The 144179-nt window shown below is 44.0% G+C and overlaps 3 protein-coding genes across 7 annotated transcripts; 1 reads left to right on the top strand and 2 right to left on the bottom strand.

Annotated features, from left to right (window-relative positions):
• Window positions 1-67267: 67267 nt before the first annotated feature.
• Window positions 67268-122507, bottom strand: LOC144094058 (uncharacterized). Of its 3 annotated transcripts, none has more exons than XM_077627923.1 (6): window positions 120642-122507; window positions 90251-90330; window positions 87918-88126; window positions 83312-83537; window positions 80446-80986; window positions 67268-67429 (listed from the first exon to the last, which is right to left on the bottom strand). In XM_077627923.1, the coding sequence occupies exons 3-4, from the start codon at window positions 88122-88124 to the stop codon at window positions 83346-83348; spliced, it is 399 nt and encodes a 132-aa protein (XP_077484049.1). In that variant the 5' UTR covers window positions 88125-88126; window positions 90251-90330; window positions 120642-122507; the 3' UTR covers window positions 67268-67429; window positions 80446-80986; window positions 83312-83345. The 3 variants fall into 3 exon arrangements, with proteins under 3 accessions (XP_077484049.1, XP_077484050.1, XP_077484048.1); XM_077627924.1 differs by lacking the exon at window positions 120642-122507 and adding an exon at window positions 91026-91422 and having other exon boundaries at window positions 67270-67429; XM_077627922.1 differs by lacking the exons at window positions 67268-67429; window positions 120642-122507 and adding an exon at window positions 91026-91396 and having other exon boundaries at window positions 80560-80986.
• On the top strand, window positions 100016-105979 carry LOC144094055 (uncharacterized). 2 transcript variants are annotated; one of them, XM_077627920.1, is made up of 2 exons: window positions 100016-101750; window positions 104687-105979. In XM_077627920.1, exon 1 carries the CDS (start codon window positions 100647-100649, stop codon window positions 101241-101243), a length of 597 nt encoding a protein of 198 aa, XP_077484046.1. In that variant the 5' UTR covers window positions 100016-100646; the 3' UTR covers window positions 101244-101750; window positions 104687-105979. The 2 variants fall into 2 exon arrangements, with proteins under 2 accessions (XP_077484046.1, XP_077484045.1); XM_077627919.1 differs by having other exon boundaries at window positions 100016-101618; window positions 104687-105975.
• LOC144094059 (uncharacterized) lies at window positions 108577-142447 on the bottom strand. 2 transcript variants are annotated; one of them, XM_077627927.1, is made up of 6 exons: window positions 141795-142447; window positions 141017-141096; window positions 138685-138893; window positions 134075-134300; window positions 130973-131748; window positions 108577-111280 (listed from the first exon to the last, which is right to left on the bottom strand). In XM_077627927.1, the coding sequence occupies exons 1-3, from the start codon at window positions 141982-141984 to the stop codon at window positions 138858-138860; spliced, it is 306 nt and encodes a 101-aa protein (XP_077484053.1). In that variant the 5' UTR covers window positions 141985-142447; the 3' UTR covers window positions 108577-111280; window positions 130973-131748; window positions 134075-134300; window positions 138685-138857. The 2 variants fall into 2 exon arrangements, with proteins under 2 accessions (XP_077484053.1, XP_077484052.1); XM_077627926.1 differs by lacking the exon at window positions 108577-111280 and having other exon boundaries at window positions 128382-131748.
• Window positions 142448-144179: the final 1732 nt, after the last annotated feature.

The following is a 144179-nucleotide window of genomic DNA, read 5'->3' as shown; positions in this document are numbered from 1 at the left end:
TGCGTACGCAGTACCTCCAAAGTAAACCAAATCAATTTGTTCTTTTTTAGTTTCACATTACATATGACTGAATTGCTTAATAATCAACAAGAAAACTGTCACTAAGCATGGACTCGCAAGTTATTTGCTGCCATTCTATTAACTGGTAATGGGTGCTGCCAGGGGTCACAGCCTCTAAGAGTGCCAATCAAATGGCTGAAATAGTCTTTACATTTTGGTTGGTATATTTGCCTTTTGTTTTGGTGGAGTCAAGGGGTGGTTTCATATGTGTGCACAAACATGGCTGAACTTTAGGTTTCCCACTGCCAAAGCATGCCGTTGCCTACAAATTGCACAGTGTGTGCTCCTCTTTCCTTCTCAAACCAAATCAGGGGCAAACCTGAAGCGCTTGTTACTTGTGGCTGTTCATATTATGAACTAACGGATGGTGCATTATGTTAATCCATTGGTGTCTTGGTTGAAGTTAGTGTTTTTCATTTAATGCATGCAGTACTTGATGAGAATATGCAACAGCAGTAAAGTGGCTTCTAAACTAGTAAGGTAGTTTTTTTGCACATGGTGCTTGTTTATTTGTGACAAGTGCACACGTAAGCAGATTGTTCATATTCGCCTGTGTCCTTGATAGTGGTTGTTTTTTTCCTGTGGATTCAGTTTTTCTACCTCAGTAATGAAATGCAATCTGAAATACTCATACTTTTCAGTGCTGGATGTTTCATTATGTTAGAAATGTGTAGCCCTTGCTAGTAGCAGATATCATGTGGACATTAGAACAGCTGAAGTGAGTGCTATTCAGTTTTAAGTGGTCATGCAGTAAACTACTGCAATCATTACAAAAACCAAACCTTTTTTTTTTAATGCTGAAGACATCTGGCATGTCTACTACAGCCAGAAGTGGTTGAAACTGCACAAGGATATGCTTCAATTTTTAAAATATTTTACATTTCAATAATTGTCATGCCACTTCTTCAGGAACACCCATGCTGTAGATCAGCTGCACAGCAGCTTAAGGAGCAGCAGGATGAGATTTCCTGCCTGAAAAATGAAAATCAAAGTTTGAAGAGGCAGCTGGAAGCAGCTGAGAAAATAGCTGGTGAGAATTCTGGGATGGCTTCACATTCCTTGCACTTGAAATTTTAGTTTTGGCATGAAACCTGTTCTTGCAATAAATCATTAGGATGCGTGCGTTTTGTGCTTGGAGGCATTACGTCATACATGTCTGAATACTTAGCATAACTGGGTGCAGTCTGCTGGTTCTTGATCACCACTTCACAGATACAACTGTTCTATGCCCGAAGCATACATTTGTACTGTGTTCGTGCTCAGCGGGTGTAATGTTTCCTCTTCTACAGCACTGTTTATTCTTTGCCTTTAACTGTCGACACTTTCAGATCAAGATGGTCTCTTTATAAGCACGCACCGTTGGGCATTGTTATTATTGCCATATCTATTGCTTAACGAAAATATTTGCCTGCTTGAGTTTTCAAACTTTTGTCTTTGCTGACATTGTTTACTGATTTCATTTTCCTCTTGCTTCTTTTTCTGCTTCACCATTGCCCCGACACTCCTTTCTCACAGTGCAGCACAGCAAAATGGTTTGTTCTGATTAACCTTCCATGTCTTTCCCTTTCCTTCTCCTTGCTGGTAAGCACAAGTCATAACAATCTTTTTCTTGGTGTTCAATTCAGATATGAGTGTTTTAAACAGTCTGGTTAACAATGCAATATTCACTTTTAATGTAAGACGTCTGTGTTTGTTTTTAAGCAGAGCGACATCTCGGACATATCTTGCAATTTGAGATTTTATTTATGCGCAATATACTCTAGGCCATCTCATGGACTCGAGCAAGGCCCATCATATGAACTGTGTGCAAATGTTTGCAAAAAGTTCTTCAGTTGATAGCTTGTGGATAGGCTTTGCACTTGGAGATGTTTCTTCATTTTTAAAAAATGTGTTTGTCAGCCAGTTGTATAGATGACAGATAGTGTTCAACCTAACACCCAGTTTCTGGAAAATCTTTGAGAGAGCCTTGATACAGTACACTCCACTGAGATGGCTCATCATTTTGTACATGAAGTAGGTTGAATTCCAGCTTTATTCTAAGTAGCTATAAACCTTTGGTTCCACACATTGCCGAGCAATATTCACTACTAATGATAATAAACTTTCCTAGAATCTATGCGGCTGCTACAGCTTAGATGCTAGGCCCCTTGCGCTTTTTGAAGGAGGAAACGAAACCTTGTGGCAGTATATTTATTCATGTAAATTTAAAATATAGGCCAGCGATAGGTATGCCTCTTGAATATTTGTGTATTTTGGAAAGGAAAATGTACGAAGCCTGCGCTGCGAAACAGTCATTGGCTACCCTTAACATGCCCAGAAACCGGTGTTTTTGTTTTAAAGGGCCCCGGATATCATTTTGATTGGCTCATTCTAGTGGACCAGATTTGTAGAGGTGGTCTTTGTGGGCATTCGAGTCATATTTTGAAGCTCTGCATGGACACTATCATTTGGAAATCATTTTTAAAAAATCTGCTCGCAGTAGCTTGCAACCGGTTACGGAGACACGCCTCACCGCCTCTGCCCACTGATGTCATTGGGGTGGAGGACGCACGATGAGGTGTGTCTCCTTAATCGATTGCGAGGTACTGCGAGCAGAGATTTAAAAATTATTTCAAATTATAGGGTTCATGCACAGCTTTCAAATATGAATTGAATAGTTACAAAGACCACCTCTGCAGATATGTTGCACTAGAATAAGCTCATCGAATTCATTTCAGGGCCCTTTTAACTAATTCTATACTTTTTTATAATGGTAGATGTTTATAGGTGTGTTTTGTTTACAACTGGAAAATAGACTACTTACTTGCGGGTTGCTGCCTGGGCTTTGAGTGGTGTGCTCACATTCTTCCTGTTTTAATAGAATGCTAACAATTTTCTTTCCCTGTCCATTGCAGTGCCAGCCAAAATGGCGAAACGGCTGGAAAGAAAGCTGGAGTCCAAAAAGGAGCCAGATCAGCCTGTTGTGCCATGTGCAAAGGTTTGTGAGCTAAAATATGATCGTTGCACATACTCTTGAATATACAAGTGAGGTACTCTTCTGCGTTTGAAATTTTCTCTGGCGTTCGATAGAGAAGTTATCACGGCTTCTTGAATTCATGCAGGAGCACATTAGAGGCATGTTCTAAAATGTATATCTGCATGTCTGCAGACCGTCCCCCACCGGACAGTGAAATGGAGAATCGCCAGAAAGAGGGCACTGCGGGTGATCGGCAGCACATGCATGTTTTTCGCTTAGCCAGCCACGTGCAATCATCCTTGTAGCTTCCTCAAGGCATGGAGACGAAATGCTAAATCAGACACGCATTAGTGCCTTAGTATACCAACTGAGCCGTCTACAACCATAAATTCCTCAAATCTTTGCCGCGAAGTGCTGAGCACGAACAGGTTATGAAACACGTATCGAAGAAATGACCAAATTCAGTTATGACTGGCTGTGCACTAAACAGTTGCAGTGTGATCAGTCCTAAAAAATTGGCAATTGAAAAGGTTATTGTAGAGGCATGCATGTAAATAGATGCTCAGGAAACCCCAAAAAGCCCTCCATCATACCTCGGTGTACCATACATCCAATTTGAGGACCCCTTAAGTAGATGGTCATACAGTGAAATATGCTCAGGTAACGTGAAAGAGCCCATGCTTTCCTTGCAGGCACTTCATCTAGTCGCTAGGCTATTACAGCACTACAATTTGCATTGAACCCATTATTACAGGATCTTTTTCGAAAAAGTGTTGCAGTTGCAGTACAGTTAAGTAATTTCCTCGCATTAAACAACTGCTGACCTCCCAGCTGCACAGAGGATAATGGGCAATCTAGCATTTCCATTGAAACAGCTGAATTCGCTTGCTTGCCTTTATCTTTGATTGCTGTGCTATTTGCAGGTTGACATTGGGAGTGGTGTACTTGTTGACCGCACCATTCTTCAAATGTTGGAGCGGCAGTGTCAAAGCACCCTAGGAAATTCGCCCGGGCGCTCCTTCGGAATGTGTTTACGGAGGAGGAGTTGAGGGGAAAGTCCCTCTATGGGATGAAAAATAATGTTCAAACGGGCCTTCCTGTGAATGAGGCCCTAGACCCTGTTCGGCTGTCTGCTGTGTTAGGTGAGTGTTCCATCTCTTCTCTGCTTGCTTGCTTAAAAATTAAGGGCCAAAATATAGCAAAGCATTGAAGAAGGAAAAGTATAGGCCATGTAGTTAAGTTTGAGCTTTAAGTTATGAGAGAGACCCGGCTGCTTGCAAGACTTCAGAGCAGTCCCTTCCAACACTCCACTGCCTCGCTGCTCAGAAATTTGGTGCACTTTTTTTTATGGGCTGTACTGTCATGGCTTCAGCCTAGAAGGCTAATTTTTCTAGCGCCAGATTAACATAACATTCCACAGCACGACAGCACTTGCAAGTGTGTGTGCATTGGTTGCGCCCATGGCGACAGCACTGTGCTTTTGTGCCATATTATGGCACTTGGCACCCCCCTTTTCTATGTCTACATAAATTTTTCCATAGGTGAAGACTACAAGGTCCACAGACCGCAAACTGCCTTGTGCTCACATTTCTCATGGCTGTTTATTATATTATTTCTACCAGAAATGTGTGCTGGCAGATATCTTAGCCCACATGGTATGCTAAAAACACCAAACCTGGCATGTGCAGCCCTTTGCGAAGGTGGAGGGACCACATGAGTGGGGATGTTTGCGTGGCTGGCAGAAGTGTGTGGGCAAATAGGCTGACATATTTTATCAGTCACCCAATGGATACCTTAAAAACAGACGCTGCACCATGAGAAAGCGCTGGCACGTGCCGCATTTGCTCGCGTATAACCTGCACCGAAATTTGAAAAAACGCCTTTAATAAGTGAGGGTGCGAGTTACCTGCTAATTTTTTTCATTTGGGGGGGTCAGCTTCACAGCAGTGCGCGATGGCGGCCTTCCACGTGTAGTCTGCCATTCTCATTTTCGTCAACGCTTGTCAAGTCGACGAGGGGCCAACGAAACGTGTAGCGGAATCCACATTCATAGTCTGTTTATTCTTCCCCCCGCCATTGGCCACGTTTTTTTCAGCCAGTGTTGTTGAGCCTAGTGTCGGGCACTCTTTCATGTACTGCACCCCAGTTTGCACTATTTCCCTGCTTTGTTTTGGAGTCATGAGTGCGACTCGGTGGCAGTGTTTCGCAGCGAAAGAGAAGTTATGCGGAAAATTTCTCTTGCTGCCGACGATATGTGCCAAAGTTGTGCTTTCACTGTCTACGCTAGACAGCAAGGTCATGGCGTTTAGCTTAATACTTCCCGCTCTTCCTTGACGGACCTGGCGGGGCCATGTTATCCACAACCCAAGTGTGCACCACACCGCTTGTCAAACACACTCAAAGACGAGGCACTTTTCGTTCAAAGCAATCACAAAATGGCGACTGGATGTAACTTTATGAAGACGGAGCGTCACTCTGTCGACACGGTCGGAGAAATCCAAGTGACGAAACGGCGAATGACTGTATGAGACCCGCTGTGGTGGCTCAGTGGTTAGGGAGCTCGGCTACTAATCCGGATTCCCCGGGTTCGTACCCGACCGCAGCGGCCGCATTTCAATGGAGGCGAAATGCACAGGCGCCCCTGTACTGTGCGATGTCAGTGCACGTTAAAGATCCCCAGGTAGTCGAAATTACTCCGGAGCCCTCCACTATGGCACCTCATTGTTCTCTTAGTCCCTTCTTTATCCCTTCTCTTATTGCACGGTTCAGGTGTCCACCGAGGTGTGAGACAGATATTGCGCCACTTCCTTCCCCCAACAACCAGTTTTTAATTTTTAACGTATGAGACAAGCGATAACTGCCCCCGACAGTTTTGGCAACAAAAGCAAGTTGACGGCGATGATTATCCGACTGCCACCTCGAAGTGTCAGAGATCGCAGGGACCTCTACTGGCAAAAATGAGGTGCCAAAAGTATTTCAAGCCAATCCAACTGCAGAGTAAATCTACCTCAATAAAAGATGGCGCCTTTTGCGCCAGCAAAAAGCCAATAAGATGGCAGATTTTGGCCCGCAGGCGACTGAAATTAGTCTGAAAAATCAAACTTTCGGACTTTGAAAGTCCAAAATATCCGTCGCGAATATGTATGCGCTTCTATGGGGTAACTGACAGTGCCTCATCGAACTCCGAATTACTCGTCGGTTACTGCACTTTATTACTTGCTAAGGAGGCACAAGATAAACTGTGCGTTCATGAAATTTAGCGTTCTGTAAGCTCAGTCCTCATGACTCATTTCTGGTGCAAATAGCTGAAGCAAGCATGGGCACATTCATTTGGGTGAGGTATGCGAGATCTGCCTTACCACTATGAAGGTTCCCATAGGCCAAAACAAGCTACTGCATGAATAATAGGACTCTTTAGCAGACTGTTTTGTTTGAAGCAGAGTAAAACATCTGTGCTCACATGCTTTCTTTGTGGAGTGCCATGGAAATCAGAGCTATAAAATTGAATGTTCTATACACAACTGTAATTAATGCACAAGTAGCCTGGCAGTGGTTCTTTAGGAAGGTAGTTTTATCTGCTTGTGCAGTTTAATTGCTTTTGCTGCTTTTGTGTACTTAGCTTTTATCTTAGTATAACCCAGCCTGCCCAACATTGTAGTTCATTTTTTTGCAGTTACTGTTTCTCAGTGGTTGTGGATGTCGAATTTTCTTTTACTTTTCCTGAACAATTAATATTGCTGAAATTGTTCAAGACGGACAGTATTGAACTGCACATTCTGTGTGTAACCCGATGCTTTAGTGTAGTCTCTTCTGTTTCATGTACAAGGAGAAAGTAAGCATAGTATGGTAATGTTCACCGAGTTGAGGCAGCTAGTTGTGGCAATAGTTTCAGTTGATATCATGCAAGCAGTGACAGGCATATTGACTCATTCTTGACGGCACATGTAATTTCATGCATGCCCCAGTGCAGTGGCTCAGTGGTTATGCACTCGGCGGCCATATTTCAGTGCACAGAAAGCCATGTGGTCCAAATCTGGAGCCTTCCACTGCGGCGCCCCTTATAGCCTTGTGTTGTTCTGGGATGGTAAACCCTATATACCATACCAGTATGATGAGGTGATCAAGGGCAGTGCACACAAATAATATTGACTTTGTGTTTCAGTTGATATGTAGCACACTGTAATTGTGATTTGTTTTATATCTTTGCAGGGTACACGTGTGACCATTTTCCTGGAGTCAATGTTGCGTATTTAAAAAAACAGCCTGGCAGCACTCCTTGCACGGGAACTAAAATAATAAACTGAAATGAGTTCAACTATTATTTCCTGCCTTCTGTTAAAAAATGAATATCCAACTATATTTGTTGTTGGTCAGTAACAACGCGCAGAATATGCTCATAATTTACAGCTGACAGAACTACTCGTCTCTAAGCTAAGCAGATATCTGAAATATTACTTCTTGAAAGATTTACGAGTTGAATGAGTGTGATGCAGTAAAATGGTTGCTTCATCCAAAATAGTTCAAACCAGCTGTGCACGAAAAAATTACTAATGCATGCCCACGTTATCCAAGGTACACACTGGCTTCATCACCTAGAAAGTGCACTAGCCTGTCTGGAGGTGAATTGTGATATGACGCAGCTAAATTAACATGACGCACATACTACAGCTTTAAGCTGTACAAAACTCATGGAAATGGGGATGAGTCAGGCAAGCTTGTGCTTATCTGCCAGGTGGTAGTAAATTTAGAAGGACAAGTTGATTTCTATGGTGCATAGTAGGAGATGAAGCATTGCATTGGGGAGGTGTACCTGCCTGCCACCATCTCTGACTGTAGGTCCTGGCTGCCGATAGCTAGAAAGGCACGAGGTGGTAGTGATCGCTGTACAATATGCACTGTACTGCGGCCTGGAAGTTTTCTGGACCAGGAATCATTCGCCCAGCTTATTCATTGTGGCACTACTTTCACCCCTCAAGCTCATCACCATTTTGTACTCTTCAATGATCCGGGACGATCGCTCATGGCCCCAGATAGTGTTACAAAGACGACGAGGCTGGCAGGGGAATGGTGCTCGCGCCTAACTGCCATTAAATCATATCTCTGCCGTTGCTCATCGCGCCTCATTCTTTGGCGGGCCGCGTGCCAAGTTAGCTGCTGGCTAACTTATGATCGTACACATTTTTTGTTGTTTATTGGTAGAAATTCAACAGATAATCAACTTTTAGCTTTTCAACATCACTTAAACAGAAAATCAACAGCAGTTAGTATTGAATTAAATCAACACATGCACAACAGAAACTCGTGTGCCAATTCTCAACATGTGCTCAACATGCTGTCAACACTGAATCACCCAAAACTCTCCACCTTTTAAACACAATTTCAACAGTGTGTGTTGACACGGGTTGCTGGAATTTCAACACAAAATCAACATGCATTTTTGTAAGGGAAGAATCCTCTGAGGTTTTTGAGTGACGTGGGGGCGGGAAAACCTTGAATGGTTTTGACTTTGCTGTCGGGTTGATGACGAGCCCATATTAATCCAGTCGGTGGAAGAGGGCGCGCAGATGATATTCATGCTCAGAACCGGATGAACTTGCTACGAGGAAATCATCGATGTAAGCGAACGCGAAGTCGAGGCCTCGCGAAAAGTCTGTGTGGCGTTGCGCAAGCCAAAAAACATGCGCACATACTGAAAGAGGCCGAACGGTTTGGTAATGACCGTCTTCGGAATATGAGCGGGCTCCACTGAAATTTGATGATAAGCCTTCACTAAGTCAATTCAAGAGAAGATCGTGCACCCATCCAGATTTGATGTGAAGTCCTGTATGTGAGGAAGTGGATAGCGGTGTGCTAAATTGTGAGCATTGAGTGTGAGCGGTTAAGTGGAAGCGGTAATCGTCACATGGTCTCCAGTCACCGGGATCTTTCTTTGCCCCCATGTGAAGTGGCGATGCCCAGATGCTGGAGGAAAGGCGTAGTATGCCGGGTTCCAGCATGCGTTGGAACTCACGGCGAGCGATAGCAAGGCGTTCTCCCGACAAACGGCGAGGACGAGCAAACACCGGAGGTCCCGAAGTCACAATGTGGTGATTTATCGAGTGCTTCACCGGTGACTCTCCGGTATGCGGCTTTGGGAGGTTGAGGAAATCAGCCACAACTTTCGCATACGGCGAAACAGGGACGAGAGCGCGAAGCCCAACCACCTGCAGTGGTGGAGAGTACACCGTTGACGAAGAGGTGAGTGCTGAGCTTGCGTGTCGATGGCTAGATAGGAGAAACTGAGGAAGTCTGCACCGAGAACAGCTTGCGAGATGGCAGCGATAATGAAGATCCATCGAAACGTGCGGCTCAATCCGAGGTTAAGCGTCAGGGACCCTTGGCTGTACGTGCGAATGGGGGAGTTGTTGATCGCTTGGAGTGGGGAGTTCCGTTCGTTGCGACGGCGATCTGACAAGAGGCTGCTATGACGCTGACTTGTGCTCCCGTGTCGGTCAGAAAACGAGTGCCAGTAATCTTGTCCGAGGCGTAAAAGAGGCGGCATGTCCGTTCACCAGCTCAACTTGCCGCCATCAGTGGCCGGTCGCAGCGTTTCCCGACCAGGAGCACGGGTGTGTGAACTTGCGTGCAGAGCTGCCGAAAATACGGTGGTAGCAGCAGACAGCCGAAGGCGAGGTGGCTGGCTGCGTGTCGGATGGTTGGGATTCCGGGGAGCACGAAGTTGCCTGAGAGCGGCGGCGTGGCCGAGTGCCTGAGCGTTCTGGGTCATGTCGCCGCCGGTAGGCAGGGTGGAAGAGCCAGCGGAATCTTTGTAGAGGATTGGAGTTTTGTGTTCGAAGTCGGGCCGCCAAAATATGTCGGAGCTAAGGCGAGGAAGAACCAGCTCCGACAGCGTTCAGTTTCGAACTGTTTATTTGTGCTGCTCGCGCTGCGATGGCTTAGCCCAACTTGCTCTTTTTTGTCCGGCTCCGCGTGCCATGGCCTGCGAGCCAAGCGCGGCGCTAGGGGCATTAGACTCAAAACTTCGATGAACACCTGCGTCCGCAGCAGCAATCACCTCTCAAGTGTATTCACTCGTAATAAACATAAGGGTCATTTAGTCTATAAATTCCTCTTTTTTGTCCAGTAAATCCTCTGACGGCATTTGCAAGCCACTTGGTCATGGCTCTTTTCACTCGGGGCGCCAGCGGCCAACAATACACTTTCTTCATCAGCAGTAGCCTGGCTGCATCCACTGCAGCACAAACTCATCTCCCATCTCTCCATTAATCTTGTCCTGCGCCAGCTGTGGCCAACAGTTCCCCACAAACTTCTTTATCTTATCCACGTAGTTATCACGCTTTCTGTCAAAATTGCACAACAGCATATGGAGCTTCTTTACGGTGAAGATATTGAATTAAACATTTTAGCCTAGGCGTATTTAAGGAGAATTGACTGTAATTGCCTGTTCTTTTGAAATGAAAAATAAAAAATACGGTGAATTTCTCTGTGGCCGCATATCAAACTATTCATGATGATATTTCGAGCATTCAGCTCGACGCTAAAAAAATTTTGTAGCCTTGTGAGAAAAAAAAAGACGTGTTTCTTCTGATTTTTCGTTCTGTTCTCAATCACTTTTTAACACCCATCTTTGTTCATGACTGATGTCTTGACCTTTGTGCACAGGCAATGGCCAGAAAAGGTCACTGCACAAGATACAGTTCAGGTGAATGGAATGAGCAAGAAGCATGAACTGTCTGGTATTGCGAAAATCGCTTTACTGATAAGATATCACAGCATGGCAAATGAAATTTGAATGAAGACCTGATGTCTTATCAGAGGCTGCTTAAAGGACTATAGACCCCTAAATTTATTGTGCACTTGCTTCTGTCAATGTTTTAGACATACGAATACGCAGATTACTGGGTGGTATTTGCCTAGAGCCGCTTAATAACGTATAATTGGATTTCTCCACTTATGCTGTTCCGGTTTCGTAGACCGAACGACGGCTGGGACGTTAAGTTTATGTTTTTGTGAGGTGATCGAATAGAAAAACTAATATAATCGCTGATACGTAGTTTTAATTCAGTGCGACATTTAAACCACTTTCTTACAATACCTGGAATGACAAAAACTTTCCTGTCAACAATTATAGAGGCCATTTACTATGCCCCATATGTACTCAACACCAACTATGCGTCACATTCATCGTTCGGCAGATAAAACCGAAACGGCTGTGAGAAGAAATTCAATTATAAGGTATTTATCGTTTCTACACGAATACCACAGAGTACTCCACGCATGCGAATGTCTAACGCATCGTTTGAAAAAAGAAAATAAGCAAGCACCAATGTGGCATCTATAGTCCCTTAAGAACTGAAACAATATAACCATCAAACATGTCCTAATTTACATCAGATGCTCACAGTTGGTTGAGATATTCACGCTACATTTAGCACTAAATTGGTACTGGGTATAGTGCGGAACCTGCAAGGAGTAAACCTTTTCTGCTTCAGGTATGATTGGTACAGTATCATTTTGTGGATAAAGTAATGGCGGCTATTCTACTCAGATCCCAGACTAGGTCTCAATTGAATTGCGTTTATTTCAGACTTTCTGCAATTCCTGATTGCAATTTACATAGCCTTGCTAATTGCAGTTGCCGATAAATACCACATAAGCGATTCTATTACGCATTCTTTTCTTTGACACTATGTAGGAGCTTCTTTCGCTTTGTAGAAATAATGCATGCAGTTTTTAAGTGCAAAGTTGAAAATATTTGAATTATAAAGAGAAAATGAGCGCCGGTTCGGAGAAAAGGCAAAAATAAGTGGGGGGGGGGGGGGATACCAATGAAATAAAGAGAAAAGGAAAGTAGGGAGAAGGGGTATTGAGGGGGAAATGACGGGTTGGGGTGGAGGGTTAGGGTGAAACGACAAGTCAGTAATATGAACTACTGTGAAAACCTCTAGCCCTGTGCAAGACCTTTATAAATAAGTACGCCAGTGCCGCAATATACAGAGCTGGCCACATTTAGAGCAAACGTGCGAGTGCATGGCGGCACTATTTAGAACACCAGTGCATGTGACAAAGCCACTCATCACTGCAAAATGGCGCATGAGATGGACTTGGATGTGGTGCTCCGTGTCATCTGTCACTTCGCTCCGATGCGCGGCAATGTCGGACGCTGTGGCCCTCCAAAGGCACAGCCATGCGCTCGCGTGATTGCAATAAGAGTGCACAACCGTGTATTAGAGATATTCTGTTTCCTCTGGATATGTTGACCCCAGACGAAAACAAGTCCTCTCGTCAAAATGTTGCCAAGCACCCTGAGGTTTTTCCTTCTCTTGTTCACTTTGTGAGTGTCAAGAAACCATGTCCCTACTCTCTGTATACCATGCACCCCTTGTGTGCTGAGTTACCTTTCGAGTGAGCGCTTACAATGTATATATAACGACACCTTGTACGGTTATCTTTGTATAAACAGGTGATAAATCCTTTAAAACTTATTTTAAAGGAGCTATGACAGCCTATTTTCGCGCATACCCTGCTTGTGGCCTTTAATTCCCAAAAGGTTAAATTACAATTCCCCGAATTTTTACAAGGTTTTTTGCTGTACATATTTTTAAAACGTTTTTTTTTTCGTTTCTCCTGCGAACTGCTTGCTGGTCTGGCAACCTCTCATCGCTGACGTGGCCAGGGCATACACGCCCCGCGTCGTCTGCGGCGAGCTGCTGAGGTGCTTACATGCACAGGGTAGACAGCGGTCGCTCGAAAAGTTTTTTCATTTAGCTTAGCGAAATAAAATGCATTTTCCGTGTTCTCTTTTGGGAAGCCTTCAACATAGTACGCGAGCAGAGTGATCATCGGGAACGCGGTCTTGCTCGTGGCGCCCGTTTTCCGCTTGTTGAGGAAAGAGAAATTGATGGACCCCTGCTTTACTATATACGCTTAGAAGCATGCTGTTCGTATGTTATGTGTGTCGTCTCTTTTGAGTAGTCAAGCACACCCGTATGTGAAAAGCGGCACCTGCCGTGCATGACTTCGCCGATGTGCGCCATGAAAGCCGCGGTGTTTTGTAGCTGGCTACCAAGTTCTTGGCCACTATTCACGGATCGATAATAAACCTCAAATTGTCAAAAGGTGGCACTACAGTAACCTTGAGGCACGAAAGGTGGAGAGAAAAGTGCCGAGTGCGACGACTTCCCCGTTGCATGTATGCGTGTGTAAGTCGAACATACATTTCCTTCCAGAACCTTTTTGCAGGAACCAAGCCGCTTGCCAATCCCTACGCGACTCGAATACTTTCTCTGCCCTCACCTATGAATAGTCGTCGCCGTCTAAATGAGTGCTTCAAAATAATAGTACAGCATTTAGCATTTTGCTACGCGTGTGCATGTGCCACAGGAGTGCGACGATTATATCTACAGCCCCGCGCAGAAGTTGTTTACACACTAAACACGAATAACACGAGATAGGAAGCTTATCGGTGTTCGTCCGCTTTAAAACTACACAACGCCAGACGACAACACCGGTAAAACGGAGCACATGATATCATGAACACCAAAGCAACACCAGCTAGAACTGACGGCGTGCTAACGAGGTCCGCAATCCTTCATCAGCCGTCTCTAACGGAGTGGTTATCGTCATTCAGAATTTTTAGAACGGTGTAGAAAAAAAAAGAGCCTACGGCAACTGAGACGGAGCGAGGTCGAATTACTACTGCTGTTCAAAAGAACGCGACAGTGGAACTGTGCACTCATATCTGTTTCGCTTAGTTCCCGAACGAAGCAGCAAGTTTTGGTTTCAGTTTAGATGCAATCAACAGCAGGCGGCGCCAACAATCAGAAGACGGCAAGAGAGCCGTGACTCGTGAGTGCGGACGCTGTGACCGAAGCGGCGTAGGCGCTAGGCCTAGCAGCGCCAGCGGGGCCATCTCGAGTTGCGTCGCAGAATGTAGCACGGCGGGTTGTCTGGAGCCTCTCGGAACTGATATCGTGAGCGGCGACTGTGCGTTTGCCGCAGCTGCTTTCCAATGCGCGACGGAGAAAGGATAGATGGATGCTTAACCGAGTTCACTGAAGTGGATATCGTAAACGACGGCTCAGCTTGCCCCTCGCTGTGGTTTGCGAAGGGCGATATGGCGCAGTTGTGAGCGAATTAAGACAAGCTCTGGCTTTGCCGCGCCCTTGGCCAGCGGGAGAGAAATTTCTACCTCGACACTGCTGCCCAGAAGGATGTTCTTGAATCCCTGCCGTCTCACATCCGTCTCGCCGTCACAATAAGTGATTTTGCGTCTTAATTATTGTTGTACAATAAAGACGTGAGCAGGCTTGTGTGGAGCGCTGGAGCACTGTGCTGCGGAATGGAGCAAAACATTAGCGCAGTTTTCTTAACGACGCGCTGCTAGTGTGTGGGTTGCTTTATATGACTATGCGCCAGCACTTGAGCTCCTGCATTGTCAGTCAATCCCGCTGCCTGCGTTATAAATTCGCCTTCATTCCGCAAAGCACCGCACGAGCGCTCTGTACAAGTCTGCTTGTGTCTGCACTGAAGTACACCTTGCAAGCGGCTGTAGGTTTTCGGCAGTTTTATTTTAGTGCTCTCCGAAGCATTTTTTTTGTCATTTTAGTTTAAATATGTGCAGCATTTTTGGCCATTCTTAATTTCACGCATGTTCGCGGAAAGAGGTGTGCGGCACGCTATTAACGTAAAAAAATCAGGTTGCTTATAAAATGCCATGTTTCCCCACAAAAAAAACATAATTTTTCTTATCGTGCGCGCCGCAGCAAATGAATGTGCTCAAAGATTCTGAAGCGCATACTTGTATTCTTCCGTCACAGATTAGGCCGGCACATTTAGAATTCCAGTCTGATTATTTGTTGCTTTCATGAAAATGCGCAATCTCTTTGTCACTGGAACACGAGTGAAAGCAAGAAAGCAACGGCTGTCAGTTCTTGCCTTATGTTCTGCGATTCGTTGCGGAATAACTTCGATGGGTGCAGTAAAAACGTGCTGTCACTATTTGTGGAAATACAACAGCTGCTTTAATTTCAAAGCATCACATACTTCATTGCCTTGTTCACCTGACAGTATTAGAGTCAGTAAATGTAACGACATACATTTTATTCATAAAAATTTTTTTGGTATCACACCTGACTGGACATTGCTCTATCCACGTTCTAATCTATGAAGAACTCTAAGGTTGCCTCAGTTTAATCTACGAGCAGTACCAAACAGTTCAGAGTTAAGTCGCAAAAAAAAGACGAGCGATATGTAGATTCTATGGGAAGTTTAAAGTGATGAAATATTCAGAAGTATGCGCACGACATGGAATATTAGCAATTGCACGCAAGGCACGTTTCTGACAGATTTTAAGTTTCCCTATGTTTTTCTTAGATGTAGTTGACCATATTAGATGGCAGTAGTTTAGTGTAGACAGAAATAGTGCGTAATAAATTACGCGTTTAACTGCGGTTGGTATGACGTTTATTGCAGAGTACTTCAACATGGTTATTCCACATAAGGGTCTCAGAAAATGTTAGGCCAAGGGTCTTAATTTCGGTAACAATACTTCCACACCGTCTAAAAGTATCTTACCTTCGGGGTTAACATTTGTGTTATTAGTGCGGAAAAGAATAGCCTGTTCTTTTTAGCTTTAAACCGTAAATGATTTCTTTGCGACCAGTCACTAACAAATGACAGTGCATGGTCTGCAGAGTAAATTAAATCATCAATATTTGCCCCTCCAAAAACATAGCAGTATATTCTGCGTAACCAACCCATGAAATGGCGTCATGCAGGGAAAAAAAATATTATTATAAACAGCTAATAGCAAAGGCCCAAGGATACAACCTTGCAATACGCCGGAAGGGATGCTTTTTATGTTAGAATTATTATTATTGTGATTTACATATTTGCACCTGTTATGAAGATATGAAGAAAAAAGATTTGCACTGCCGCGCACTCCGTAGTCCTCCAGCTTAGACAATAAGGTTTCATGATGGACAGAGTCAAACGCTTTTCAAAAATCAATGTACAGACCTAGTACAAGTTATTTACGTTTAAAGGCGTCAATGATGAGTCCCTTTTCAACTATTAGTGGTGATTCCGTGGATTTTTCTTTCACGAAGCCATACTGATATGGCGAGATCAGAGCGAATTTGTTTAGGAAACTGTAAAGTGCGTGTTCATTACCTTTTCCAAACCTTTTGAAGATATAGGCAGTACGGAGATGGGACGAAAGTTATTTATGTTATTTTTATCAACTCCTTTGTAGAGGGCCACCACTTTTGCAATCTGCATGTTCCTGGGAAAACAGCTGCATGCTAGAACCAGGTTATATAGTTGGCATAAAACGGGCGCAATCAGATCAAGGACATACTTAACTGAAGAAATCTGCTAGTCATTGACATCCAGTGATTTAGAATCTTTCATTGCCTGAAATGCAGATGTAATTTCTGTCGCAGTTGTGGGGAATAATACCATGTTATTACTGACTGAAATTCGTCCGGCAAGTGGGACAAAACTCATTGCCGGCAGTCTGCTTGAGGCAATCACACCAGTAAAGTGGCCATTCAGCATATCAAAGAGCGCCTTGCCAGTCACATCTGTACTACCCACCCTCATGTTTGTAAGTAGTTTGGCTTTTGCATCGTAGAAGACGGTTTAAACGCTTCCACATGAAATCAGTATTTTTAATTGCATCATTGAAATTCGCCATCAAATCCTGATGCTTGGCATGCTTAGGTTTGGCATTCAAACGATTCCTGAATGATTTAAACTTTTGAACCTCTGACACATCCTTTGATTTTACGAAGGTCCAGTGTAGCTTATTTTTTATTTTAATTTGAGCTAGAAGATAGCTTGTGATCCTTAGCTTCCGTGAGTTTTTGTTATTTACGAGTGACATGTACGGGAAATGTTTTTTGTACAGGATTGTAATATCTGACATGATAGCGTGATACATGGAATCAACATCAGTTTTTGTAATAACATGAGTCCAGTTGTGGGCTTGAATATCAGTGCGAAAACTGTTCAAAGAAGTACCGGTGATCTTTTGAAAAAGGAATGGAGGTGAGCTGTTTGTCCTGGGGGATATTTAACCTGAATAAACAAGAAAATAGGAAAGTGATCGCTAATATCACATACAAGAGTTCCAAAGATTGCAGGTTTATCGACATTTGTAACAAATACATCAATTAGAGTTTGCGAGGTATGTTATACGTGAGGGCTCATGCATGAGGTTAACAAACCATATGCATTAAAAACAGACAACAGACCAGTTCGACAGATTGAATTGACAAGCTTTTCAATGTTTACATCGCCACCAAGATATAAAGGGTACTTATTTAAAGATATCAAGTCAAAAAGGTGTCCAAGAAGACGAAAACAAATTGCGACGTTTGCGTGTGGTGGACGATAAACCACGGTGAAAACTCAGCAAGCATAACGAACAGTCATTACCTCGTAATTTTCATTTGGCTCAGAATATTCTTCGACAATATGCAGGTTAAAACAATGTTTCAAAAGGAGTAGCAAACCACCGCCCCTTTTATTCGGACGGAAAAGTGTAAAGCTATTATAAGCCGGATGGCTAAACGAACAGGAAGCGTCAGTATACCACGTTTCGGATACCATAATAGCATCCAACTTGATATCTACGGAATTCAGCAGGAGTTCGAAATCATCACGCTTATATTCCATCGAACGGGCATTTAGGTGAAGAAAAGATAACGTGCCATCAGGTTTTAGGCTTTTGGGGCTATTGCGCTGTACTGACATTTTGTGTATATCCTTTGTTACCCTTTGTGCAAGCAGCTATGCATATACATACTTCACTCACTGTTAGAAGACGAAGACACAAACCTAGCCTGTCCTGAAAAGATTTTATCGATGTTAGCTTCACTGAGGATTTGTACTGCCGGCATGCCAAAGGCTTGCCTTGTGTAGATCTTTCCACTGCTTGCCCAAACTGACTTCCAACAGTTTTCGTAGTTCTTAACAGTCATGGCTAAAAGTCTTTTAGTGCTGGAGTTAGGTGCTCGTTTATCTAGACGGGCTCTGAAGTGTTAAGACTTTCTCCACACTTTCTTACTACTCAGTGAGGAAGTTTTGCCATATACCTGAATTTCGGTCGACGGTGGACCGCCGTCCCATTTCGTGACGAGACCTAGCGAGTACGTAGGATTCGTGTGTGCGATTTCGGCGCTTACGCAGAGCGAATTCGCAAGTCTTAGCGCCTGCAAATAGCTGTAGAGCGTAGTTTTGGCTACAGTGAACTCAAAGCGACGACTTCCTACATCGCAAGACGCGAGTACAATCAGGGGGAAGTGCCGATATGTGACGAAGTCTGCATACATGCGCTGAATTAAGGCAGCCGTCGGCGTCGCCTGTCGACAACAAATCTGGTTGTTTTCATTAATTCAAGTAATCTCAGAACGTATTTTTTAGCCAAAGCAATCTAAAATTAAATTTTCGTGATATAAAGAGAGCAGATACAATTAGCGGGAAGCGCCTACGCGAATCCTACGCGGTATCCTACGCGAAGCGTTTCCCAAGCAGGCAATATAGCATCAACTGCGCTTATTGCAGTGTTATCATGGTGTGTAAATGAGTAAAAGTGCAATTTGTGAGCAAGAGTGCGTAATATTTAAGAAGAGGAGAACACACCTTGCGTTTTAAGCCACCAAAAGGAGCAGTACTCTTTGCAAAAAGCCATGTACACACTAAACACAAATCAACCCAGATGGGTGTTTGTGGCTTGTCCTCTAGCGTCCTCCAAAATCGAGGTTCGAAATACAACGTTAGACTTGGTGTAGATTTCAACTCCCCAAAAAACGGAGGACTTACGGTTGGCGAAGAGAACAGATTTGGTGTATATTTTTACGCCAAAAAATGCGAAGAAATTGCGGTTGACAATGGGAGCATATTTGGAGTAGAATTTTACACCAAAAAATACGAAGCACTTCCTGTTCGCGATGGGAGGTTTCAACCGCGGCTATAAGCATAGTGTTGGCTCCACTGTCGTTTTTATGCAGGCGCCAAGATTACGCAACGCCGGCATCCAAGAGGAGGAGGTAATGACAGCGGTCCGTTTTTCTATATTGCATTTTTGCTCTTTCTTAAAGGGCTACTAGAACTGCTAGCTACATAGGCGGAACGGTGCTTGTTCGTTAATCACAGTAATTAGGTTCAAATGCGCTTTGTAATTATGAACAAAGCCCCATCGAACTTCAATGTTGAGATATAACAACTAGCCCCGTTCCGTCCTTGCCGTTACGAAGTAGTACTGTAAGGAACAGGGCATAAACGCTGGATACAAAGTGCATCGGACCGCTGTCTTCACCTCCTCCTGGATGCCTGCGTTGCACGATCGTGGCGCCATGCATACACACGACGTGGCAGTCACGTCGCAGCGCACTGCCGTACATCGCGGAAACAAAATGATACAACCGGCGGCGGCAAGGAAACGTCTTTAATCAGACTCCGCTTTGTATATGGCACTTCTGTAAAAAAATACACTAACCATGGCTCCAGGGCTAGCCGAAAGTATCTTGACGGGCTGGTAGAGGTTGAAATTGAGGTGTTGAGTGCTACAGGTGGGGTTAGCCTTACTTTGTCTGCTGGCAATTGCTCCACCGTAGCGTCCCTTCTATATTAACAATGTCCTAAACCTTGTCGCATCTACCCCGCTATGAGAAGTGTCCTTATAATAGCACACATTCTCTCCCGCAGTCACCATCTATGCACGCAATCAATCCACACAGTGCACATCAGATCCACTCCAGAAGTCACCATCTATGCACATATTCGGTCACAGTAGAACATAGGCCATTGTAGTGCCACAATCCATACACACATTCACTCAGAGTATAACGTAGTCCGCTCCGCAAGACACCATCTACGCACACATTCAATCACAGTAGTCCATAGTCCGTAACTGCTGTCACCATTTAGAAACAAGATCCGTGTCCTGCAGAAATGTTAAAAACAAAATGTGAAAAGAAAATGTGAAAAGAAAGAAATGAGGTTGACAATAGGCAAGAAAAGCAGAGTATGGGAGACGACAGGCAATTAAACTGAAAACAAGACCGTGGTATCGGATCTACGTGCCAAATTCCTGAAATACTTTTTTTCTTCTCGTAAAAGTATACCATCTCTTCACTGTGGTCCAATCCAATAACCGAATCTCTGAAGTTAAAGAATCTGAATGGTGCACAAACCACTTGCGGGCAGCTCTACATTGGAAAAATAATTTTTCCTATCACTCTGCATTTAGAAGTTTTTAAAAAGAGTGAATTTGTATATTGTATCCTTAATGTTCGTTCATTACTGTCACTTATTTTTGCAGTCCATAAAGTACCTTGTTAAAGAAAAGTTTGAACTCCGTGCTGCACTCGCGCTTTGAAAATATTTTTCAAGTACTATTTTTATCCTGTCTATAAGTCCTCAAATTCTATAAATGCAGAAGGATTAGCAGTAAGGATTACAAAAAAACATGGCATATAGCTTGTGCTCCGTAGTTTTATTTTCGAACAAAAATATAGTTCTTTGATTTTGCTTTCGTAGTGCAAGGTAGCTGTGTAAGTTTGTTAGACATATTTTTTCCGAGACACCAGTTTTAATCACGTTACAAAACTTCTTTACTAGCACGCCCTCAAAACACTGTTCGCAATTTAACTTCTGCATGCGACTTACATTCATTAAATTGGATGTTCGAAAACACTGAATTACACAGACCACCGTTACAAATAGCACTGGATTGTCACACATGTCAGTTACTAATCTACACACATATCTGAAATATTAAATCCAGCAGCATTAAAAGGCTGCTTAACATCTCCAGCTTATTCAATTGAGAAGAAATTGAAGATCAATTGAGAAGAAATTGAAGATCCTGCGTAAACTAAACAAAAGGTCACGAAGACCTGTAGATTACAATTTAATTTTTTTAAATGGAGGAAAATAAAGAACATTTGAAACCACAATTCTTGGACAGGTATTAGAGATAGGGACTGACGTGAAATGAGCACCTAAAATAATCAAAACGATACAATAGCAAATCTGGAAAAACAATGCAGAGTTGACTTGAAAACTTCGCTAGACTTCAGGCTAACTGGTGCTGTTAGGTAAGATTAGCTAAAAAATGTTATGCACCTGACAATTCCAAGTGGCTAACTTAAAGATGGAGATTACAAACTACAGTAAAAGAAGTACTAAACAGACATCCTAAAGCAGCCCAATAAATCTACAGTAAAATATCACAAGAATCCAGCCTCTAACGTTTGTGTTTGTTCTTGAGAAAGACATAGGACAAACATAAGCTAAAAAACGTATAAAATACATTCAATTTAACACACAATCACATAAAAACCACACAAAACAAAACTTTACACTAACTATATGGAGGCCTATGCTCTACAGAAAGTTTATGTGCCCCGAAAATTATGTTAGGCACTCATTTGAAGGGGCCTGTCGCAAATAAAATGCAGCACTCATAACTTGTAAAGAAAAAATAAGAATACAGAAACACAAGCACGCATGCTTTTCAATCTAGCTAAAAAGTAATGTCTAATGCTGAAACAAGGAATTAGTCAGCCTGGTATTACCTGACTGTGCGCACTACAAGCATAGCAAAAACATTTGGGCCAAGGTCAAAACAATATGGACACAGGCATACTGTTTGATCGGGAGAAAGGCATTCATCACCTTCACTTTAGGACGAATAATAATAATAATTGGTTTTTTGGGGAAAGGAAATGGCGCAGTATCTGTCTCATATATCTTTGGACACCTGAACCGCCGTAAGGGAAAGGATAAAGGAGGTTGTGAAAGAAGAAAGGAAGGTTGAGGTCCCGTAGTGGAGGGCTCCGGAATAAGTTCGACCACCTGGGGATCTTTAACGTGCACTGACATCGCACAGCACACGGGCGCCTTAGCGTTTTTCCTCCATAAAAACGCAGCCGCCGCGGTCGGGTTCGAACCCGGGAACTCCGGATCAGTAGTCGAGCGCCCTAACCACTGAGCCACCGCAGCGGGGCACTTTAGGACGAAGGGAAGAAAAATTCCAGAAAAGTTCACATGGCAACTGATCAAACTAAGGACTAGTAAGTTTGTGATTAAATAAGTAATTGAAGTTGTGAAGACCTGTGTCTAAGCACATATTTGCTTAAAACTTAATTGTTCACCAAATCCATTATTACTATAATTTTTTTCGAATTAAAGGGTATGTATAAATGCTAGCAAATATGTCATGTGGCAGAACGGGAAGTATATTAAAAATATTAAAAAATTACAAAATGCTGACAGTGCTCCCAGGAAGCTGTCCGAGCTAGATGCAAAAAGATAAAAACCATTATTAGCCCATGCAGGGACAAGAAACCAGTGGGCTGGTAATTCTTAGGGTCAACGAAATGTTGCTGTTCCTGTTTGTCATCTCTTTCCATGCTGTCACATAATGCGAGTACCGCATTTGTCAATGTTTAGAACCCACAGAATTCGCTTCTGAGCTTTGTTGTGCATCGTTAGCAATCCAGATCTCTTGAAGGTGCAGAAAATCTTTCCCTGACCATCGTGAATGTTATACATCCATGGATGCTCAGAGGCCTTATTACATGGTTTAGAAGCCAAACCCTTTGGCTCCGTACTTTTTGACAAAGGCTATACATCGGTTTTCTCACAGATTCATGCTGATATTGTTTTCCTTTTTCTTCACTCTGGCCAACTGTATCATGTTAACATTGATGAGTTATAGCAGCACAGTTTGTGTTCCACTACCAGTGTCCCAAACAGTATTAAAAAACAATACACGTAAAACGTTTACAGTTGAATAGGAGAGGCAACTGTGAAGGAAAGACTAAGTGGTTTTTAAAAACTGATGAGCTCAAAACTATCGAAGCGTGGTTTATTTTAAGCCAAGTCTCTAAAAACACTCTCAAGAAAGGTAAGCAGACAGAGTGCCTTCTTAACATTTTCCACACGGAACACCCAGAAGGCTGCAAACAGCACAATCCCCGCCGAAGCGATGAGGTTTTCACTACAAGGTGATGGCCAATGACCAGGAAAACTGCGCCTTGATAAGTGAGGAGTCATGTTGTAAGTGCTTGGTGCTACAAAATTAGAAACGAAATATTATTGACATTTATAACACTTGTAGAAGTGCAAAGAAATACTGTCGCATTTGAGTATAGTACACATTATGACTACACTATCATAGAGATGAATTCATGATGGGGTGGTCTCCCCTCCTCAAAGTAAAAATATTTTACATAGAAAAACCTGCTCAATCCCATTTTTCAAGAATAAAGTCTAAGAAGTGACCGAATTTTAAAGATAATGGTAACCAGGCTAATGTGCTTGTAGCTACCTACACTGTCTAGCTTCCACCTCATTGCCCACCACTATGTGCAGGAGACCTTGGCGGCAAGTTTTGTATCAAAACTTTTTCATTCATGATTCGCTAGTATGGATGAATCACTGCGAGAATATTGCTCGGAATCCAAAGTGTCCATAATACAGAGGCACGACTGTACATATGATTTGTCTATTAGACCCATGATCACGTTTAGCGGGCCACCACAACTACGCAAAAGCTAAACAAAATGCTGCAATGGCCTCCCAACCAAAGATTTGAAAACCATATTCTAGATATAAGACAACTTAGCTGCTCAATCTTATTTAATTGCAACCAGTGCAGCAACAGCCTACTGTAATTGAACTGGAGGCTAAAGAAACAATGGTGAGCCACTGCTCATAAGGGAGTGTGATACAAAGTGCGCATTGGAAAGGTACAGCTGCACACGAAGGTTACCACTCTTGCTTTATCCGTGACATTTGATACATATGGCGACTACAGGAATTTTTGATGAGCATCGAAGAAGCAAATGTTCTCTAGGGAATCACATTTTGAGCACCTATAACAGCCCGGGAAGCAACAATCAGTACTGCCCATTAATCATATTTTTGTGTGTGTGTACAATGAAGACCCAAAAATGCAAAACTGGTATGGTGTTGTTCAATGTGTATATCAGTATTATACAGAGCTAGTGAAGAAGCACTGCACAATGACTGGATCCCATCGAAGACTACCACACAAAGCAGTCCTTTCCCACTGAAAATAATATTAGCTGCACCGTATCCAGACCTCATTACCATTGGTCAAAAAAGGCCAAAACCACGGTCGCAAAAGCAAATAATGGTGATCGCCTCTCCATAGTTTCGTGCAAGTCTAAAGAAACCACAACCGTCTCAACATTGGACTATTGGTTATTTGAAAAGAGCGGTAGTGAACACTCGTGAAATTGAGACAGTAGCAATGCAAATCCCAAAATAGCAGCGTGTCAATAAGCTGTATCTACTTCAGTCATGAAAGTACTCTATTCTCAGAACTGTACATAGTTGCAGCAGTTACACTGGCTCCTTATTTCTGCTATTCTTTTTTTTTAATTGCACAAGTAACTACGCCTGAATTTTAAAGAAAATTCCTTGGAGGTCAGCAGCTCCTTACTGTCACTGTTTGCATTCCGCATCTTTGCACGATAACGAAACACCAGGGATTTGTACCAGCCCGAATCTAAAATAAATCATCACAAAACTCAAGCTTTGCTAAAGCTCGTGACATCAATGCCTAAATTTGAGTAAATTCTGCGCCTAAAAGGTAGTCATCAGATGCTCAGATAAATACTGAGCTGCTCTTTTCGTACAAGAATTTCAGTTCCGGCCTGTGTCAACAAGTCATTTGAACAAAAATACCTATAAGTGTTGCAGGGGGCATCTTTCTTTGCGACTTAACTCTGAACTGTTTGGTACTGCTCGTAGAATAAACTGATGCAGCCTTGGAGTTCTTCATAGATTAGAACCTTGAAAGAGCAATGTCAAGTCAGGTTTCATACCAAACAAATCATTATGAAAAAAATGTATGTCGTTAGAATTACTGACTCTAATTAGGTGAACAAGACAATGAAGTATGTGATGCTTTGAAATTAAAGCAGCTGCTATATTTTCACAAATAGTGACAGCACGTTTATACTGCCCCCATCGAAGTTATTCCGCAACGAATCGCAGAACATAAGTCAAGAACTGACAGCCGTTGCTTTCTCGCTTTCACTCGTGTTCCAGTGACAAAGAGATTGCGCCATTTTCCTGAAAGCAACAAATAATCAGACTGGAATTCTAAATGTCCCGGCCTAATCTGTGACGGAAGAATACATGAATGCGCTTCAGAATCTTTGAGCACATTCATTTGCTGCGGCGCACACGATAAGCAAAATTGTTTTTTTTTTGTGGGGAAACATGGCATTTTAGAAGCAACCTGAATTTTTGTTATGTTAATAGCGATGCCGCGCAATTCGTTCTGCGAACATGCGTGAAATTAAGAATGGCCAAAAATGCTGCACATATCCAAACTAAAATGACAAAAAAAATGCTTCGGAGGGCACTAAAATATAAGTGCCGAAATCCTACAGCCGCTTGCAAGATGTACCTCAGTGCAGACGCAAGCAGACTTGTACAGAGCGCTCGTGCGGTGCTTTGCGGAATGAAGGCGAACTTATAACGCAGGCAGCGGGATTGACTGACAATGCAGGCGCTCAAGCGCTGGCGCATAGTCATATAAAGCAACCCACACACTAGCAGCGCGTCGTTAAGAAAACTGCGCTAATGTTTTGCTCCATCCATTCCGCAGCACAGTGCTCCAGCGCTCCACACAAGCCTGCTCACGTTTTTATCGTAAAACGATAATTAAGACGCAAAATCACTTACCGTGATGGCGAGACGGATGTGAGACAGCAGAGATTCAAGAATATTCTTCCGGGCAGCAATGTCGAGGTAGAAATTTCTCTCCCGCTGGCCAAGGGCGCGGCAAATCCAGCGCTTGTCTCAATTCGCTCACAGCGGCGCCATATCGCCATTTGCAAACCAGAGCGAGGGGCAAGCTCAGCCGTCGTTTACGATATCCACTTCAGTGAACTCGGTTAAGCATCCATCTATCCTTTCTCCGTCGCGCATCGAAAAGCAGCAGCGGTAAACGCACAGTCGCCGCTCACGATATCAGTTCCTCGAGAGACTCCAGACTACCCGCCGTGCTCCATTCTGCGACGCAACTCGAGATGGCCCTGCTGGCGCTGCTAGGCCTAGCGCCTACGCCGCTTCGGTCACAGCGTCCGCACTCACGAGTCACGAATCTCTCGCCGTCTTCTGATTCTTGGCGCCGCCTGCTGTCGATTGCACCTCCACCGAAACCAAAACTTGCTGCTTCATTCGGGAAGTAAGCGAAACAGATATGAGTACACAGTTAAACTGGCGCGTTCATTTGAACAGCAGCAGCATTTCGACCTCGCTCCGTCTCAGTTGTCGTACGGTTTTTTTTTTTTGTACACCGTTCGGAAGGTTCTGAATGACGATAACCACTCCGTTAGAGGCGGCTGATGAACAATTGAGGACCTCGTTAGCGCGCCGTCAGTTCTAGCTGGTGTTACTTTGGTGTTTATGGTAAGATGTGCTCCGTTTTACCGGTGTTAGCTTCTGGCGATGCGTAGTTTCAAAGCGGACGAACACCGATAAACCTCCCATCTCGTGTCATTCGTTATTATTGTGTAGTCCCGTACCACAATCAATTTCAATAAAATGCAAATTTATTTGCATCTATACATGTACAGATGACGAGAGTACAGAAGACAAAAAGCCAAATGAATTTGGCTTGACGGGGTCTGTACCGCCAACAGAAATGACACTGTGCACAATAAAGAAAACACAAACATACAATACTGGATAAACAAGAAAGAAAAGCATTAGTGAACATTGTATAACAGAAATACATACGGGTAAAAGATCAACGAGAGAATTCTGCAAAGAATTATATAATAGAAAGCGAATAGTATAAAATGATGGAAATAATACAGCCTCGATATTCACATCTATAGATAATATGTTAGTTACAAGCAGAGAAAATTGGTCAAGCATTCATGGCGTCAGTGTATACCAGAGAAAAAAAGGAAACCACTAACAGCCCATTAAAATGAGGGATAGGTGTCTATTGAGTTTCTAATGAGTTGGTTAAACTCATTAGAAACTCATTAGAAAAGATGGCAGTGCGTAGTGTAACATTTGTTGGCCGTAGTTAGTGCACGCTTTAGGAACGTACTATGTCTCTCTGTGACGTGTGTTGTAAATGTTAGAATTCATTGTCAATAGAGATAAATGCCCGAAAAATATTGCGTTGTTTTTTCGCATTAGTGAAACGCTTGAGTAAAATACTACGATATATGGAGGTGACCGGTTGTAAATTAAGGGCGCTGAAAAGAGGCTGCGTATGAGCCTAATATGAAGAATTGGCGATAGCGCGCACAGCTTTCTTCTGCAATAGAAGATGTTTTGTGATGTTAGACATCGTGGTGTTTCTCCAGACTAAATGACAGTAATTCAGATGGGACAGGAAGAGAGAGCTATAAAGCAGTTTTTTGACAGTCAAGGGAAGAAAAAATCGAAGTTTCGTTACTATTCTCACAAAACGAGCGATTTTGTTTGCAACTGAGTAAGTATAAAGATTCGAAAGTAAGTTTTCTTGAAATGCGACCCCGAGGCATTTAATGGATGGCACAAAGTTGATAATAGAAGAACCCATTTGCAAATGGCCGCCAATGTGGACATTTTTATTTCTAGATTGAAAAAGTACAGCCTTTGTCTTGTTTTTATTTATAGAAAGTGGATTCAATGAACTCTATTGATTAATTTCACTTAAAGCAGCGTTCGCAAGAGCCAGCAGGTCCCTTGCACAACCAGATGTAAAGAACAGACTAGTGTCTTCAGCGTGTATGATGAATCGGGCAGTGGTGTCAATATTCATTATGTCGTTAACGTAAATATTAAATAACAAAGATGTAAGAACGCTTCCTTGAGGTACACCAGAATGAATGGGTAAGTTAACGGAAATACAGTTATTTATTGAAATCTTCTGACACCTGAACTGCAGATAGCTTTTGATTACGCCAACGAATGGGCCCCTAAAACCGTAATTATCAAGTTTTGTTAGCAGAATGGTGTGGTTAATTGCGTCAAAGGCGTTTGAAAAATCGAGGAAAACGCCTAGAGTCACTAAATTTTGCTCAAATGCTTGTAGTATTAGTTGCTTTTGTGTTAGTAGAGCTAACTCTGTCGAGCGACCCTTTCGGAAACCGAACTGGCAGTAAGTAATACTACTCTTTCTCGCAGAAAGCGGTCATTCTTAGAGTTATTAGGTTTTCTAGGGATTTTGAAAATACAGGCAAAATGGATATTGGTCTGTAGTTAGACAGGTTGTTTTTATCACCGGCTTTGAAGAGCACTGTAACATTTGCGAGCTGCATGCGCTTGGGAAATATATACCATTTACAAAGCACATATTTTACACATGCTCAAGAACTGGGCATACCAGATCAAATACGTTTTTTACGGGGCGTATTTGCAGGTCATCAATATCGCAGCTTTTACTAATTCGGAGAGCGGAGAACGTGAGATAAATTTCTTTGGCGCTAGTTGGAAGTAAAAAAGCACTATAACAATTTCTGGAATTGCGATACTGTGCGGAGCGTGGATAGCGAAAACTATTTACAAGAGACACAAGATAATTAATAAAAGCGTTTCTTAAATGCACGCCTGATGAACGTTCCTTGTTAATATCAATTCTCGTTCGCCCTCTGAGTGCTGAAGTCCAATGTTAAGCCTTGTGCTAAGGTTTCTCCACGTGATATCACTTCGCTTTATAACTTCAAGATTAAACAACCTATGAAGGTAATGAGAGTAGCAGTTAACTTATATCGAAATTTCTTCAATTCAGATAGATGGCACGTGTCTCGTGTGCCCTAAACACGTTTGAATAGAGCATCTTTTTGTTTGATTAGTTTCAGAAGTGCATTGGTTATCCATGGTTTTCTAGCTTTTCTTGGCTTCAGTGTTTTAGGATGAAAAGTTTCCGAGTAAGATCTTTTGTAAAGACGCAGAAATCACTCGTACGCGGCATTTATGTCAGACTGATTGTATACCTCAAGCCAACTTATTTTTGATAATTTTGTACGGAACTCCTCAAGTGTAGCCGGATTAATATCTTGAACAGTCACTGGGGGACACTGATTCGGTTCTTTATCCGAGACACACAATTCCAAGAGAAGAAATACTGGCAAATGTTCACTAATATGAGCGCTGATTACTCCGGAGTTAATAGTTCGAGATTCAATGTTTGTAATAAAAACATCAAGCAAACTTTCACAGTCGTTGCTAATGCGAGTTGGAGCAGTAATTGTGATAAAACAGGCATAAGCTTCTAATAGACAAGTGAAATCAGTGCGTAGCTGTGTTTCTCTCAACATGTTAATATTTATATCGCCGCTCAGGGCGAGTTCATAACTGTTTTCATTTATCCAGGGTAAGAAGTTTTCCATACATGTAAAAAACTTTGCCACGTACCCGCCTTTAGGGTGGTATAAAACAGAAAATATGCTTTCTTTATAAATGACAGTCAAAATTTCAAACTCCGGTGTGACCGCCGTAAACTCGTCGATTTTTTCACACTGAAAACTTTCTATGGCCATGAAAAGTACTCCTCCACCGTTCTTGACTGAGCGATTTCAGTAGTGTCTTGTGTAACCCGGGATCTGTATTACTTCGTGTTCGTGTCGGTACCATGTTTAACAGAGCATAATAATATCAAATGGAAAGCCAAAACATGAAAGCAAGGCACACAGCTCATCAGACTTATTGCGCGCTGACTGAGTGTTTAACAGGAAGAAAGATGTGCATGGCTTCTTACGATAAATTTTAGTCACATTCGAAGCGTTCAGTGATTTAATAGCCATCGATGTGAGTGGCGGTTGGAAAAAATGCTCGGATTCCTAGATGATCATTTCATTTTTTCGATGTCCGCAACGCAAGATATGCGCAGTACATTCGAAGTGTCTGTTTTGCGCGCGAAAATTTTGGCCGCCCTTTGTCCACGCCTACTTCCGTTCTTTTTCCTTCTTATGCTCAACAACTTGTCCAAGAAGTTTCTTCAAGGCGGGGCAAAGGTGTTCATTAATAAATATCTGGGGAGACCGGGAACCATCAGCACTCTGGTAAAGAAAATCAGAGGGTAAAATTCGAGCCTTCCTGGCTTTTTAAATCACTGCTTCCCGTTTCGCACGAGAGCGGAACTGGACGACAATGTTAGAACATCCTTTCTCTTTCCTTGGAACACGATGGCATATGTTTACATTGGAATCAGAAATGGGTTCACTTATGACGTCGCCTAGTTTACTCAAGATTGAAGGCAGGTCCTCATCGTTGCTTACCGGAACTTCTTTAATCTCAATGTTCCGGTTCCTTGAGTACTGTTCTTGGTTTGTCACCCGGTCTTCAAGGTCAGATAGTTTTTGTTTCAGTTCTTTGCACTCCTGTGATAGTGCGGCATTTTCTTTTTTTAGCGCTGAATTTTCCTTTTCTAATTTTGCACTGAGCTCAGCCGTAGCATCAAACTGTTCACTGAAGAAATCTATGGATTTTTTCAGGCCTTTATATCCTCTTGGAAGTTCTTTCTGTAGTGCACTGCGGATAAATCGCATTTCTTGATTAAAATCTTTCAACAGTTTTGTCACTTCAGAAGGCCTTTCAAATTAGCAGTTCAGCAAACACTTGTACAGGAGCTTGGCATCTTCTGGTTCCTACTAAGCTTACCGTTAACATTACTACGATACGCGGTCGTTGATCGTGCTGGCGTCGTCGTCAGTCTAACGTGACTGACCAGTGCGTCAGCGACGGCTTTTTCATACCGACTAGCCTACGGACCACGATCGCCTTCGAATCGGCCTATAGTGACACCGGACCCTACCTATACCGAAGAAAAACTGCGTTGCTGTTATTATCGCTTTTGCGGCGCCAGTCACTCATATATCGGGTACGAGTGCTACTTCGATCGCCCGCGAAAATGCAGTTGGGAATGGGACCTTAATGCGCACGTTGCAGTAACGAGAGCAGACAAAGTTGCTCCGTGCATGTCCTGGTGACGTCATGAGAACATTCAGCATGGCGATCGCAGCCAATGGGAGGAGTCTCCCGGTCTCAATTTCGATCGCATTTTTTGCAATATACGGTGCGTCCAGGGCAGCCAAATTTCGGACATTGCATCATAAGCTCTTGTATTAGTTACTGAAGCACAAAACTGCAATATAAAGAACGATCATGTCATGGCCCGTTTAAAGCTATATAAAGAGGATATAGTTGAAGATGTGCCGTTTTCTGACTACAAGGGCTTGGATGTGTGTCATGACTTGTTTCTTTTTATCAGGCCTACTTGTCCACTGCCATGAAACTCAGACTTTTGAAAAGTCGTTCGTCGAATGAGAGAGAGTCTACACGGTTACAATGGAAATGTTGGAAAGAACTCATTGCAGGGCAGAGAGTGATATTTTTCAAATAACTAGCCTGAAGTTCAAAAACTGCAAAAGGAACTTTGTAACTTCATTCCTTACATAAAATCCCAGTATTTATTTGTCGCTTTCAGGAAACGCGGGTCTGCTTTATAGCATTACTTTTCACTACCTTGAGTATAAATTGTGCAGTACAGACCCACCATAAAACTACGGATGTAGTATACAAATTCCTTATAATCAACTACTTTGGCATTGGAGCATGCACAGCATTGTCTTAAAGTCAGATTCTTTACAATTTCAACTGGTTCATATAAAGGCTGTTCTGGCAAATAGCATTTAGCAAAACTATCTTCTTCTAAGTGCTCCCAACCGTAACTTTAGTTCACTCAGGAACATGTATATTGACCATATTTCTTAGAGGCATGATTGCTTATATTACCTCTTGTTACCTCACAATATATGGTTTTTGCCTCCAGCATCACTGCCGCCATCATATGTTAGGCTTAGGCTTATGGGGGTTTAACGTGCCAAAGTGACTCAGGCCATGAGAGACGCCGTCGCGAAGGGCTCCGGAAATTACGACCATTTAGGGTTCTTCAACGTGCACTGACAGCACACAGTACGCGGGCTTCTAGAATTTCGCCTCCATCGAAATTCGACCGCCGCAGCCGGGATCGAACCCGCGTCTTTCGGGCCAGCAGCCGAGCGCCGTAACCACTCAGCCACTGCGGCGGCCATATGTTAAATGCAGGAGTAGAGTGCTCGCTATTAGTTTAAACCACAACTTATCATAGAGATGTGCACTCTTTGTTGTGTTGCATGAAGTATACTTATGCATGAAACAATTTATTTCAGCTGCACTTCACATTATTCAAATTACACCACAATGAAGGCTGCAACACAACATTGCTCACTACCTGTTCTTTCGCAGCGCACAATATGCCATAACTGCACATAACAGGTAAGATATGAAGAAAAAACCTGGATGTATGTGTTCCGCACGTGTAATTTGTGTACTACCAACGCTATAATATGATTAACTGATGTCGTGTAAGAGAGACCGCAGAAGTAATTTTTTTATACATAGTGCCGAATGTTTCTTTCAAGTTTTAAATTGGCCATTTAGCTCATGACTCCGTAACTGCTATATGAGCAGAAATTTTATAGGTCAATTTATTTCTAGTAATTTCACCTACACCTTTAATTTTCAAGCTCTCTAGTCCTGCTGGGACAGTTAAAGAATGTTCAGTATTCACATTGATGCAAGTTTTGTCCTCTGTGAGCCGATTTTGCATTTCCTTGCTTTTCCAATGCTTTCTTGCTGCATGTGTCGATACTCTTAACTTCATTTTTACATTTTCAGTCTACAGCAAGCAGACACAAATCATAAAATCTATGTTAAGCGGACTTCGATGTCCTCTTCCGAGACTGTAAATGTGCTGAAAATGTACTGCCAGATTGTTCGCGTAGCACTTAAATTTGACATCTCTGAAATGATTGCTGCCAAGGTCTTCCTGTTAGTGTTGTTCAGGTCACTGAATATTGACAGGCAAGCACCGGTGGCATGAATTGCGAGCAAAATAACATGGGACTTTGACGTTAGCCTTTATACTTTACGCGGAGTGATGCAGTAGAGCAACATATTTTCAAATATCAAAATCCGGCTGGTTTGACAGAAGTGCAACAAACAGAGAGGAAAAGAATGAAGCATTTTCTGCTGCTGGTGGCAGCTTCGAAGTGAACATGGCTGCTCATGCTCTTTGAGAAAGATTCTTTCTATGGGTTCTTGTTTCAGCGCAACAGCTCCTGTAATCTCGAATGGAGGTCCTAGCATGCTGTTCCAGCCTGCGAAGCTGCTGCTACTCTTCTCAGCCACTTTTTTATTGGTCGTCATCATGGAGGAATGCACGCGCTTATGGACACATTGATGCTGGTGATGTTGAAATTTTATGACGCAAGGGCATCTGTGGCCAAAGAGCGCCATGGCACAGTTTATTTTCTTCTACTCAAGGTGGTGCCAGCGATCCATTTCCTAAGCATTTCGCCCTAAATAAGCCGAGCACCAGACCAGGGAAAAGCTTGTAGCCATTGTATCACCGGTGGATAACCGGTGGGACTAGGAATCGAACCCCACACTTTCCGCATCCGAGGCGGATGTTCAAACCACTAAGCCACCCCTGTGGTCCCCACACTGATGTTGCTTGCAGTAGGCGCTCTTAAAGCCTCTCTAAGTTTGTTAAATTCATTTTAGAGAACCATTCGCCTTCCAAGTACCATTTGATCTTTATAGCGAAACCGAAGTTCACATAGCTCGACAAACGTGCTGCATACAGGCCAGCAGAATGGTTGCATGTACAACAGGGGACAAAAGTTTTCGGGACGCGAATTCTAGGAAAAACGTTTACTGTACCTCCACGTCGCTACTCTGTCACCTGATATTGCATGAGGACATTAAAGGATTAAATACTCCTTCTTCTCTTCACATTATCAGGCGATTAGGTAGCGAGGTGGAGCTGCAATGAACGTTTTTGCTAAAACTCGCGTCCCGGAAACTTGTGTCCACAGTAGTACATGCTTCATTTGGAAAACAAAATGGAGCAGAGGCTGACCTTCATGGTACATTATACCCTGATTACAAATAATTATCAAGATGGGCAGAGGGTCATTTAATTGAACGCTTGCATGTTACAGTCGTACAATCTTAAGCGAGTAATACTGCAAACTCGTCAAGCTGCGTTTATGCTTAGAGAAAATAAATCATGAAAAAAGTGCAGCTTTAATTATGGAGCACCTTGTATGGTGCACCATAACTAAAGTTCTAGAGGGCCGCGTACTGTGTGATGTGTGTGCACGTTAAAGAACCGCAGGTGGTCGAAATTTCTGGAGCCCTCCACTACGGCGTCTCTCGCTGCCTGAGTGGCTTTGGGATGTTAAACCTCCATAAACCAGAAATCAAACTTTATAACACCAAGATACCAATTCTTGGTTGAACTTATATGATTTTTTGTCACAATCAGAAATTTTGCTTCTTTGGAAAGCAAAAAGCCTCAGCTAATTCTGAACAGCTCGAGCAGGGGTGCAGCAAATTTCATTTCGTCATCGCTTAGTTTATATTTACTTCAGGACAATGACCTCTTCCAGTGATCTCTATGTATGTGTGTCTGCTATCAGCTGCATGCCACACTATCCTAAGAAATCTCCCATTTTTATCTGGCGTGCTTATAACCAGCTGTCTGCTGGTGTATTTTTCTTCAGTTCAAATTCGTTTTGTTGAGATAAATGTGTACAAGCTCTTTCTAGACTTGGTACTCGGCTTGTCTCGAATGAAATGATGGGAAATGGGTGTCTGACCTCACCTTGAGTAGATTAAATTACCTTGTGCTAGGGCGCTTTTTCTACAGATGGCCTTGTGCCATTAAATTCCATCGTCAACTTCATTCTGTTGCCCTAAGAGACCTGTGGCGATTCATTCTCTGCCTCATATGCCCTGCCCAGGTCCGTTTTCTTCTTTTAATTTGTGCAAGAATATTGACAACTAGGGCTTGTTGTAAAATCAGTGTTGCCACAGTGTAGTGTTGCTGCTAACATTGTCTGCTCTGAGGCCTACTATTCTTCCTGAATTTATTTCAAGCCTTTTCGATAGAATCCAAGTTTCAGGATGTGGCTTTCCTTTTCAGCAATATCAGTATGCTGCTCTAAAACACAAAAAGGCGCACCGAGTTCCCCTGAAGGACATTCTGAATCTCCTGATAATTTCTTTCTCATGCTCTAGCTCTCCAAATTCTACTTGGCTTGCATAGGGCTTCCTTACCACTTCTGACGTTCCTCTACTCATAATAGGCTGTTGGTCAATTCCGAGACTATTGGAGTTCCACTTGTGGTTTCTGCTTACTATTTTTTGTGCCCGCATTTCTTTCTCTGCGTTGGTTCTCAAGCATACATTGCAATTCATCTTTGTAAATACCTAACGGAACCATCAACAATTCGGAGCTTACTTGGTGTCTGTCTCCCACTACTTAAATGTGGCCCCTACGTACTCTCATTGCTTGTTGCTGCTTTTGGGTTTCCTCCATGATTTTCTCTTTGCTCAATCCTGCCCTTGCTGTATTTTCTTCTGCTGCTTAGGTTCCAATTATTGGCTAGGTAAATGGTTATGCTACTTCTATGTTTACTGTGAGCTTTGAGAGCTTCGTGCTTCGTTGTTTTTTTTATAAGCACCTTTGTCTTCTCGAGGTTTATTGGTGGTCCGAATAGATCGCACATCTATCATTTATGTATAGACGATGACAACAAAGCCTAACGCGTCCCACCGTTGCCATTCGAGCCCCCCATGTACTTGCTTTGTTACACTGGGAACAAAAAAGTAGCCGCGATGAGGCGCACTTTTTATTAGAATAGTGGCAAAGGTTAACGGTTACTTCGCAGTGAAGCGCTCACGCCTGTCGCGCATGAGCATTTAGATGGCTTTTAAATACTACTATCAAGGATTTAGCTGCTGCAGCTTCAGAGGTCTACTGTGTTGGATTTCAGATCATCGCCTTGCACTGTGACCGAAGCCTTTTGTGCGTCAGTCATACCACTATGCTGATGTATTTCTGTCTGGTGTGAAAAATATTTTCGGTGTTATGTAACATGCACGGGTTCATGGGAAAGAAAATATTTTGTGCCGCTTCAACCGGACAAGGCTGCAAAATGAACAAATGCACAAGTACATGCTGCTAAAGCATTGGCTTCTGTAACGAAGTGTGAGAATACTGTTTTTGCAGAGAGTGTTGCATTCCAGCGTTTAAATTCTTTTTGATAACAATTTATTTGACGATAGATTTCGTGAACTACAGCTCCTATTCATTGGTTGGTTAGAGAAAGCGTTTATTGTAAGTAAGCAATAAACGTCGCTATTTTCTATTACTCAAGTATGAGCATCAGCATGCCTCATGATTTTAGTCTTGAATGAGTGAAGGTTCTTTCAGAGGATTGCCTTCTTTTATTGCAAGCCTGCGATGGCGAGAGCAGAGGAAGTGAACATATATTACAACCAAGTCCCGATTGTGGATGCGTTGTTCTAGGAGCCTAATACGCCAAGGCGGCTTTAAAGCGAATGCGTTAGGCGCTGGAATGATTAGTTATGGTTTGCATCACAATTTAATTTGTACGAATTCGCAACTTAACCTGAGAAGCTTATTCAGGTCCTTGGCTACAAGGGAATTTGCTCGAGTATTTGGTAGCCGGTAACGGAAGGCGCTGCGCTGCAGTTGCGGAGCTGTGACTAGACGCTGCTAATTAGAATCTTTTTATATCCACAGACGTGCCATTGAGCTATGTATCATTTACTCAACTGAGCTGTAAAATGCGAGTTTCGCGTGGTTCCTTAGCACCAAGCTAATACATCCAACTTGCACCACAGCTTTAGACTGAGAAGTCAGTGCAGGTATTGCTGGTAAATATGTTTTCTTGACTTTCAGTTCAGAAATATATGTCAAGGGTGAGCTTTGCAACTCCAAATTGGGCACCAAAGCTTGATTGGCTTAATCTAAGTTTTCCAACTGCTAATTGAATGTATCAATGTATGAATGTTTATTGATAAGAAATGTGAAAGTATCCGGTACAAGAAAAAGTGGCCAATTTCATTCGTTCCCTTATAACTCATGAACCGCCGATATCCATGTACAGCGGCCTTCATTCGGCTGAGAATGCTGCCCAAATGCTTGTGTGGCAAGTCGCTCCCATTGCGCCTCCACTGCCACCCAAAGGTTCTCAACTGGTCCTCTGTTTAGTTGCTGGCGGGAGAGTGCTGTACTTCGTAGCCCCCAGATAAATTGTTATATTCATGTCTGCATAATGGGGAGGCAATTCAAGCATGGGGCGGGCTTATCTCAATTGCAAGTTAACCAACATCCCTGCAGCTTCAACGCCGCTTCCACTCCTTTACATCGTTTCCGTTCTGGCGTGAGAAAACTGCAGTAAGCTTCACAAAAAACGCCATGCTCTTGTAACGTATGCATATAGTGCATATCTTGAGAGGTGGGAAACAGCGAAAAAAAAAAAAACGAAGGCAGGAAGAAGGTAACGCGAATATCCGCTTCTTCGTTATTCCCGTACTCGTTTCCTTTCTTTTTGCGCTATTTCCGCGTAAATGTTATACGCGACCTAGCCCGACTGCATGTTTATTACTGCGAATAGTGCAGCATGCACAGCCACCATTCGCATGTAGAAAAACAACTAGCCTGGTGTGTTTACGGTTCGCTAGTGCGGTGACGATGCTCTCACCGAGTGCTGCAAGTAAACTCATCGGTAAATATCACCAGTCTTTAGTCGTCTTCAGACCACGTCGCGTGTTCCGGCTCAAATAAAAACCTTTTCCGCGTATTGACACTTGAACGCAAAGGCTTCCGTAAGGGAGTGCGGCTGCCGAGTCCAGCTTCGCGAACTCATTAGTGCACTAGTCGTGTATGGTTGGTATTTGGGAGGGGGCTTCAGCACCATCGCAGGCCACCAGTGTCAGGAATTTCGCTTCAACGCCACCAGAGTTGGAGACGGAGGGGCCCTCTAGTAGGCTGAATCTTTGAGCCCCGCAGGTCCCGTCTCCGAAGGACGTTGTCGGACTCCGTTAAGGAGGGAAAGAGTACTGGAGGTTTATATGCATTTTGCAAGCATGAGAATAAAAAGTGGGGATTCCTTCAAATGCCCTCGCTGTTGAGTTTTATATCGTTCGTCGTCCCTAGACGCCCTCGCCGGGGTGGGAGTGGCCAGAAAGTTTCACTTGTTCACACAAGATCACTCCACCGCAGATAGACACGCCTCCGTCTCATGTTGGACATGGGGGAGAGGAGAATGCCGTCGGGTTCACGTCGACTGCGGAAGGTGATGTTATCTGGCCAGTCGAAGGATCCCACGCGCTGCTGACAGCTGTTCATCCCTAGATGACAGCCGACCCTGAAGGCCGGAACGCATGGTCGCGAAGAGGGGCCGAAAGTGGTCGTTCGTCCTACGATGCCTGTTATGGTTGGGAACGATGCCCGCCAGCCCGCCGCGGTGCCACAAATGCGAAGAGCCATCGGAAAGGAGTCCCTTTTGTTCCTGACATAGCCATGGCGATTTGGGAAGATAACAGCCGCTTGCTTGCTGCGGCAGCGTCCTTCAGGACGAAGTTTGCTAATTGGTGAACATTGCGAAGCTTGCTAATTGGAACCAGCTGACACCTGGGTCCATTCCGCGTGGTCCTTGACGGCATGCCTGGGAGCGATCACCATCGTGTTGCTCGAAGCCACCCAATAGAAGCATAAGTGTTGGCTGCCAGCAGACGAGACTTGCTGTCGCAGTTGCTAATCCAGACTGGCTGTCGCCGTTCGTCATAATGGGCAAGTTGAGCTCAATTCGGGTTTCGTTAGATGTCAAGTTTGGGATGACCACTCCTGCAGCCACTATTATTCGGCCCTACTGGCCTTCATTCGTGGTCCTTTGTCTCCTTCCGCGCTGAAGTATGGAGGCGGCCGACGTCGATACGCTTGTTTGATCCTGTTGATTTTGGAGAGAGGTCGACTTGTCAGATTCTGAAGTTCTCTTTGTGACGTGCCTTGATGTAAAAGTGTGATAATCTTCAGCCTTTCGTCCTATTTAACGGAAGCCACTCCGCGCTCCGTCTCGGTGATAAGCTTGCTTTGCCATTCAATGTCAGCGCCCCGTCTTTCCTCACTTTTTGAACAAATGCATGCAATAGTGCTTAAATGTAAAATTTTGCATGATTTATACAGGATGGCAGCAGACGGTATTTTTGTGCGGAGGGACGCGCAAGGTGTAAGAACTTTCACTTTAATTTTATATACACTATTCAGTCTTAATTGCCATCATCAAAATAAAACCTCAACCTCACCCCGAATTGCAGGAAGAAATTGTGTCACTGGTTAAAATCCCTGCCTTTCCCTCCTCCTCTTTATATGTCTATCTAAATTCTGCCAAATAATCGTGATGCACAAAATTACACACATCACGCCATAGCGGCCATCCTTTGCACGCTGATAATTGAGCGCATTCGGCAACCGATGCTTCGCAATTGCACAGCGTGATAACGCGCTCATCAAAAGAGAGAAATCCGCAACGCAACCGCGCTCGCCCGGACTTATCACATGGCGAGCACCGGTATCAGAGCGACGCAGCTAGCGTCATGCAGTCCCTAAACACCGATTGCCTTATTACGGCAAGTCGTGCGATATCTGCACATAGGACGGCTTGGGACAGAGCCACACACCCAGCGCACACGTCAGCCGCTTATCGCGGAAGCTGCTAGACGGCTCGCGCTGCCCCATAATTAACTAAAAGCCAAGCGTTCCCAATGTTCGCGTTTCACTCCTGCCCGATAGAAAATTCTTTTGCGCACGTTTTGAATTATGGTCTTTTTAAACCACTATACAGGGTGTTTCAAGTAACATGAACCAAGAACTTAACCGGCTCGCCGCTGCTCGGCGATACTAACGGCTTAGTGTTTATCGTCGTGTGGCGCTCCTCAGAGCATTTTTTAAATTCTGCTTCATAAGCAAATTAGCTAAAATTATTTAAATAAATTTTATGTTATTGGTTTTCAGGTCACTTGCATTTCCTTAATCTCTTGAGGGGGTTAAGAAAGAACAGACGCTTTTATTGCAGCCATGTGTTTCTTTCCAACATTTCATGAAACCCTGCTCACCGCCTACCATATTCCAGCACTCCCAACACGTTTTGAAGGAACGAAGCTTGCGCGCTGACCGTGCCCAAGTGAGCGGCCGCCGCTGACCTTGACGGGCTGATAATTGATTAAAAAAAAAAACTGAGGCTACCTTTACATTAAGAGGCAACTTCGCTACTTTCCCATCTGTTTTTTGCCTTTTTAAAGACACAGTAGATGCTCCGTCTGAAATTTCTGTGGATGGCCGCCTTATCATTTATCGGAGATCACTACGCGCGCTTTCCCTATTCAGGAAAAATGTACTGACAGGCTTTCAAGGCCATGATAAGAGTGGCGTCAGACGCTCACCTCGAGACGGGGAGCGCGTAGGCTTCGTTCACTCAGGACATGCTTTGCAGCGCCCCCAAGGCTGTAGCGTAGGACAGCAATCACTGGTTTTAATGCGAAAGGTTTACTTGCCGCGAACTTGCGATTTCGCCATGGCCGCAATCTGAGGAGGCACATGACGTCAAGCCGCGCTCATCGGCGGGGGTTTGGGTGTCCACCGAGATATGGGAGACGGTTACTGTGCTTTGCGCGCTCGCCGCCCCATCTGGTATGACGTCACACCCCCCCGGCCTCGCCGCCGCAGCCGTTTGGTATGACGTCGCACCGCGTTCCTCGTCGTTGCGCTCGCCTCCGCTCGCTTCGCCAACTGCGTCGCATGCCTGATAACATGTCGGAGGAATGAAAAGCAGAGCTCGCGCGCGCCACAACCAAAGTTATGTCGCCTTTAATGCGACAACATACCTAGAGATTAAGACTATCCTGGACTTGCAATCAAGATTAACCAAGGCTAACCATGCTATGTCTTAGCTTTAGCTACGTATATCGTGGCACAGCCGAGCTAAGTCACCTCCAATTTTTTTTCATGTTTCGCAGGATTTCTTCATATGTTGGGAAAAAGGGCCACGTAGAATATAAGCTGCTACAAAAAAATGCATCGGTTCTTTCGTAACCCGTTTATAACTTAACGAAACGCACTTGACTCTAAAATGAATACTGATTTTTTTTCATAAATAATCTAATATAACCAATTAATCAAAAGCAATTTAAAAAAATACTCCGAGGAGCTGCAAATGACGAGAGCCACATGCGCTTGTTTTCACCCAGCTACTGTGCGAAGTTTTTTAAATCGTTGATTCAGGTTGCCTGGAATGACCTCTATGTTTTACAGCTACAAATAATTTGAAAATCATGAGGTACAGTGAGCTCTCCTTACGTGCTGAATGGCAAAAGCTGTGCTCGGTCCGCCATCTGAATTAGTGTCGTGGAGTATCGCAATCGCGCAAGCTGGCGTCCGCTGGATGTATGGATGGATGGATGGCTACGGATGAACCCTTTAAATTGGGCAGGGGTTCAAGCCAGTTAGCCGAGACTTGTAGAATTTTAGTCTTGTCTTGCTTTTAGCCACCAATCAGATAACCTTCACTTGGTTAGTTCTACCCATTTAAAATCTACTTTCCCTTCATTGTCCTCAAACCCCAATGCCTTGGATAAAACAGCCTCGCTGCTTTCCACTGTAGGGTGAAGCCCTTAACAGGAAAGTATCAAGTGTTCAGTCGCTTCCTCCTCCTCTGCGCGCGCAACGCACAACGTGTCTATCTCGTAACTACCTGACTCTATATTTCTTAGTCCGCAAAACTGCCGCCCAGGCCTCAAATCACAAAGGGCCTCCCCTACAATCATCATGGATATTTTCTTCGCCAATTTCTTGCTTAAAGATCCTGTATGTTTCTTGCTTAAAGATCCCGTATGTGCGTTACTACGCACGTGCCATCTGCTGGGCAAACGTCGTACGTTACGAGAGTGGTTTTAATGGGTGCCGCATGAAGCATTACAACGCGCCAAGCAAAAGATAAATTGACCGGAAGTGCACGCTTGTCTTCAGTTAATAGCGACTTCTTTAAATTATTTGATGATATTTACTGATGCACGCCTCAGCACAGTTTTGAAGATACTTTGCATGACAACTCTCCATTCATTAGAAGAGCCTTTATTCAGTTTTCAAGGTCCAACTTCCGCACGCCAACCTTACCATTCAAAAGGTGGCTTTGTGAAAAATAGACTTTTGTGCCATGGTCTTTGAACTGTCGCTTTGTCAGCAGCCAGAAACTAATCATCACTGCCTTCGATTTAGTTGTGATGCCGTTTTTTTTTTTGGGGGGGGGGGGAGCATTCTTCAACGGGCTGTCAAAAAGGACATTGATATTACGTCCTATATTATCAAATTTTTGCCAACAATGGAACGTTTTAAGGTTATATATGATCTTTTAGTGCTCATAGGAATGTTTTAGTTTAGTTGAGTTGAGTTTAATGGCGCATAAGCGGCTAAGGCTATCATGCGCCAAGCTCAAGGTATAAAAAATTGCGTTCTGTATAATTTTACAAAGATACAAAATATGGCGGTGTAGAATGCCTAAAAGGTTGTACCCTTCTGCCCAGTATTGAGAGCAACACAAGATATTAAAGGTTTCAAGGGAGGCAGGGTATCCTCATCAGCCGTCCTTGGCTGGGCAAGGACTAGAGGCCACCAACCAATCAAAATAAGAAACCTCAGACCTTTTCTCTAGAATGCGAAAGTTGCTGAGGTGCATCAGGCAAAGTACTTGGTCACGTTTTACATATTTTAAGAACACCAGCTTCTGTTAAAAATCTGAAAACGCAGGACATGTCCACAATTGCGTTTTCACCTAAAATTAGTGATGAATGAAAAGAGATGCGTTGGTTATAAAACAGAGAGAAGCACTTTTTCCGTAGCTTTTCTAGTTTCGAACATGAAATTAAAATGTGACTGACTGTAAGTTCATCTCCACATATACAAACTGGCTTGTCTTCTTTTGTTAACAGGAAGTTATGAGTAATTTTGTGTGTGGCCTATACGAAGGCGGCAGTTAATGATTTCGTTGAAACGTTTCTAATGCACACATGACTTCCATTCACCGAGCACTGGTTTTATATGTGTAGCTTGTTATTGACTTCGCTGTTCCAAGAGGACTGCCAAATTATCCTTGCTTTACATTGTAGTAATTTAATGCAATCTTTATGGGGCACATTTGCATTCTTTATTGGCTTGCCACAAGCTTGAGCAGCACACAAATCTGCTCTTTCATTGCCCTTTATGCCGACGTGACTTGGTACCCAACAGAGTCTTGTTTTTTCCTTGATCTAGGCCTGTTGTAAGGTTATGTTTCAGGTCGCCAAGCAGCGGAGTTATTGCATTTCTGGAATGAATGGCTGTAAGCACAATTAGCGAGTCTGAGTAAATAATACTGTTGGCGAGGTTCTCATTTAATATTTTTTCTATGGCTACACAGATAGCGTAACATTCCGTAGTGAAGATTGAAGCACCACTGTGGAAGTCTTACTATTTTATTACAATTTCCGTGTACCGCGGCACATTCAACGTAAGCGTCTGTGTTTGAACCGTATGTTTAAAAAGCTGCGTAATTAGTGCTTTTTTCTTTAATTGTGAGGAATTCTTGTTTGATATGTTCTTGCGGAATTTGTTTTTTACGGAAGTCTGTCACAGTGAGATCACAGATCACCGGAAAGTTGTACCATTGCGGAATTAAGTGGACCTCGTCTTCGAGAAGGGCTTGGCAATATGTCTAGTACGCGAAGGTTCTTACATATGCCTTCGAATCGTAAGAGCAGTGGACGGGTAGCTTGCGGTTTAATGTTAAAGAGTACTCTGGATGGGTACTCTAGCGTTGGGGTAACAAATATGTTTGTGCAGTGAACGAACTTTTAGAATGTACGAGCATATGAGCATGGCTCTTCTGTCTGTAAGTGACGGCTTGTTGGTTTAAACATAAAGGCTGCTTATAGCTGACGTCCTGTAAGCACCTGATGAAAGGCGTAAACCTGAATTGTGCACTGGGTCGAGTCGTTTCAAATACGATGGCCTAGCTGAACCGTATACTATACTGCATAGTCTAAGCAGGATCGTATCACAGGGCGGTAGATTTTTAGGAGGCTTTCCCTGCCAGAACCCCAGTGTTTATGTGAAAGGACTTTGAGTATATTCAGTGATCGGGAAGTTTTCTTTTTTAATGCGTTAATATGAGGCAGGAAAGTGAGTTTTTAGTCAAATGTTTTACCTAAAAATTTGTGCTCATGTTTTACGGGCAAATCGGCGTCGTTCAAATGTAGGGTCGGATCTGCCTGTAATCCTCGTTTTAATGAGAAAAGAATTGCCATTGATTTTTGTGGGGAAAACCGGAAAACATTTTTATCCGCCCATGCTGCTAGTTTATTTATTGTCAATTGTATTTGTCTTTCACATGTTGATACATTGGATTTTGTAGAAACTATTTGAAGGTCGTCTACATAGACCAAGTACATAACGGACCTTATGATTATTTTGGTAAGAGAGTTCATTTTCACAACGAAGAGAGTTGTGCTTAAAACGCAACCGTGAGGTACTTCGTTTTCCTGAATGAAATTTCTCGAAAGGGTTGTACCCAGGCGGACATGAAATGAGCGATTAGATAAGAAGTCCTTTAGGCAGTTCAACATTCTTCCTCGGATGCCAAGCTCGCCAAGGTCTTGAAGATGCCCGAACCGCCAGGCCCTCTCGTATGCCCTCTCTAAATAATAAATACAGCGAGACAGTGTTGCTTATGAATGAAAGCTTCTCGAACAGTAGTTTCAAGACGGACTAGGTGATCTGTAGTGCAGCGCCCCTTTTTAAAACCACCCTGATGGGCATCAAGAAGTTCACAGGATTCATGGAAAAACGTTACTTATATTCAGGACACTTTCGAAGGATTTTGAAAGGCAACTAATCAGGACTATTGGTCTGTAACTACTAGGGGAGGTTGGGGGATTTTCAGGTTTATGGAACGGTACAATATTAGCTTTTTACAGGCTTCGGGTATTTTCTCTGATACCCATATTTGTTAATGAATCTTAAAAGAGCCTCTACAGTAGGCTTGGAAAGATGCGCAAGCATTTTATAGTGTATTTGGTCGGGTACTGGAGCAGTTTTCTTACCGGCAGACAATACAGTGTTGATTTCTTGGAGTGTAATAAGGGTATTATTTTTTTCGTTAGTACCTCCACTTGCTGGGAGCCTTTGTTTTTTGGCTATATTTCTGTATTTAAGAAATGACTGCGTATAGTGTGCTTAACCGGAAACTACAGTGAAGTGCTCTCCAGTATGTATGCCTGTTCCTCTAAACTCGTTTGTGTGCCGGGTGTTGTGAGAAGAGTAATTGTGAAAGGTGAGTAGCGGCCATTTAATTTTCGAACTTGCTCCCACATTTTTTGATGTCGCTGAGCTGTTATAGAAGAGAAATAAGTTTGCCATGATGATTTCTCGGCCTTGCGCCGGATACGCCTCGGATGTGCTATCGTCTTTTTGAAGAAAATGAGGTTCACATGAGTTGGGTATCTGCAAAAGACTCCCAAGATATTGTTGAGTAGTTTTTTTGCCTCCTTTCATTCTCGTGTGTACCAAATTTAGTGGTTTTAGCGCACCACTCCTGAGGATTTAGGAATTGATACTTGTGCAGCAAAAAGAATGCATGCTGTGAACATATCATTTATCTCATCTATGCTGTGGTTTTCTAAAATTATATTCTGTATACTTGCTTTTTCTTGAAACAATGCCCAATCAGCTAAATGTAGTTTCCAACGCTGCGGTTTTGCTGAAATAATTGTTGGCGAGGATGACAGACCTATTATAACAGGGAGATGATCGCTTCCATATGGATTGTCTAAACCACTCCAGTTAAAATCCCTAAAAAGAGACGGTGAACTAAAAGACAAATCTAAAACACTCATTCTTCCTGAGGATGGGGAACAGTATGTGGGTTTACCCGTGTTCAGCAAACAGACATTAGTGTGTAGAATAAAATCGACGATGAGCTGCCTTCTAGCGTCCGTTTTCTCGCTTCCCCAAAAACGAGAATGTGCATTAAAGTCGCCAACTACCAGATATGGCTCAAGTAGCTGCTTTAAAAGACTCTCTATGTCAAGGAGTGTTAATTTAAACTCTAGCTCAATATATACAGAGCACACTGTAATCGTTTTATGAGCAAGCAGAGTAGCTGCTACAGCCTCAAGTCTTGTTTTTAGTTTAAGCTCATTAGCCGGGACACCGTTTTTCACTATAATTGCCACACCTCCTGTCAGCCTGCTCGCCTGTTCTCGGTCGCGGCGAAAAACAGCATAATTCTTAAGAAAATTATTGCTTTGAGGCCCTAAATATGTCTTTTGTAGACTTAACACAACAGGAGCGTGTGCTCCAAGGATATCTTTTAAGTCACTGTAGTTATTCATAAGTCCACCACAGTTCCATTGCATTATGAAAGCCATCTTCATTTTGTTTTCCTATGTAGTTAAAACTAGATTAAGTTATTTATGGCCCCTTGATTCGGGTCCTGTCTTTTTTTACCGATCCAGAGAGCTCCGCGGACCACCTGACGTGGATGGCATGGGGCTGCCCTGGTTCGTGTCCATGCCCTCTGCAGAGGCGCTGGACGACCCTGCGGAGGGCACGTGGGCGTTAAAGTTGGACCTCGACCTGTGGGAGGAGGTCTTGGAGGCCACGGACACGGAGGTCTGCGAGACCTCTTTTTGAGTTGGCGGGGTAGTGTTACCTACTCCACCTGGGGGCGCGGATGGCCCCATCATAGGTTAACTGCGAGTGGCCTGGGCAGCTGCCGAAGCTTGTTGTGGTGCGCCGCGCCCACGCACCGCATCGGCAAAGTTTGTTTTTGCTGTGAAGGAGAACGCGCTTGTTTGTGTGCTTCGCCTTCTTACTTGTTTGAACGAAATGTTTTCAGGAGTTTTGAGTGTGATTATTGCTTTTTCTTTCTTCCAGGATGAACACGCCCTGGAGTATGCAGCATGGTCTCCCTCGCAGTTTGCGCAGCGTGGGGCGCCATCGCAGTCATCAGAAGAGTGATTTTTTGAAGCACATTTTGCGCAAGTTTTACGACCGCGGCAACTTTCTGAGCCGTGGCCGAACCTTTGATAGTAAAATCATCGTCGAGGGTTAGGTATGTAGGGTCTCATATTTATTTTTAGATAACCCACTTCAATTGAGTCTGGGAGAGTACTATGTGCAAATAGGGGTCATGACTATGTGCTTTGTTGGGATTTCTTTGCCTTCTTTTCTTATTTTTATCCTGTGGACATCGACGACGTTTTGTTCAGCAAGCCCTTCTTTGAATTCTTGCTCAGTGAGATGCAGGAAATCATTCTCTGAAATTACACTCCGGACTGTATTGAGGGATCGGTGTGCAGATATGGATACAGGGATGTCACCCATGGCCACAAAGTTGGAAAGTTTTGAGTGTTGGATGCTATCTCGGAGTTCCAGTTAGATATCTCTACTGGCCATTTTTGTACCTTGTAGGCAAAGCCCAAGGCACCCGTCAAACATTTTTCTACAATGAATGGGGAGATTACTCTAGCATATTTGTCACTTTGCTCACTATGATTCACATGAAACTTAGGAAAACTTTGTTTCGTTTTTGTCTTGAAATTTTTAGTTACTTCGGTCCACCCTCTCTTGTGAGGGCGATCAGTTGCTCAGAGGTTTGCCATAGGAGAAGTGTGTTTTTCGGCTACGGTGCCAGCCACTCACCATGGAGCCCAACTTGGGGACGGGACAGGAACTTGAGAACAAGTCCTACCCATGCCAGCTGTACACCCGAACTATAACCCAATATGACGCATCTCAGGGTGGTTGGCCACACAAGGTTAACCCTCGCCGCCAGGACCATAGGAATGCTTAGCCTATGGAAGAGCCGCGTAAGAGATCGCTACGCAGAGCCGCCATGTTCATCGAAGACTATTCAGAGAGCAGTGTGCTGTGGTGCGGGCGGTATATGCTGCGCAGGGTCGACCTTCTGCCTGGTTCCCTCACCTGGACGCATGCGTGTTTCTCCCGGAAATTTTTATGTGCAGGCAAAGCGAGAGCTGGTTGCTGGTGGGACAGTTGTTACGGTCAGAGAAGGCCAACCTGCCAAGAGTGTTCAAGCGACTGAGAGTCATCAATCGACAGATGCTTCAAGGGGCCGTCGACGTGGCTGCGGCGCCACGAATGCAGGTGGCGGCGTCAACGAGGGACACCCCCCCCACCCCCCCCCCCCCCCAGTTGCGTGTGGAGTAAAATAGTCATCCGCTGCCTGAGAACGTTTCTAGGGGGCATGGTTCTCATTAGTTCACGACGCCGTACCCACCCGGAACATAACGGCGTCGTTTTCCCCTAAGGGTGGCGGGGGCGGCGGGCGGCGCGGGGCTGCAAGGGAGTCGGCAGACGCGGCTGTGTTTGACTAAGCTCACGAGGCCGGAATGTTTGTGCTTCGGAAATGACCTTGTCTTACCCTAATTGTCTTTCCTTATGTGGAACCATTTGTGCAAGTCCAGAGGAGGCCTTTCGTTCCCACGGAGCGCTGTGCAGTGCAGATATCTGACCTTCGACGCCGATTCGGCCCCCATTCGGGCTTTTCATCACTGCGGCAGGGACAGCACGGACGGAGAAACGAAAGATGGATGCTTAACCGAGTTCACTGAAGTGAATATCGTAAACGACGGCTCACCTTGCCCCTCGCTGTGGTTTGCGAATGGCGGTATGGCGCCATTGTGAGCGACTTGAGACATGCGCTGGCTTTGCCGCGCCCTTGGCCTGCGGGAGAGAAATTTCTACCTCGACACTCCTGCCCGGAAGAATATTCTTGAATCCCTGCCGTCTCACATTCGTCTCGCCGTCACGGTAAGTGATTTTGCGTCTTAATTATTGTTTTACAATAAAGACGTGAGCAGGCTTGTGTGGAGCGCTGGAGCTCTGTGCTGCGGAATGGAGCAAAACATTAGCGCAGTTTTCTTAACGACGCGCAGCTAGTGTGTGGGTTGCTTTATATGACTATGCGCCAGCGCTTGAGCGCCTGCATTGTCAGTAAATCCCACTGCCTGCGTTATAAGTTCGCCTTCATTCCGCAAAGCACCGCACGAGCGCTCTGTACAAGTCTGCTTGTGTCTGCACTGAGGTACATCTTGCAAGCGGCTGTAGGTTTTAGGGACATTAATTATAGTGCTCTCCGAAGCATTTTTTTCTCATTTTAGTTTGGATATGTGCAGCAATTTTGGCCCTTCCTAATTCCACGCATGTTCGCGGAACGAGGTGTGCGGCATCGCTATTAACAAAAAAAAAATCAGGTTGCTTATAAAATGCCATGTTTCCTCACAAAAAACATAATTTTGCTTATCGTGCGCGCCGCAGCAAATGAATGCGCTCAAAGATTCTGAAGCGCATACTTGTATTCCGTCAAAGATTAGGCCGCCACATTTAGAATTCCAGTTTGATTATTTGTTGCTTTCAGGAAAATGCGCAATCTCACTGTCACTGGAACACGAAAGAAGGCGAGAAAGCAACGGCTGTCAGTTCTTGCCTTATGTTCAGCGATTCGTTGCGGAATAACTTCGATGGGTGCAGAAAAAACGTGCTGTCACTATTTGTGGAGATACAACAGCTGCTTTATTTCAAAGCATCACATACTTCATTGCCTTTTTCACCTGACAGTAATAGTGAGTAAATGTAACGACATACATTTTATTCATAATAATTTCTTTGGTATCACATCTGACTGGACATTGCTCTATCCAGGTTCTACTCTTTGAAGAACTCCAAGGTTGCATCAGTTTAATCTACGAGCAGTACCAAACAGTTCAGAGTTAAGTCGCAAAGAAAGATGTCCCCTGCAACACTTGTAGGTATTTTTGTGCAAAGGATTGGTTGACACAGGCCGGAACTGAAATTCTTGTACGAAAAGAGCAGCTCAGTATTTATCTGAGCATCTGATGACTACCTTTTGGGCAGAGAATTTAATCAAATTTAGGTATTGATGTCACGAGCTTTAGCAAAGCTTAGGTTTTGTGATCATTTATTTTGAATGGGCCAGGCACAAGGCCCTGGTGTTTCGTTTACCTTGCAAAGAGGCGTAATGCAAACAGTGACAGTAATGAGATGCTGACCCCCAAGGGATTTTCTTTAAAATTCAGACGTAATTACTTGTGTAATTAAAAGAAAGACAATAGTAGGAATAAGGAGTCAATGTAACTGCTGCGACTATGCTCAGTTCTGAAAACAGCGTACTTTCATGACTAAACCAAATACAGCATACTGACACGCTGCTATTTTGCGATTTGCATTTATACTGTCTCATTTTCACGCGTGTTTACTACCACTCTTTTCAAATAACCAATAATCCAATGTTGAGACGGTTGTGGTTTCTTTAGACTTGCACAAAACTATGGAGAGGCGATCACCATATTTGCTTTTGCGAGTGTGGTATTGGCCTTTTTTTGACCAATGGTAATGAGGTCTGGATACGGTGCAGCTATTATTTTCAGTGGGAAAAGAGTGCTTTGTGGTGTAGTCTTCGATGAGATCCAGTCATTGTGCAGTGCTACTTCACTAGCTGTGTATAATATTGATATACACATTGAACAACACCATACCAGTTTTGCATTTTTGGGTCTTCATTATACACACACACACAAAAATAAGATTCATGGCCAGTACTGATTGTTGCTTCCCGTTCTGTTATAGGTGCTCAAAATGTGATTCCCTAGAGAACATTTGCTTCTTCGATGCTCAGCAAAAATTCCTGTAGTCGCCATATGTATCAAATGTCACGGATAAAGCAAGAGTGGTAACCTTCGTGTGCAGCTGTACCTTTCCAATACGCACTTTGTATCACACTCCCTTATGAGCAGTGGCTCACCATTGTTTCTTTAGCCTCTAGTTTGATTACAGTTAGGCTGTTGCTGCACTGGTTGCAATTAATTGAGATTGAGCAGCTAAGTTGTCTTATAGCTAGAAAATGGTTTTCAGACATTTGGTAGGGAGGCAATTGCGGCATTTTGTTTAACTTTTGCGTAGTTGTGGCGGCCCACTAAATGGGATCATGGCTCTAATGAAGAAATTGTATGTACAGTCGCACCTCTGTAATATGAACACTTTGGTTTCCGAGCAAAAATCTCGCAAAGTGATTCATCAATACTAACGAATCGTGAATGAAAAGTTTTGATACAAAACTTGTCGCCAAGGTGTCCTGCACATAGTTGTGATCAATGAAGTGGAAGCTAGACAGTGTTTGTAGCTCCAAGTACATTAGCCTGGTAAGCTTTATCTTTAATAATCGGTAAGTGACATGTTTGAACCTTGCATTTCTTTGACTTTATTCTTGAAAAAAATGGGCTGAGAATGATTTCATTATGTACAATTTCTCACTTTGAGTGAGGAGCTGAGACCACCTCCTCATGAACTCATCCCTAGGATAGTGTAGACCTAATGTGCATTATACTGAAATGCGACAGTATTTCTTTCCACTTCTACAAGTGTTAGAAATGTCAGTAATATTTCGTTTTTAATTTTGCAGGACCAAGCACTTACAACATGCCTCCTTACCTATCAAGGCGCAGTTTTTCTGTTCATTAGCCATCACCTTGTAGTGAAAACCTCCTCGCTTCTGTGGGAATTCTGCTGTTTGCAGCCTTCTGGGTGTTCGGTTTGGAAAATCTAAAGAAGGCGCTCTGTCTGCTGACCTTTCTTGAGAGTGCTTTTAGAGACATGGCTTAAAATAAACCACGCTTCGATGGTTTTGAGCTCATCAGTTTTTAAAAAATACTTCGTGTTTCCTTCAAAGCTGCCTCTTCTATCCGCCTGTACATGTTTCACAAGTCTCGTTTTTTAGTACTGTTTGGAAAACTGGTAGTGGAACACAAACTGTGCTGCTATAACGCATCAATGTTAACATAATACAGTTGGCCAGAGTGAATAAAACGGGAAACAATATCAGCATGAATCTGTGAGAAAACTGATGTATTGCTTTTGTCAAAAAGTACAGAGCCAAAGGGTTTGGCTTCTAAGCCATGTAATAGGGCCTCTGAGCAACCACGGCAGTCCAACATTCACGGTGGTGAGGGCAAGATTTTCTGTACTTTAAAAGAGATCTGGAAGGCTTGCGATGAACAACAAGGCTCAGAAGCGAATTCCTGGGGCTCTAATCTTTGACAAATGCTGTACTCGCATTATGTGGCAGCAACGGAATAGATGACAAACAGGAGCAGCAACATTTCGTAGACCCTAAGATTCATCACCCCACTATTTTATCGACCCTGCATGGGCTAATCATGGTTTTTGTCTTTTTGCATCTAGCTCTGACAGCTTCCTGGGAGCGCTGTCGGCATTTTGTAATTTTTTAAGTCTTTTTAATACACTTCGCGTTCTGCCACATGACACATTTGCTAGCATTTATACATATCTTATAATTAGAAAAAATAATAGGATAATGGATTTAGCGAACAATTAAGTTTTCAAGCAAATATGTGCATAGGCACAGGTCTTCAGAAATTCAATTATTTATTCTCAAAGTTACTTGTCTTTAGTCTGACCAGTGACCATGGGAACTTTTCTGGATTTTTTCTTCAGTTCGTTTTAAAGTGAAGGTGATGAATGCGTTTCTCCCGATCAAACAGAATGCCTGTGTCCTTATCGCTTTGACTTCAGCCCATGTGTTTTTCTCTGCTTGTAGTGCGCACTGTCAGGTAGTACCAGGCTGACTAATTTTTGTATTTCAGCATTAGTCATTGCTTGTTAGCTAGATAAAAAAGCAATTTTGTATGTGTTTCTGTACTCTTATTTTTTCCATACAATTTATGAGTGCTGCATTTTATTTGCGACAGGATCCTTCAAATGTGTGGCTAACATATTTTTCGGGCAAATAAATTTTCTCTAGAGCATAGGCTTCCATATATTGAGTGTAAAGTTTTGTATTGTGTTGTTTTTATGTGATTGTGTGTTAAATTGATTTTTTTATACGTTTTTTAAGGTTATGTTCGTCCTATGTGTTTCTAAAGAACAAACACAAACGTTAGAGGTTGGATATCTATGACATTTTACTGTAGATTTAGTGGGCAGCTTTAGGATGTCTGTTTAGTATTTCTTTTACTGCAGCTTGTAATCTGCATCTTGAAGTTAGCCACTTGGAATTAGCTACTGAGAATTGTCTCGTGCGTAACATTTTTTTAGTTAATTTTAGATGACAGCACCAGTCAGTCTGACGTGTAGCGAAGAAGTTTTCAAGTCAACTCTGCATTGTTTTTCAAGATTTGCTATTGTATCGTTTTGATTATTTTAGGTGCTGATTTCAAGTTAGTCCCTATATCTAATACCTGTCAAAGAATTGTGGTTTCAAATATTTTTAATTGTCCTTCATTTAAAAAAGATAAAATTGTAATCTACAGGTCTTCGTGACCTTTTGTTTCCTTATTGCAGGTTCTTCAATTTCTTTTGAATTGAATAAGATGGACATGATAAGAGGCCTTTTAATGTTGCTCGTGTTAATATTTCAGATATGTGTGTAGGCTAGTATCTGACATTTGTGATAATCCAGTGCTATTTGTAATAGTGGTCTGTGTAATTCAGTCTTTTCGATCAACCAACGGAATGAATGTAAGTCGCATGCACAAGTTAAATTGCGAACAGTGTTTTGAGGACGTGCTAGTAACAAAGTTTTGTAAAGTGCTTAAAACTGCAGTCTCAGAAAAAAACCTCTAGCAAACTTACACAGCTACCTTGGACTATGAATGTAAAATCCAAGAATTATATTTTTGTTCGAAAATAAAACCACGCAGCACAAGCTATATGCGACGCTTTTGTGTAATCCTTACTGCGAATCCTTCTGCTTTTATCGACTTTGAGGAGGAAAACAGCGCTCGATGAAAATAGTACTCGAAAGATATTTTCAGTGCGCGAGGAGAGCACGGAATTCAAAATTTTCTTTAAAAAGGTCTATTATGGACTGCAATAATGTGACACTAATGAACGGATTTTAAGGATACAATATACAAAAGCATTCTTTTTAAAAACTTCTAAAGGCAGAGAGATAGCAAAAATTATTTGTCCAATGTGGAGCTGCCCGCAAGTGGCTTGTGCACCATTCAGGTTCTTTAACTTCAGAGATTCGGTTTTTGGACCACAGTAAAGAGACGGTATACTTTTACGAGAAGAAGAAAAAATGTGCTGCAGGAATGTGGCACGTATATCCGTTACCACGGTCTTGTTTTCAGTTTAATTGCCTGTCGTATCCCATACTCTGCTTTTCTTGCCTATTGCCAACCACATTTCTTTCTTTTCACATTTTCTTTTCACATTTTGTTTTTAACATTTCTGCAGGACAGGGATCTTGTTTCTAAATGGTGACAGCAGGAACGGACTATGACCAGCTGTGATTTAATATGTGAGTAGTTGGTGTCTTCCGGAGTGGACTACGTTATCCTCTGAGTGAATGTGTGTATGGATTGTGGCACTACAATGGCCTATATTCTACTGTGACCGAATATGTGCATAGATGGTGACTTCTGGAGTGGATCTGATGTGCACTGTGTGGATTGATTGCGTGCATGGATGGTGACTGCGGGAGAGAATGTGTGCTATTATAAGGACAGTACTCATAGCGGGGTAGATGCGGCAAGCATTAGGACATTGTTAATATAAAAGCGACGCTACGGTGGAGCAATTGCCGGCAGACAAAGTAATGCTAACCCCACCTGTAGCACTCAACACCTCAACCTCATCCTCAACCACCCGGTCAAGATACTTTCGGCTAGCGCTGGAGCCATGGTTTGTGTGTTTTTTTACAGAAGTGCCATATACACAGTGGAGTCAGATTAAAGACGTTTCCTTGCCGCCGCCGGTTGTATCGTTTTGTTTCCGCGATGTACGGCAGTGCGCTGCGACGTGACTGCCACGTCGTGTGTATGCATGGCGCCACGATCGTGCAACGCAAGCATCCAGGAGGAGGTGAAGACAGCGGTCCGATGCACTTTGTATCCAGCGTTTATGCCCTGTTCCTTACAGTACTACTTCGTAACGGCATGAACGGAACGGGGCTAGTTGTTATATCTCGACATTGAAGCTCGATTGGGCTTTGTTCATGATTACAAAGCGCATTTGAACCTGATTACAGTGATTAACGAATTAGCACAGTTCCGCCTATGTAGTTAGCAGTTCTAGCAGCCCTGTAAGAAAGAGCAAAAATGCAATATAGAAAAGCGGACCGCTGTCTACACCTCATCCTCCTGGATGCCGTCGTTGCGAAATCTTGGCGCCTGCATTCACACGACCCCGCAGCCTCCGCTCAACTTATCGCGGCGGTTGAAACCTCCCTTTGCTAACCGGAAGTGCTTCGTATTTTTTGGTGTAAAAATCTACACCAAATCTGCTCTCTTCGCCAACCGTAAGTCCTGTGTTTTTTTGGGGGGGTTGAAATCTACCCCGATTCTAACGGTGTATTTCGAACCTCGATTTGGGAGGACGATAGAGGACAAGCCAAAAACACCCATCTGGGTTGATTTGTGCTTAGTTTGTAGTTGGTATGACATTCTATAAGCTTAAGAATTTTACAATTTATTGGACGTCATACTAGCCACGGCGACATAGGCGATGTGCGTGCACCAGCGTATATGCGCTTTCAATCAGCGCATGCGCATAGAACCGATCGTCTAGGCAAGCGACACGGGCAGTAAAGGCCGCACGACGGTGCCGCTCGTCGCTCGCCGCCGTCGCCTGGGCTTGTGCAGCCGAGCGAAAGCTTCACGTCCGGTGAGGCGACAGCCGAAAACACTCCGCTTGTGTACGATATCCGTATCGAAAAAAGTGAAACGAGCGGCTACATATCATATCTTCAAATCAAATCAAATCAAATGAAATCTTTATTTTCTCTCTCAAAGAGAAAGAGGGGGTGGCAGTTAAAAGCCGCATGATTGCGGCTTGACGAAGCCCGGCTCCCTCATGTACAATTCGGCAGCAGTTCAAACAAAACACACATTTACTTCAAAAACTTAGTTAGAAACAGATTACGTTAAATACAATTCAGCGTAAACACAATACCTATAAAAGAACCTTTCAGCACCATTCAGAAAAAGAATCTGCAGCAGTACAGAGCACTTCATGGCAGTCAAAAACACAGGATACATTAAAATAAGCAACAAGTAACAAACATCAAGAACACCAAATGTACAAGCATATAAAAATTATCAGGCGTTAGCTGCAAGAAAATGTGCATAAACTGCTCGCTTGGACATCTTTTCCGGGCAGACATTGATGGCCGCAGTGTTATTTAAAAGAACAGCTGCGTGATAAGAAATGGACTGGCGACCATAATCTGTTCGACAGAAAGGCACAGCCCATCACTCATTTCGACGAGTATTGTAGAAGGAAATGTGGGGTCGAAGATTTATTATGTCCAGGAAGCTGCGATTACACGCCAATACGGACGAGCGATATGTAGATTCTATGGGAAGAAGTTTAAAGTGATGAAATTAATCAGAAGTATGCGCACGACATGGAATATTAGCAATTGCACGCAAGGCACCTTTCTGACACATTTTAAGTTTCCCTATGTTTTCCTTATATGTTGTTGACCATATTAGATGGCAGTAGTTTAGTGTAGACCGAAATAGTGCGTTATAAATTACGCGTTTAACTGCGGTTGGTATGAAGTTTATTGCAGAGTACTTCAACATGGTTATTCCACATAAGGGTCTCAGAAAATGTTAGGCCAAGGGTCTTACTTTCGGTAACAATACTTACTTCCACATCGTCTAAAAGTATCTTACCTTCGGGGTTAACATTTGTGTTATTAGTGCGGAAAAGAATAGCCTGTTCTTTTTAGCGTTAAACCGCAAATGATTTCTTTGCTACCATTCACTAACAATTGACAGTGTATGGTTTGCAGAGTAAATTAAATCATCAATATTTGCCCCTCCGAAAAACAGCAGTATCATCTGCGTAACCAATCCATGATATGGCTTAATGCAGGAAAAAAAAATATTATTATAAACAGCAAATAACAAAGGCCCAAGGATCGATCCTTGCGGTACGCCGGAAGGGATGCTTTTTATGTTAGAATTAATAATATTGTGATTTACATGTTTGCATCTGTTATGAAGATATGAAGAAAGAAGATTTGCACTGCCGCGCACTCCGGAGTCCTCCAGCTTATACAATAAGTTTTCATGATGGACAGAGTCAAACGCTTTTGTAAAATCAATGTACAGACCTAGTCCAAGTTATTTACGTTCAAAGGCGTCAATGATGAGTCCCTTTTCAGCTAATGGTGCTGATTCCGTGGATTTTTCTTTCACGAAGCCATACTGATACGGCGAGATTAGAGAGAATTTGTTTAGGAAACTGTTAAGAAGCGTGTGCATTATCTTTTCCAAAGCTTTTGAAGATATAGGCAGTATGGAGAGGGGACGAAAGTTATTTATGTTATTTTTATCAACTCCTTTGTAGAGGGCCACCACTTTTGCAATCTGCATGTTCCTGGGAAAACAGCTGCATTCTAGAACCAGGTTATATAGTTGGCATAAAACGGGCGCAATCAGATCAAGGGCATCCTTAACGGAAGAAATCAGCTAGTCATTGACATCCAGTGATTTAGAATCTTTCATTGCCTGAAATGCAGATGTGGGGAATAATACCATGTTATTACTGACTGAAATTCGTCCGGCAAGTGGGACAAAACTCATTGCCGGCAGTCTGCTTAAGGCACTCACACCAGTAAAGTGGCCATTCAGCATATCAAAGAGCGCCTTGCCAGTCACATCTGTACTACCCACCCTCATGTTTGTAAGTAGTTTGGCTTTTGCATCGTAGGAGTCTGTTTAAACGCTTCCACATCAAATCAGAATTTTTAATTGCATCATTGAAATTCGCCATCAAATATTGATACTTGGCATGCTTAAGTTTGGCATTAAAACGATTCCTGAATGATTTAAACTTTTGAAGCTCTGACACATCCTTTGATTTTACGAAGGTCCAGTGTAGCTTATTTTTTATTTTCATTTGAGCTAGAAGATAGTTTGTGATCCTTGGCTTCCGTGAGTTTTTTTTTTTTTTATTTACGCGTGACATGTACGGGAAATGTTTTTTGTACAGGATTGTAATATCTGACATGAGAGCGTGATACATGGAATCAACATCAGTTTTTGTAAGAACATGAGTCCAGTCGTGGGCTTGAATATCAGTGCGAAAACTGTTCAAAGAAGTATTGGTGATCTTTTGAAAAAGCAATGAAGTTGAGCTGTTTGTCCTGGGGGATATTTAACCTGAATAAACAAGAAAATAGAAAAGAGATCGCTAATATCACATACAAGAGTTCCAAAGATTGCAGGTTTTATCAACATTTGTAAAAATACATCAATTAGAGTATGCGAAGTATGTTATACGTGAGGGCTCATTCATGAGGTTACCAAAGCCATTCGCATCAAAATCAGACAACCGGCCAGTTCGACAGTTCCAATTGACAAGCATTTCAATCTTTACATCTCCACCAAGATATAAAGGGTATTTATTTAAAGAAATGAAGTCAAAAAGTTGTTCAAGAAGACGCAAAAAAAATTGCGACGTTTGCGTGTGGTGGACGATAAACCACGGTGAAAAATCAGCAAGGATCACGAACAGTCATTACCTCGTAATTTTCATTTGGCTCAGAATCATCTTCGACAATATGCAGGTTAAAACAATGTTTCAAAAGGAGTAGCAAACCACCGCCCCTTTTATTCGGACGGCAAAGTGTAAAGCTATTATAAGCAGGATGGTTAAACGAACAGGAAGCGTCAGTATACCAGGTTTCGGATACCATAATAGCATCCAGCTTGATATCTACGGAATTCAGCAGGAGTTCGAAATCATCACGCTTATATTCCATCGAACGGGCATTTAGGTGAAGAAAAGATAATGTGCCATCAGGTTTTAGGCTTTTGGGGCTATTGCGCTGTACTGACATTTTGTGTATATCCTTTGTTACCTTTTGTGCAAGCAGCTATGCATATACATACTTCACTCACTGTTAGAAGACAAAGACAAAAACCTAGCCTGTCCTGAAAAGATTTTATCGATGTCAGCTTCTCTGAGGATTTGTACTGCCGGCATGCCAATGGCCTGCCTTGCGTAGATCTTTCCACTGCTTGTCCAAACTGACTTCCAACTGTTTTCGTAGTTCTTAACAGTTATGGCTAAAAGTTTTTTAAGTGCTGGACATAGGTGCTCGTTTATCTAGACGGGCTCTGAGGTGATAAGACTTTCTCCACACTTTCTTACTGCTCAGTGAGGAACTTTTGCCATATACTTGAATTTCGGTCGACGGTGGACCGCCGTCCCATTTCGTGACGAAGCCTAGCGAGTACGTATGATTCGTGTGTGCGATTTCGGCGCTTACGGAGAGCGAATTTTCAAGTTTTAGCGCCTGCAAATAGCTGTCGAGCGTAGTTTTGGCTGCAGTGAACTCAAAGCGACGACTTCCTACATCGCAAGACGCGAGTACAATCAGGGGGAAATGCCGATATGTGATGAAGTATGCATACATGCGCAGAATTAAGGCAGCCGTCGGCGTCGCCTGTCGACAACAAATCTGGTTGTTTTCATTAATTCAAGTAATCTCAGAACGTATTTTTTAGCCAAAGCAATCTAAAATTAAATTTTTGTGATATAAAAGAGAGCAGGTACAATTAGCGGAAAGCGCCGGTATCCTACGCGAAGCGTTTCCCAAACAGGCAATATAGCATCAACTGCGCTTATTGCAGTGTTATCATGGTGTGTAAATGAGTAAAAGTGTAATTTGTGAGCAAGAGTGCGTAATATTTAAGAAGAGGAGAACACACCTTGCGTTTTAAGCCACTGAAAGGAGCAGTACTCTTTGCGAAAAGCCATGTACACACTAAACACAAATCAACCCAGATGGGTGTTTGTGGCTTGTCCTCTAGCGTCCTCCAAAATCGAGGTTCGAAATACAACGTTCGACTTAAGGTAGATTTCAACTCCCCAAAAAAAGGAGGACTTACGGTTGGTGAAGAGAGCAAATTTGGTGTACATTTTTGCACCAAAAAATGCGAAGCAATTGCGGTTGACAATGGGAGCATATTTGGAGTAGATTTTTACACCAAAAAATACGAAGCACTTCCGGTTAGCAATGGGAGGTTTCAACTTCGGCGATAAGCATAGTGGTGGCTCCACTGTCGTTTGTATGCAGGCGCCAAGATTACGCAACGCCGGCATCCAGGAGGAGGAGGTGAAGACAGCGGTCCGTTTTTCTATATTGCATTTTTGCTCTTTCTTACAGGGCTACTAGAACTGCTAGCTACATAGGCGGAACGGTGCTAGCTCGTTAATCACCGTAATCAGGTTCAAATGCGCTTTGTAATCATGAACAAAGGCCCATCGAACTTCAATGTTGAGATATAGCAACTAGCCCCGTTCCGTCCATGCCGTTACGAAGTAGTACTGTAAGGAACAGGGCATACACGCTGGATACAAAGTGCATCGGACCGCTGTCTTCACCTCCTCCTGGATGCCTGCGTTGCACGATCGTGGCGCCATGCATACACACGACGTGGCAGTCACGTCGCAGCACACTGTCGTACATCGCGGAAACAAAACGATACAACCGGCGGCGGCAAGAAAACGTCTTTAATCTGACTCCGCTTTGTATATGGCACTTGTGTAAAAAAACACACAAACCATGGCTCCAGCGCTAGCCGAAAGTATCTTGACGGGGTGGTTGAGGTTGAAATTGAGGTGCTGAGTGCTACAGGTGGGGTTAGCCTTACTTTGTCTGCTGGCAATTGCTCCACCGTAGCGTCCCTTCTATATTAACAATGTCCTAAACCTTGTCGCAGCTACCCCGCTATGAGAACTGCCCTTATAATAGCACATAATCTCTCCCGCAGGCACCATCTATGCACGCAATCAATCCACACAGTGCACATCAGAGCCACTCCAGAAGTCACCATCTATGCACATATTCGGTCACAGTATAACATAGGCCATTGTAGTGCCACAATCCATACACACATTCACTCACAGTATAACGTAGTCCGCTCCGCAAGACACCATCTACGCACACATTCAATCACAGTAGTTCAGAGTCCGTAACTGTTGTCACCATTTAGAAACAAGATCCGTGTCCTGCAGAAATGTAAAAAAAATAAACATGAGAAGAAAATGGGAAAAGAAATAAATGTGGTTCGCAATGGGCAAGAAAAGCAGAGTTGAGGAGACGACAGGCAATGAAACTGAAAACAAGACCGTGGTAAAAGATCTACGTGCCAAATTCCTGCAATACATTTTTTCTTCTTCTCGTAAAAGTATACCATCTCTTCACTGTGGCCCAATCCAAAAACTGAATCTCTGAAGTTAAAGAATCTGAATGGTGCACAAGCCACTTGCGGGCAGCTCAACATTGGACAAATAATTTTTCCTATCTCTCTGCCTTTAGAAGTTTTAAAAAAGAATGCATTTGTATATTGTATCCTCAATATTCGTTCATTACTGTCACATATTTTTGCAGTCCATAACATATCTTTTTAAAGAAAAGTTTGAACTCCGTGCTCCACTCGCGCATTGAAAATATTTTTCAAGTACTATTTTTATCCTGTCTATAAGTCCTCAAATTCGATAAATGCAGAAGGATTAGCAGTAAGAATTACACAAAAACATGGCATATAGCTTGTGCTCCGTAGTTTTATTTTCGAACAAAAATATAGTTCTTTGATTTTATTTTCATAGATCAAGGTAGCTGTGTAAGTTTGTTAGACATTATTTTTTCTGAGACAGCAGTTTTAATCACTTTACAAAACTTTGTTACTAGCACGCCCTCAAAACACTGTTCGCAATTTAACTTGTGCATGCGACTTACATTCATTAAATTGGATGTTCTAAAACACTGAACTACACAGACCACCGTTAAAAATAGCACTGGATTGTCACAAATGTCAGTTACTAATCTACACACATATCTGAAATATTGAATCCAGCAGCATTAAAAGGCTGCTTAACATCTCCAGCTTATTCAATTGAGAAGAAATTGAAGAGCCTGCGTAAACTAAACAAAAGGTCACGAAGACCTGTAGACTACAATTGAATTTTTTTTAATTGGAGGAAAATAAACAACATTTGAAACCACAATTCTTGGACAGGTATTAGAGATAGGGACTAACGTGAAATCAGCTCCTAAAATTAATCAAAACGATACAATAGCAAATCTGGAAAAACAATGCAGAGTTGACTAGAAAACTTCGCTACACTTCAGGCGAACTGGTGCTGTCAGGTAAGATTAGATAAAAAATGTTAAGCACCAGACAATTCCCAGTGGCTAATTCCAAGTGGCTAACTTAAAGATGAAGATTACAAACTACAGTAAAAGAAGTAGTAAACAGACATCCTAAAGCAGCCCAATAAATCTACAGTAAAATATCACAAGAATCCAACCTCTAACGTTTGTGTTTGTTCTTGAGAAAGACATAGGACAAACATAAGCTAAAAAACGTTTAAAATACAATAAATTTAACACACAATCACATAAAAACAACACAAAACAAAACTTTACACTCACTATATGGAGGCCTATGCTCTAGAGAAAGTTTATGTGCCCCGAAAATTATGTTAGGCACTCATTTGAAGGGGCCTGTCGCAAATAAAATGCAGCACTCATAACTTGTGAAGAAAAAATAAGAATACAGAAACAAAAGCACGCATGCTTTTCAATCTAGCTAAAAAGTAATGTCTAATGCTGAAACAAGGAATTAGTCAGCCTGGTATTACCTGACTGTGCGCACTACAAGCAATGTAAAAACATTTGGGCCAAGGTAAAAGCAATAAGGACACAGGCATTCTGTTTGATCGGGAGAAAGGCATTTTCACCTTCACTTTAGGATGAAGTCAAGAAAAATTCCAGAAAAGTTCACATGGCAACTGATCAAAGTAAGGACTAATAACTTTGTGATTAAATAAGTAATTGAATTTTTGAAGACCTGTGCCTAAGCACATATTTGCTTAAAACTTAATTGTTCACCAAATCCATTATTACTATAATTTTTTTCGAATTAAAGGGTATGTATAAATGCTAGCAAATATGTCATGTGGCAGAACGGGAAGTATATTAAAAATATTAAAAAATTACAAAATGCTGACAGTGCTCCCAGGAAGCTGTCCGAGCTAGATGCAAAAAGATAAAAACCATTATTAGCCCATGCAGGGACAAGAAACCAGTGGGCTGGTAATTCTTAGGGTCAACGAAATGTTGCTGTTCCTGTTTGTCATCTCTTTCCATGCTGTCACATAATGCGAGTACCGCATTTGTCAATGTTTAGAACCCACAGAATTCGCTTCTGAGCTTTGTTGTGCATCGTTAGCATTCCAGATCTCTTGACGGTGCAGAATATCTTTCCCTGACCACCGTGAATGTTATACATCCATGGATGCTCAGGGGCCTTATTATATGGCTTAGAAGCCAAACCATTTGGCTCCGTACTTTTTGACAAAGGCTATACATCAGTTTTCTCAAGGATTCATGCTGATATTGTTTTCCTTTTTCTTCACTCTGGCCAACTGTATTATGTTAACATTGATAAGTTATAGCAGCACAGTTTGTGTTCCACTACCAGTTTTCCAAACAGTACTAAAAAACGAGACTTGTGAAATATATACAGGCGCATAGAAGAGGCAGCTGTGAAGGAAAGACGAAGTGGTTTTTAAAAACTGACGAGCTCAAAACTATGGAAGCGTGGTTTATTTTAAGCCAAGTCTCTAAAACACTCTCAAGAAAGGTCAGCAGAAAGAGTGCCTTCTTAACATTTTCCACACGGAACACCCAGAAGGCTGCAAACAGCACAATCCCCGCCGAAGCGATGAGGTTTTTACTGCAGGAAAACTGCAGGAACCGGAAAAAAGGAAAACTGCGCCTTGATAGGGGAGGAGGCATGCTGTAAGTGCTTGGTGCTACAAGATTAGAAACGAAATATTACTGACATTTCTAACACTTGTAGAAGTGCAAACAAATACTGTCGCATTTCAGTATAGTGCACATTATGACTACACTATCATAGAGATGAATTCATGAGGGGGGGGGGTCTCCCCTCCTCAAAGTCAGAAATTTTACATAGAAAAACCTACTCAATCCCATTTTTCAAGAATAAAGTCTAAGAACTGACCGAATTTTAAAGATAATGGTAACCAGGCTAATGTACTTGGAGCTACCTACACTGTCTAGCTTCCACTTCATTGACCACCACTATGTGCAGGAGACCTTGGCGACAAGTTTTGTATCAAAACTTTTTCATTCATGATTCGTTAGTATGAATGAATCGCTGCAAGAATTTTGCTCGGAATCCAAAGTGTCCGTACAACAGAGGCACGACTGTACATATGATTTGTCTATTAAACCCATGATCACGTTTAGCGGGCCACCACAACTACGCAAAAGCTAAACAAAATGCTGCAATGACCTCCCAACCAAAGATTTGAAAACCATATTCTAGCTGTAAGACAACTTAGCTGCTCAATCTCATTTAATTGAAACCAGTGCAGCAACAGCCTACGGTAATTGAACTAGAGGCTAAAGAAACAATGTTGAGCCACTGCTCATAGGGGAGCCTGATGCAAAATGCGTGTTCGAAAGGTGCAGCTGTACACGAAAGTTACCACTCTTGCTTTATCCGTGACATTTGATACATATGGCGACTACAGGAGTTTTTGCTGGGAATCGAAGAAGCAAATGTTCTCTTGGGAATCACATTTTTGTGTTTGTGTATATTTGTGTGTGTATAATGAAGACCCAAGTATACAAAACTGGTATGGTGTTGTTCAAAGTGCATATCGCCATTATACACAGCTTGTGAAGTAGCACTCCACAATGATAGGATGCCATCGAAGACTGCAACACAAAGAACTCTTTTCCAACTGAAAATAAAATATAGCTGCACCATATCTAGACCTCATTACCATGGTTCCATAAAATGATAAAACCACAGTCGCAAAAGCAAATAATGGTGATCGCCTCTCCATAGTTTCGTGCAAGTCTAAAGAAACCACAACTGTCTCAACATTGGATTATTGGTTATTTGAAAAGAGTGGTAGTGAACACTCGTGAAGTTGAGACAGTAGCAATGCAAATCCCAAAATAGCAGCGTGTCAGTAAGCTGTATCTGGTTCAGTCATGAAAGTACTCTATTTTCAGAACTGAGCATAGTTGCAGCAGTTACTCTGGCTCCTTAGTTCTGCTATTCTCTTTTTTTAAATGCACAAGTAACTACGCCTGAATTTTAAAGAAAATCCCTTATAGGTCAGCAGCTCCTTACTGTCACTGTTTGCATTCCGCATCTTTGCACGATAACGAAACACCAGGGCTTTGTACCAGCCCGAATCTATAATAAATAATCACAAAACCTAAGCTTTGCTAAAGGTCGTGACATCAATGCCTAATTTTGAGTAAATTCTGCGCCTAAAAGGTAGTCATCAGATGCTCAGATAAATACTGAGCTGCTCTTTTCGTACAAGAATTTCAGTTCCGGCCTGTGTCAACCCATCATTTGCACAAAAATACCTACAAGTGCTGCAGGGGGCATCTTTCTTTGCGACGTAACTCTGAACTGTTTGGTACTTCTCGTAAATTAAACTGATGCAGCCTTGGAGTTCTTCATAGATTAGAACCTGTATAGAGCAATGTCAAGTCAGGTTTGATACCAAACAAATCATTCTGAATAAAATGTATGTCGTTAGATTTACTGACTCTGATACCGTTAGGTGAACAAGACAATGAAGTTTGTGATGCTTTAAAATTAAAGCAGCTGTTATATTTTCACAAATAGTGACAGCACGTTTATACTGCCTACATTGATGTTATTCCGCAATGAACAGCAGAACATAAGGCAAGAACTGACAGCCGTTGCTTTCTCGCTTTCACTCGTGTTCTAGTGACAAAGAGATTGTGCCATTTTCCTGAAAGCAACCAATAATCAGACTGCAATTCTAAATGTGCCGTCCTAATCTGTGACGGAAGAATACAAGTATGCGCTTCAGAATCTTTGAGCGCATTCATTTGCTGCGGCGCGCACGATAAGCAAAATTATGTTTTTTGTGAGGAAACATGGCATTTTATAAGCAACCTGATTTTTTTTTTGTTAATAGCGATGCCGCACACCTCGTTCCGCGAACATGCGTGGAATTATGAATGGCCAAAATTGCTGCACATATCCAAACTAAAATGAGAAAAAAATGCTTCGGAGAGCACTAAAATTAAGGTGCCGAAAACCTACAGCCGCTTGCAAGATGTACTTCAGTGCAGATGCAATAAGACTTGTACAGAGCGCTCGTGCGGTGCTTTGCGGAATGAAGGCGAACTTATAACGCAGGCAGTGGGATTTACTGACAATGCAGGCGCTCAAGCGCTGGCGCATAGTCATATAAAGCAACCCACACACTAGCAGCGCGTCGTTAAGAAAACTGCGCTAATGTTTTGCTCCATTCCGCAGCACAGTGCTGCTCACGTCTTTATCGTACAACGATAATTAAGACGCAAAATCACTTACCGTGACGGCGAGACGGATGTGAGACGGCAGGGATTCAAGAATATCCTTCCGGGCAGCAATGTCGAGGTAGAAATTTCTCTCCCGCTGGCCAAGGGCGCAGCAAATCCAGCGCTTGTCTCAATTCGCTCACAGCGGCGCCATATCGCCATTTGCAAACCAGAGCGAGGGGCAAGCTCAGCCGTCGTTTACGATATCCACTTCAGTGAACTTGGTTAAGCATCCATCTATCCTTTCTCCGTCGCGCATCGAAAAGCAGCAGCGGTAAACGGACAGTCGCCGCTCACGATATCAGTTCCAAGAGAGGCTCCAGACTACCCGCCGTGCTCCATTCTGCGACGCAACTCGAGATGGCCCTGCTGGCGCTGCTAGGCCTAGCGCCTACGCCGCTTCGGTCACAGCGTCCGCACTCACGAGTCACGACTCTCTCGCCGTCTTCTGATTCTTGGTGCCGCCTGCTGTCGATTGCATCTCCACCGAAACTAAAACTTGCTGCTTCATTCGGGAAGTAAGCAAAACAGATATGAGTACACAGTTAAACTGGCGCGTTCTTTTGGACAGCAGCAGCATTTCGACCTCGCTCCGTCGCAGTTGCCGTACGGTGTTTTTTTTTGTACACCGTTCGGAAGGTTCTGAATGACGAAAACCTTTCCGTTAGAGACGGCTGATGAACTATTGAGGACCTCCTTAGCGCGCCGTCAGTTCTAGCTGGTGTTACTTTGGTGTTTATGGTATCATGTGCTCCGTTTTACCGGTGTTCGCGTCTGGCGATGCGTAGTTTCAAAGCGGATGAACACCGATAAACCTCCCATCTTGTGTCATTCGTGCTTATTGTGTAGTCCCGTACCACAATCAATTTCAATTCAATGCAAATTTATTTGCATCTATACATGTACAGATGACGAGAGTACAGAAGACAAAATGCCAAATGAAGTCGGCTTGACGGGGTCTGTACCGCCTACAGAAATGGCACTGTGCACAATAAAGAAAACACAAACATACAATACTAGATAAACGAGAAAGAAAAGCATTAGTGAACATTGTATAACAGAAATACATACGGGGAAAAAAATCAACGATACAATTCTGCAAAGAATTATATTATAGAAAGCGAATAGTATAAAATGATGAAAATAATACAGCCTTGATATTCACATCTATAGATAATATGTTGGTTACAAGCAGAGAAAATTGGTCAAGCATTCATGGCGTCAGTGTATACCAGAGAAAAAAAAAGGAAACCACAAAGAGCCCATTAAACTGAGGATTAGGTGTCTATTGAGTTTCTAATGAGTTTAACAAAGAAGGCAGTGCGTTGCGTAACATTTGTTGGCCGTAGTTAGTGCACGCTTTAGGAACGTACTATGTCTCTCTGGACGTGTGTTGTAAATGTTAGAATTCATTGTCAATAGAGATAAATGTTCGAAAAATATTGCGTTGTTTTTTCGCAGTAGTGAAACGCTTGAGCAAAATACTACGATATATGGAGGTGACCGGTTGTAAATTAAGGGCGCTGAAAAGAGCCTGCGTATGAGCCTAATATGAAGAATTGGCGATAGCGCGCACAGCTTTCTTCTGCAATAGAAGACGTTTTGTGATGTTAGACATCGTGGTGTTTCTCCAGACTAAATGACAGTAATTCAGATGGGACAGGAAGAGAGAGCTATAAAGCAGTTTTTTGACAGTCAAGGGAAGAAAAAATCGAAGTTTCATTAGTATTCTCACAAAACGAGCGATTTTGTTTGCAACTGAGTCAGTATAAAGATTCGAAAGTGAGTTTTCTTGAAATGCGACCCCGAGGCATTTAATGTATGGCACAAAGTTGATAATAGAGGAACCCATTTGCAAATGGCCGCCAATGTGGACATTTTTATTTCTAGATTGAAAAAGTACTGCCTTTGTCTTGTTTTTATTTATAGACAGTGAATTCAATGAACTCAATTGATTAATTTCACTTAAAGCAGCGTTCGCAAGAGCCAGCAGGTCCCTTGCACAACCAGATGTAAAGAACAGACTAGTGTCTTCAGCGTGTATGATGAATCGGGCAGTGGTGTCAATATTCATTATGTCGTTAACGTAAATATTAAATAACAAAGATGTAAGAACGCTTCCTTGAGGTACACCAGAATGAATGGGTAAGTTAACGGAAATACAGTTATTTATTGAAATCTTCTGACACCTGAACTGCAGATAGCTTTTGATTACGCCAAGGAATGGGCCCCTAAAACCGTAATTATCAAGTTTTGTTAGCAGAATGGTGTGGTTAATTTTGTCAAAGGCCTTTGAAATATCGAGGAAAACGCCTAGTGTCACTAAATTTTGCTCAAATGCTTGTAGTATTAGTTGCTTTTGTGTTAGTAGAGCTAACTCTGTCGAGCGACCCTTTCGGAAACCGAACTGGCAGTCAGTAATAATACTCTTTCTCGCAGAAAGCGGTCATTCTCAGAGTTATTAGTTTTTCTAGGGATTTTGAAAATACAGGCAAAATGGATATTGGTCTGTAGTTAGACAGGTTGTTTTTATCACCGGCTTTGAAGAGCACTGTAACATTTTCGAGCTGTATGCGCTTAGGAAATATATACCATTTTCAAAGCACATATTTTACACATGCTCAAGAACTGGGCATACCATATCTAAAATGTTTTTTACGGGAAGTATTTGCAGGTCATCAATATCGCAGCTTTCACTAATTCGGAGAGCGGAGAACGTGAGATAAATTTCTTTGGCGCTAGTTGGAAGTAAAAAAGCACTATGACAATTTCTGGAATTGAGATACTGTGCGGAGCGTGGATAGCGAGATAGAAATAGTGCGTTATAAAATAGAAGTCTAACACTCAGAGGTAGTAAAGAGCGTACTATGTATAACATGCCTACGCATTTTGCGAGTTTTTTAGCCAGATTGTCGATGTGTATGTCCCAGGAAAGATTGCACTGCAGTGTCACACCTAGGCACTTTACTGACGCCACTATTTCAATGCTTTGAGAACCAAGCTTTAGAGTAGGTAAATGTTCTAGTGGTTTGTTCTTAGGTCTGAAAAGTACAGCTTTAGTTTCGGTAGCGTTTATTTTCAATAAAGATTCAGCGCTTCATTCCACCAATTTGCTCAGAGTTTCATTAGCGTTTAATGTGAACTCATTACCTGTTTTAGCCCTAAAAAACACACTGACGTCATCTGCTTACATTATAAATTTAGCGCTATTGTCAATGTTCACAATGTCGTTAATACAGATGTTAAACAAATTAGGTCCAAGAATACTGCCTTGAGGCACGCCGAAATGAATGAATATTAAGTGGGATGAAGAATTGTTAATTAAAACTTGTTGCTGGCCATGCTCTAAATATGTTATTAAAAGCTGAAGTTATGTGCCACGAAATTCATAGTGCTCAATTTTAAGGAATAATATTAATTTCTTCTCCTCCTTTAAAAATTATGATAATCTTACCAATCTGCAGCTTTTTCGGAAAAGTTCCTGAGGAAAATGCCAAATTTATTATGTAATCTAATATCGGTGCAAGTATTAGGGATGTGTACTTCGCTGGCATTATTTGGAGGTCGTCAATGTAGTTACTTTTGCTATTTTCCAGCAACTTTAGGACCAACAGAACTTCGTTAGTTTTAACAGGGGTTAAAAACGCGGTTTCGCTAACCTTTTGACTCATGCTGTTGAGGTATTGGTTCGGCTGCGTGCCCACTGCAATGAACACGAACAAATCATTGAAAGCATCTGCTAGTTGAGAACCGGACAAGTGAGTGCCATGTGTGACTATTTCATCTACTACAGTTTTCTCTTTTAGGTTCAGCAAGTTATTGAGCCTCCCCCAAACAATATCTTAGTGCTTCATTACTTTGTCGTTTAATAAGTTACTTATATAGTTTCTTTTGGCTTGCCGATTGATACTGTTAGATTTATTTCTCGCAGCCTTAATCTTCTTCAGGTCGCCAATTTCTTTTGTTTTAAGAAAGCACATAAAAAGTATGTTTTTAATTCTTATCGCCTTTAGGTATTCCTAAGTTATCCACGGCTTACGCGCCTTCGAAGCTCGGACTCTTGTTTTGTATGGAAGAGACTCACAATACAGCTGCTTGTGGGTGGAAATGAAAATACCATAAGCGTCATCAACATTGGTTTCCTCATAGACGCTGCTTCAGTTTACTTGCGACAGTTTATCATAAAACGTTCCTAAAGTAATCAGAGTTATGTCTTGAACACGCATAGCAAACCTTTTTGCAGCTTTGTTAGGGGGACTGTGAGATTTGTATTTAAATAAATTGGCAGGTTATCACTGAGATCAACTTCCAGTGCACCAGATACTGGCAATTCATCACATGCATTAGTAACGAAAGTGTCTAGTAACGTTGATATTTCGGGCGTAATGCTTGTTGGTTGATTTATGATATTGAAAAATGCGTTGGCCTCTAGTTTAGTGTAGAACTCTTGATGAAGTGCTGAATTTTCAACCAAGTTTAATTTCATGTCCAAGCCTAATATAAGTGTATATTTATGATCATTTACCCAGCTGAAGTACTCGTCTATAAAATGGAGGAATTTGTTACTGCTTCCTCTGTGTGGGTGGTATGTGACAGTAAAAAGCAAGGAATTAGATATTAGGGTAAGTACCTCGTAGTCATCGGTTACAACACAGAAATTGTCAAGTAATTCGCATTCTAGCAACGTGTTAGCATCGCCATCCCCCCCCCCACCTCTCTTAGAGCTCCGGTTAAGGAAAAATGTGGAGCATTCCGGTAGATTAAGAACAGCCGAGTGGCTTTCTTACCATCCCTCAGAGATCATGACAACGTCAAATGTAAAGATAAAGCTGGAAAGAAAAGCACATATATCATCGCTTTTGTTTCGCGCTCATCGAGCATTCAGATGCAGAAACGAAATGTCACGGTTTTTTCGCTGATAACGGGGACTCAGCTCGTAAGATGTAAAAAAATCACTGACGCCACTGATGCCATGATCTCGGAGATATGGTATGTTGCAGTCTAATAACGATATCCATAAGAAAATCCCAAAAGAGTTCAAAAAACGAAACTTTGAAGTTCTTCAAATGTAAACTGCAATGGGCCTACTTTAGCATGGTACAAAAACTGTTTTTTTGAACGTGTCTGTGCACAACTTGTACACTTTATGGCGCACGGCATAAAAGTCACTAAATTTTAAATCTACATTGAGGACACAGGCAGTACAGGCCCTCCCAGTACAGCCATCACAGAGGTATTTACGCACCTCAATAATGGTTAGTCTAGCATCGCTGGCAGAAACAAGGGTGGAGATGAAGCAGTAAGCAGCTGTTTTAAATGTCAGTGTGAAAATCGTTATAACGAAGAACACAAACAAGAGAAGTCATATTGATATGTTTCCAGTTATTATACTTGTCAAGTAACATTCTATTTGGCGGTCAATGTGCTGATAACAAAAACTTTTAAGCGACCTTCGCCAGGTCAGCCTCACAGGTAACATGAAGGATTGAAGAGTTCTCACTTTTGCGCATTAAAATCTTTCCTTGTGACACCAACACGTACTTCCAATTTTTCTCCTTTTTGAGCTTTCGTGCTTTACCCAGCAGCATCTGGTTCTCGACACACAAATGCTCATTTATGTACACGACGTCGCTTGCGTCAAATCTCAGCCTATCTGCTTTCAGAGATTTCTTCCGAGCAGCTGACAACAACTTTTCACGAGCAGTTCTTAAGACGAACTTTACCACAACATTAGGTCCCTCCTTATCCTTCAAAAGCACACGATGCACTACTTCAATGTGACCGTCAGTAACACTTGTGCCCAGACATTTTGCAATGTCCGCAACAGCCTTGGCGAGGTCCTCATTAGCTGCAACCGAAAGTCCTTGAATTTCAAGGCTCATGCTTTTACTATATTGTTTCAGCCGTATTATCTCCTTCCTTGCCTGTTTAACCTCCTCGTTCAACTCTTCGTTCGTCGCGCGGCATTGCGCAGCTTCGGCCTTCACTTCAGCAGGTTCCTCCCTGTAGCGTTCAATATCCCTCTTAAATTCTTCAAAATCATCATTTATAAACCCAATGGAGCTACGAATGCCACCAAGTTCAGTGTGGATTTCAGTACTTGAAGCGTCAACCTTGGCTACATCTTTTCTTATTTCTGTGGCGAATGCATCTAGCTTGACTACGAGTTCGGTAAGTCTTCACAACTTCTTTGATTGTGCTAGGTTGCTTTACCAGAGCTTTTGCAACATTCCCTAGGGCACCCTGCTCAGTTTCCGACATTGCCGAATGGCGAAAGCCAATAGCTAAAACAGCACAGCGAAGAAAATTCTACGACATCAAAGTGAACACTTGTGGCAGCAGCAGCGACGAAACTATCAGCATTGTGTCTAGGACACTTTATAAGAAAGATTTCGACCAACCTGAAAAATTGCAGGAAGCTGGTTAGGTCCAGTCCGTACGCCGTCGCCGCTGCTTCTAGAATGACCAAAATGCTTCTACGAATACAGCGCCCCCCGAGGAAGCGATGACGGTCCGCTTATTGCTTTTAACTTGCGTAGATGGCAGGCGTGTCGAATCAGTCACGGTGAAACCATCATGCAGAAGGCAAGTGTGCAATGTGTTGTTGATAGACGCCCGATCCTCAAGCAGGGAGCAACACGGTCTTGGTAACTTGCAGCTCACTTGAGCAGCACGAGCCTTAACCTGAAAAATTACAGCAAGCTGGTTGGTCCAGTCCGTACGCCGTCGCCGCTGCTGCCAGAATTAAACGGAAATCAATAAGACAGAAAAATGCTTGTTTACAAGGAAAAGTGGTGCGGTTTGGTTTCCGACAAATACAAAGACATTTGGTTTCCGGCCACGACTAGGCGTATCCATACCGTTTCGGAGAATCCGCGGCAGTTGTTTAGTCCTAGCGCAGTGTGAAGGTGTGCTCTGGAGTGCTCGCGTAGCTGACTCTGTTGGGGAAAGAAAATAAAGCGGTAAAAATAGCAGAGAATGAAGAAGAAATAAGAACATGGCGCCAAAACAAAATTATGGCCTGCCGCAAGTGTTCCTCAAAGGAAGGCCCGCAGCGGAAGGAGGTGCATCCAACTGGCTTTCCTGTGCTAGCTGAACTTTATGCGCTTAGTTCACATTAACCGCAATTATCTTTGAACCAGGAACTTACGCACATGTGTACTGTGTCCATGTTCATGATAATGTTGCTTTTTTTTGGATTACTGATCAGTCTAGGAGATTAACGCACGGGTTCCACGTTTTTCCCGCTGCATGGCTTTCAGGTGTTGTCGGTAACACGACAGCAGTAAAAATGTCTTTCCAGTACATTTATTGATTTCCAGGTGGGCTTAGCGTGAGACAATACATAGACAAAGGACGAGCGCTAACTTGCTACTGAAAGAAACATAAGCAGAATTACTAGCTGGAGGATCTTAATGCACGCCCAGCTATCCACTGAGGATAGCAAGCAAGTTTGGGGCGGATGTTGTTTTCAAGGCACCTCGAAAACTATCAAGTCTCTGTGCACTGGTGAGCCAAAGCCATCACAAACTGGCTTGCCGCATCAGGCTTGTAACCATGCAAGTTAGTTGCGTGTAAAGTTGGTGTTGCTTACGAGGTCCCTCTGAGCTGTGGCCGTGTCTAAACAGAGCAGACCGGTCGCTGCCTCAGTGAACGCCTAAGAGAACATGCCACTTCTTTAAAATTGTCTCAATCTAACAACCTGTCTAAGCATTATTTGAGCTGCAAATGTCATCCACTGTTTGTAAAAAGAAAAGTTCTTGGTCGTTCTAAAGGTCAACAAGCAGGGGAGCTTCTCGAGGCGTCATTTATTCATGAGCTAGGAAGTGAGAAGTGCGTGAGTGACGCGTCTATTGTCATGTTGCGAAAGCAATCTGTTTCCAAATGGCGAGTAATTTCTTGGGTATTGCTGCTTGAAGGTGGAAGAGGTGCTTCCAGTTTCTTCCTGTGCCATTGTTGTCGTCATTCAGTCCCAGATTATCTTGGATCAGTTTGCCTTTATCCAGCCCCGTCATGCAAAATCAGTTCTTTGAGCTCATAATTCTGGTTCTATTTCAGTTGCAAGTTAGCGGTCGTTCTGTGTCTCTCTGTTGTCCTCGTTTGTCTCACGCTAAGCCCACCTGCAAATCAAGACTTGCCAGCTGGCCCAAAACTCCGCTTTGCTCAGTAGATTTCTTGCTTGGAGGACTTTTTTCTGGTTGACAGTGCACTAGGGATTTTTGCTGCCATGCTGGAAGCCAAGGGGAAGGATTTACTTTTTCTACCAATGTTTGCAAGAGTCAGAAATAGGGGCACCCAATTGCGAGCCTTAGAATTGCCTGCAAAAGCAGCTTCGTAACATAAAGTGTTGACTTATGAGAATAGCGGGAGTCAGCAGAGATTCGGGAAGTCGACATAGGAGCCATGAGGTAGAGCTCTGTGAGCTTCGAGATCAGTAGAGTAAAAGTACGGCAAGACCGACAGGAAGGAACGCTCGAGCAAAGTGAACAGTGAAACGTGAGTTGTTACCCTGTGCTATTCAGCTGCTGCTCTATGGGCCGCCCAATGTCTATATCTAGCTACCTTCACCGTGCCCTCTCGCCTCCTGTTGGTTTTGGCTTGATGCGTGCATGCAACTAAAATGACGCTGACGACATAGCCTTCATTTGTATGTCACTACGAGCCCGTTTGCCCTCTCGTTTTCTGCTCAATCGGCTGTGTTTGCATTAGCGAGGTGGAAATGTTACGATGAGCCGAAAAGAGCATAATGGCTTTGAAAACAAAACGGTGTGTTTTAGTAGTTTTGCCAAACACTGTGTCATCTGCCTACGGCTTTTGATGGGTGGAGGGAGGTGTGCGCACACTGCCAGCTAAAAAAAGTTATTCCCTCATATTAGCCTGAAACAGAACTGTACCCACCCTAAACTGTACCCACCCTGTACCACACCAAAAATAGTAGCGACTAAAGTCAACCCCAGTGTACATATGCTTCCTGACCCTCTTCTTTTAAATCTAAGCCGCTTTAATCACTTCGTTGTGCACAAGGCTTCTGTACAGGAGGGGAAATGACTTATCCTTTTAATTTTCATGGCTGCAATTCACTTTTTAAAGTGATGTCTTAAGAGACAAGTTTTTGTTGGTCTAATTTTTGTGCCAGTTTTCTCGGGGAAAAAGCTGTCCCTTGACCTGGTAGTTGGCTTTCCGTGGGCTGGAATGCTTGGAAAAAGGTTTAGGACCAGTGGTCATAGTGCTCGGCTGCTGACCTGAACGACGCGGGTTTGATCCCGGCGGCTGCGATCGCATGTCGATGGAGACGAGATGATAGAGGACTCGCTTTGGGACGTTAAACCTCATAAAGCCTAAGCCATTCTTTTTATGGATCAGTATTTCATCGCGCTGGCGAAGAGTTTACATCCACTTCATTTAGAAAAGGGCCAAGGATTTGACTAAGCTCTTCTTTATTTTTCAGTCCAAGCTGAGCTTCCGGGCTAGAGTCCTGGCAAAAAGAAGTGCTTAGGACGAGCTAATGGAACAAACAAGTGAGATGGAGGGGACTGAGGGCACAAGAAAAGCTGTAAGCCTTCAATCCAAGGTTGCAGACTTGGAGGCACGTGTGAAGGAGCTCGAGAGCTTTAACAACAAGCTGCAAAAGGCCCTTTGTGCGAAAATTTTTAATATGAGTACGTGAATAATTTGGACTCCAAATGTTCGCTTGTTATAGCAGGTTCGCTTTTTACACCACGCTTTAAAGGGTGCCCTTTTTCTCCTAGTTCACGTAGGCTTTCACCGTTGGTCATAAAGTGACAGCTTTTGCGAAGCTATATGCTTGGGTAACAGTGAAAGTGGGCTGCCTTACTGCAGCAGGTGCTCACTATTAGTACGATTCACACAGTACAAGAATGCCATGTGAAAACCACATGCACAGTGTTTAGGTTGCATCAAGACCGCTGTGAACTATCACTAGATTCTACCATTGTAATTTGTAGGTATGCGAAAATAGGGAGCATTTATGTACAATTTCTACACTCAAAAGTTATCACCTCTTCAGTGTTCTTAACCTGGCATGTCTGTTCTGTAATTTGATGCTTCCCTTTGTGACTTCTCTTTAGACTCCTGTGTATTGGAATGTGGCCATGGGCAGCCAAGTTCTCACCGTGCGCATCCAGGACCACCTAGAGCAGCTTGTTCGTAAACCTCTTTTGCAACGCAGAATGGCATAGCGAGTCAGCAGGTGTTTGAGCATTTGCTAGTGAATCTAGATTACAGTGCCTTTTACATTGGCCAGTGCCCACATTACCAACTGTGTAAAAAAACAACAACAAAAATGGCCGAAGCAAAATGTCTTCTTGGAGTACCCCTAAAACATGATCGCTCTGAGCAAACCATTGTCTGATTCCACCGCAGCCGCAAAGAATGAGTGCGAGAGATGGTGAAAAGAGTCCAGAAAAGAAAGACTGAAGTTAATGGCAAGTGCATAATCGAACACCTAAGCAAAAGCAGTTGTTAGTAAAAGACAACAATGTGAACTGCAATGCAAACAATTTACACAAAGGTGCACAATCTGCCTAACTACGTTGCTTTAGGAGAAAGGCCACCAGTGTTATTTTGTATTAACCCTATCCTGTGCCAGCTGTGGTCAACTTATCTTGCAAACTTCCTAATCTCATTCACCCGGCTTTCTGCTGCCATCTGCTACTCATGCCTTTGTGGTAGGTGATCCACATTTACTTGCAGTCCCGGTAGCCGCGGCTGGTGAGCCGGCGGAGCGGGCTGTTGAAGTTGCTGGGCAGGTATGTTACTGAAAGCGTTCTGTACTGCCTGAGCCAGGTCGCGCTCTGAGCTTCGTCTTCATAAGCGCCGCTGGCGATACCAGCGCCGCTACACCTTCTCGTGGACTTCCTGCTGCTACTGCTGCTTTTAGCCTTCTTCGTCCTTCACTGTTTTGTTTCGTCACTGACGGTATTTTTTTGTTATGTTGGATCTAGGTTCCTGATGGGCCCATGAAGACTGCCTCAGATTCATGGCATTTTGCTTTGGATATGTTTGTCTTGTTTGTTTGTGGCTTCTTTGTCCTATGGGCTCCGGCGGTTCTATAAATGGTGCTCTTAGCCTGCAATTAATTTGTTTCTAGTTGAACGCTTGACTGACCTAATTTATTGGTTTGGTCTCGTGTATGGTGTTGTTTACTTGCTTTAGATAAAGGCTTACAAGATGCCCCTCCTGCTCTGGCTGTCAGAAAACTATTTTTTTAACCCTCGTGCATTAACCGCACTTCTTTTATTGTGTGACCTTATCATGATAGTGGTTGCAAGCTGGCAGTCTTTTTTTGTACATCAGAAAGAAGTACGCAGTACTTAAAAATATCTCTCTAATGTCGCAATTTTTTGCCCTGGCCTATGGGATGAACGGCCTCTAAGAATGTTTCGCGAGGAATCTGAAAGCTCATGGACACCTTGCCTTATGACAAATGATTTCCACCGTCAGTCTGCCGTTCAAAAGATTATAGTACTGATATGCCGGTTACGCTTCGCACTGCATTATGTAAATTGAGAGTAAATCCTTGTTGTGCCCACTTCTGACTTTAATAAGGGCAACTATAATGGGAATAGGGTCTTAGAAAAAATTATTAATGAAGTCGCAGTAATAGAATAACAACAATTCTTCGCATTTGTGAACTGGCAACATGAAAACCCTGCGACTAAACTTTTATGATAGGTAGGATAATTTACCCTTATTGCATAGGTTGATATCAAGAGAAGTTAGTGGCATGTATTCAGCAAGTTCCCTGCAGCAAAATTTTATGAAAGCTCTCTAAACATTACATAATATATAAGTACTCAAGGACTGCATTCGCATCAAAATTGAATTGTATTATATAAACCAGCACACACATACATATTCCCTGATGTCAAAATTTGACTGCATTATTATAAATTTCTAAGACCAGCTTCCACGTTAAAAGTAATCTGTGACGTCGAACAAGCAACTGTGCTTAATGGTTCGCTTCATTTCATTTTAAAGGTGTGTCATATTGAATGAACTATCTAGTTTACCTGTCTATATTAATGTGGCAGCGGTAAAGTCAGCATAAAAATCATGAGCATGGTGGTTGACAAGTACATGGCAGGGCACTGATTGGTCAGCAGGTTGTGTGTCGTCGCGAGACCACGTGATATAACTTAGTTGGCAGGAGCTGCCAACTCGAGCAACTTCTTTGACATGAGGGTGCGAGATGGAAATTGAATCCGGAACTCTTGGATCCAGAGTCAGACACTCTGCCCCTTGGCCATGCATGCACATTCATACGGCTTGGTTAAAGCGGGGCTCTATATCGACGGGTAATCTGCAAATAACGTGACAGGCTACGATTGTATTCTTATGAATGTGCGAGATATAGTGGCGCAAGATAAAGAATTAGAGGTTACGAGAGTAGCAAAGTGCATGAACACGAATGAGGATCTGCAAGGAGAGTCTCATGGGAGCCATTGAACACTGCTATATAATGCCCTTGAAGTCAACGAAGATGAAGAATCCCCAAATTTTTTGTTTTTGTTGCAAATTTTTTCGAAATATTTTCGTGCATAATTCATGCTCTTCTAAAATTTCAGCTATTTTTTAATGTATTCTTTTTTGAGTGCACATGGTAAATGCTGCTCTGTGTGCTTAATTTGTTTATAGTGTATTATACTGGTATCTGTATGAAATAATGTTTTTGACAATAATTCTGCTTACTTGAATTACAGTCCGGCCATGCTTCTTGGGTTTCAAGTCAGAGTGCCCATGGCAGCAGTGCTTCACAGGCTAAGCCCTCGTCGCCTTTGCTGCAGCTGGCTGGTACCAACTTTTAACACTCTTGAAACGCTCCCATGTTATCATCTTGGTGCAAATTTAGCACCAACTGCTGCCTTTCAACTAGCGCAAAAATTCGGAGCCTGCACTGTTAGCTGGGCTGTTCTATGTAGAGTGGCTTGCACGATATTTCATTCGAGACACTGTAATGATCGGATTAATCAAAGCCGAACACCTATCCCCAAAATCGTTAAGTTCTCGTGACATACTGCTACTATACAGTTCAGCTCACTTTATGAATATGACTACATATGAGGAGGAAATCGCCACAGCACTGCCGATTAGGCTTCTTGTTATGAACAATATGCCAAGTCTAGTTGATAGAGCTTACTGGTAACATGCAGTGGCAGAAATGCTTATCTTTTTCATTGATTTTGACAAGAACGGTAGTCACTGAAGTGTCAAGAGTTTTTCCAAAGTTGAATTTTGCATGCAGTCGACCACTGAATGAGAGATGATTTCTTAGATGCATGCAGCATGCAGCAGACCAGCCTCCAGTTGTCAAAGAAGTTGTAGCGATGCAATGGCAAAGTTGCCATAGCACATATGCCAGGAAGCATTTCATGAATTCTCTGCTGTCTTCATGCAATAGACATGGTAACAGCGCAAAAGCTGGTGACCTGGTTGGGAATCCAGTGCAAGGCACATGGCAGCCCAGTTGAAAAAAACACCAGACCGTTTCTGGTGTTTACACCACACCGGATTGTCAGACACGGGTTCTGGTGTGTCCCGGTGTAGTGTTTTCTGGTGTGTTCCGGTGTAGTGTTTTCTGGTGTGTCCCAGTGTAGTGTTTTCTGGTGTGTCCGTGTCTGGTGTTTACACCACGCAGGAAATTCAGACACGGGTTCTGGTGTGTCCCGGTGTAGTGTTTTCTGGTGTGACCATGTCTAGTGTTTACACCATGCCAGAAATTCAGACACCGGTTGTGGAGTGACCCGGTCTGGTGCTTTTGGTGTGATCCTGGTCTGGTGCTTTTGGTGTGGCCCGGTCTAGAGTTTTCTAGTGCGATTCAAGCGGGTGTCGCACTGACTGGGTTTAAGGTTTCTTTACACAGCTGCTGTATACTGTGCTCAATTGTACACGAGCCGGCCCTGTGGATATATCGCCTTTGGGAACAATTTTCTTCTTTCACGATATGTGCCACCCTCTGTGGAACATGTGAGAACTCACCTGGTACTGAGAAAACAGGTTGAAAAGAACCGCTTGTGGGTGATGCAGGCAAGGTGCAGTTCCACAAGACGCCAACTGCACATGTGAAGTGGGAAGTGTGACCTCGACAGCTGCCCCAAACTGTCCCTCAGTACTGTTGCTAATATAAACTGGGCATGCAAGCACAGTGAAACCACCAGCTTCGGCAGTGCTTGCGCAGTTTTTTACAATCACCAGAGCTCGAAGAGGAGACTTATATGTACGCAGAGTGGCCATGTAAAAACGTAAACTGAATGAGCTTTGATATCGATGCAGTGCATTTGGATACATATAACAGTGTGCATACGTCAGCAGTAAATTTGTGTGCTTGCCAAAAGAAACTCGAAGAGCGTAACAAAAGAAACAATTTGTTCCCATTTTCCTTAGCTTTAATTTGAAGCAGCAGGCATCTTGCGGCGAAGTTCGCATGTCTTCTGCGACAGCCACAGCCTGATGTTTTTCTCCACTTTTGTGGCTGCCTCATCGCTCCAGCCCCGGCAGCGGGCATAATGCCTGAAGAACACTGCAAGGAAATTATGCATAAGTGTGAGAAACAGCACAAGCTATGTTACTATTCTTGCAGCTGCCAAAGCCTGTGCACGTGCAAAGACCATGAGTGGCCACGCTGCAAGTGCGGCAGCTGCTGTGACACTTTGCACTGCCTACACCATCAAAATGAGGATATCACCTTAATGCTCAAGCCATGTGTAAAGCTGACAAATGACAAAGGTGATCAAAAGAAAGTGCTCGTCAATTGTAACAACGCAGGCAGCGCACAGTGCCCTAGCAGATGCATGCGTGTTGTGGTCCTGTGCACAAAGCCAAAGCGCACCAAGTAAGGGCATCAGCTGCATTACTATGAATGCGGCAAGTGAGCATCAGGTCAAACTGCATACATTTCCCAAGAACATATTTCTGCTAAACCATCCCATAATCACAGTACCCGACGGGTAATTGAGACTCCAATAATTCGGACTTGTAGGATATTTCGGACCTCGATGAGGCACCATCAGTCACCCCATTGAAGCGCATACATATTCACGACGTGTATTTCGGACTTCAAAAGTCCGAAAGTTTGATTTTCTGACTAATTTCAGTCGCCTGTGGGCCAAGATGTGTCATTTTATTGGCTTTTCGCCGGCACGAAAGGCGCATCTTGGATTGAGGTGGATTTACTCTGCAGTTGGATTGGCTTGACATATTTTCTGTACCTCATTTTTACCACTAGAAGTCCTTGCGATCTTTGAGACTTCGAGGTAGCAATCGGATTGTCATCGCCGTCAACTTGCTTTTGTCGCGGGCAGTTATCGCTTGTCTCATACTTTGTAAATTGAAAATTGGTTGTTGGGGAAAGGAAATGGCGCAGTATCTATCTCGCGATATCGGCGGACACCTGAACCGCGCATTAGGAGAAAAGATAAAGGAGGGACTGAAAGAAGAAAGGAAGAAAGAGCAGCCGTAGTGGAGGGCTCCGAAAAAATTTTGACCAGCTGAGGATCTTAACGTGCACTTACATAGCACAGCACACAGGCACCTTTGTGTTTTGTCTCCATCGAAACGCGGCCGCCGCGGTCGGGTTCACACCCGAATACTCCGATTCACTAGCCGAGCACACTAATCACTGAGCCACCACGGCAGGTCTCGTACGTTCGCCATTCGCTGCTTTGTCACTTAGGTTAATCCGACCGCGTCGACCGAGTGGCGAGTTTTCACGAAGTTACATCTATTCACCGTTTTGTGATTGCGTCCGGCGGCTCCACTAATTTGAACGTAAAGTTCATTGTCTTTGCGTGTGTTTGATGAGCGGTGTGGTGCACACTCGGGTTGTGGACAGCATGGTGCCGCCCGGTCCGTCAAAGAAGCGTGGGAAGTATTCAACTAAACGGCGTGACCTTGCTGTCTAGCGTGTACAGTGAAAGTACAACTTTGGCAAAAATACAGGCGTAAATCGTCATCAGCCAGAGAAATTTGCCGCAAAGTAAAATCAGTGATTTTTTAAGCCGATTTCATTTCAATGAAGCGATTATTTTGTACTCCACGGATTTTTCGGGCTGTTCGATTATTCGGACCATTTTTGGTGTCTCTTCGAGTCCGAGAAATTGGTCGGCAACTGTAGTGCCTTAGCTACTGCAATTATATAAAACAATAACAGGACAGGAAGAAGCATAACGATGATACCAGCAGCAGCTGCATGAAAGGTTTTCAGAAATGCACTGATCTTAAAAACCTAGCTTTCCAGCTAACATTGTCATGTGACGACAGCCTATTTTAGAATCAGAAAACAAGATTACATTCTTTGGTTGTTCTGGCAGATGTGGGGTGCTCATATCATGCACTCATCTTGGAGCAGAGCTATGTAGGAAGTTCTAATCTCTAGCAAATGCTTCTGTTTGTGCCTGTCAAGTAGTCGAATGCACATGAATTCTCGTGCACAACCAGAAGCTATGCAGTGGTTTGGTTTATGGGGGTTTAACGTCCCAAAGAGACTCAGGCTCTGATTTACGCCTTAGTGAAGGGATACGGAAATTTCGACCACCTGGGGATCTTTAACGAGCGCTGACATCGCACAGCACATGGACCTCTAGAATTTCGCCTCCATCGAAATTCTACCGACGCGGCCGGGATCGAACCCGCCTCTTTTGGGCCAGCAGCCGAGCGCCATAACCACTCAGCTTTAAGCTACACGATGAACCGATCCATTTAAATATGTGTCAAATACTGTTTGATACTTACTACCTTCACGAGAGCTATTGCCACGGCCAAGATGGTCCCCTTTAATATGTTAATGCAATATGACAATATGCACATGTGCTAACCCTCGTAGAATACAGTAGATTTCAGTAATTACCCCTTTTTGTGTCCACCTTCAGCGGTGTCAGCGGCTATTGTGGGGACTTGTCACCACCCTCTGCCCGGAATCTGTAGGACAGTGTTCCTGTGCAGCTGCGCTGCGCAAGCACTTCGGTAGACCACAAAGTGGTTGCCGCTCTTTTTACAATCAGCGAATCTTTTTGCAGCGCCATCAAAGTGTCGTATGCTTCCTTTGAAATCTCAAATACATTGGCAAGGTGCACCTGCAGGGAAAAGAAAACAAATGCCATGAAAAACTGAAAGGGACACACAAAAATGCACAAATTATCACTGTTCACTCAGTGCATTGTGACCTGGAACCACAGTGCAAGAAACCTTTAGGAGTGGAAACTCCGCTGTTTGCGGCGACCAGAAAAGGTCAAAAGCCCGCTGAGCCACTATCATGCTGGCGGCTTGGAAAGAGATTACCGCCATTTCGGTTGTCAAGGCAACAGGTCGAGCCGCGTGCGCCTGACTACTTTTGAGGGCACTCTCGTGCGCTTCTTTACCGCTGCTAGCCCGAAGAGCAACAGGTGCTACGCTTCAACCATTTGAGCACAGTAAAAAATACAACGCGTCCTTTTCTATGACAGCTATAAGATGATCCCTAGCTTCTGGTTGTACGCAAGGCTTCGTTTGACACCCGTGCGATGACTTTCATTGGATGGGTATAAGCGCTGCTGGCAATCGTCGAAGGCAAACATGCCTTCACGTTCGTCAAGTATACGACCACACTAAGTTTCATCTGCTAGAGTAGAACGCAGGCGTCGTACGGCGCAGCATTTATGACTACACGTCAGCCGAGAAGGCAACAAGCGGCAACAATTTCTTACCTCACTCACCTTCTCCCTGCAGCACTTGTAACCGCTTTTGCAATTTCGAACAAAACACCTGCGTCCCATCTTAGTCTAGCAAATTCCAAAGGAGGCCGCACTGCACGTAGCAGCACTGTTAGTATTATGGCCCTCGAACATACACCGACAGTCAGCCGCCGCGGTGGCTGAGTGGTTATGGCGCTCGGCGGCTGGCCCGAAAGACGCGGTTCGATCCCGGCCGCGGCATTCGAATTTTGATGGAGGCGAAATTCTAGAAACATGTGCACTGTGCGATGTCAGTGCACGTTAAAGAACCCCAGGTGGTCGAAATTTCCGGAGCCCTTCACTACGGCGTCTCTCATAGCCTGAGTCGCTTTGGGACGTTAAACCACATTAAAACGAAACGAAACAAACCTGCTGCTGTTTGACTTAAGGGCGCAGAAATACGTCACGGCGTGCCCGCTGAAGCAAACACCCGTGTCGTCTGCTTGTCGTCTGCTTTGAGCGGGCACCGCCGAAGAGCGCGCCGGAGCCGCCTGTCCGGGCGCTGCATTTTTTTTCGCTGCGGCTCCAACTCGCCACATGGCGCCGCCACTGCATACGGCCCCGTCGGCGCATACAATTGTGACCTTATTGGTCGCCTGCGCTCGCTTGCACTGACGGGTGTTTCACCTCAAAAATGGTCTTCCTCCGTGCCTGAGATTAAGTGTTAGCACTTGCCACAGCACCAAGGTCAGAATAATTTAAAAGATTAGAATAACTGCAGAACCTACACTTAGTCATTAACAGTGCAATGGCCATAGAGTGGCAGTGCTTAACAGCAGTACAGTGTCAAAGGTAACTGCATGGAGTGCTTGTAACTGGTTTATCTAATTTGATGTTTAGAATGCTATCGGCAAATAATTTCAGAAAATGGCTCTACCTTACTGGGCTTAGCAAAATTTTATGTGCGTGAAATAACAAATGCTAAAAAATAAGAATAGCACATGAAAAAAGCACTGTTTGTGCTTATTTCACACTATATGCGCCCCTTGTAAGAGTTTAACGGTCACAAAATATGTGCTTCCAAAGCAACCAGATGCCCTTCACGGTGGAAGACCACCCTCAAAGACTAGTTTCTGTCTAATACTGAGCTGGCCTCGCATGATTTATGCACATGCCTCTCCTGTTGCTATCATTATGGGGCACGTGGCTACAACACAGGCACTGCTGCTGCACAACCTGCACTGACACCTAACATGTCAGTGATGTTTTAGCTACCAGTGCATGTTTTGAAAGCAGTACTAAGAACATGTAAATTTCACATGGAAAAATTTTAGTGATCATTAATATTATATGGGGTACCTTTGCAGACCAAATTGAACCTATAAAGTAACTGCATGAGAGGCAAGAAATAAACATGCAACTGTTTAAGTGGAGAGCACGGTCTTGAAAACAAAATTTTAATAATGTAGTCATAATTAATAAATCTTTATGGAAAATGTATTTTTGAAAGTTGATTCTAAATGTGTCAAATAACTTTATGTAAAACAATTTCATGAGAACTTAAGTAACTTTTATGCAAGTATTTTGCAAAGTGCTTTGAAGAAAGCTTGCTGTGGGGCACTCACTGAAATGTATGCCACTGGGTTTTCATGGCACCAAGGAATGCAATAAGGTTAAAATTGTCATCCTGGCTATCATAGAACTTGAGTTATAGGATACTGAAGCTGCCACTTCAGAAACGGGAGGACACACTTTTCTTCGCATTTCTGAAACGGCAGCTTCAATACCCTATAACTTAAGTTCTATGGTAGGCAGGAAAATAATTTTTCCTTTATTGCAGTCCTTGTTACCAAGAGAATCCAATGGCACATATCAGAAAATTTCCCGCAGCAAAATTTTTTGTAAGTTGATAACAAAATACATGCATAAGAATTATATACGCACTGAAGGAATTGTTTTACATGAAATTAAATGACATATTTGAAATCAGCTCACAAAAATACATCTCTCTTGAAAAATTCGTTATTGTGACTTCATTAACAAAACTTTTTTTTCTAATACCGGCTTCTCCCTTTAAGCCTAGCCAAAACTAGTCCCATATATCTGTCATTAAACCACGAAAATAAAACGCATATAGCTTAATGAATTTTAAAAGCACCGGTAAAGACAAAGTACAGAAGTGAATAGCAAAAGCACTTCCACTTCTCTGTCCTCACCTGTGCAGTCAAAATTATGTGCGCTATACCAACTAACCTAATTTGAAAAAAGTGTGAAGCATCTATACTGTTTATGCATGACAATGCTGTGGAAGGGTGCACAGCTGAAAAGCAGACACAGAAATATCAGACACCCACTTGCAAAAAATTTCAAGTGAAATCGAACAAAATATGTACCGAAGAAGTCATTCAATACCCGTGAAAGAGTATCCAATACTGTACATATGCGAGTAAGGGCCGCACTTGTGTAGCCAACATAAAGGCATCTAGGCGCCAGATATAACGTCCGTTCGATTCACCCGCACTGTTTGAACTAGTTCCCTTGTTGTTGCAAGTCGCCTTTTGCCACTTCGACCTTGGCAACGTACCGTTCTTTTCAAGCAAGTGCAAATGCCGCACAGACCCAGTTCAGCAAAACTATCATGGCAACAGATGACAGACTCACTGAGTGCAAGTACGCATGAACGAAACCGACACACCAAAGCAGTAAGCCGCCAAATGCTCTGCAATGGGCCCCAAGGCAGTAGATAATGACATGTGGTAGCAGGTAACGACATGACATGTGGGAAAAACAACATTTCAAAGGCACCGACAAGAGTGTGGATGCCATGCAAGAGACGGAAAAGGCACTTGCAATCAAAGTTCCTCTATGGTCGTTGCCAGTAAGCTGCAGTTCTCATCTTTTTTTTCAATAAAGCAGCGAACAAAACTGTATACAGAGAATTGAAATACCTTAGAAACCATGACAGCAAGCCAGAGGCAATATTTTGCATGAACTCTGCACTTTGGATTTCATTTGTTTGGAAGCAGTGCTGCACCGCTCCTGCACTGCTGAACTCTCCCTGCACGACTACGGTAGTTTTTTTTTTGCACTGCCATGAACTAGTTCACATTAATGTGCACTGATATCGCACAGCACGCAGGTATTTTTGTATTTCGGCTCCATCAAAATAAAGCTGATGTGGCTGGGATTCCACCTGCATCTTTGAGACCAGCAGCTGAATGCCAAAGCCACTGATCCACCACAACAGCTGTTATCCAGCATCCCATAGTGTTTTTAGAGGCATGAAAATGTCAGCAGTATCCGATGTGGTGGACCGGCACATGAACTCCCACCTCCTCAAAAACCACCTACTCTCTCCTTGTGCCAGAGTTCCTCAAACTCTCTGCCCTACCGCAAGCGCTGCCCTCACCCCCAAAGACACCGCTTGGTTCTTTAGTTTGTTTCATTTTAGTTTTTGTTTCTTTGTGCAATTACCTGTGGACTAGAAACTTCCTTTATGAGCACCCAGTGAATTCTTGCAGCAGGACAAATGCTGCTCAGTTTGGCTTGTGACCTTTTTCCTGTTTGTTTTACTTTCTTTTTTATAACCTTTGTTCCTTGAATAAAGATTTCCGTGTGCAAGTGAATGCTGGTGCCATCTGCTGCTTTTAAGTCACGCAGTATTATTTGTGCTGCTATAGTCAGTATGGACCAGTATCAACTTGGTAAACATTGAACACTGGTGACTATACTACTCCTACAGATGAAACAGCAAGCAGTTCTCGAAGCCACATTTCACAAGACAGCAAATTTAGGTGCTTTCACCTTTCCGCTCTCTGTCACCGTGCAAACACCCTGGGCTGGTTGTGGTCCTGCTAATGTTCCAGCAGGCACTGCTCCTTGAAAAGCCGTAGGCATGTCCACACACAAGAACGACAGTGGTCCTGCTGCAGGCATTCCAGCAGGCACTGGTGCAAAGTCCGCTTCTTGTGATGACATCACCGATGTCGCGGCTCCTTGAAAAGCCTGCATATCTGCATGCAAGGACGGCAACACACAAGGTTGCTGTTCACCTAGTAGCGATTAAAACACAAGTTAGTCTAGTACAGTAGCAGCTGCATTTAATACAGTTTATGCTGCAATTATTGCCCTCAGCCTTGAAGAATGCCAAATGAATAATTAGATTATTCTTTTGTTACAGAGACATGCAATATAGACAATTTTATCCTTTGCCAAACTGACACAGGCCTCTTGAAATGAGGAACAGCAACCCAAGACGCACAGCACAGCGGGAGGAGCATTTATGGCAAGATAGCTAGCTACCAATTAGTGCTTGTGTGTAATGTTCAACAAAGAGAAGTGAAATTCTGTTATTTCTGGCGGTCAACTTCATCATCCTGCTTATGTTCAAAGCAGGTTAAAGGCACTGCCCACTGACCTCCAATTTAGTACTACCAGCTGCATCCATCCTCTCCCAAATATTTGCTGGTCTCATCTGCAATGTTTATCTTTACTTGGAATCTATTTCATAATTAGCAATGTACCACTCATCACCTGTCGTCCACACAATAAGTATTGCTCAATTCTTCATCATTTAAACTAGAACACCATAGTCGCGTTTGTTCCCGATCCACACTACTCTCTGTCTCTTAACGTTACACCTACAGGACGTTGCACATCCACTGCTACAGCTGGGAGTCGCACTGCTGAACACTCTCAAGTTTAAGCCACATGCAACACAAGGACAATGTCAGAAACCTGCACATTTTTATAATCCATTTTTCATTACCTGCCCAATCTCCATTGCAGCTCAGCCTTGGGCTCCATTGTGGCGCCCAAGACATCGCATGAAACCTATGTATAGGAGGTATTTACTGAGGCCGCGCTACCAAACGGCACGAGCGTCGTCATGGTAAGCGCGTGATGTTTGCGGTCGTTTCACGCCAGTTCATACTGCGTCGCGGTACGCCGTGAGGTACCCGGCCTGAATTGTTAGTGATCCATTACCCCTCTGCACGTTGTTAAATGCGTCAACGTCCATTTTTCTTTGTGGAACACATATTGTGCTTGAAGACTGCAGCAGAATTCTTCTGTGCCACGACATAACCAAGCTGCGCCTGCCACAACTCGGCAGCAAAACTGACCAGCTGCAATGCACGCAAGAATGTACATGACTTGCACCTTTTAATATCAGTTGATAACTGTCACCTACTCATGCAGGTCACATCGTGGATGAACAGCAAATTTTTAATTACCCAGATTCCGAAACTGGCGCCTCAGAAACTCATCTTTCCAGCGGCTGCAGTGCGCGAGCTACGGAAGCTTCACAGACGGTTTTTCAGCATAAAGGCAAAGCGTCACAGCTGCTTTATTTACGCAACAGAACGGTCGAGAAAATGCTGTCATGCGCTTGCAACACGAGCGGCAGACCTAACGAGAAGGTTTTGCAGTTTTGAATGTAGCAGCGTAGCACTGCTTCGAATGCACAAGACCTGGAATCTAGGCCGGTTCGCATCAATGCGATGTGCAGCGATTCTGCTACATTTTGTAGTAACGCATCACTTTCGGCAGATAGAGACAAGTTAGCGTGGCTAACCAAACAGACGTCATTATTACTCTCCTCTCCAAAAGCCGCGCTACAGCCGTCGGCTCCCTCTGCACGGCTCTTGAGCTCGCCCACTTGCTAAGCAATTGCATCCTCTAGATTTGTATGCTTTAATGCTTTGACCTGTCGGTAAACTTAAGCCGTGCACAAGGTAGGCCTCGATGTCAGTGAATTCATTGCGCAGCAACAGTCCTATACGTCGCACGGCACGCCAGCACCTCCGCATTCCTACGGGTCGACGTTTTCACAGCGTAGATACTTTTTAGCGCGCCCGCTCCTTTCTGTTACGCACAGTTCACGAAGTACCCACTTAGTCACATGGTGTTACCAGTCGGACAGAAATTATCTCTGGCAAGACGCCAATACAAGCACATATCACATAACCAGCGAGTTAAATGCTGCGGCTGGGTGCGGTGACCGCACGCGCGGTCCCAAACATGGCGAACGCCGCGCCGGCCACTAGCTCCCATTGCGGATGACGCCACGTGAACACCTCCTATACATACTGCCAACATGAAAGTACTGAATGGAGCATGCAACTGTCCATACACACATTTTCTGGTGGTCCCTGGCGCTTCAGCTTTGCACGCTGCGCTTTATCTGCAATAAATGCGTCCATTTCTTCTTTGGAATCTGAAACAAATTTGAATGAACACTGTTGTTTCTATACTGATGAAGTTGCACCTTTAGAAAATCAACCGATGTTGTAGTAATGACCAGGCCACAACAACAGTCATGATGCTATGTCTAACACTCGTATGCTTGTATTTTCAAGTGACCACTTAATTAATGTTCAGCCTGTTCACAATGATCAGGTAGCATTTTTAAAAGTGTGAAAAAGATGAGAAGACAACATGAGTGCACAGAATGCCGTATAGGAGTCGCTGATATTATGCAGTTTACATCGTGATACTACAACACCAGAGAGGCAAATGCTGCACAGCTTTACAGTGTATGTAAACGCAGAGAACTAAAAATAAAACAGTTCTAACCATCCTGCCCTCTCCCCAAAAAACAAATCGCCATAGATTTCGATACATCGAACATCAAACATGCATTACACTTCCAGCACAAAGGCGGTGAAAAGAAAGCAGAAGAGGAGAAAAAATATTCAAGAAACAACGCTCACAACGTGTGGTTGGGCTAGTCGGTGCAGATTCGACAACATGAAAGGGAAAACAGCGTTGACACGGTACATGAAGAAGGAGCGCCCTTTGTGTTGAATCGTGTGCCCCGAGCGAACCGACGTGAGCAGAAGTTGTGCGGCAATAGTTCACGGCACAGGGAGGAAAAAAGTTCCATTAGGGTCTTCAGGAAAGTTCACTTACCTGACATGTGGAGTATTTTGGCGTCGTAATAGCCTACCCTAGTTTTTTTGTCGCCTTCCCAGTAAACGCTGTAGATTTCCCCCGCTCTAAAATCGTCCACATCGGCCAGGCGGAACCCTTTTACGTTGCGCGACTTTGCGATTTTTTTCACGTTGTCCTCTAAGAGTTTTACGTACACGTAGTACTCCATGGCTGTAAGTACACGCTGGCTCTACACACTGGAGACCAATGCCACAAAAACAAACCATGAAGTATTGGAAATACCACGTGTGCAAAAGTTGCGTATCCTCAGTGCGCCCACGCCGCCTAGGCTTGCTGCCTAGCTTATATTTTAGGCTTCTATGAGTGGCGCTGTAATCTTGTCAGATTTACACACAAAAGAGCATATTACGAATTGTTCGGTCTAATTCTTCCTGAGATCCTAAGCTAACAGGCACGGTATGATATCGTTTTTCTTCATTGTCTAGAATAAATGTCTAGAAAGACCGGTCGTTTTGAGACGCGCGTGTATGCCAACTCCCCGTATGCAAAAGCAAGATATTGGCAGTCCGCGCCACGTTTTCAGGTGCAAACAAACCGCAAAATAAGCCATTTAATCTATCGGACGTTTTTTTAGGGATTTCTGGACACAGATATACGATTCCTGCTCGAATCGAACTGTTTCCAGGTGGATGGGCATAATTTCTAGTTCGGTAATCCAGCTGGTAGTGAAATTTTAATCGCAGACAGCCCCAAGTGCCATGCCCAGCCTATATCTACATACAGGCCGCTATGTAGGGCACTGCAAACTATTCACTGCCAGCTTCACACTATTGAGTAAATATATATCAGCATCGCCTACAATGAACCAGAATATATAGATCACATATTTCACGTTGCCATATTCGAACCTATAGAGGAACTGCACGCGTGATGCCCCAACTCAAATTTTGCTCGATATTTACATTTAGAAGAGCTTATCTGGGAAAACAAAAAATCTGCGTTCATTTTATACGAAAGGCTATAAGTAGGCGCTTCCTATAGGCTTTTCGTAAAATAAACCAAGAAACACGAGGATGGATTTTAATAGAAATTTAGGGCGCACTCTCACCTCCCCCAACAATAAAGTTACATATAGTAAGAGAATGCCGAACCCCATATTTTCAACAGAAAATGCACAAGACATGCACACACCAAATGAGCCCTCGCCCACCCCTTCCATCTAAGATTGTCCATAAACTACAGGCCCTTGAAATGGTGTATCTTTCTGTGGTCGCTTACCTTGGCTTTGCTGTGTAAGATATTTCTTACTTTTGCCAATTAACAGTAACGAAAACAAGTATATGTGTAAAGAAAACCGAAATAAATACAGATAAGTTGCAGAAGCAAGAGACATGCATGAAGATCGCTGATATATATGCAATTAATTAAAAGCCGTTGTGGCTGGTTAAATTTTGGGCGTGTGCTTTCTTCATTAGAATGATGCGTAAGACATTTCTATATTTACATGGATTACTACATGATGTTCTCCCACGATCACTAAACTTGTCATCGAATTTCTTTCTCTTGCTGTTAATTTGGGTTTCAACAGCCCAGCTATAGCGATGACTGTGACGCCGTGTGTGCATGCAGCCAATAAGAGCGGGGCCTGTATAGTTGATCCTTCATAGTGCAGATATTGCGCTAACTGATAGTGGTACTGTTCCCGTTCTGTGTGTGTATTTTCTGTATCAGTTGTCTGCACTGTGCATTACAGTTCATGTGTATCAAAAATTAGCGATATAATCGCTGATCCGTCGTTTTGCTTCACTACAATGCTAAAGGCAATGCTAAAGGCATTGCTAAAGGCTCAACAGTCGGAATGAAAACAAATGTAGAAACAGTGATTATATTGTAGTTTTGTTTATGCCTCGCGTGACCTATAAGCAAACACTTTGACAACACAATCATCCGTGGGCTGTTGAAACCGAAACAGCATGACAAAAATTTATTATTAATTATTTAGTGGTCGTAGGCGAATTCCACGTGGGGATTCATGCATAGTACTATCCTCCGCATCATTCCTCCGCAGCTGCCGCCAGTGGACCCCTGAACTAGGGGCCCCGACCATCCGGCTCGTGCGAATTCTCCGAATCATTATTAAAAAGAAAAACATGCCACGAAAATAAGGTGTCTGTACTCTTTAAGGCGCTCGAAGGTTCCACCATACCCTCCTCTATTTGTTGTTCGACCCTTGGCCGGAACTGCGGCCGCGGCTGCCGCACGTTTCGATCAAATGTTGCACGTTTGTGCGATGCCAGCGCGCACGGTCGATATTAACCCAAAGCCCTTCGCGACAACGTCCATAATAGTCAATACGTGTAGATTTGGGACGTTAAACCCCACACAATTTATATTCAATTAATGGCTGAAAATGTAAGGGTAGGGAGAGCTTATCTTCATCTCCACTCGCGGAGGGGGCGATCTAACAGTTGGCGGGGTGTACTTTCCAAGCACAACAAATGAAACGCTGACGACAGGACAGAAGCTCCGACGCAAAAACACACATATTAGCTCTTGGAGAAGAACTATATTGTAACGGAAAACAGGGAGACAGGTCGCTAACCAGCAGAATACAGCAAGCAGCCAGCCAGCCAGCGCGAGACACTTCAACGTCTTCCAAGACACTTCAGCGCCACCTGAGAACACCAGGTGGCATTACTCCCCCTCCAAAAAAAAAGAAAAACAAAAGCGGGGTTGCAGTATGGGCAGTGGAAAGAGAAAAAAAAACAGCACAAGCACACAAAAATGTACAAGGGAGGTGGGCGAAGGTGTCCCACGCGAAAACTAGCAGAACACTGAGCGTACTATCCATTACCGCATGAAGTAGGGTTTCATGCGGACAACGTGCACAACCTCAGAGCGGGGTGGACGACGCTGAGGCTGCACAGTCCCGTCAGGAAGAACATCGTAGGTCACTTCGGTGACGCGGCGCAAAACTCGGTACGGTCCAAAGTAACGGCACATCAGTTTTTCAGACAAGCCTGGGCGGCGTACCGGGGTCCACACCCAAACTTGGTCTCCCGGATGGTATTCGACGTGCCGATGACGGAGGTTGTAGCGGCGTGCATCCGTGCCCTGCTGCCGCTGAATGTGAAGACGGGCAAGTTGACGTGCTTCCTCGGCGCGCTGAGCGAACTGCTCGGCGTCTGGCGTGAGTGGGTGGTCATCAGTGCTGCATGGAAGCATTGCATCCAGCATCGTCTGAACGTCACGTCCGTAGACCAGACGAAATGGTGTAAATCGGGTCGTCTCCTGGGTGGCCGTGTTGTAAGCGTATGTGACGTACGGGAGAATCTCGTCCCAGGTTTTGTGCTGCGAGTGCTGCGACATTGCGATCATGTCGGCGATCGTTCTGTTGAGTTTCTCTGTGAGCCCGTTCGTCTGTGGGTGATAGGCAGTAGTTTTGCGATGGTTCGTGTGACTGAGCTCGAACACGTCGCGCATGAGCTGTGCCGTAAACGCCGTACCTCGATCAGTGATTACGTGGGACGGTGCGCCATGACGCAGCACGATTTGTTGCATAAAAAACTGGGCGATCTCAGATGACGTACCGCGCTGCACCGCTTTAGTTTCCGCATACCTTGTTAAATAGTCGGTCGCGACTATGATCCATTTATGACCGGCCGATGACACAGGGAATGGGCCCAGAAGATCGATGCCGACTTGATCAAAAGGCGTCCGAGGGGGTTCAATAGGTTGGAGCAAGCCCGCTGGCTTGAGAGGAGGCGCCTTACGACGTTGGCAATCGCGGCAGCCTCTGACGTAACGCTGGACGGCGTGAGAAAGTTTGGGCCAATAATACGCCTGGCGCACGCGTGCAAGTGTGCGGGCAAAGCCCAAGCGGCCGGAGGTCGGCTCATCGTGACAAGCAAGAAGGATATCGGCGCGGAGATCTGCCGGAACGACGAGGAGGTGCGCTCGGTCAACAGTGCTGGAGTTTTTCTTAAACAAAATGCCGTTCCGGAGACAGAAGGCCGGCAGGTTTCTAGAAAATTGTCGGGGTACGACAGAAGCTCGGCCCTCCAGATAATCAATGATAGGTCGCAGGTCTGGGTCAGCTCGCTGGCGGGTCATTAGGTCTAAGGCGCTGACAACTCCAATAAAACCACTCTCGTCCTCTATGCTATCATCCGCTAACCCGACGGGCGCGCGAGAGAGTGCGTCAGCGTCTTCGTGCGTCTGGCCAGATTTGTGCACAATGGTGTAATCGAATTCTTGGAGGCGGAGGCTCCATCGGGCTAGGCGCCCCGATGGGTCGCGAAGATTTGCAAGCCAGCACAACGAATGGTGGTCGGTAACTACTTTGAACGGGCGGCCGTAGAGGTACGGACGAAATTTCATGGTTGCCCACATAACCGCAAGGCATTCTTTTTCTGTGGTCGAATAGTTTGCTTCAGCGCGAGAAAGCGTGCGGCTTGCATACGCGATGACCCTTTCCACGCCACCTTGGTGTTGGACGAGTACGGCGCCGAGGCCGACGTTGCTCGCGTCGGTGTGGACTTCGGTTTCAGCCTCTTCATCAAAGTGCACAAGAACAGGGGATGTTAGCAGTCGTCTGCGCAGCTCGGCAAAAGCCTCTTGCTGCTCGGCAGCCCACACGAACTGTGTATCATTGCGCGTGAGGTGGTACAGGGGTGCGGCAATCTTTGAAAAGTCGGCGATGAAGCGGCGGTAATATGCGCACAGACCCAAAAAACGTTGCACACTTTTCTTTGTTGCAGGAACAGGAAAGTTCGCGACGGCAGCAGTTTTCTCGGGGTCGGGCTTAACGCCATCGGCACTCACGAGGTGACCGAGAAACTTCAACTCTTTGTACCCAAAGTGGCACTTCTCGGACTTTAGCGTTAAGTCGGCCGATCGGAGGGCATCTAATACTGTCCTCAGGCGTTCAAGGTGTTCGGCAAAGGTTTCGGAAAATACGACGACATCATCGAGATAAACCAAACAAGTTTGCCATTTTAGTCCAGCGAGAACGGTATCCATCATCCGCTGGAAAGTTGCCGGCGCTGAACATAGCCCAAAAGGTAGCACTTTAAATTCGTACAGTCCGTCGGGTGTCACGAACGCCGTTTTTTCGCGGTCCCGCTCGTCGACCTCTATCTGCCAGTACCCACTCTTTAAATCAATGGAGGAGAAGTACTGGGCGCGACGAAGTCTGTCGAGCGAGTCGTCGATACGAGGCAGCGGGTAGACGTCTTTTTTAATGATGTTGTTCAGTTTCCGATAATCCACGCAGAAGCGGAGTGTCCCATCCTTTTTCTTCACCAGCACGACAGGTGAAGACCAGGGGCTGCTGGAAGGTTGAATGATTCCATCTGAAAGCATCTCCTTCACCTGCGTTTGGATCGCCTCACGCTCCTTCGGTGAGATACGGTACGGCTGCTGATGGATGGGGCGGGCATCGTCGGGCGTAATGATGCGGTGCTTGAGAAGAGCCGTTTGCCGGACTTTCGACGAAGAAGCGAAACAGGAGGAGTATTCAAGTAGGAGGGCACGTAGTTCTCGCTGTTGAGTCACCGAAAGGTCCGGGCTGATGTCAAGGGATGGGCGCACAGGTCTAACAGCTTCGAACGCGAAACATTCAGAAACCTCCGCTAAGGGGTCGGCGAATGCGATGGCAGTAGCACGAAAAAGGTGCCGGGGCTCGTTAGAGAAGTTAGTCACCAGGAGCTCAGAGCAGCCGTCGCGGAGATGGATGAGACCTCGCGCTGAGCAGATGCCGTGGGTGAGCAAAAGGGACAGGTTGCCCTCTGCGACCGCTGTCCCTTCACGTAGTCCGTCGCAGTGAACACACACAAAAACGCTGGCGCGTGGCGGAATCCAAACGCTCTCGGCGGATATTCTAAGGGCGGCGCGGCGTGGACAGTCCTCGGAGTAAACATCAGCTTTCTCGGTAGAAAATGTGACAGTGCGCTTTCGGAGGTCAATAATAGCTCCATACTCTCGGAGAAAATCAACGCCAAGGATACAGTCACGGGAGCAGTTCGGTAGAACTAGGCAGCTGACAACAAATGTGGAGCTGCGAATTTGGACTCTTGCTGTGCATAGGCCAAGCGGAGTTACGACATGTCCGCCAGCCGTGCGAATCTGCGTGCCGGACCATGGTGTCATTACTTTTTTAAGAAGCGCCGCTAGCTTTCCGCTTAAAATCGAGAAATCAGCGCCAGTGTCCACCAAAGCACTAACCTTATAGCCATCGAGAAACACGGGTATATCCAACGAGAATCGATCTCCGAGTTCAGGTACTGCAGTCGTTGCCTTTAAATCGCGGTCGGTCGCTGTTCGCGTTGTCGGGGGGTCTTGTTCGTATCGATTGCCAGCGGCCTCGCCCCCTGAGGTCGCTCTCTTTAGTTTTCCCGGCGGGGACTTGGCGACCGTCTCTGCGCCATCCAGGAGGAGCTTTGGGGCTGTGGCGAAGGTCGGCGTGGTGATGGAGACCGAGACTGCCGCTGGGGAATTGTCGCCATGCGCTGCCGGGCTACGTAGTCCTCGATCTCCCGGGGTCGTTGACCTCTTGGTGGACGGGGCGTGTCGATAGGGAACCCCTGCAGCCCAAGCTGTCGATACGGGCACTGGCGATACAGATGACCGGGTTCCCCGCAGTGAAAGCAGAGACGCCGCCGATCCGGAGCACGCCACAGGTCCGTCTTCCGCTGGGGTGATCGTCGATTGTCGATGTAGTACGTGTCGGGGTGTGCGGAAAACAGCGAGCCTTGATTGGACGGAGGAAACTGCGCCGAAGAGGGCGCAGGACGTTGCAAGGCTTCAGCGTACGTTGGACGACGGCACTCCGTTGGTAAAGGCGGCGGGTCAACGGACGGGAACGAAGGTCTCAAGGCTTGAACCTCTTCGCGGACCAGGCTAGCGAGAGAGCCGGCCGTCGGCAGGGGAGCACCGAAAAGCGCCTGGAGCTCTTCGCGCACAACGGAGCGGATCAGGTCGCGGAGAAGACCAGGGTTAGCCCCGAAGGCAGGAAGCGGCTCTGTAAGTGAAGCGGCGAGTACCGGCCGGTCGTAGGTGGTAGACCGCCGCAAGAGCATCTTCTCCATCGTGACCGCCTCCGAGAGAAACTCAGCAACAGTCCCAGGTGGACTGCGCACGAGGCCAGCGAAAAGTTGCTCTTTAACGCCGCGCATGAGATGGCGCACCTTTTTATCTTCGGGCATGGCCGGGTCAGCTCGCCGGAAGAGCCGAGTCATATCCTCCACGTACATGCTTACAGTCTCATTCGGCATCTGAATGCGAGACTGCAAAGCCCGTTCAGCCCGTTCTCGACGATCCGTGCTGGTGTAGGTCTCCAGCAGGCGTCGGCGGAACTCGTGCCATGATGTTAGGGCGTCTTCTCGGTTTTCGTACCAGGTACGTGCACCATCCTCGAGACTAAAGAAGACGTTTCGAAGTTTAGCGGCGTCGTCCCACTGGTTGAATGAGGCCACGCGTTCAAACTCGAGAAGCCAGTCCTCTACGTCTTCGAGCTGACTGCCGTGGAATGGTTTGGGCAGTCGCGGATTCTGCAAGGTGTAGTAGGCAGCAGCTGGCATGACAGGTCGATGGGTGGGTGCTCTGGCAGACTCCAAAAGCCCGTGTTCGGGAGGTAGGCCTTGATTTCTCCGGCTAGCACGGTGCACGGGGGTGTCCACTAGCGAAGGACTGGAGCCCAGGGTATCCGGAGGAGTATGAGACATATACAGGGATCTTTACCCAGCACCTCCACCAAAATATGTAACGGAAAACAGGGAGACAGGTCGCTAACCAGCAGAATACAGCAAGCAGCCAGCCAGCCAGCGCGAGACACTTCAACGTCTTCCAAGACACTTCAGCGCCACCTGAGAACACCAGGTGGCAATATATATAAGACTGTCTACGCACTTTCGAAGTTATTATATTAACTTAGCTGCACTGCGAGCTTAATTCCTTGGCAGATGGCATTTTGATATTCGTATTTTGATTTGTCTTGTACGCACTTCATTTGTTGCTGACAGCCCATGTGGAGCATAATATCGAGCCGCATTGAAAGGCATATCAAATATCAGCGAAATCGAAAGGCGCATGCAATATCAGCGATATCGAAAGGCGTATGAAAGGGATTGTGAACGAAGCGAAGTGGAAATGTTGCTGGTATCCGAATACGGCGTGGCACGAAATGCAGGGCTTATTGGAATTTCACATGCGGCAACCGTGCAGGATCCCATTTTTCGACGGGAAAATTAAGTCCTAGCAATGTATCATTCCATGGAGGAAGAAATTTGTCTGTCCTCCATGCATGGTGCAGTTGGTTCGCACGTGTTTTGTTAAGCGCAAATGAGACCGTCTGCCCCTTCTTCCTGACCTCTCTCTGTATTCGCGCCCCTTTTATAAGGATGCATGTTCATTAGTGACTCATAAAAACTGTCCTGCGCACAGATTTACATCTACTGCGAAGAACTGTCATTTATGCCTGTATTAATGAAAAATATTATGATTTTGAGAGTCCAGTTGTGCAAAGTGGCGCGTGGTGGTTACGTAACTGTGGAGGCCGAGACTGCACCTCCGAGAGCCAATACCGCAGTCGCCGCAGTCTTTTTCTGTGATGTCTCGGCTCCGTTGTGTGCTGCTGTTCATCTGTGCCGCCTTTCTGGACGTGTACTTGCGCCAGCGCTTTTAGTTACTGTTAGCTGCGGTACTGGGTCCAAAGGCTTTCTTTTACCAGCAGGTCGCGTACATTATCGCAGCATGCCTCCTAAAAAACCGTACCTTGCTTATTTTGATACTGGTACGTCGTCTGCGAAAATTCCGCGAAAAACCACGTGGAGCCAGCGGCAAAGATATCATCGAATGATGAAGCTTCAGAAGTGAGCCGTTGTGCTTGGCACGTATCGAAAGGGGCCCGGCATCCCCCAATTTCACTTTGTACACCTTCCCAGTTCTTTTAACAGCGTTCGTGTTCAGCATGCACAGCGCCCCCCCCCCCCCCCCACGGATACAAATATTTACTTTGGCCTCCTGCGGGGAAAAAAAAAGTATATATTGATGTACAGAGGCGAGTGAGCTTGTTTAGAGCGCTCTCGGAGTGCCCTCAGCGAAGCGAACGATGTGTTCAGAGGCGATTCTTGCATTCAAGCGAAGCCACATAGATATGTGCACTTAGACTTGCTGTGGTGGCTAAGTTGTTAGGTGCTTGGCAGCTGAACCCGAAATTGAATGTTTGGTTTCTTGTGAGTCATTTTTGATAGTTTAATTTTAGCTGCTTTTGAACCATGGAAATGCAGCATTACGATAAAAAGTTCTATTTTATTTGCCTATGTTTCTTGCACACTCAGTTGTGCTAATGCTTGTCCCATGCATGGCCAAGTGAATGGGGCAACTGAATGTGGAGGGAATTGAAATGTGGCAACTGAATGTGGAGGGAATTGGAATGATGTTCGTGCGCAATGATACCAACACAGCGTATACAAGAACAGATTGCAGACATTCACCTGAATACTGATATTTTTTCTTCAGTTGCTGATGAAGCTTTTTTAATGATTTTTGCAGCAAGCTGAAGATGAGGTGCATGACAACGCTTCTACAAGTCATCCCAACTTGGATGATGAACCTTCAAGCCAGCATCTTGATGGCAGCATGTCTGATGAACAACTGCCAAGACTCCATGAGGATACCGATGGGCTTGATAACCATGTGCTGGAGGACCCTGATGAAGGCTTGTCGGAATTTATAAGGGTTAACTCAGAGTCAAACCTTCCACACCAAGACACTACCCTCCTGCAGGCGATGCTGCTGGTATTGACATTTGTTATTGCTGCTGGCCTTCCTTGGACTCAAGTGGACAGCTTGTTGAAGCTGTTGAAAGCGGTACTAGGCCAGAACATCTTCCCATCTACAAAATATGGCTTCAGGAAATTATGGGATCTTCACAAGTCAAGGATGGTCGAAGTTCACACATACGGTCCAACATGCCAGTCCCTGACATCAAGCTGCGGGCTGGATCTTCAGCGCTGCACTACTTGTGCAGCTACAATGACTGTGGCACAGGTGGTGAAAAAAGGAAGCTTCTTTATCACTGTTGATCTGAAGCATCAGCTACAGTGTGTCTTAAAAAACTTTGGGGATGTAGTTGGCACCAACCTCCAGAAACTGACAGCTGAAACTGATCGGGGAGCCTACAGGGACATCACAGATGGGTCATGTACAGAAAGGTCTGCCGTGAAAGGAACTTGAAGTGGAGTGACCTGACTTTTGCCGCTAACAGCGATGGATCGCCAGTATCTAAGTCCAGTAAAGGATCAATCTGGCCTATTCAAGCAGTGCTTAATGAGCTCCTTCTTCTATATCGTTGGAAGAACATCCTAATTGGTGCCATTTGGTTTGCCTAAGATCACCCACCTACTCACCTCTACTTGAAGATTTTTGTCGACAAGTTCCACACTATGGGCAGCTTAACGTGGTCCTTTGCCGACCAAGTTGTGCAGTCAGCAGTGAATGTTGTGTGCTTCTGTGTTGACTCGCCAGCTCGTTCTTCACTGCTGAATGCTAAGCAATACAATGGGTACTACGGCTGTTTTTGGTGCCTTCAAAAAGGAACGCTTGCTGACGGTAAGACTTGTTTCAGTCAAATTATAAGCTTTGCCTGTTCTGCATACTACTGTGCAGCTGTACAGAACACAATTTCTTTCATTGCTTAAATGCATTCACATGTGGAAGGTTTGTCTACTGCTATTCAAGGTGGTTGGTATCAATTTTTATCAGGTATAAAAGTACTGGTTCATATCAGTTTGAACTAGGTTGTCTTGTATTGTTATAAGAACAGTTTACCGTGGCAGCTTAAGTTTCATTCATTTCTTGCACATTATCAGACCTAACCTTGATGGTTCCCTAACCAAGCTTGGGCATACCAAATAACAAGCCCATTGCATAAATAGGGCCATTATAGCTATGCCTGCGAAATGTTAGAACTATATGCACCTTGAAAGGTAGCAAAAATTCTAATCAAAGGTCATTTGTGGTCTTTTTTTGGACAGTCGTTTTCTTCGTCCACTTCTCTGCTACTCAAGGTTGCTCTGTGATGGCATAGAAAAACCGCATTTTAATGGTCCATCATTCCGATTCACCAGCGAACAGCAGATGTCTCATCGTCTGCTGGTCATTCTGCTTTGTGTTTTGCACTGTTTATTTCGGTACATATAAAAAAATATATTCAAGTTACTTTGGCCAGGCCATTTAAATCTGTGTGGTTTGGGCCTGTGCAGATCATTTTTCAATTCAATTCAATTCTTTTTATTATCATTTCTTCAGTACAGTACATAACATCACTGTCTGGATCCTTAGCCAAAGGCTAGTTATAGATCCACGCAATAAAAGCAAAGAGATTAGTGGGGACAAATGATTTCTACTGCATGCCAATATAATACACATAAGAATGGTGAAAAAATGCAAAGCGTACAAGCAAGATGGTTCAAATTACAGAAGTACAAGAGGGCTCATGACAAAAAAACATATGAAGACAGGAACAGCATTTTTTATACAAAATAAACGCAGTTGCCTTAGAAGTGAATATTCAATGACATATGAATGGCAAACCCAACATAGACACTACAGAGAATAATAAGAGACAATCACTAAGCGATTTGCATTGTAAATCAGGTAATTATTTGTGACAGAAAAAAGGTCTTTAGTGAAATATAAGGATTGGACGTTGCAAAGACTGCACAGGGGATTTTATTCCAAGTTTTTACCCCTTGATACTCGAAGCGGCACTGGCCATATTCATTGCGAGATGTAGGAACCAGAAATCTTCCCTGTGCTGCTGAACGGCTGTTAGTTGGGGCTCTATGGAATGTGTTCAAAGGAAAGGGGGAGGTGCCGGAGAGGACTCTTAGTACGAGTAGTGCAACGCGAAAACCTCGAAGCTGCAATTCCGGCATTATTTGGAGTCTAAAAAAACAAAGGGCGAGAAGGCGTATATGGTGTTGTGCAAGTCATTATTCTCAGTGCCCTCTTCTGCAGGCGTAAAACAGGTTCAATGAAAGTGATGTAAGTGAACCCCCATGATTCTATACAGTAAGTTAATTGGGACTGAAAGAAGCTAAAGTATATTGTTTTTAGTGTGTGTATTTCGAAATGTCGCCGACCTTTGGCCAGAACGAAACATGCATAAGATAGTTTGCTACGCAATTTTTCGATATGCGGTTTCCAGTTTAATCCAGCGTCTAAGGTTACACCCAAGTACTGAATAGTCTTAACTTCTTCAATTTCTTTATCTCCTATCGTTATTGCGGAGCAGGTATTCTGGTATTTTTCATAAGGGGATGCAAATATAATATATTTAGTCTTGCCTATGTTCAAAAGTTCGCCCTTTTTCATTTCTCGCCATTTTTCTCGCCCTTTTTCATTTCTCGCCATTTCTCGCCATGCATATGACGCATCATTTTGGCAGAAACCTGGTCGCGTTTTCAAGCATCCACCCTCCTACACCACCCATAATATGATGCACCCCACGGCGCTTTCTCCTGACAGGTTCATGTCAAGAGGGGCACAGAAGCGCCAGCGTAAATAAGCTAGGAAATAAACCTTTCACAAAAAAAAATACCTGGTGATGTAGGGCCATGACGATGACATGTAACAGTCTGTGCTTCTGCCTAAAAGCAGTGAAATAAATTTCGCTTGTGAAGGATTGTTGCCCAGATGGGGGGAGAGAGAGACTTGACGGTCGTACGGCAGTGAAAAGCATGGCGAATTTGCTTGATTGTGACAGCTGTAACTGTGCTGCTGAGTCTTTTAAAGACTTATTCCAGAGACGATGCGTGATAACTGCCAGGGTATATCAGTTTTCGTCCATACAGATCACGGGCCTTCTAACACTCCTCATAACTTATGTGAAACAAAAGGCTGTTGTGGGATGTATGGTGTACTTTTTAGCGGGCATAATAACAAAGGAAGGACATTTTGCACTTTGGTGAGCAGTCGCATTTAACTTCGTATTTACCATGAGAAATTGAGTACAGATATGCGCAGGGCACTTCTTTCTAGCAATGAGGAAACAGTGCTGTTATTTATCTGAGCAAATTGTAGGTGCTGTCTGTTTAAAATCTTGTGGTATTTTTATTGTCTGATGATCCAAGACTTAAAAGCTGTGAAGACTGGAATCAAAACAGTTCAGTCACCTGTGTTGCACATGTATGGATTCAGGAAGGAAAAAAATGTAACTTGGAAATTCTGTCTTACATAAGCACTCATGTAAACTTGTGTACCTCTTCTCGCAGAAGCCTGCTTTTCAGTTTTATGTACATTAAAGGTCAGAAAAATTGACTATGCAGCTAAGATTCCCTGGTGATTAAAATAATCCAGAGCTTTTCATTAGCATCTCCCATAGCCTACGTATACCTCTAGGAAGTTAGGCTCTGCAACGAAAAATAACGTATGAAAGCTCTATATGTTGGCCTACTGCCTTTGTACATATGTCCTCTGTAACACGAAAGGCCTAATTTTGTAAAGTGGGCTTGCGCCTGACTAAAGGTAAATATGGTGTCATTACATGCAGTTTAAATTATTGTAGCGTTTCATAACCAGCACATGTCTGTGATTCCCTCCTGTCTGTTCTTTCGCATGTATTTCTTCGTTTATTACCCATAGTACAATGAAAAACTTGTCATTTCTTTTTACAGGAACACTAAAGTATGTCATGGAAGGGCAGGATATGGTGGAGCAATGCCATGACACGGTACTGAGTGCAATGAAGCTTGCAGCCAAGCGAGACCGTCCTGTGGATGGCTTGACGGGAATGTCAGCGGTTGCAACCCTCAGCACATTGGACCTCGTGTGGGGCTTTCCACCAGATTATATTCACTGCATACTGGAAGGCGTCACATCACAGCTAATTAGAACTTTGGCTGTGTTCACCAGGACGTGTGTGGTATATTGGAAACCGTATCATAGAGTTAAATGACCGCCTATTACAAATTCGGCCGCCAATTTCTTTCTCGAGATTGCCAAGGCCAGCCACTGAGCGCTCATTTTGCAAGGCCACCGAGTGGAAATATTGGCTTCGCTATTACAGTGCGCCTTGCCTTTCAATGTACTGCCAGAGATATTTCACCCATTTCTGCCTTCGCGCAAAGAGTTTGTTTTTACAGTTAAGAGCAAGTGTTAAGAAAGGGACATCTTTTGTGCTGATAGGCTTCTGATGCAATTTGTTGAGCAAATGCCACTTCCGTATGGTGAACATACTTTAATGTTCAATGTGCGTCAACTTGTGCACCTTGCAAAATCTGTGCGCATGACTTGGCCGCTATGGGCCACCTCTACTTTTCCATTTAAAAGGGGGAATGGTGACATCCTGAAACTTGTTTCCGCGGCCAAAGGTGTGCCACATCAAGTCGCAGAACGCTTCATCATGCGAGAGGTTGAAAAGTCCCTGAACCGTCTTGTACTATTGCCACCCTCCTTGAACAAGCAGCGAAAGCTGATCTCGGGAAGGCAAGAAAATAAGCACCAGTCTAGTGTAATGGGTGCCCCATTACACCCTGCCAGACTTGAAAGTTATGTGGTCGATATGGTTACCCAAACCATTGGTACTGTGTACAGTCTGAGTGAACACCTCAGAGCACGTATCAGAGGATTCACTGTACACAGCGCCGATTACAAGAGGAAAGAGATAGTTAGTTAGTTATATTGATTTTAATGGCGCAAAAGCAACTTAGGCTATGATGCGCCAAACACACGGTTAGAGCTTTTGTTAAAGGTTACGCTTTTTAATCTAAAGTTTGTATAAAACATTGGCTTCTCTGAGAAATTTAAAAATGCTAGAAAAATCAATCAGTGCTTGATCTCCTAAATGTAACATGGGCTGTAGTGGGATGTATTCATTGTACAATGTTGTGAAATATTTTTCCCTCAGTTGTTCCAATTTTTTGCATACAATTAAAATGTGGTTTACCGTGAGTTCATCGCCACACATTTCGCAGAGAGGTTTGCCTTTTTTTGTAAGTAAGAAGTTGTGAGTAAGGTGTGTGTGTCCAATGCGTAGTCGACACAAAATAACTTCTATGAAACGCTCCTGATGTGTACATGATCTCCATTCTCCCAAAACAGGTTTTATAGCATGTAGTTTGTTGTTTGTTTGTTCATCCCATGCAATCTGCCACTTATTCCTGAGTTTACTGTGCAGTAATTTAGAAAAATCCCTCTGTGGTATGTTAACTTGTTTTATATGGCCAATTCTAGCTTGTGCTGCGCAAGCATTTGCTCTCTCATTACCTAAAATTCCAACATGGCTAGGGACCCAGCAGAATATAATGTTATGTTTTTGCTTTGTAATTTTAACTATGTTATGTATGATTTTTCCAATTATGGGTTCAGCAGCGTTTGTAGAATGCAGCGCTTTTAGCATACTGAGTGAATCGTTGTAAATGATGCTATTTTTTATGTTTTGTTTTACTATTTGTTCTACAGCTACAAAGATGGCATAACACTCCGCAGTAAATACCGATGCATACTGTGGCAATCGTATCAATTTTTCATTTGTTCCTTGAATTACTGCACTTCCGACATGACTTTCTGTTTTTGAGCCATCAGTGTAAAATTCGGTGTAAGTGTCATATTTTTCTTGTAGTGCAAAGAACTCTTGCAGTATGTGCTCGTGTGGTATTTTCTCTTTGTTTACGTGTGTCAATGTGAAGTCACACACTGAAGGAAGGCTTTACCATGGTGGTAGATATTCATGTCTTTGTGCAATATTAGGTAGGGCGTCCAGCACTGCTAAGTCTTCACATTTATCTTCAAAGCGCATTATTAGTGGCCTGATAAAATGTGGTTTATTATTGAATACTCTCCTAGATGGGCACTTGGTAACAATGGGATAGCAGAGATGTTTAGAGAGAGAACGGGTTTTTAGGATGTACGTGCATGTTAGTGTGACTCTTCTATCCTCTAGTGTGGGCTCATTAGCTTCAACGTAAAGACTCTTTACCGGGGATGTTCTATAAGCTCCAGTTGATAGGCGCAAACCAAGATTATGAACAGGGTCCAGTCGTTTCAAGTAGGATGCTCTTGCCGAACCATATACCACACACCCGTATTCCAGCTTGGAGTGCACCAAAGAGAAATATAATTGCAGTAGGCATGCTCTATCGGACCCCCACCGTTTTCGCGAGAGTACCTTTAATACATTGAGGGCTTGGGATGCTTTCTTTTTCAGGTTGTTAATGTGTGACAGAAATGTAAGTTTCTTGTCAAAACTGACGCCTAAAAATTTATGTTCCTGTTTGACTGGCAGTGTGGTTTGATTCAAGCACAGATTGGGATCGACCTGTAGGCCTCGTCGTAACGAGAATTAAACAGCTGTTTTTTGAGGGGAGAACTTGAATCCATTTTTCTCTGCCCAAGCAGCCAGTTTATTTAGTGTGATTTGTATTTGTCTCTCGCTGGACAGTATGTTGGAAGAAGTGTATGCTATCTGTATGTCATCTACATAAACTGAATACATTACGGACGTAGGTATTACATTGGCCAAAGAATTCATTTTTACTATAAAGAGTGTCGTACTTAAAATGCATCCCTGGGGTACGCCATTCTCTTGGGTGAATGTCGTTGATAGAGTTGCTCCCAGACGGACTCTGAATGTGCGGTTAGTCAGGAAGTCGTTCAAGCAGTTCAGCATCCTGCCGCGGATCCCTAGATCTGCTAGGTCATGGAGGATGCCGAACTTCCACGCGGTATCATATGCCTTCTCCAAATCGAAGAAGACACCGATACAGTGCTGTTTGTGGATGAACGCCTCTCGGATGGTGTTTTCTAGGCGGACATGGTGATCAGTGGTCGAGCATGCTTTCTTAAATCCACATTGATGTAAATCTAAGAGTCGACGAGATACTATGCTTTCGAAAGATATAGCGATGCAGCTGGTGAGGGCTATCGGTCTGTAATTGTTAGGACTTGTTGGTTGTTTTCCGGGTTTCAGAAAAGGTACTATTATTGCTTTCTTCCACTCTTCAGGTATATTCCCAGTTGTCCATATTTTGTTAAAGAAGTTCAACAATGCCTGCACGGCAGCCTCAGAGAGATGGGCGAGCATAGCTTAATGCACATTATCTGGGCCTGTTGCTGTCTTTTTACCACAAGATAATGCCCTAATCAATTCCTGGAGTGTGATGGGTTGATTGTAGTCCTCGTGCATACCTGCTGCAAATGGAAGTTTTTGTTTTTCTGCTATTGCTTTGTGCTTCTGGAACGTGTTTGTGTAATTGGACGAACTGGAAACTTCAGCAAAATGCTCACCTAGTATGTTGGCCTGTTCTTCTAATGATGTTTGTGTCCCGGGTGTAGTCAACAGAGGAAGTGTGAAAGGGGTATGGTCACTACTGAATCTTCGACCTTTTTTCCACATTTTTTTTGAGGTTATTGAGCTGTTTATAGAGGACACATATTTCTGCCACGAGGATTTCTCGGCATTTCTCCGAACGAATCGCGCTCTGGCCTTGGCCCTCTTAAAGGCAATCAAGTTCTCCGCAGTGGGATACCGACGCAGAGAGCCCCAAGCTTTATTTTGTTGTTTTTTGCCAATGTGCATTCTTGTGTCCACCATACTTTATATTTTTTGTGTACGAGTCCTGTTGTTTGTGGTATGGCTAGTGTAGCGGCCGATATTATGCATGTAGTAAATTTTCCATTAATTTCGTCTATGCTGAGATCTTCACAAAATTCTTTTTCTAGTGTGGCACTTGCTGTAAAAAGGGACCAATCGGCGAGGTGAAGTTTCCAGCGCCGTGGTCTTGTGGGGATGACTGCAGTAGACGATGAGAGGCTGATGATAATAGGTAGGTGATCACTTCCCAGAGGGTCATTTAAAACATCCCATTTAAAATCGGTAAAAAGCGATGGTGATGCGAAAGCTAAATGAAGAAAGCTCATTTTTGCTGAGCTTGGGCAACAATAAGTTGCTTTTCCTGTATTTAAAAGACAGATGTTATTTGAGAGGATAAAATCTTCGATTGTTTGCCCCCTAGAGTCGCAGCGCTCGCTTCCCCAAAAAGGGGAGTGAGCGTTAAAATCCCCAACTACCAGATATGGCTCTGGAAGTTCAACTATCAATTCTTCTAGATCATGGACTGTTAATGTAAAATGTGGAGGAATGTATACGGAACAGATTGTTAGTGTTTTATAGCTGACGATGCTGACTGCAACCGCCTCTAGTTTTGTATTGAGCTTTATTTCTCGAGCAGGGACGCCGCTTTGGACGACAATTGCGACGCCTCCTGAGAGTCGATTTGCCTGCTCGCGATCGCGTCTAAAAGTTTGATAATGTTTCAGGATATGCACATGTTGTGGACCAAGATTGGTCTCCTGAAGACATAAAACTATGGGTAACATTGACCCTAAAATATGTGTTATGTCACTATAATTCCGCATAAGTCCTCTGCAATTCCATTGAATTAAAAAAGCCATGCTTGAGTTTTTGAGTGAAAATGAAAGGAGATTTACTTATGTGGTGGGCCCGTTATGAGGGGCCTGTCTTTTTTCCTCTCAAGAGAGCTGTTCCGCCTCTGTAGTGGAGGCGGAGTGGGTGCTGTATCCATCACCTCAACCGAGGTGCTGGAGAACCGCGGAGGGCCCGCGGTTGTGTTAGTTTCAGGCCTCTCCCGACGGGGGGAGGTCCTGCGGGATGCCGACCCATGGACCGGCGTTCCCTGCTTTGAGGGTGGCAGAGCAGCCTTCGCTGTCCCTGCCTGGGGCGTGGATGGCCCTGCCACTGGCTCTGTGAAAGCAGCCTCGGCAGGTGCCGTAGAGCTCTGTGGTGCTACGCCCCCGCGCACCACATCAGCGAAGTTGGGTTTTGCTGTGAAAGAGAATGTGTTCGTAAGCGCAAAACGCCTCCTTGCTTCTTTGAATGAAATGTTTTCTTTTGTCTTTATGGTAATTATTTCCTTTTCTTTTTTCCAGGACGGACATGCCCTGGAGTACGCTGCATGGTCTCCTTCGCAGTTTGCGCAGCGCAGTGCTGCGTCACATTCCTCAGAATGCTGGTCTTTCGAAGCGCATTTCGCGCAGGTTTTGCGGCCGCGGCAACTTTGTGAGCCGTGGCCAAACTTTTGACAGTTGAAACATCGGCGGGGATTGGGTATATAATGTCTGACATTGACTTTCAAGTATCCAACTTCGATTGTTTCGGGCAAGGTACTTGTATTAAATGTGAGGACCATGTGTTTGGTATCTATTTCTTTGTTATGCCTGCGGATCTTGATTCGGTGAACGTCGATTACATTCTGGTCGGTAAGCCCTTCAAGCATTTCAGCTTCTGTGACATGGATAAAGTCTTATTCCGAGATTACACCTCGGACAGTGTTTAGAGATCGGTGGGGGGGTTACTGAGACAGAGATGTCCCCTATAGACGCAATGTTGGAGAGTTTTGAACACTGGATGCTGTCGCGCAGCTCAAGACGTAAGTCGCCCCTGGACATTTTTGAGAGCTTGTAGCCAGGGCCCAAGGTATCGGTTGAGCATTTTGACACAAGGAATGGGGATATTATTCTTGCCTGTATTCCGCCACTTTCACTGTGGATTACGTGGAACTTTGAAAATGTTTGTCTCTTTTCTGAGAAAAAATCAGCTGCTTCGTTCCGCCCTCTTTTTAGAGAGCGATCAGGTTTGGATAAGGGTGGAGCCATGAAAAAATTTAGTTTTTCGGTCATGGTGCCAGCCACCCACCACGGAGTCCAACAAGGGGACGGGACAGGAACTTGAAAGCATGTCCTGCCCACGCCTGCTGTACGCCTTAACTATAACCAAATATGACTCAACTCAGGGTAGTTGGTCACACAAGGTTAACCCTCGCCGCCAGGAAAACAGGAAAAACCAAGAAGTGAGTAGGATATAGGAGAGTTGTGAGACAGAGATAGGAAAGTGAAAGATGGAGAGGAAGATAGGAAAAGGCGACTGCCGATTCCCCCCGGTCGGGTGAGGCCGGAGGTGCCGTCTGCAGGAAGCTGGGGCCAAAGTGATGTGTTGCCTCCGCCAAGGGGCCTTAAAGGTCCAAACGCTCGGCATCGGCTCAACCACCAGGATCCCCTTTTCCCCGGACACGGCGATGCCACGCACGGCGAGGCGCGGGTGCTCGGGTCCGTGGTGATGCACAGTTCACCATCATCCCCTTGCGGGGATGTCCCTGCGGATGCTCGGGAACCCGCGGTGTCGCCAATCACCGTCGCGACGCCTGCAAGCTGCAGGCGCCCCCCTGCGGGGGCAAGACGAAAGAGAAAACATGCTCGGAGTACATGAAATCAAGTGGTGGCAAGTTCATGAGAGTAATCAAAATCGTTTTGGTGGAAAATTATATTTTCTTGCTCTTCCAGGAATTGCCTACAGAGGAAACCTTTATGCCTTTCATGTTCACTGCCGAACATCCTCCTACTGATGTTGGTTTGTGCCTGATTAGTGAAGAGAAAGTTATATCACCTTGTGTGCTCGTGCAACAGAACAATCAGGCAAGTTGTGAAAGTACAGAATCTGTACGAAAGTGATTAACTTCCTAACAGATGCCAGGGGCAAATTTCATCATCAGCAGAATGACGGCAGCCACTGCAAGGCAAAGGCCGCTCCCATGTCTCTCCAATTAACCCTGTCCCTGCCAACCCGATGCCTGCAAACTTCTTAATCTCATCCACCCACCTAACCTTTTGCCGCACCCTGCTACACTTGCTTTCTCTTGGGATCAACAACGTTACACTTAAGGACCTTTAAGCCTATTTAGATTGGTTTATCTTAATGGGAAACTGTTTTTTAATTATAGGAACCTGTTGCCTTCAGTGTCCCTTTAAAGGAAGTGATTGTCACTGATTGGTAATATTCTTTATAATCTGCCTCTGCATTTGTTGTGAGTAATTGCTCTCACAACACTTCATTGCTGATACCAGAGGACAGCTGCATGAAATTTGAGGCTCTACAGTGAGACAGATATGCTATCTTTATCTGCTTCATAGCAGGTTGTATGCTATGCCTGTGACTGCTCATGTGTAACTGTATTCACCTTTTTTTTGCTGGCAATTTTTTGCATAAACACCTCTGCAGGCTAGCTTGTTGCTAAAGCTGGATACAACTTAAAAAAAACAACAGTTGTTAACACTGGGCCACAATCCGCTGTGTACCGTATTACTTCGCTAGCCAGCCACAAATGTAAACGAAATCAGCTGTTCGATCCCGACTGCGCTGCCTTTGGATGGAAGCGAAATGCAAAAGCGCCCGTCTGCGTGTCATGTCAGTGAACAATAAAGAACCTCAGGGACTCTAAATGGAGCCCTCCACTACAGCATCTTTCTTCTTTCAGTCGCACCTTTCCCGCTTCCCTTATGATGCGGTTTGGGTGTCCACCAAGATATGTGAGACAATTACTATGCATATTTTCCTACCCCAAAAACCAATTTTTATTAATATTATTGTTTAATGTTTGACTTTAATAAACCAGCCAGGTATCAAAGTTCTAGAGCTTAGTACTTTTTTCTTGATTAGCCTCTTGTTTAGGTGATGACCGAAGAGTTTTACCAAGGGATCGCTTTTTTTGTCGTGGAGGAATTCTGTGCACCGGTCTTAAGTGTGGGTGAGCTTCACTGCATATTTCAGTTGTACCCCACTCAAGTGCATAAAATAACATGTTAGGTATATTTAGTTTCTGTCTGGTTTCTGTGTAGTTTTTGTGCCTGTGGTAATCACGGACACAAACTTAAAAATGTTGCATTTCTGCATTTTTTGTGAAGTATTGCATAACATACAAAAGTGAAAAAGGTACCTAATGCCCAGTACCATACTTTCCTAGGTACTAACTATATTGCCGCAGGTGTGATGTATGTGGAACAGTTTGTGATGTTATGTACAACATTTCAGAATTTCGAAGTCCTGTGAAGCAGAAGTAAAAAGTCGCTAGTTTCTATAATTTTAGGGAAATGCGTACACCTGATAATCCAACTAGTTTGTCATCAGGTGGCCAATAGGTTTTATTCATAGGAATAGAAATTCACATCTTCCTAAGTTGTGTGCAAGGTGTGCAACCTTTCGATGCATTTGTCATTTTATGTTTATTTCATTATACTGCTCTGAATTACTGTGAAACACCTGTGTATCTGTATTGCACTGATGTAGGTCATTGTATACAGAACAAGTGTTCTAGCTGCCGCGGTGCCTCAGTGGTCATGGCGCTCGGCTGCTAACCCGAAAGATGTGGGTTCGACCCCGGCCGCGGCGGTCGAATTTCGATGGAGGTGAAATTCTAGAGGCCCGTGTACTGTGCGTTGGAAGTGCACGTTAAAGAACCCCAAGGGGTCGAAATTTCCGGAGCCCTTCACTACAGCGTCCCTAATAGCGTGAGTCACTTTGGGACGTTAAACCCTCACCAACCAAACCATAACAAGTGTTCTGCCTTATGTCAAGTGTGTAGTCCTATTTGTAATTACTAAAGTTGATTGCGGCTTGTAATCACAATTTTCATGTGCCACATTGGGCCTAAGGCTGAAATGTATGTGTGTTGGTTGGTTATCCAAGTACAATCTGATAACTTGTATAAAAAAGTGCTTCATTTAAAGTGTACATAAATAAAGAATTATGGTGTTTTATATCTAATATTTATGTACGTTTATGAGAACATATTAGGATCAGGTTACATTCTTTATCACACGAATGCATATTGTACTCTACTGTTTTACAGACGTGGAAGGGTGACTTTCTGCTGCATATGTCCGGCTTGAATTAATATGTTGATAAGGTAGACTTGATCTAGTTGGTGCATTATTACTTAAAACCGGCAGCAGAGATGAACCGGACACTAAGAAGAAACACACAGACGTGGACGAAGCTGCTTCGTACACGTCTGTGTTTCTTCCTTATGTCGGGTTCATTTCTGCTGACGGTTTTAAGCATTATGTTGAGGCTTATGCATCAGCACATAACATCCGTTGAAGCAAAGCTTAAGACATGCTTAAGCGTTAAACACTGCTGCCCTTCGTTTTACCTGAAAAAAGGGTTGGTATATAGCTCTATACTGCACCTTGGGATCAATGCAACACACGTGTTAGACAAGAAGTCCACATTAGGATGAATGCACTCTACCAATACCTATCTGTGCTGTGTATGCCCTCAAATCGGAACTAAACTACAGGTTTTGCAGTGTAGCTGTAGATGTTTGACGTGCGCACAACGGCACAATAACTTCTTGTGTGTGCCAGTCAAAAGGTAGTTGATTGGTGTCCGAAATTTAATGCTTATATATTGACAGTGTTCTGCATGCAAAAATTCACCAACCCGTTCTTAAGTGCGACTGACGACCAAAACAGTGTACAGCACCACAACACATGCAGTACAACACAATAACACTGCATGGTGTGGACACCAAAATACGCCAGCCCAATCTGTTGTGCATCCAAAACATTAACCCAGTGTGGTGTGCAGAGTACAACTCACCAACCCGGTCTTGTGTGCACGCTGCAACACACCAACCCAGTCTGGTGTGCACACTACAACACACCAACCCAGTCTGGTGTGTACACTACAGCACACCAGCCCAGTCTGGCGTGCACGCTGCAACACACCAACCCGGTCTGGTGTGCGCGCTACAACACACCAACCCGGTCTGGTGTGCACACTACAACACACCAACCCGGTCTGGTGTGCACATTACAACACACACAGAGAAACACCAGAAAAAACCAAGCCATCCTAATGTATTTTTCAACTGGGAGCTTCAGCCGGTGAGGCATACCATATTGAAATTTTCAGTTTGCTGGCCGCTGTGGATCACTGACTGTGCGCAATGGTTTCACTTGGTCTGATGCCCACTTATCGCACCCCTAGACCTAGGATTCTATTATGGACGGTTTGCCCGTGTAGGACATATGGATCATTGGGGGAAAAAGTAACAGACCCTTCCCCTCCTGCAAGTTTAAACTCGTGCCACTGTGCGTAGGGGAGTCACCTGAAAAAGCACTTCTGGTGTCGAAACGTGCCCTCTGCGCCGGTTTTTACACCAGAAGTGTTTCGTCAGGTGACGGTTCCATGCACAGTGGCAAGGACAAGAACTTAGATATGGGGTCTGTTACTTTTCCCTGAAATGGTACACACTGTGTGACTTTGTAAATGTTTGGCGTGCTGTTACACTTTCAGTGCAGTCTTCTTTGTAGTTTTTCTTGAGGCAGCACCTTGTTTTGAGGGCACCTCCCCTCGAAAGAGTTTAGTTTAGTTTATGGAGGTTTAACGTCCCAAAGCGACTCAGGCTATGAGAGACGCCGTAGTGAAGGTCTCCGGAAATTTCGACCACCTGGGGTTCTTTAACGTGCACTGACATCTCACAGCACACAGGCCTCTAGAATTTCGCCTCCATCGAAATTCAACCGCCGCGGCCGGGATCGAACCCGCATCTTTCGGGCCGGCAGCCGAGCGCCGTAACCACTCAGCTACCGCGGCGGCTTCTCCCCTCGAAAGAAGGCGATTGGGATGTATTTCGGTGTCAGGGTGCTTCTGGACGCGCAAGTGCTTCAACTAAAGGGTGAATTGCAGTGTCTCCTACAGGTACAGTCGAGGCCATTTGCTTCAATCGCTGAAACAGTAACCCAGAGTACTGTGAAACGATGTCGTAGATTTGCTCCTTCAGGTTGAAAATTATAAAGAAATCGACTCTTGCTATCAGCCGCCGCACCGTCTGCGTGGTGTTGCAATGCGTGAATGTTAATGTGTGTGTTGTTTCTGTCCTCCGTTTGCTTCCAAAGCAGCGAAAGCAAACCTGGCAAAAGAAGTGGACCCGAAAGAAGTCCATTTAAGTCTCCCATATCTTCCTAAACATGTGTGTGGTGTCAGGCTACACTTCACTGCCACAAAGCGTGTTGATGAGCTTCAACAGCCCCTCTCCTTGGGTCCAAGAGACGCCTGCGTGCACAACCTACGTCAAAATTAGAAGGATGGCCTGTGCTTTGTTTATGGCCTGGTTGGGCAGGGATTTTTTTGCGCATTCATCGAAATAGCGTCTGAAGTTTTTATCACATTTACTTAATGACGCTGGCTCTTCGTTCGGGAGGCCCCCATCGCCTCTCTCGCCCGCCTCAGTGAAAGATGCCCATTCATCTGTGTTGGGAGTGCCGACTTCGCTACGCTCGCCGACGTCAGTGAGCGATGTCGACTCGTATTCGTTCGCAGGGCGGCCGTTGCTGCACATGTCCACTGGTTTTGATCCGACAGGGTGATCAACATCGCCGATTGCCTCTTCGTGGCAATAAAAAAGATCGTCGGGCGCTTCATAGCCATCAACACAGCTAGTATCGTCTCCTGAGTGGCTGGAATTGTCTGAACTTCGGCTTCCGTGCGCGTGGTCGGACTCGTCGCCTTGTGTCACACTATCCACGTTGCTAGCGAAAGCGTGTCGAGCTCTCTTCAGCTCATCTTTGTACGCCGTCTACCTCGGCACATCCCACGGCTGCCCGGGCTCCAAGTACTGACGGTACCGCTTGCGACGAGGAGTACTTATCGATTTACGTTAGATGGGCAAACGTTTTGCCGGTGCTGCCGGCCTCACGTTGGTTAGATGCGACTGCGCGCCAGGAAGAAAGGAAAGTTAACACGACCGTAGCCTAAATATAAACGAATTAGATTGGGTTGGATTGTGGAGGGCTCACTCGTTGGCTTTGTGTTGAACCTTCTAAACGAGCTCTAGTCCACCGTGGCTGGAATTGAACACGAGTTCTCAGTCCTCCTCTCAGGATCGAGCGCAGTGAACCGCCACCTCAGGTGTCGTTTGATTTGAACTATTAATCCACGTACCGTGGCGGAGCTTACTAAATGCTGCCCGGGTTCGAAGCCATCCGCGGCGGCCGCGTTTCGATGGAGGCGATGCGCAAAAGGCCCCCGTATGCTATGCGCAAACGGCGCCCGTATGCTATGCGATTGTAGTGCATAATAAAAATCCCCAGGGTCGAAATTATTCCTGAGCTCTCCACTACAGCACTTCCCTCTTCCTTTATTCCTGCAATTCCCCCTTCATTCCTTCCCTTACGGCGCTGTCCGGGTATCCGTGCACTGAGATGTGAGGCCATTTCTTTCCTCAAAAACAAAGTTCTGATTTTTTCCCTGTGAAAAAAAAGTTGGCCAGGGGCTCACATGATATATTGTGTCAACAGTCTATACTGGTGGCTTTTTGTTCACTCTCCGCACAGCCTGTTCACCGACCGTCACTCGAAGGAGGAACCCCAACTGGGGTCCTTCAATGCGTAACCTAGTTTCTCATTTGGGAGGCCGGTATAATCAAAAGAGCGACTAGTGGGACAAGTTGGAAATGCATCATTGAAGGTAATGGAGAGCGCTATCAAATACGGCGAAATACGGAATCGTCCTGTCTGTTCGTCCCTTTCCGTATTTTGATAGCACTCACCGATATACCTTGAAGGCGGTATTATCACAACCGGAGGATCGTCCGCCTTGGGTCAAAAGTTCAGAGCTCAAAACTTCGCGTGCTATGTTGTATGGCTCGTTATACCCATGTACGCATCGCATATATCTAGAATTTGAACTCATCAGAGCTTCTGAAGGCTCTGCGTGTGCCGCCCTAGCTGTACTTTCTGGTCTCTTGACAAAAAAGAGGAGTGGTCGAATTAAGTGCCTGACGTGGGGAATTGTGTATGAACGTCGAACCGAATTTCATTGCGTGCTGCATGGCGGAGAATATATGTACTCACAGTTAATACGCTGGACTGCTTATCAAAAGCAGACAGTACGGTTTAAATGCGCGTTGCATGCAATTCGCATTTCGGAGGTAATTTGTGCCGTCGCACATTTGAGTATACATACGCGTACTATCGTGATCGAAAGGAACGAGAAGAACGAGGAGCGTACGCGCTTAAATGGTCGAATTTCTTTTCATTACGCTTTTACTTCGGTGGTAGCAAAAAAGGCGCTATAGAGTCGTCCGTGATGCATTCTAGGACGAACGTCATTAAAAACGCGATCAAAAGAAATATGAACATCGGAGCGCGTAGGCGCCGCGTTGTTCGTGTTTCTTTCGATCGCAATAGTACGTGCTACAAATTGAGCAAAAAATTATTGTAATAAGTGCACAACGATGCAATTACGTATAACACACAAAAATAAACACGGAAGACGCAGCGTCAACGTATTTATTTGTGTCACCCCTTTTTATGCCACAGCACTTGAGTTATGAATAACCAGCTATTGTATAGCTAGTGTACGCGTACACTAGCTAGTGTACGCTTACACTCTAGCTATTGGAATAGAATTTGCTAGACTACATCCTGTCGATCAGCTGGTGACCTAATTCTGTTTTTGTCTCTCTTTTTTGCGATTGACACCATTAATACGCCTGAACACTATTCGGGGCATCAACTTTTTTCTGCCCTTTACAGCATGCACAAAATCATGCGAATATGTGCAGTACCATTTGCCTGATCGAGTTAGCTATACAGTACATTTAGTCGAATCTAGGCCGCGGCCAAGAATTTAAGCCGATTGACGATTGAAAGTTAAGGGTCGAATAGATCGGATCGTTCAGCAGGGACAGCACGAAAATGGCATTTCTTTCATGTGAACCTACTCCCGCTCATTCGTCCTTGCCATCACTGGCCTCCTTATCACTCTCCTCATTGTACAGTTTCTTATCTTCTGTGCAGTCAATTAAGTGGTTAGTAGTGCTGCTCTTTTGAAACGAGTGCTCAACCAGGATTTCCGGGATGCGTGTTTAAAACGGCCTGTCGGAGTTTGCTCGTGCGTTTTACTGGTCCCGTGGAATCTAAGCCGACCTAAGAGTTCTTTATCTCGTGATTAAAAAAAACTATTGGCCTATTATAGACTCGAATATACAGGGCACCTGAATATATCTTCTGCGTACTTTATACTTCAATTGCAAGTTTGCATTTAATACTTCTCTTTCCTTAAGAGCCACTCTCGGGCTTTTTGGACCTACCAGTACTCGGTATGAAGTATCTGACCCCTTATTTTTTATTTCTTCAGTACATATTAACATGTATATGCACATGAGTATTAGGCTATATTTTATTTTCACATGCGTCTTGTCGCGGACATTTCAAATAAAAAATAAATTCAAATATTCAAATACCTTTATTTTAGCATCAAGCCTCTGACTGGCTTGGCAGAGGGGTGCACCCCCGTACACAAAAACCGGCAGGAACAGAACACGGACAGGACAATAAAAAAGACTACAGTTCATAGGTAAACACCACAGTGAATAAAAATTAGTGAACATCCTCTTGAAATAATAAATAAGTGAAGTCGGCAGAATTAACAAGAAGCGCTCAGGAACGCTGAAGAATGCAAAACGAAAAATAACAAAAAGAAAAGAAAATTGAAGAAAGGATGAGAAAACTAGCAGCAAGAAAAAAAGACCGTATTATCAGTTCCTCAGGACTCAATGCGCCGAATAATAAATGTTGGAATTATATGTTGGAGCATTTGACGATCGTAATTAGTACGAAAGGATGGCACATACCAGACGTCGTTGTTACGTTTTGGGTAGTAATTAGCTATTGGCCGTAAGTTAGCTGTGGCTTTAAAGAATGCGTCATGATTTTTCTGTTTTCTTTCATATCGTTTTCTTAGCAATTAATTTTATAGGTAATTAATTTGGGTTACTTTTAATGATGCAAAAAGTGGTTCAGTGCGAGCCGTAAACGGGACATTTGCAATGATACGAATGACCTTTTCCTGTATTTTCTGTAACCTATATATATTTGACCATGCTGTTGTACCCCACACCAGGTTACAATATGAAAGGTTAGATAGAAATAGTGCGTTATAAAATAGAAGTCTAACACTCAGAGGTAGCAAAGAGCGTACTATGTATAACATGCCTACGCATTTTGCGAGTTTTTTAGCCAGATTGTCGATGTGTATGTCCCAGGAAAGATTGCACTCCAGTGTCACACCTAGGCACTTTACTGACGCCGCTATTTCAATGCTTTGAGAACCAAGCTTTAGTGTAGGTAAATGTTCTAGTGGTTTGTTCTTAGGTCTAAAAAGTACAGCTTTAGTTTCGGTAGCGTTTATTTTCAATAAAGATTCAGCGCTTCATTAGACCAATTTGCGCAGAGTTTCATTAGCGTTTAATGTGAACTCATTAACTGTTTTAGCCCTAAAAAACACACTGACGTCATCTGCTTACATTATAAATTTAGCGCTATTGTCAATGTTCACAATATCGTTAATATAGATGTTAAACAATGTAGGTCCAAGAATACTGCCTTGCGGCACGCCGAAATGAATGAATATTAATTGGGATGAAGAATTGTTAATTAAAACTTGTTGCTGGCCGTGCTCTAAATATGTTATCAAAAGCTGAAGTTATGTGCCACGAAATTCATAGGGCTCAATTTTAAGGAATAATATTATTTCTTCTCCTCCTTTAAAATTATGGTAATCTTAGCAATCTGCAGCTTTTTGGAAAAAGTTCCTGAGGAAAATGCCAAATTTATTATGTAACCTAATATCGGTGCAAGTATGTGGGATGTGTACTTCGCTGGCAATATTTGGAGGTCGTCAATGTAGTTACTTTTGCTATTTTCCAGCAACTTTAGGACCAACAGAACTTCGTTAGTTTTATCAGGGGTTAAAAACGCGGTTTCGCTAACCTTTTGACTCATGCTGTTGAGGTATTGGTTCGGCTGCGTGCCCTCTGCAATGAACACGAACAAATCATTGAAAGCATCTGCTAGTTGAGAACCAGACAAGTGAGTGCCATGTGTGACTATTTCATCTACTACAGTCTTCTCTTTTAGGTTCAGCAAGTTATTGAGCCTCCCCTAAACAATATCTTAGTGCTTCATTACTTTGTCGTTTAATTGGTTACTCAAATAGTTTCTTTTGGCTTGCCGATTGATACTGTTAGTTTTATTTCTCGCAGCCTTAAACTTCTTCAGGTCGCCAATTTCTTTTGTTTTAAGAAAGCACCTAAAAAGTATGTTTTTAATTCTTATCGCCTTTAGGTATTCCTTAGTTATCCACGGCTTACGCGCCTTCGAAGCTCGGACTCTTGTTTTGTATGGAAGAGACTCACAATACAGCTGCTTGTGGGTGGAAATGAAAATACCATAAGCGTCATCAACATTGGTTTCCTCATAGAAGCTGCTTCAGTTTACTTGCGACAGTTTATCATAAAACGTTCGTAAAGTAGTCAGAGTTATGTTTTGAACACGCATAGCAAACCTTTTTGCAGCTTTGTTAGGGGGACTGTGAGATTTGTATTTAAATAAATTGGCAGGTGATCACTGAGATCAACTTCCAGTGCACCGGTTACTGGCAATTCATCACATGCATTAGTAACGAAAGTGTCTAGTAACGTTGATATTTCGGGCGTAATGCTTGTTGGTTGATTTATGATATTGAAAAATGCGTTGGCCTCTAGTTTAGTGTAGAACTCTTGATGAAGTGCTGAATTTTCAACCAAGTTTAATTTCAAGTCCAAGCCTGATATAAGTGTATATTTATGATCATTTACCCAGCTGAAGTACTCGTCTATAAAATGGAGGAATTTGTTACTGCTTCCTCTGTTTGGGTGGTATGTGACAGTAAAAAGCAAGGAATTAGATTTTAGGGTAAGTACCTCGTAGTCATCGGTTACAACACAGAAATTGTCAAGTAATTCGCATTCTAGCAACGTGCTAGACAGCATCGCCATCCCCCCCACCTCTTTTAGAGCTCCGGTTAAGGAAAAATGTGGAGCATTCAGGTAGATTAAGAACAGCCGAGTGGTATTCGTACCATGCATCAGAGATCATGACAACGTCAAATGTAAAGATAAAGCTGGAAAGAAAAGCACATATATCATCGCTTTTGTTTCGCGCTCTTCGAGCATTCAGATGCAGAAACGAAATGTCACCGCTTCTTCGCTGATAACGGGGGCTCAGCTCGTAAGATGTAAAAAAATCACTGACGCCACTGATGCCATGATCTCGGAGATACGGTATGTTGCAATCTAATAACGATATCCATAGGAAAATCCCAAAAGAGTTCAAAAAACGAAACTTTGAAATTCTTCAAATGTAAACTGTAATGGGCATACTTATAGCATGGCACAGAAACTGTTTTTTTGACCATGTCTGTGCACAACTTGTACACTTTATGGCGCACGGCATAAAAGTCACTAAATTTTAAATCTACATTGAGGACACAGGCAGTACAGGCCCTCCAAATACAGCCATCACAGAGGTATTTACGCACCTCATTAATGGTTAGTCTAGCATCGCTGGCAGAAACAAGGGTGGAGATGAAGCAGTAAGCACCTGTTTTAAATGTCAGTGTGAAAATCTTTATAACGAAGAACACAAACAAGAGAAGTCATATTGATATGTTTCCAGTTATTATACTTGTCAAGTAACATTACATTTGGCGGTCAATGTGCTGATAACAAAAACGTTTAAGCGACCTTCGCCAGGTCAGCCTCACAGGTAACATGAAGGATTGAAGAGTTCTCACTTTTGCGCATTAAAATCTTTCCTTGTGACACCAACACGTACTTCCAATTTTTCTCCTTTTTGAGCTTTCGTGCTTTACCCAGCAGCATCTGGTTCTCGACAGACAAATGCTCATTTAAAATCTCAAATCTCAGCCTATCTGCTTTCAGAGTTTTCTTCCGAGCAGCTGACAACAACTTTTCACGAGCAGTTCTTGAGACGAACTTTACCACAACATTAGGTCCCTCCTTATTCTTCAAAAGCACAAGATGCACTACTTCAATGTGACCGTCAGTAACACTTGTGCCCAGACATTTTGCAATGTCCGCAACAGCCTTGGCGAGGTCCTCATTAGCTGCAACCGGAAGTCCTTGAATTTCAAGGTTCATGCTTTTACTATATTGTTTCAGCCGTGTTATCTCCTTCCTTGCCTGTTTAACCTCCTCCTTCAACTCTTCGTTCGTCGCGCGGCATTGCGCAGCTTCAGCCTTCACTTCAGCAAGTTCCCCCCTGTAGCGCTCAATATCCATCTTAAATTCTTCAAAATCATCATTCATAAACCCAATAGAGCTACGAATGCCACCAAGTTCAGTGTGGATTTCAGTACTTGAAGCGTCAACCTTGGCTACATCTTTTCTTATTTCTGTGGCGAATGCATCTAGCTTGACTACGAGTTCGGTAAGTCTTCACAACTTCTTTGATTGTGCTAGGTTGCTTTAACAGAGCTTTTGCAACATCCCCTAGGGTACCCTGCTCAGTTCCCGACATTGCCGAATGACGAAAGCCAATAGCTAAAAATGCACAGCGAAGAAAATTCTACGACATCAAAGTGAACACCTGTGGCAGCAGCAGCGACGAAACTATCAGCATTGTGTCTAGGACACTTTATAAGAAAGATTTCGACCAACCTGAAAAATTGCAGGAAGCTGGTTAGGTCCAGTCCGTACGCCGTCGCCGCTGCTTCTAGATTGACCAAAATGCTTCTACGAATACAACGCCCCCCGAGGAAGCGATAACGGTCCGCTGATTGCTTTTAACTTGCGTAGATGGCAGGCGTGTCGAATCAGTCACGGTGAAACCATCATGCAGAAGGCAAGTGTGCAATGCGTTGTTGATAGACGCCCGATCCTCAAGCAGGGAGCAACACGGTCTTGGTAACTTGCAGCTCACTTGAGCAGCACGAGCCTTAACCTGAAAAATTACAGGAAGCTGGTTGGTCCAGTCTGTACGCCGTCGCCGCTGCTGCCAGAATTAAACGGAAATCAATATGACAGAAAAATGCTTGTTTACAAGGAAAAGTGGTGCGGCTTGGTTTCCGACAAATACGAAGACATTTGGTTTCCGGCCACGACTAGGCGTATCCATACCGTTTCGGTGAATCCGCGGCAGTTGTTTACTCCTCGCACAGTGTGAAGGTGTGCTCTGGAGTGCTCGCGTAGCTGACTCTGTTGGGGCAAGAAAATGTTCGTTCTTGTCCAGTACGAAAGCGAAGAGAAACGTTACGTCGTATAGGACGCCGACGTTCGAAATTTTTCACCGCATGATATCGACGACTTTGAGAGGGGAAGCCCTATGATGTGTTTAGGGAGGGCAGCACCACGACCAGTGGCGGATTTTACAAGGCCACCATTGTCCATATGACAGGTAAGAGTGAGAATCCTCTCCGGAATTGCCGAACACGATTTTGGCATTCAATTATTAAATAAAGCGGTAAAAATAGCAGAGAATGAAGAAGAAATAAGAACATGGTGCCAAAACAAAATTATGGCATGGCGCAAGTGTTTATCAAAGGAAGGCCCGCCGCGGAAGGAGGTGCATCCAACTGGCTTTCCTGTGCTAGCTGAACTTTATGCGCTTAGTTCACATTAACCGCAATTATCTTTGAACCAGGAACTTACGCACATGTGTACTGTGTCCATGTTCATGATAATGTTGCTTTTTTTGGATTACTGATCAGTCTAGGAGATTAACGCACGGGTTCCACGTTTTTCCCGCTGCATGGCTTTCAGGTGTTGTCGGTAACACCACAGCAGTAAAAATGTCGTTCCAGTACATTTATTGATTTCCAGGTGGGCTTAGCGTGAGACAATACATAGACAAAGGACGAGCGCTAACTTGCTACTGAAAGAAAGAGAAGCAGAATTACTAGCTGGAGGATCTTAATGCACGCCCAGCTATCCACTGAGGATAGCAAGCAAGTTTGGTGCGGATGTTGTTTTCAAGGCACCTCGAAAACTATCAAGTCTCTGTGCACTGGTGAGCCAAAGCCATCACAAACTGGCTTGCCGCATCAGGCTTGTAACCATGCAAGTTAGTTGCGTGTAAAGTTGGTGTTGCTTACGAGGTCCCTCTGAGCTGTGGCCGTGTCTAAACAGGGCAGACCGGTCGCTGCCTCAGTGAACGCCTAAGAGAACATGCCACTTCTTTTAAATTGTCTCAATCTAACAACCTGTCTAAGCATTATTTCAGCTGCAAATGTCATCCACTGTTTGTAAAAAGAAAAGTTCTTGGTCGTTCTAAAGGTCAACTAGCAGGGGAGCTTCTCGAGGCGTTTTTTTTTCATGAGCTAGGAAGTGAGAAGTGCGTGAGTGACGCGTCTATTGTCATGTTGCGAAAGCAATCTGTTTCTAAATGGCGAGTAATTTCTTGGGTATTGCTGCTTGAAGGTGGAAGAGGTGCTTCCAGTTTCTTCCTGTACCATTGTTGTCGTCATTCAGTCCCAGATTATCTTGGATCAGTTTGCCTTTATCCAGCCCCGTCATGCACAATCAGTTCCTTGAGCTCATAATTCTGGTTCTGTTTCAGTTGCAAGTTAGCGGTCGTCCTGTGTCTCTCTGTTGTCCTCGTTTGTCTCACGCTAAGCCCACCTGCAAATCATGACTTGCCAGCTGGCCCTAAACTCCGCTTTGCTCAGTAGATTTCTTGCTTGGAGGACTTTTTTCTGGTTGACAGTGCACTAGGGATTTTTGCTGCCATGCTGGAAGCTAAGGGGAAGGATTTACTTTGTCTACCAAGGTTTGCGAGAGTCAGAAATAGGGGCACATATTGGCGAGCCTTGGAATTGCCTGCAAAAGCAGCTTCGTAGCATAAAGTGTTGACTAATGAGAATAGCGGGAGTCAGCAGAGATTCGGGAAGTCGACATAGGAGCCATGAGGTAGAGCTCTGTGAGCTTCGAGATCAGTAGAGTAAAAGTACGGCAAGACCGACAGGAAGGAACGCTCGAGCAAAGTGAACAGTGAAACGCGAGTTGTTACCCTGTGCTATTCAGCTGCTGCTCTATGGGCCGCCCAATGTCTATATCTAGCTACCTTCACCGTGCCCTCTCGCCTCCTGTTGGTTTTGGCTTGATGCGTGCATGCAACTAAAATGACGCTGACGACATAGCCTTCATTTGTATGTCACTACGAGCCCGTCTGCCCTCTCGTTTTCTGCTCAATCGGCTGTGTTTGCATTAGCGAGGTGGAAATGTTACGATGAGCCGAAAAGAGCATAATGGCTTTGAAAACAAAACGGTGTGTTTTAGTAGTTTTGCCAAACACTGTGTCATCTGCCTACGGCTTTTGATGGGTGGAGGGAGGTGTGCGCACACTGCCAGCTAAAAAAAGTTATTCCCTCATGTTAGCCTGAAACAGAACTGTACCCACCCTAAACTGTACCCACCCTGTACCACACCAAAAATAGTAGCGACTAAAGTCAACCCCAGTGTACATATGCTTCCTGACCCTCTTCTTTTAAATCTAAGCCGCTTTAATCACTTCGTTGTGCACAAGGCTTCTGTAGAGGAGGGGAAATGACTTATCCTTTTAATTTTTATGGCTGCAATTCACTTTTTAAAGTGATGTCTTAAGATACAAGTTTTTGTTGGTCTAATTTTTGTGCCAGTTTTCTCGGGGAAAAAGCTGTCCCTTGACCTGGTAGTTGGCTTTCCGTGGGCTGGAATGCTTGGGAAAAGGTTTAGGACCAGTGGTTATAGTGCTCGGCTGCTGCCCTGAACGACGCGGGTTTGATCCCGGCGGCTGCGATCGCATTTCGATGGAGACGAGATGATAGAGGACTCGCTTTGGGACGTTAAACCCCATAAAGCCTAAGCCATTCTTTTTATGGGTCAGTATTTCATCGCGCTGGCGAAGAGTTTACATCCACTTCATTTAGAAAAGGGCCAAGGATTTGACTAAGCTCTTCTTTATTTTTCAGTCCAAGCTGAGCTTCCGGGCTAGAGTCCTGGCAAAAAGAAGTGCTTATGACGAGCTAATGGAACAAACAATTGAGATGGAGGGGACTGATTGCACAAGAAAAGCTGTAAGCCTTCAATCCAAGGTTGCAGACTTGGAGGCACGTGGGAAGGAGCTCGAGAGCTTTAACAATAAGCTGCAGAAGGCCCTTTGTGCGAAAATTTTTAATATGAGTACGTGAATAATTTGGACTCCAAATGTTTGCTTGTTATAGCAGGTTCGCTTTTTACACCGCGCTTTAAAGGGTGCCCTCTTTCTCCTAGTTCACGTAGGCTTTCACCTTTGGTCATAAAGTGACAGCTTTTGCGAAGCTATATGCTTGGGTAACAGTGAAAGTGGGCTGCCTTACTGCAGCAGGTGCTCACTATTAGTACGATTCACACAGTACAAGAATGCCATGTGAAAACCACATGCACAGTGTTTAGGTTGCATCAAGACCGCTGTGAACTATCACTAGATTCTACCATTGTAATTTGTAGGTATGCGAAAATAGGGAGCATTTATGTACAATTTCTACACTCAAAAGTTATCGCCTCTTCAGTGTTCTTAACCTGGCATGTCTGTTCTGTAATTTGATGCTTCCCTTTGTGACTTCTCTTTAGACTCCTGTGTATTGGAATGTGGCCATGGGCAGCCAAGTTCTCACCGTGCGCATCCAGGACCACCTAGTGCAGCTTGTTCGTAAACCTTTTTTGCAACGCAGAATGGCATATCGAGTCAGCAGGTGTTTGAGCATTTGCTAGTGAATCTAGATTACAGTGCCTTTTACATTGGCCAGTGCCCACATGACCAACTGTGTAAAAAAACAACAATAAAAATGGCCGAAGTAAAATGTCTTCTTGGAGTACCCCTAAAACATGATCGCTGTGAGCAAACCATTGTCTGATTCCACCGCAGCCACAAAGAATGAGTGCGAGAGATGGTGAAAAGAGTCCAGAAAAGAAAGACTGAAGTTAATGGCAAGAGCATAATCGAACACCAAAGCAAAAGCAGTTGTTAGTAAAAGACAACAATGTGAACTGCAATGCAAACAATTTACACAAAGGTGCACCATCTGCCTAACTACGTTGGTTTAGGAGAAAGGCCACCAGTGTTATTTTGTATTAATGTTATCCTGTGCCAGCTGTGGTCAACTTATCTTGCAAACTTCCTAATCTCATTCACCTGGCTTTCTGCTGCCATCTGCTACACATGCCTTTGTTGTAGGTGATCCACATTTACTTGGAGTCCCGGTAGCCGCGGCTGGTGAGCCGGCGGAGCGGGCTGTTGAAGTTGCTGGGCAGGTATGCTACTGAAAGCGTTCTGTACTGCCTAAGCCAGGTCGCGCTCTGAGCTTCGTCTTCATAAGCGCCGCTGGCGATACCAGCGCCGCTACACCTACTCGTGGACTTCCTGCTGCTACTGCTGCTTTTAGCCTTCCTCGTCCTTCACTGTTTTGTTTCGTCACTGACTGTATTTTTTGTTATGTTGGATCTAGGTTCCTGATGGGCCCATGAAGACTGCCTCAGATTTATGCCATTTTGCTTTGGCTATGTTTGTCTTGTTTGTTTCTGGCTTCTTTGTCCTATGGGCTCCGGCGGTTCTATAAATGGTGCTCTTAGCCTGCAATTAATTTGTTTCTAGTTGAACGCTTGACTGACCTAATTTCTTGGTTTGGTCTCGTGTATGGTGTTGTTTACTTGCTTTAGATAAAGGCTTACAAGATGCTCCTCCTGCTCTGGCTGTCAGAAAACTATTTTTTTAACCATCGTGCATTAAACGCACTTCTTTTATTGTGGGAGCTTATCATGATAGTGGTTGCAAGCTGGCAGTCTTTTTTTGTACACCAGAATGAAGTACGCAGTACTTAAAAATATCTCTCTAATGTCGCAATTTTTTGCCCTGGCCTATGGGATGAACGGCCTCTAAGAATGTTTCGCGAGGAATCTGAAAGCTCATGGAAACCTTGCCTTATCACGAATGATTTCCACCGTCAGTCTGCCGTTCAAAAGATTATAGTACTGATATGGCGGTTACGCTTCGCACTCAATTATGTAAATTGAGAGTAAATCCTTGTTGTGCCCACTTCTGACATTGATATGGGCAACTATAATGGGAATAGGGTTATAGAAAAAATTATTAATGAAGTTGCAGTAATAGAATAACAACAATTCTTCGCATTTGTGAACTGGCAACTTGAAAACCCTGCGACAAATCGTTTATGATAGGAAGGATAATTTACATTTATTGCATAGGTTGATATCAAGAGAAGTTATTGGCATGTATTCAGCAAGTTCCCTGCAGCAAAATTTTATGAAAGCTCTCTAAAAATTACATAATATATAAGTACTCAAGGACTGCTTTCGCATCAAAATTGAATTGTATAATATAAACCAGCACACACATACATATTCTCTGATGTCAAAATTTGACTGCATTATTATAAATTTCTAAGACCGGCTTCCACGTTAAAAGTAATCTGTGACGTCGAACAAGCAACTGTGCTTAATGGTGCGCTTCATTTCATTTTAAAGGTGTGTCATATTGAATGAACTATCTAGTTTACCTGTCTATATTAATGTGGCAGCGGTAAAGTCAGCATAAAAATTATGAGCATGGTGGTTGACAAGTAGCATGGCAGGGGGCACTGATTGGTCAGCAGGTTGTGTGTCGTCGCGAGACCACGTGATATAACTGAGTTGGCAGGAGCTGCTAACTCGAGCAACTTCTTTGACATGAGGGTGCGACATGGAAATTGAATCCGGGACTCTTGGATCCAGAGTCAGACACTCTGCCCCTTGGCCATGCATGCACATTCATACGGCTTGGTTAAAGCGAGGCTCTATATCTACGGGTAATCTGCAAATACCGTGACAGGCTACGATTGTATTCTTATGAATGTGCGAGATATAGCGGCGCAAGATAAAGAATTAGAGGTTACGAGAGTAGCAAAGTGCATGAACACGAATGAGGATCTGCAAGGAGAGTCTCATGGAGCCATTGAACACTGCTATATAATGCCCTTGAAGTCAACGAAGATGAAGAATCCCCAAATTTTTGTTTTTGTTGCAAACGTTTTCGAAATATTTTCGTGCATAATTCATGCTCTTCCAAAATTTCAGCTATTTTTTAATGTATTCTTTTTTGAGTGCACATGGTAAATGCTGCTCTGTGTGCTTAATTTGTTTATAGTGTATTATACTGGTATCTGTATGAATGGATGTTTTTGACAATAATTCTGCTTACTTGAATTACAGTCCGGCCATGCTTCTTGGGTTTCAAGTCAGAGTGCCCATGGCAGCAGTGCTTCACAGGCTAAGCCCTCGTCGCCTTTGCTGCAGCTGGCTGGTACCAACTTTTAACACTCTTGAAACGCTCCCATGTTATCATCTTGGTGCAAATTTAGCACCAACTGCTGCCTTTCAACTAGCGCAAAAATTCGGAGCCTGCACTGTTAGCAGGGCTGTTCTATGTAGAGTGGCTTGCACGATATTTCTTTCGAGACACTGTAATGATCGGATTAATCAAAGCCGAACACCTATCCCCAAAAGCGTTAAGTTCTCGTGACATACTGCTACTATACAGTTCAGCTCACTTTATGAATATGACTACATATGAGGAGGAAATCGCCACAGCACTGCCGATTAGGCTTCTTGTTATGAACAATATGCCAAGTCTAGTTGATAGAGCTTACCGGTAACATGCAGTGGCAGAAATGCTTATCTTTTTCATTGATTTTGACAAGAACGGTAGTCACTGAAGTGTCAAGAGTTTTTCCAAAGTTGAATTTTGCATGCAGTCTACCACTGAATGAGATATGATTTCTTAGATGCATGCAGCATGCAGCAGACCAGCCTCCAGTTGTCAAAGAAGTTGTAGCGATGCAATGGCAAAGTTGCCATAGCACATATGCCAGGAAGCATTTCATGAATTCTCTGCTGTCTTCATGCAATAGACATGGTAACAGCGCAAAAGCTGGTGACCTGGTTGGGAATCCAGTGCAAGGCACATGGCAGCCCAGTTGAAAAAAACACCAGACCGTTTCTGGTGTTTACACCACACCGGATTGTCAGACACGGGTTCTGGTGTGTCCCGGTGTAGTGTTTTCTGGTGTGTTCCGGTGTAGTGTTTTCTGGTGTGTCCCAGTGTAGTGTTTTCTGGTGTGTCCGTGTCTGGTGTTTACACCACGCAGGAAATTCAGACACGGGTTCTGGTGTGTCCCGGTGTAGTGGTTTCTGGTGTGACCGTGTCTAGTGTTTACACCACGCCAGAAATTCAGACACCGGTGGTGGAGTGACCCGGTCTGGTGCTTTTGGTGTGATCCTGGTCTGGTGCTTTTGGTGTGGCCCGGTCTAGAGTTTTCTAGTGCGATTCAAGCGGGTGTCGCACTGACTGGGTTTAAGGTTTCTTTACACAGCTGCTGTATACTGTGCTCAATTGTACACGAGCCGGCGCTGTGGATATATCGCCTTTGGGAACAATTTTCTTCTTTCACGATATGTGCCACCCTCTGTGGAGCATGTGAGAACTCACCTGGTACTGAGAAAACAGGTTGAAAAGAACCGCTTGTGGGTGATGCAGGCAAGGTGCAGTTCTACAAGACGCCAACTGCACATGTGAAGTGGGAAGTGTGACCTCGACAGCTGCCCCAAACTGTCCCTCAGTACTGTTGCTAATATAAACTGGGCATGCAAGCACAGTGAAACCACCAGCTTCGGCAGTGCTTGCGCAGTTTTTTACAATCACTAGAGCTCGAAGAGGAGACTTATATGTACGCAGAGTGGCCATATAAAAACGTAAACTGAATGAGCTTTGATATCGATGCAGTGCATTTGGATACATATAACAGTGTGCATACATCAGCAGTAAATTTGTGTGCTTGCCAAAAGAAACTCGAAGAGCGTAACAAAAGAAACAATTTGTTCCCATTTTCCTTAGCTTTAATTTGAAGCAGCAGGCATCTTGCGGCGAAGTTCGCATGTCTTCTGCGACAGCCACAGCCTGATGTTTTTCTCCACTTTTGTGGCTGCCTCATCGCTCCAGCCCCGGCAGCGGGCATAATGCCTGAAGAACACTGCAAGGAAATTATGCATAAGTGTGAGAAACAGCACAAGCTATGTTACTATTCTTGCAGCTGCCAAAGCCTGTGCACGTGCAAAGACCATGAGTGGCCATGCTGCAAGTGCGGCCGCAGCTGTGACATTTTGCACTGCCTACACCGTCAAAATGAGGATATCACCTTAATGCTCAAGCCAAGTGTAAAGCAGACAAATGACAAAGGTGATCAAAAGAAAGTGCTCGTCAATTGTAACAACGCAGGCAGCGCACAGTGCCCTAGCAGATGCATACGTGTTGTGATCCTGTGCACAAAGCCAAAGCGCACCAAGTAAGGGCATCAGCTGCATTACTATGAATGCGGCAAGTGAACATCAGGTCAAACTGCATACATTTCCCAAGAACATATTTCTGCTAAACCATTCGATAATCACAGTACCCGACGGGCAATTGAGACTCCAATAATTCGGACTTGTAGGATATTTCGGACCTCGATGAGGCACCATCAGTCACCCCATAGAAGCGCATACATATTCACGACGTGTATTTCGGACTTCAAAAGTCCGAAAGTTTGTTTTTCTGACTAATTTCAGTCGCCTTTGGGCCAAGATGTGTCATTTTATTGGCTTTTCGCCGGCACGAAAGGCGCATCTTGGATTGAGGTGGATTTACTCTGCAGTTGGATTGGCTTGACATACTTTCTGTACCTCATTTTTACCACTGGAAGTCCTTGCGATCTTTGAGACTTCGAGGTAGCAATAGGATTGTCATCGCCGTCAAATTGCTTTTGTCGCGGGCAGTTATCGCTTGTCTCATACTTTGTAAATTGAAAATTGGTTGCTGAGGAAAGGAAATGGCGCAGTATCTATCTCGCAATATCGGCGGACACCTGAACCGCGCATTAGGAGAAAAGATAAAGGAGGGACTGAAAGAAGAAAGGAAGAAAGAGCAGCCGTAGTGGAGGGCTCCGAAAAAATTTTGACCAGCTGAGGATCTTAACGTGCACTTACATAGCACAGCACACAGGCACCTTTGTGTTTTGTCTCCATCGAAACGCGGCCGCCGCGGTCGGGTTCAAACCCGAATACTCCGATTCACTAGCCGAGCACACTAATCACTGAGCCACCACGGCAGGTCTCGTACGTTCGCCATTCGCTGTTTTGTCACTTAGGTTAATCCGACCGCGTCGACCGAGTGGCGAGTTTTCACGAAGTTACATCTATTCACCGTTTTGTGATTGCGTCCGGCGGTTCCACCGATTTGAACGTAAAGTTCATTGTCTTTGCGTGTGTTTGATGAGCGGTGTGGTGCACACTCGGGTTGTGGACAGCATGGTGCCACCCGGTCCGTGAAAGAGGCGTGGGAAGTATTCAACTAAACGGCGTGACCTTGCTGCCTAGCGTGTACAGTGAAAGTACAACTTCGGCAAAAATACAGGCGTAAATCGTCATCAGCCAGAGAAATTTGCCGCAAAGAAAAATAGGTGACTTTTTTAAGCCGATTTCATTTCAATGAAGCGATTATTTTGTACTCCACGGATTTTTCGGGCTGTTCGATTATTCTGACCATTTCTGGTGTCCCTTCGATTCCGAGAAATCGGTCAGCAACTGTAGTGCTTTAGCTACTGCAATTATATAAAACAATAACAGGACAGGAAGAAGCATAACGATAATACCAGCAGCAGCTGCATGAAAGGTTTTCAGAAATGCACTGATCTTTAAAACCTAGCTTTCCAGCTAACATTGTCATGTGACGACAGCCTATTTTAGAATCAGAAAACAAGGTTACATTCTTTGGTTGTTGCGACAGATGTGGGGTGCTCATATCATGCACTCATCTTGGAGCCGAGCTATGTAGGAAGTTCTAATCTCTAGCAAATGCTTCTGTTTGTGCCTGTCAAGTAGTCGAATGCACATGAATTCTCGTGCACAACCAGAAGCTATGCAGTGGTTTGGTTTATGGGGGCTTAACGTCCCAAAGAGACTCAGGCTCTGAGTGACGCCTTAGTGAAGGGATACGGAAATTTCGACCACCTGGGGATCTTTAACGAGCGCAGACATCGCACAGCACATGGACCTCTAGAATTTTGCCTCCATCAAAATTCTACCGACGCGGCCGGGATCGAACCCGCGTCTTTTGGGCCAGCAGCCGAGCGCCATAAGGACTCAGCTTTAGGCTACCCGATGAACCGATCCATTTAAATATGTGTCAAATACTGTTTGATACTTACTACCTTCACGAGAGCTATTGCCAAGGCCAAGATGGTCCCCTTTAATATGTTAATGCAATATGACAATATGCACATGTGCTAACCCTCGTAGAATACAGTAGATTTCAGTAATTACCCCTTTTTGTGTCCACCTTCAGCGGTGTCAGCGGCTATTGTGGGGCCTTGTCACCACCCTCTGCCCGGAATCTGTAGGACAGTGTTCCTGTGCAGCTGCGCTGCGCAAGCACTTCGGTAGACCACAAAGTGGTTGCCGCTCTTTTTACAATCAGCGAATCTTTTTGCAGCGCCATCAAAGTGTCATATGCTTCCTTTGAAATCTCAAATACATTGGCCAGGTGCACCTGCAGGGAAAAGAAAACAAATGCCATGAAAAACTGAAAGGGACACACAATAATGCACAAATTATCACTGTTCACTCAGTGCATTGTGACCTGGAACCACAGTGCAAGAAACCTTTAGGAGTGGAAACTCCGCTGTTTGCGGCGACCAGAAAAGGTCAAAAGCCCGCTGAGCCACTATCATGCTGGCGGCTTGGAAAGAGATTACCGCCATTTCGGTTGTCAAGGCAACAGGTCGAGCCGCGTGCGCCTGACTACTTTTGAGGGCACTCTCGTGCGCTTCTTTACCGCTGCTAGCCCGAAGGGCAACAGGTGCTACGCTTCAACCATTTGAGCACAGTAAAAAATACAAAGCGTCCTTTTCTATGACCGCTATATGATGATCCCTAGCTTCTGGTTGTACGCAAGGCTTCGTTTGACACCCGTGCGATGACTTTCATTGGATGGGTATAAGCGCTGCTGGAAATCGTCGAAGGCAAACATGCCTTCACGTTCGTCAAGTATACGACCACACTAAGATTCATCTGCTAGAGGAGAACGCAGGCGTCGTACGGCGCAGCATTTATGACTACACGTCTGCCGAGAAGGCAACAAGCGGCAACAATTTCTTACCTCACTCGCCTTCTCTCTGCAACACTTGTAACCGCTTTTGCAATTTCGAACAAAACACCTGCGTCCCATCTTAGTCTAGCAAAATCCAAAGGAGGCCGCACTGCACGTAGCAGCACTGTTAGTATTATGGCCCTCGAACATACACCGACAGTCAGCCGCCGCGGTGGCTGAGTGGTTATGGCGCCCGGCGGCTGGCCCGAAAGACGCGGGTTCGATCCCGGCCGCGGCATTCGAATTTCGATGGAGGCGAAATTCTAGAAACCTGTGTACTGTGCGATGTCAGTGCACGTTAAAGAACCCCAGGTGGTCGAAATTTCCGGAGCCCTTCACTACGGCGTCTCTCATAGCCTGAGTCGCTTTGGGACGTTAAACCACATTAAAACGAAACGAAATGAAACTGTTGCTGTTTGACTTAAGGGCGCAGAAATACGTCACGGCGTGCCCGCTGAAGCAAACACCCGTGTCGTCTGCTTGTCGTCTGCTTTGAGTGGGCGCCGCCGAAGAGCGCGCCGGAGCCGCCTGCCCGGGCGCTGCATTTTTTTTCGCTGCGGCTTCAACTCGCCACATGGCGCCGCCACTGCATACGGCGCCGTCGGCGCATACAATTGTGACCTTATTGGTCGCCTGCGCTCGCTTGCACTGACGGGTGTTTCACCTCAAAAATGGTCTTCCTCCGTGCCTGAGATTAAGTGTTAGCACTTGCCACAGCACCAAGGTCAGAATAATTTAAAAGATTAGAATAACTGTAGAACCTACACTTAGTCATTAACAGTGCAATGGCCATAGAGTGGCAGTGCTTAACAGCAGTACAGTGTCAAAGGTAACTGCATGTAGTGCTTGTAACTGGTTTATCTAATTTGATGTTTAGAATGCTATCGGCAAATAATTTCAGAAAATGGCTCTACCTCACTGGGCTTAGCAGAATTTTGTGTGCGTGCAATAACAAATGCTAAAAAATAAGAATAGCACATGAAAAAAGCACTGTTGTTTGTGCTTATTTCACACGATATGCGCCCCTTGTAAGAGTTTAACGGTCACAAAATATGTGCTTCCAAAGCAACCAGATGCCCTTCACGGTGGAAGACCACCTTCAAAGACTAGTTTCTGTCTAATACTGAGCTGGCCTCGCATGATTTATGCACATGCCTCTCCTGTTGCTATCATTATGGGGCACGTGGCTACAACACAGGCACTGCTGCTGCACAACCTGCACTGACACCTAACATGTCAGTGATGTTTTAGCTACCAGTGCATGTTTTGAAAGCAGCACTAAGAACATGTAAATTTCACATGGAAAACTTTTAGTGATCATTAATACTATATGGGGTACTTTGCAGACCAAATTGAACCTATAAAGTAACTGCATGAGAGGCAAGAAATAAACATGCAACTGTTTAAGTGGAGAGCACGGTCTTGAAAACAAATATTTAATAATGTAGTCATAATTATTAAATCTTTATGGAAAATGTAGTTTTGCACGCTGATTCTAAATGTGTTATTTAATTTTATGTAAAACAATTTCATGAGAACTTAAGTAACTTTTATGCAAGTATTTTGCAAAGTGCGTTGAAGAAAATTTGCTGTGGGACACTCACTGAAATGTATGCCACTGGGTTCTCTTGGCACCAAGGAATGCAATAAGGTTAAAATTGTCATCCTGGCTATCATAGAACTTGAGTTATAGGATACTGAAGCTGCCACTTCAGAAACAGGAGGACACACTTTTCTTCGCATTTCTGAAACGGCAGCTTCAATACCCTATAACTTAAGTTCTATGGTAGGCAGGAAAATGATTTTTCCTTTATTGCAGTCCTCGTTACCAAGAAAATCCAATGGCACATATCAGAAAATTTCCCGCAGCAAAATTTTTTGTAAGCTGATAACAAAATACATGCATAAAAATTATATACGCACTGAAGGAATTGTTTTACATGAAATTAAATTACATATTTGAAATCAGCTCACAAAAATACATCTCTCTTGAAAAATTCGTTATTGTGACTTCATTAACAAAACTTTTTTTTCTAATACCAGCTTCTCCCTTTAAGCCTAGCCAAAACTAGTCCCATATATCTGTCATTAAACCACGAAAATAAAACGCATATAGCTGAATGAATTTTAAAAGCACCGGTAAAGACAAAGTACAGAAGTGAATAGCAAAAGCACTTCCACTTCTCTGTCCTTACCTGTGCAGTCAATATTATGTGCGCTATACCAACTAGCCTAATTTGAAAAAAATTGTGAAGCATCTATACTGTTCATGCATGACAATGCTGTGGAAGGGTGCACAGCTGAAAAGCAGACAAAGAAATATCAGACACCCACTTGCAAAGAATTTCAAGTGAAATCGAACAAAATATGTACCGAAGAAGTCATTCAATACCCGTGAAAGAGTATCCAATACAGTACATATGCGAGTAAGGGCCGCACTTGTGTAGCCAACATAAAGGCATCTAGGCACCAGATATAACGTCCGTTCGATTCACCCGCACTGTTTGAACTAGTTCCCTTGTTGTTGCAAGTCGCCTTTTGCCACTTCGACCTTGGCAACGTACCGTTCTTTTCAATCAAGTGCAAATGCCGCACAGACCCAGTTCAGCAAAACTATCACGGCAACAGATGACAGACTCACTGAGTGCAAGTACGCATGAACGAAACCGACACACCAAAGCAGTAAGCCACCAAATGCTCTGCACTGGGCCCCAAGGCAGTAGATAATGACATGTGGTAGCAGGTAACGACATGAAATGTGAGAAAAACATCATTTCAAAGGCACCGACAAGAGTGTGGATGCCATGCAAGAGACGGAAAAGACACTTGCAATCAAAATTCCTCTATGGTCGTTGCCAGTAAGCTGCAGTTCTTATCTTTTTTTTTTCAATAAAGCAGCGAACAAAACTGTATACAGAGAATTGAAATACCTTAGAAACCATGACAGCAAGCCAGAGGCAATATTTTGCATGAACTCTGCACTTTGGATTTCATTTGTTTGGAAGCAGTGCTGCACCGCTCCTGCACTGCTGAACTCTCCCTGCACGACTACGGTAGTTTTTTTTTGCACTGCCATGAACTAGTTCACATTAATGTGCACTGATATCGCACAGCACGCAGGTATTTTTGTATTTTGGCTCCATCAAAATAAAGCTGATGTGGCTGGGATTCCACCTGCATCTTTGAGACCAGCAGCTGAATGCCAAAGCCACTGATCCACCACAACAGCTGTTATCCAGCATCCCATAGTGTTTTTAGAGGCATCAAAATGTCAGCAGTACCCGATGTGGTGGACCGGCACATGAACTCCCACCTCCTCAAAAACCACCTACTCTCTCCTTGTGCCAGAGTTCCTCAAACTCTCTGCCCTACCGCAAGCGCTGCCCTCACCCCCAAAGACACCGTTTGGTTCTTTAGTTTGTTTCATTTTAGATTTTGTTTCTTTGAGCAATTGCCTGTGGACTAGAAACTTCCTTTATGAGCACCCAGTGAATTCTTGCAGCAGGACAAATGCTGCTCAGTTCGGCTTGTGACTTTTTCCTGTTTGTTTTACTTTTTTTTTTATAACCTTTGTTCCTTGAATAAAAATTTCTATGTGCAAGTGAATGCTGGTGCCATCTGCTGCTTTTAAGTCACGCAGTATTATTTGTGCTGCTATAGTCAGCATGGACCAGTATCAACTTGGTAAACATTGAACACTGGTGACTATACTACTCCCACAGATGAAACAACAAGCAGTTCTCAAAGCCACATTTCACAAGACAGCAAATTTAGGTGCTTTCACCTTTCCACTCTCTGTCACCGTGCAAACACCCTGGGCTGGTTGTGGTCCTGCTAATGTTCCAGCAGGCACTGCTCCTTGAAAAGCCGTAGGCATGTCCACACACAAGAACGACAGTGGTCCTGCTGCAGGCATTCCAGCAGGCACTGGTGCAAAGTCCGCTTCTTGTGATGACATCACCGATGTGGCGGCTCCTTGAAAAGCCTGCATATCTGCATGCAAGGACGGCAACACACAAGGTTGCTGTTCACCTAGTAGGGATTAAAACACAAGTTAGTCTAGTACAGCAGCAGCTGCATTTAATACAATTTATGCTGCAATTATTGCCCTCAGCCTTGAAGAATGCCAAATGAATAATTAGATTATTCTTTTGTTACGGAGACATGCAATATAGACAATTTTATCCATTGCCAAACTGACACAGGCCTCTTGAAATGAGGAACAGCAACCCAAGACGCACAGCACAGCGGGAGGAGCATTTATGGCAAGATAGCTAGCTACCAATTAGTGCTTGTGTGTAATGTTCAACAAAGAGAAGTGAAATTCTGTTATTTCTGGCGGTCAACTTCATCATCCTGCTTATGTTCAAAGCAGGTTAAAGGCACTGCCCACTGACCTCCAATTTAGTACTACCAGCTGCATCCATCCTCTCCCAAATATTTGCTGGTCTCATCTGCAATGTTTATCTTTACTTGGAATCTATTTCATAAGTAGCAATGTACCACTCATCGCCTGTCGTCCACACAATAAGTATTGCTCAATTCTTCATCATTTAAACTAGAACACCATAGTCGCGTTTGTTCCCGATCCACACTACTCTCTGTCTTTTAACGTTACACCTACAGGACGTTGCACATCCACTGCTAGAGCTGGGATTCGCACTGCTGAACACTCTCAAGTTTAAGCCACATGCAACACAAGGACAATGTCAGAAACCTGCACATTTTTATAATCCATTTTTCATTACCTGCCCAATCTCTATTGCAGCTCAGCCTTGGGCTCCATTGTGGCGCCCAAGACATCGCTGAAACCTATGTATAGGAGGTATTCACTGAGGCCGCGCTACCAAACGGCACGAGCGTCGTCATGGTAAGCGCGTCATGTTAGCGGTCGTTTCACGCCAGTTCGCGCTGTGTCGCGGTACGCCGTGAGGTACCCGGCCTGAATTGTTATTGATCCATAACCCCTCTGCACGTGGTTAAATGCGTCAACGTCCATTTTTCTTTGTGGAACACATATTGTGTTTGAAGACTGCAGCAGAATTCTTCTGTGCCACGACACAACCAAGCGGCGCCTGTCACAACTCGGCAGCAAAACTGGCCAGCTGCACTGCACGCAAGAATGTTCATGACTTGCACCTTTTATTATCAGTTGATAACTGTCACCTCCTCATGCAGGTCACATCGTTGATGAACAGCAAAATATTAATTACCCAGATTCCGAAACTGGCGCCTCAGAAACTCATCTTTCCAGAGGCTGCAGTGCGCGAGCTACGGAAGCTTCATAGACGGGGTTTCAGCGTAAAGGCAAAGCGTCACAGCTGCTTTATTTACGCAACAGAACGGTCGAGAAAATCCTGTCATGCGCTTGCAACACGAGCGGCAGACCTAACGAGAAGGTTTTGCAGTTTTGGATGTAGCAGCGTAGCACTGCTTCGAATGCACAAGACCTGGAATCTAGGCCGGTTCGCATCAATGCGATGTGCAGCGATTCTGCTACATTTTGTAGTAACGCATCACTTTCGGCAGATAGAGACAAGTTAGCGTGGCTAACCAAACAGACGTCATTATTACTCTCCTCTCCAAAAGCCGCGCTACAGCCGTCGGCTCCCTCTGCACGGCTCTTGAGCTCGCCCACTTGCTAAGCAATTGCATCCTCTAGATTTGTATGCTTTAATGCTTTGACCTGTCGGTAAACTTAAGCCGTGCACAAGGTAGGCCTCGATGTCAGTGAATTCATTGCGCAGCAACAGTCCTATACGTCGCACGGCACGCCAGCACCTCCGCATTCCTACGGGTCGACGTTTTCACAGCGTAGAAACTTTTTAGCGTGCCCGCTCCTTTCTGTTACGCACAGTTCACGAAGTACCCACTTAGTCACATGGTGTTACCAGTCGGACAGAAATTATCTCTGGCAAGACGCCAATACAAGCACATATCACATAACCAGCGAGTTAAATGCTGCGCCTGGGTGCGGTGACCGCACGCGCGGCCCCAAACATGGCGAACGCCGCGCCGGCCACTAGCTCCCATTGCGGATGACGCCAAGTGAACACCTCCTATACATACTGCCAACATGAAAGTACTGAATGGAGCATGCAACTGTCCATACACACATTTTCTGGTGGTCCCTGGCGCTTCAGCTTTGCACGCTGCGCTTTATCTGCAATAAATGCGTCCATTTCTTCTTTGGACTCTTAAACAAATTTGAATGAACACTGTTGTTTCTATACTGATGAAGTTGCACCTTTAGAAAATCAACCGATGTTGTAGTAATGACCAGGCCACAACAACACTCATGATGCTACGTCTAACACTCGTATGCGTGTATTTTCAAGTGACCACATAATTAATGTTCAGCCTGTTCGCAATGATCAGGTAGCATTTTTAAAAGTGTGAAAAAGATGAGAACACAACAAGAGTCCACAGAATGCCGTATACGAGTCGCTGATATTATGCAGTTTACATCGTAATACTACAACACCAGAGAGGCAAATGCTGCACAGCTTTACTGTGTATGTAAACGCACAGAACTAAAAATAAAACAGTTCTAACCGTCCTGACCTCTCCCCAAAAAACAAATCGCCATAGATTTTGATACATCGAACATCAAACATGCATTACACTACCAGCACACAGGCGGTGAAAAGAAAGCAGAAGAGGAGGAAAAATATTCAAGAAACAACGCTCACAACGTGTGGTTGGGCTAGTCGGTGCAGATTCGACAACATGAAAGGGAAAACAGCGTTGACACGGTACATGACGAAGGAGCGCCCTTTGTGTTGAATCGTGTGCCCCGAGCGAACCCACGTGAGCAGAAGAAGTTGTGCGGCAATAGTTCACGGCACAGGGAGGAAAAAACTTTCATCAGGGTCTTCAGGAAAGTTCACTTACCTGACATGTGGAGTATTTTGGCGTCGTAATAGCCTCCGCTTGTTTTTTTGTCGCCTTCCCAGTAAACGCTGTAGATTTCCCCCGCTCTAAAATCGTCCACATCGGCCAGGCGGAACCCTTTTACGTTGCGCGACTTTGCGATTTTTTTCACGTCGTCCTCTAAGAGTTTTACGTACACGTAGTACTCCATGGCTGTAAGTACACGCTGGCTCTACACACTGGAGACCAATGCCACAAAAACAAACTATGAAGTATTGGAAATACCACGTGTGCAAAAGTTGCGTAACCTCAGTGCGCACACGCCGCCTAGGCTTGCTGCCTAGCCTATATTTTAGGCTTCTATGAGTGGCGCTGTAATATTGTCAGATTTACACACAAAGGAGCATATTACGATTTGTTCAGTCTAATTCTTCCTGAGATCTTAAGCTAACAGGTACGGTATGATATTATCATTTTTCTTCATTGTCTAGAATAAATGTCTAGAAAGACCGGTCGTCTTGAGACGCGCGTGTATGCCAACTCCCCGTATGCAAAATTAAGATATTGGCAGTCCGCGCCACGTTTTCAGGTGTAAACAAACCGCAAAATAAGCCATTTAATCTATCGGACGTTTTTTTAGGGATTTCTGGACACAGATATACGATTCCTGTTCGAATCGAACTGTTTCCAGGTGGATGGGCATGATTTCTAGTTCGGTAATCCAGCTGGTAATGAAATTTTATTCGCAGACAGCCCAAAGTGCCACGCCCAGCCTATATCTACATACAGGCCGCTATGCAGGGCACTGCAAACTATTCACTGCCAGCTTCACACCATTGAGTAAATATATATCAGCATCGCCTACAATGAACCAGATCATATAGATCACATAGTTCACGTTGCCATATTCGAACCTATAGAGGAACTGCACGCGTGATGCCCCAACTCAAATTTTGCTCGATATTTACATTTAGAAGAGCTTATCTGGAAAAACATAAAATCTGCGTTCATTTTACACGAAAAGCTATAAGTAGGCGCTTCCTATAAGCTTTTCGTAAAATAAACCAAGAAACACGAGGATGGATTTTAATAGAAATTTAGGGCGCACTCTCACCTCCCCCAACAATAAAGTTACATATAGTAAGAGAATGCCTAACCCCATGTTTTCAACAGAAAATGCACAAGACATGCACACACCAAATGAGCCCTCGCCCACCCCATCCATCTAAGATTGTCCATAAACTACAGGCCCTTGAAATGGTGTATCTTTCTGTGGTCGCTTAACTTAGCTTTGCTGTGTAAGATATTTCTTACTTTTGCCAATTAACAGTAACGAAAACAAGTATATGTGTAAAGAAAACCGAAATAAATACAGATAAGTTGCAGAAGCAAAAGACATGCATGAATATCGCTGATATATATGCAATTAATTAAAAGCCGTTGTGGCTGGTTAAATTTTGGGCGTGTGCTTTCTTCGTTAGAATGATGCGTAAGACATTACTATATTTACATGGATTACTACATGATGTTCTCCCATGATCACTAAACTTGTCATCGAATTTCTTTCTCTTGCTGTTAATTTGAGTTTCAACAGCCCAGCTATAGCGATGACTGTGACGCCGTGTGTGCATGCAGCCAATAAGAGCGGGGCCTGTATAGTTGATCCTTCATAGTGCAGATATTGCGCTAACTGATAGTGGTACTGCTCCCATTCTGTGTGTGTATTTTCTGTATCAGTTGTCTGCACTGTGCATTACAGTTCATGTGTATCACAAATTAGCGATATAATCGCTGATTCGTCGTTTTGCTTCACTACAATGCTAAATGCAGTATGCCTCAACAGTCGGAATGACAACAAATGTAGAAGCAGTGATTATATTGTAGTTTTGTTTATGCCTCGCGTGACCTATAAACAAACACTTTGACAACACAATCATCCGTGGGCTGTTGAAACCGAAACAGCATGACAAAAATTTATTATTAATTATTTATTGGTCGTAGGCGAATTCCACGTGGGGATTCATGCATAGTACTATCCTCCGCATCATTCCTCCGCAGCTGCCGCCAGTGGACCCCTGAACTAGGGGCCCCGACCATCCGGCTCCTGCGAATTCTCCGAATCATTATTAAAAAGAAAAACATGCCACGAAAATAAGGTGTCTGTACTCTTTAAGGCGCTGGAAAGGTTCCACCATACGCTCCTCTATTTGTTGTTCGACCCTCGGCCAGCACTGCGGCCGCGGCTGCCGCACGTTCCGATCAAATGTCGCACGTTTGTGCGATGCCAGCGCGCACGGTCGATATTAACCCAAAGCCCTTCGCGACAACGTCCATAATAGTCAATACGTGTAGATTTGGGACGTTAAACCCCACACAATTTATATTCAATTAATGGCTGAAAATGTA

This window comes from Amblyomma americanum, chromosome 6 (genome assembly GCF_052857255.1).
Source record: "Amblyomma americanum isolate KBUSLIRL-KWMA chromosome 6, ASM5285725v1, whole genome shotgun sequence".
NCBI classification, from domain to species: Eukaryota; Metazoa; Arthropoda; class Arachnida; order Ixodida; family Ixodidae; genus Amblyomma; species Amblyomma americanum.
The sequence above is the reverse complement of the archived record's forward strand: the minus strand, read 5'-3'. Positions and strand labels throughout refer to the sequence as shown.

Coding starts and splice junctions, on each gene's coding strand:
- LOC144094058 (XM_077627923.1), bottom strand. CDS start 88,124: ATGCAGGCTTTTCAAGGAGCCGCGACATCGGTGATGTCATCACAAGAA. Junction 83,538..87,917: donor CGGTGACAGAGAGCGGAAAG/GTGAAAGCACCT, acceptor TTTTCCCTGCAG/GTGCACCTTGCCAATGTATT.
- LOC144094055 (XM_077627920.1), top strand. CDS start 100,647: ATGTCTGATGAACAACTGCCAAGACTCCATGAGGATACCGATGGGCTT.
- LOC144094059 (XM_077627927.1), bottom strand. CDS start 141,984: ATGGAGTACTACGTGTACGTAAAACTCTTAGAGGACGACGTGAAAAAA. Junction 141,097..141,794: donor CAAAATACTCCACATGTCAG/GTAAGTGAACTT, acceptor AATTTGTTTAAG/AGTCCAAAGAAGAAATGGAC. Junction 138,894..141,016: donor GCCAGGGACCACCAGAAAAT/GTGTGTATGGAC, acceptor CCTTGCATGCAG/ATATGCAGGCTTTTCAAGGA.